The 144,179-nt window shown below is 46.2% G+C and overlaps 1 protein-coding gene across 1 annotated transcript; it reads right to left on the bottom strand.

Moving 5' to 3' along the window:
* Positions 1-57,053: 57,053 nt before the first annotated feature.
* LOC142591252 (uncharacterized) lies at positions 57,054-120,019 on the bottom strand. Its single transcript, XM_075703591.1, has 6 exons — positions 119,869-120,019; positions 115,722-115,748; positions 95,273-95,317; positions 85,394-85,443; positions 71,305-71,379; positions 57,054-57,260 (listed from the first exon to the last, which is right to left on the bottom strand). The coding sequence occupies exons 1-6, from the start codon at positions 119,909-119,911 to the stop codon at positions 57,132-57,134; spliced, it is 369 nt and encodes a 122-aa protein (XP_075559706.1). The 5' UTR covers positions 119,912-120,019; the 3' UTR covers positions 57,054-57,131.
* Between the last annotated feature and the right edge of the window lie 24,160 nt (positions 120,020-144,179).

Below are 144,179 nucleotides of genomic sequence, written 5' to 3'. Positions count from 1 at the left end.
ATACCCAGGTAGCACAAAAGAGATACGTAACGTTTTCGTAGCGTTTATCCAAGACGATAAAAACGGGTTAAAGAAGACACGAATGAGAGAACTTCGGCGGGAAAACGTCGTATATCTCTGCTAATGTCCGGCTTAATTACTTTCTTGAGACGATCTAGAACAGGTCTGCAAGACGTATTCGAAAAGCTGGCCTAGAAATAGGATTGGGAAACACACAAGCAATCCCTTTGCCAAAACGATTTGTAACCAATTTCTAAACGTTTTTAGGACGTTATAAAAAAGCTGGTCTAGAAGTGGTCTTGAAAGGTTTACGATCATCTGAAGCTAATTTTCGTGGGTGAAGGGCGCGATCAGACATCGTTGTTCAAAACACGCGTTTAGTTTCGCCTCACGCGACTGGCCTATGCCGTGCAGACGTCGTCAGCCGCACCCGTCGGCACGGCCTAGGCCAATCGCGTGAGGTGAAACTGATCGGGCGTTTCGAACAACGATCTCCAATCGCGCCCCAGATGAGTAGAAGCGTCGGTGTTGACTGTATGAGCCATGGCGCAGTGCCAAGCACTGTTCCCCACATGGCCGGCGCATCCTCTACCAAGTCACACGAAAATGAGCCTGTTAGAAATAATGAATCCTTAATACCGCCTTTAGTAAGCTACGATGCTTACAACCAAAATGGGAATGACATCCTGCAAAGAACAAATGGTCACGTCTTGGCTGGCGGCCAGACCAAGCCCTTCACGCCAAGAGTTCATGAAATGAGAACATTGTGACCAAGCAAAAACACTTTATTAAAATGTAGTGCTTATGCCAGGTTCGAACAAACTGTTTGAGAAATGCAAATAGAAGTAAAAGTATATCAACAATGACAAGAGTCGCAGAAAGAATCCGTAATGAACTCGAAAGTTAACATTCAATAGCACATAAATAAAATTCCAAGTACACATACAAAAATGAACAGAAAAGCCTGGAGTGTACTAAAGTTTCTCATTTATCATAGTAAAGAGCACGTGCTATTAGATGGACTAGAGTTATGCAGAAGTGACATCGGAGCGAATGGAAGAAGTAGACTGAAAAATGCAAGAGTATGAATCGGATGGTAACTGCCTCCAAGCAATGTTACCAATCAGCTAGAAGCTTGAAAAGAGCACAAAAAGAAATACCACCGCATACCATCATAAAACAATCCTGTGACAGAAATAAAAAAATGGGAACAATGCAAAATTGGAAATATTGCATTTAGGATATAACGACACAACAAAAAAGCAATCAAGTGAAATTAGTACAGAATACTTAAACGGAGGATTCAGTGTAACAAGTGACCACTACTGTAGTACAGCGAACAATGAGACAGTAATGCTGCATCTTGCCACTCCAGAACGTGAGAAATGAATATGAGAGCAGCATTCCGGGCAAGTTGGTAATCCATTGCTGAAATGATATTGCGCGACATAAAAAAACGACACGGACGTGAAAGAAGACACACCAAGCGCAAACTTTCAACTAAGTTTATTGTGCCACTGCGTCATTTTATACATGGCAGGCAACGTAGATCGCGCATGCGCTTACACGGAAATGAAGTGCGAAGTCATGTAACATGGTTACGTGTCATGTGACGCCGCGTCCAAGTAACGTAATTCTTTTTCTGTGAGAGCTTCCCGTCTCTGGCTTAAAATTAAATTTACAAATTTGTAAATTTGTAAATTTGTAAAATTTGTTGACGACGGTATCGCCACCTTGCGCAAGGTTGGATCGCGTTGATGGGTTGTTGAATATTGTAGAAGCCGCTAAAGAGGCTGACGTGCCGTGGCGTGGCGCCTTGGTGTGCGCGTCTTGCGTGTCGTGCGCATTGCGCTTTTGTACTTCTCGACCCGTGAATCATGTTGCGCAGAGCCAGACGCCGCGCGCTCTTCCATTGTTCTTTAGCCACTCCACCTGCAGCAAGAGTGGCGAGCTGGAAGTTGCCACTGGGCGTTCCGCAAGGCCTTTCGGTTTCCTCTCTCATTTCGGACGCTTTCCGCTTTCAGTGCCGCGTCATTGTGGTTACAGGATGTTAAAAAACAATTGCCGCTTCTATATAAGTGCGATCACACCACGTTCTGCGCCCAAGCGTGGCGTGCCTATAACGACGAGTTTCAGAAATATTAAAGCGAATAGCTTTCTGTCTTCTCCGTCGGATGTTTTCGTAGTTCAGTCGTCGGTAGTCGGTCGCCGGACTGTTGATTTTCAAGGAAAACGCTCGCGCGTTCTTTCGTTCGCTCTCAAGCTAACTATATTTCGCTCTCTCTCTCGCTCGCTTTCTCTCGCGTTCTTTTGTTCGCTCGCTCGCTCAGTCTAATCGCTTGCATTAACAATCATCGACGATGGTTTCTGCAAATTTTTTTATGTACATTGTGCTCACAGTATAGAATTCGTTGCCACACTTCCTACGAAGCACCGTCACTAGAAACGACTGTACCGATATGTCCCTCCGTTGGCACCAAAAGTGAAGTTCGCTTATTAACTCGATACTTTTATTTATGGTGCATGTGACTTTCATGATTTAGCGCTCTGGAGCCAAGCTCCAAGTTGTTTATGGGTCCCAGGGGAAAGCGCGTTATTTGATGAATAATGTACGCTTACTGTATTGCATATGCATAAGATATCACCTAAAATTTCATATGGAGGTAACCATGTACATACACACATTATATATATATATATATATATATATATATATATATATATATATATATATATATATATATATATATATATATATATATATATATATATATATATATATATAATGGTTAAATGCATACGTACTTATGCAACTTATGCAAAGCATTGTGAACTTGTACATGCTAGAATAGTGAAAACGTTCACTGCGTTCTCTTCTTTATATTACGCAAGGAGTAAATAAAATGAAGCAACTGTTTATAACCAAACCGCAGTTTTCACTATTCAAACGATTGGGCACAAAATGTTAGCTTTGTACGCAAGAAAACTGTGCAGCCCTCGTGCCTCAGCAGTAAAAAACAATTTAGTACAGCGGTAAGGTATTCACATCCCTACCTTGTGAATAAGAGGAAACACGGCAAAGCTGCCTTGTCCATCGAGAATTTTGAAGCATTTGCTTGCGACGCTGCTCATTTTCCAGGAGCTCATGGTCACGTTTAGTGATGACACCTTTGATATGCCAAACACACTGGAAGGAACCAGATAGTCATACAGATCTTTCTCCCTGCTGAGGGCTCGGCCGACTACCATTGCCGTAAGGGCGGCTTCGATGTTTCTGTACTCACGCTCTACTTCCTCCTGGCCCAAAACACTTCCTGTTGGGATGCCAACTTCATTTGCAATCCTTCGTCTCTTCTGACGTTAGGTTAACACCACTAAAGAATTTCTTTTTCTTGCCGCACTCATTCTAATGTAGGTCGAATAGAGGAGCAATTGACACGACGTGTGCTGTTTGACAAGCGAGGAATTCTCACGCCAAAAACGGCGCTGTCGAAAATGTACCCGGTACGCTTGATAACTAAAGAGATAGAGCGAGTCATGTGAAGTCGTTTTCAAAACTTATTCACCCCTCGTTTTTAACCTGCCTGGCTTCCAACGTTATCAAAACGTATTCACCCCTCGTTTTTAAGCTATCATGTTTGGAACGTCTTTGATGCGTCGATTTTGGTCAAAAATCCGTTTGAGACGTTGAATCCCTTAATACGACATTTTCAAGACGTTGTGTGCTACCTGGGTATTGCTACTTGAAATTAGTTGGCTTTGTGTACGCTTTGTAATTTACTGCAAAATGTAACGAAACGGTTATCTGTGCAAATTTAGCGTGCACAGAGGGGTCCGTAATATCATGCACGAATGTTGCTCTCCTAAGACGCCAGAAAGTAAAACAAATATTTAAGGAAGACCTTGTTAATAGACGGTTTTTACCATCGTCGATATTAGCCTTTTTTGTATGTCCACTGCAGGGCGAAGACCTCTCCCTGCGATCTCCAATTACCCCTGTCCTGCGCAAAGCGATTTGAACTTGCGCCTGTGAATTTCTTAATTTAATCACCCCACCTATTCTTCTGCCATCCTCGACTGCGTTTCCTTTCTCACAGCACCCATTCCGTAACCCTAACAGTCCACCGGTTATCTGCCCCACGCATTACATCACCTGTCCAGTTCCATATTTGTCCCTTAATATTAACTAGAATGTCGGCTGTCACCGTTAGCTCGCTGATCCACACTGTTATCTTCCTGTCTCGTAACGATAAGCCTAACATTCTTCGTTCCATCGCTCTTGGAACGGTTCCTAACTTGTTCGCGAGCTTTTTTTGTTAAACTTTAAGTTGCTGCCTCATACGCCAGTACAGGTAGAGTGCAATGATTATACACTTTTCCTTTCAACTATAGTTTTAAGCATCCAGTCAGGATTTTGTAATGCCGGCCGTATGCACTCCAACGCATTTTTATTCGTCTGTACATTTCATGTTGATGATGAGGGTGCCTGTAAGTAATCGATATAGATAAACATGCCCATGAACAGAATGTGCAGGCTGACTGGCGATAATTAATTCTTGTTCCCTTGCCAGACGATTGAACGTTATCCTTGTATTGTGCATATTATTCTTCAACCCTATTCTTGAGCTTTCTTGGTTAAGGTGTTGAATAATTTGTTGCAAAAGGTTTTAATCAGCCGCTGTTTATTGCCTTTCTTATTGCGACAATCATTCCTGCACATAAAATTTGTAAAATTATTCGTCCATTATATTCTTGGAGTGTGTTATTGATGCACTGTCATTTGCCACTTATATACTGCAGCGCTGTCGGACGACTCAAAGCCTCAGCTAGAGGAGCTGCAGATCTTGTCTGCCGACGTACAGGAGATCCACTACCAGAGTGTGTTGGGCTTCGAGCAGCCATTCGTGGAACGAGCTTCCAAGTACCTCCTCCAGAGAGCGCTGCGCGAGGAAGTGCTCGGACCTCTCCGAGAGGCAATCAACGCGGAGATCGAGAACCCAAGCCCTGACCCGCCAGCCACAACAGAAGATACCACTTTCCCTTGACAGATGCATCTCATCATAGCTGCGCCATAAATAAATAAATTATTTATTTGCTATTGTACAGACCATTGAACAGAAAACATAATATATATTGCGGGGCTACGCGTGCCGAACCTGGTTTACTTGCCAAACCTGATTATGAGACACTGTAGTGCGGGGCTCCAGAATATTTAGACCTTCCAAGGTTGATGAAGGTGTGCTCAATGCATGGTACACGATGGTTTTTGCATTTCGCCTCCATCGGAATGCAGCCGATGCTGCCGGGATCGGACCCACGACCGCGTGGCCAACCACGCAACAGCGTCGCCACGAGGTTTCTGAGGGAAGGGTTAAAAAATCAAAGGCTGACTGACGCAAGAGGTGTGCCAATTCCTTATTACTCTTTTTTCCTTCCTCACTTTTTAGACACGAGCTTCCTCCTCACATCCGCCCATTCTTCATTTTTGAGAAACATCCCACTTCTGCCGTCCTCAGGGAGTCATTTGCATGCACCTTTCCTCACCTAGAGCGCTCAACATTCCATCCTTCTACCCTCACTCAGTCTCACCATCAGCTAGCAAGGATCTTGTCATCCACTATGACATTTAATTTGTTTCGTTCGAATAATAGTTCACTTGTCAGACGCATTTACACTGACCATACAACTTGGCACTGTTATAATAAGGATACCCGCCGTGGTTGCTCAGTGGCTATGGTGTTGGGCTGCTGAGCACGAGGTCGCGGGATCGAATCCCGGCCACGGCGGCCGCATTTCGATGGGGGCGAAATGCGAAAACACCCGTGTGCTTAGATTTAGGTGCTCGTTAAAGAACCCCAGGTGGTCAAAATTTCCGGAGTCCTCCACTACGGCGTGCCTCATAATCAGAGTGGTTTTGGCACGTAAAACCCCAAATATTATTATTGTTATAATAAGGCATCACTAATTCTCTGAACCGGCTATAACTAGGCTGCGTTAATTTTATAGCCGAGGGAAAGAACTTGGTAATATTGTGGTTTTGATATCCCTTATGTGTTTCAAACAAAATATCTACTGCGCTTTAGCGACATTTCTACAGAGCCTCCCTTATAACGTTAGTCAAGCTGTTAAAGGATCTTGTACAATGTAGGATTATAAGACACACGGCTTTCGCTAACCATTCCTCTTGCGCAACTAGGATTGAATTATCTGGCTATAGGGAATAATTTTTAACCAAGATCTTTTCTTTCTGAACTTAAGAGGTCACTTCCGATGGAAGCCTAAATAAGTTTCAATTAGTCGTTAAGAGTAAATAGATGGTTTTGTTTGCGCTACTTCCTGCGTAATGATATTTTTTCACACTTTATTTGTAGCAAAATAGCTACAATATAGCAAAATGTTTCATATGAGTATGCTTCCGCACGCCGTGACACTAGCGGCCGGAAAAGTTCTCTGAAAGGATTACCTGTGCTCAATACCCGGCTCGGCTACTGTCTTAATGTAGCAATTAAGCACTCGGTGTCAATTTTGGCGAGCGCCCACGGTGATCTGCACGTTCCGCCTTACGGCCGTGCCCTACGCAATGACAACAGGGTTGTCAAGGCAGGAAATGAGGCAACGTTTCCTTCCAAAGCGCTTGGGTTAAAAGCTGACGAGTAGTTTAAATCAAAAAGAGACGACACGAGTATTAGTAGAAAAAGGCGAGAGATAGGAACGGTATCGTCCGTAACTAAGGTAACATTATGGGATGAAGCAGAGATAGGCAGAAAACTAGGGTGCGACATGGTTAGTAATCAGCTCACATCGATTATGTAATTATTTCTTTTCACCTTTTAAAGAGATGTCATCAGCCATTATCATCATCATAGCAAACAAATTTGGTTAAAGCCCCAAGACAAAACTATCGAAAACATGGAAGCCGATCTCAGCTGATTTGCTTGACACTTCTGCTTTCATCGTCTATTTGTTCTCCATGTACGTCTTCAGCGTTCAAATTTCTGACGTGAGGAATTTCTCGCTGCGCTTTTGTATCCGTCACACATTCGAAAATGGTAGACAGGTGCAACAGGTACTGTATCTTTGCATCGCTTAATGCGTTTCTTGGTATTGTAAAGACGGACTCCAGTTGTCCTCGGGTGTCGCACGGTGGCCGCACGAAAGGAAGACGCGAAGAAGAAGCAGAAGTAAACTAGGCGTTCGGACCCATTCCTCTCGTCTGCTTCTCTCAGTTGCTATGGCATAGCCAAAATTAATAGCCTACGGCAGCCCGTTCCTAAGGTCAGTCCTCGCCACACTTTGCCGTGTTTGGTGACTCCTGCGGCCAAGGAGCGCCGTCCACCGTTCCATCGCCATGAGTATCTGCCCCCAGGACACCATCAGACTCTGAGCCACCAAGGGACGCCGTATATACTGCCTTGGCCATGTATATCGTTACTGCGAGTACCGGGGTTGCTGTATCCACTGTGAACGCCCCCTGTGGCTCCTCGAGAGGCTCACCTTACTGCCTCGCGGACGTCGGGCCAGACATGTTGCTGCGTTTACAGCAAATTAACTACGTCATCTCGGTAACCTCCGGATTTTCACCTGCAGCCTTACCATCGCCAGTTATTTTGGAACTACTGGAGTTCTACGGGTTCTGTAGGCTGGAAACAGTCAACGCACTCGGCGCTCGTCATGTTTGGCCAGACCACAAAGCATGGCCGGTTCCAATAAACCAGGTTCGCGGCACCGAAAAGCACGGCATGAGTACAAAAGCAGCAGGTACCAATCCAGGCCTGAATGGACTAGAGTTTTGGTAGCTGCTTTCGTTCAGCTGTCATATGCGTGCGGAAATGAGGTACATCACCTCGACGCGGCAATCGTGCCAAGTAGTGCCTCGAGAGAGAGAGGTCTGCAAGCTGCGCTCACGTAAGCCCTTATTCATCATACGATGGGAGGGGCATGGTGATTACCGCTGCAACTTTGTCATGACAACCCAGCCTATCTTGGACCAGTACCATCTCGCTGCTGCAGCTGCGCCCGACAAGGTCTTGGCGGACGGGATCGTGGCCTGCCTCACTGTAGGCCGCGTTTGCGAACTAATTTTTCTGCCGCCGGTCTCGTACACTGTTCGGTACCCTACATCACACCACGAGTTCCAGAGCCCGAGACGACTTCCCATCCGCCGCCGTTGGTGACGCAACCTCCAAGCTCGCCTTCGTGTGGGCTCATGCATGAGCCAGGTAACCGGATGACGATGTCAGCTCCAACCCAGCCGAGATAACGCACTCGGCGGACCACCGCTGCCGAGAGGCACCGCTGGCGAGAGGCAGCGGTGATTCGCTGCCGAGAGGCCTCCAGTCCCGTAACCGCAGCTCAACTTAGAACGGCCGGTGCCGCGAACAAAATCTTTTTCCTGCTTCTTATCGCGGGCCCATTATCATCTTGCGATGCCGCGGTTAAGGATCAACCATCATTTCGTACTTCATCGAGCTGAAATGATGCCGCTCTACCATTCAACGACAACATCAATCTGTCCACGCATCCTAGAAATGAAATACTGCTGACTCCATCGCAACTGCGCCTCCGGACTTCTTTGCGGTCGTTGACCGAATGTGGTAACATTCCTTTACCGCTGCGAGACTGCAAGGGGCGCAAGAGCCGCCCATCGACGTGCAAGATGCCCAATAGACTATCGCAAGACGCGGCAAGAGATCAGGCGCGAACGAGACGCCGGCTTCAAAATGGGCGACTCTTGTTCCACCTTCGGACATGAACTACTCAGTAGCGCGCAAAATGTCGAGCTCGGCCCATTCCAGTGCATTGGCGATCCTTTATCAGTCAGCGGCAACGCTGCGAAGACGCATATGACGGCTGAGCAGAATGGGTTTTCAAAGTGTAGGATCTCATGCTGTACGTACCCGAGACTTCTCTCGCTGGCACCCAATGGAGCGACACCAGTGTAAGTGCTCTTCACTTTTTTTGCCCATAAGTTTAGTTTTATTTTGGCTTTTATTCCCAAACTTTGTATTGAATTATTCGTAGACGTTTCGCGATCAAGGAAAGGACAGGTTTCATTACTTTAGTTCATTCTCGACTTTGTTTTTAGCAACAAGAAGAAAGAGAAATGTAAACAAACCGGCAGTCCTCGAGGCCAGAACGAGTATTTCTTCATTTGTTTTTGTAAATGTCTTGAAGCAGTGATGCTGACTTTTTCCATTCCTTGTTTGAAATAACGAGAATATTCAGGGAAAAGTTCATGAACCTACTATAATTAGAGCACAAGTTATTTGCTAATGAATACAACTGTATTTCCTGTGTTTGTCTCAATTATGAATCACATGTGCACCGGTTACTAATCCACTCAATCCTAAATAACGAGGCGTCATCTGTAAACAAAAAGCTAAAATTGAGAATGTACGACCTAGATTTAACATAAAACAACCATTATTTCAGTTTAGTGATATAGTCCTACTGTAAGCGAGAGAGAATACGCTAAAAATATAAACGAAGAGGGCCGTTTTGAAGCCCACAGATCGCATATTTCATCGAGACCAATCAGCTCTAAAACAACGTAGAAAGTTATTTCGCTCATAATTGTTAGTAAGTAAAAGAAACATTAAACAAATATTTAACAATATTTTTAATCAATTACCTTTCTTGGATTAAGAAAGATTAAGTAATATTCTAGCTTTTGCACACACTGCACAGTACTATCAGCTTATCCTGTTGCAGTATAAGCGTATGCTGCATACAACCGGTTGGAACGAAGTTTTTTGATGGATAACTATTTTGACTGGTGGGAAGGAGACGCGGAGATGCTAAAGAAAGGTCATAAGAAGACTCAAAGCAAGAGTCAGGCTTGTGAATCAGATACAAAGACCCATGAAGAACCTGTTTCTACAGGTGAACTTTTGAGTGAAACTTATCACAGAGAAGTAGAAAGACAAATGAAATGTGTCATGGACATTGATGAACGCTTCATAAAAGCAATACTAGATGTCCGACAACATTCACCACCTACAAGAGAGGCAATAAATGCCCTTTTGCACGAGTTTCAGAACATGAAGGCAGTGGCTCTACGGACAATAGAGTACAATGCATATTTGACTGGAAAAGCTAAAACCAGCAAGCATGACAATACCTCCTCACAGGCAGTTTCAGGGGTGGTGAGGAATCAAATAACAGCATGCACGAAAGAAGCAAACCTAGCACTTTGGATAGAATATACAACAGGGAATGAGAACCCACAACATGAAATAAGAGACAAATTGGAGAAGAACTTCGAACCAGCTGAATTCGGGCTCATAGATGTGGGAGTTAAAAACATCAAAGATGGAGTCGCAGTAGTTGCAGCTATGTCACAGATCTCAAGAAATTAGAATTAGTTAAGGCTAAGCAAGAAACTTGCTACTTTTCTACAAGAAGTTCCGAGGGTTTCTCAATAGGGGTTAAATTTGTTGGTGTAGACCACGCAGTAAATGAAAAGCAGATTCCAGGGAGAATCAAGGAACTGTAGCTCCAACCCCACCAACGCCGCCTCTGTAGCTGTCTTCGGCTCGACCCCCTTGCAGCAATCTATCAGTACTTTTCACAAACACACGTAGTATCTTCAACAAGCGTGCTCAGCTTTCTTTTATCGTTGATTCTTGCGGGGCAGATATTATTATTCTTACTGAAACGTGGTTGTCAGCAAAAATAAATAGCAATGAAATATTCGATTGTGAAAAAGGATACGACATTTATCGGTATGATCGCGATGCTCGCTCGGGCGGAGGCGTTTTAATTGGCATCGCCGATGCGCTCAACTCTTCAGTTATTAGTGTTGCCTCGTATTTGGAACTGATTTGTGTACGCGTAAATTTTTCCTCTCGTGACTTCATTTTTTACGATATCCTTAACATATTATTTGTAAGATATCGAAATTCACCTTTTCTGCTTCTGGCCGATTTTAACTTCCCGAAAATAAAATGGCAATCCCAACTTGTTTCGTTCGAGCACAATTCGTCTGAGTGTACTCAATTCATAAACCTATGTTCTGATTTCAACCTCACTCAGCTCGTTCACCCACCAACACGAATTACCCCTAATTGCTATAACACCCTAGATTTGATCCTCACTACCTCACCTGACCTTGTTTCTGCAATAAGTTATCAGCCAGGAATAAGTGATCACTTAGTGTTTCATTTTGATATCCAAGCTTGTGTTTGTATAAAAAAAAGTGTAAAGCGTATTCGTGATTTTTCTTGAGCCGATGTTCAGGCTATTACAGTAGAAATGGAACGCTTTGTTGATGAAATTATTGCTGAGTTTGATCAGCGCTCGGACAATGAAAACTGGTTGATGTACAAAAGCAAATTACTGTACCCTATTGATCGTTATGCACCCAAAAGAATTGTTAAATCTGACCAGCGTTCTCCGTGGTTCAATACAACATTACGCTGCCTACGGAACAAAAGGAGCGCTTATTTCGATGCGCGAAACATTCGAACCTCGTTATACGTTGGTCAGATTATCAAGCTGCTAACGCTGCTTATGTTCGGGCGGTCGCTGAAGCAAAACACGTTTTCTTTACTTTTATGCTTCCCTCGTACTTGCACACTAACCCTCGTAAATTTTGGAGCATTGTTGGCGGGGAAACTAACAGGCAAATACATTTAGAACATTCCAACATCGCTGTTCCTGTCGATGAATGCTGCATTGTGCTGAATAATGCTTTCACATCAGTTTTTCATAAAGTGTCGCCTGTTCGTAACCCTTTGATTGTGGTTCGGAATTTCCCACCTATGGATCCCATTGTAATAGATTGGGATGGTGTAACCAATCTAATTAACGGCTTAAAAATATCTTCATCTGCAGGACCCGATGAAATCATGTCGAAAATTCTAAAATGTACTACCGTGTATTCATCTATTATTCTCTCTAAAAATTTTGAACAGTCCTTACAGTGCTCAATTCTACCCGACGATTGGAAAGACGGGAAGGTGGTTCCTTTTCACAAGACAGGTACTACGCATTCACCCAAGAACTATCGCCCAATATCATTAACCAGTATTCCTCGCAAAATTCTAGAACATATCATATACTCACCCCTAGTTAATTTCCTAGAAACCAATTCATTTTTAACCCTTGTCAGCACGGTTTTAGGAAGCACTTTTCACATGAAACTCAGCTATTATCATTTACCAATGACCTGTTCTTTAATGCTGACCTAGGTTTTGATACTGACTGCATTTTCCTGGATTTTGCCAAGGCATTTGATACGGTCCCACATAATTTTCTAATCCTTAAGTTCAGCAAGCTTAATATTGATCCTAACGTCTTATCTTGGATTAGGGACTTCCTGACTAACAGAACACACTATGTAACAGCTAATGATTACTCTTCTCCTTCCTCTGCTCTAACATCGGGAGTGCCGCAAGGATCGGTGCAGGGTCCATTGCTTTTCTTCCTGTGTATTAACGACCTCCCTGACTGCATTACTTCTTCCTCTATTAAGCTATTCGCTGACGACTGTGTGTACTCTACCATAAAATTACTAATCCGGCTGATGCAAGCAAACTTCAAAACGATCTGAATAATGTGTCGCTCTGGTGCAGTAAATGGCTAATGCAACTTAACGTAACCAAATGTAAAGCTATGCAAATTCCCGCAGTTCAAAATGCAGCGACACGCGCCTATACTTTCTTAATAGTAATCAGCTAACACATGTTGACTTATACAAGTATCTCGGTCTTCATATCACCAATAACCTCTCATGGCACATCCACATTGAGTACTTCTGCAATAATGCTAACCGCAGGCTTGCATACCTGCGTTTTAATTTTTCATCTGCGCCTTCATCCCTTAAAGTAATTCTTTACCGAACATTGGTACAATCAAAGCTCGAATACGCATGCGCCATATGTGATCCCGCTCAAACCACTTTAACACTTGCCCTCGAATCAATCCAAAACCTTGCAGCTAGATTCATTTTATCAAATTACTCGCGTAATTCCAGCGTTACAGCAATGAAAAATACCCTAAACTTACCCGATCTTTCATGCCGCAGAAAATGCGCTCGACTTTCGCAATTTCATAAAATTTTCCACTTTAACCTTGTATTAAAAGAGCAGCATCTCACATAGCCGTTTAATGTTTCGTCTCGATCAGACCGTTGCTTTCAAGTAGGTGTGCCGTTATGTAAGACTAATCTTTACAGTGATTATTTCATTCCTCGAACAAGCCAGGACTGGAACCATCTTCCCACTGCCATCGCCGCCATCCCAGACACTACTAACTTCAAGAACGCCATTCAACCTGCCTTTATCTAAATCCAATGTTATTTGCACAAATTGTTTGTTATGTTTACCCCACTCCTTTCTGTAGTGCCTCCGGGACCTGAAAGTAAATACGTAAGTAAATAAATAAATAAATAAATAAATAAATAAATAAATAAATAAATAAATAGTCAGAACAGCCTCGTCGGAAACAAGGAGGATGTCAAAGTAGTATGGGTGACAAAAAAAGAGTAATCGAAATCCGGCACTTTAACAATTAAGAACAGATAACTCGCAAACGAAATTGTGAAAAGAGGTCACATTAACGTGGGGTGGACTCGCTGTAAGGTGTATGAGAATCTCCTTGTTGCAATACGTTTGAAATGTGCACGACTTGGGCATACTGAGAAGCAGTGCAGATCTGGAGAGGTCAGATGCACAGAATGTGGTAAAGCCCACTGTTATAACGAATGCCAGGCAACGAATAAGTCTTGCCCTGTGTGCAAAGAAAAGGGTTTCAATTATAAGAAGCATTCAATGTGGGAGGTAACATGTCAGGGACTTGATGAATTGAGCCGCAGGAGAGGAGAATGGGTTTTGTCTCACAGTAAATATATAAAGTTCTCGTTTTGTCATATTAGATTTCGTATACTTTCAAAAATGTTTTTACTAATTATAATAGAAATGTGTAATAAGTGATTAATGATATTTCAGGTAAATAATGCCAGATCAATTAATGCTACAACGCAATTAAATAGCTTACAGACTAATTTTCAACAGGATATATCAGTTGCTCAGGAGCTCTCTTCTTTAGATACTAAAGTAATAGGATACCCCATAAAGTCTAAAATAGTAAGTCACTCAGTTCTCCCGGAAACAGCTATAATAGTTCATAACAAAAAAACCCCCGATATTTCCTTTATTGACTACACAAAACATAACAGCTATAAGAATTAAATGGCAAGACGAGCTCATCAACATAACTAACTGTTACTTGCCACCAAAACATAACATTGAGCCCTTTTTCCAAGAAATAAAGGAAATCCTAAAATTAAAAGATAAAGAGAACATAATAATTATAGAAGATATCAATTCCCAAAATTCAGTATGGGGAGGCTTTATTTCTGAACCACGAGGACAGGAGCTTTTCGAATCCATTATCAGAAACGAACTAATTACCTTCAACAACGAAAATTCACTCCCTACTTTTGAATCTAAGAATAGAAAAAGTTGGATTGACCTATCTATGGTCGATAAAACAGTGGCAAATAAAATACAAAAGTGGGAGGTTCTGGAAGAAAATTCCCTTAGCAACCATAGGTATCTATCGATAACAGCATTTAATAAACATTCAGAACCAACAAAAAGCCGAACTCTGAAGGGAGAATATCACGTACTAGAACAACTAAAGTAAGACACATGGTTGCAAAAAATATTAGAAGAGGATATAGTACATCCTACACAGATAGAAACAATAATCAATACCGTCTATACATAAATCGAAAATTTAGTAAAAAGCACACCACAATTATAAAACCAAGAGATCTAATAGAAAAACCATGGTGGAACATAGAATTAGAAATAGAAAGGAAGAAAGTAAGAGCATTAAGAAGAAGGTATCACGAGGCAAAGGAGAACAACAAAAAATGTTTTGAAGAACTGTACCGAGCAGCATTACAAGAGTACAACAAAAACATAACCGAAGCAAAGGACAGGTCTTGGAAAGAATTGTGTTCTACTGTAAAAGATAAAAAAACCATTTCCATTACCACAAAAATTAGCATCAAATAAAGTTAAGAACCCTGTAATAATTCCTATTATTTTAAAACAGGATGGTGTTCAAACATAAACAGAAGAAGAATCTGTCGAGTATTTATCAGCAAAGTTATGCAACTTCGAAGAAAGCGTTAGAAAAACACATGGAGATCCAAGTGTACAGAAGAAATAGGAAACCTTTAGGAATTCTTACCCTTTACGGCTATAGATGTGGATAACATCATTCAAAATCTAAAAAAGACCAATACCACCAGGACCTGATACTTTAAGAACATCATTTATCCAAGCGCTCTATTATTCACATACGGGGTTTTTTATGAAATTTTTCAACACTTGCTTTAAATTAGGTCATTTTCCAAAACGGTGGAAATTTTCAAAGATTATTTTATTGCCTAAAAATAAGAAAACAGATAAACCAGAAGAATCTTATCGCCCTATAGCGATTAATTCATTATATGGAAAAGTCTTAGAAGTGATAAACAATGGAATCGATCATTTCTTAGTGATAAATGACTTATAACCAGGAAATCAATATGGATTTAAACATGTAACCTCCGCAACTGATGCACTAGATATTATAAAAGAAGTAATAAACAAAGCAAAGCTTGATAAATTACAATTCTTAATAATGTCCTTGGACATTAAAATGCACTTGGGATACCACTTTAAAGATACCATTTGGATACCACTTTAAAGGGGGCATGACACGGTCATCGAACATTTTGCGGTATTCCGCGAGAAATTGTAGTCGAGGGTCTAATATGGCTATGGACGGGTGAAAACTGGGCAGTAAAAATACATTTGTGTCCAAAATGTGAGCTAGATCTCGCTGTACCTACGCCTCGACCTCCGGCGCCCACGGCCATATTGCCAAGCCATGTGTGACGTCATTCGCTGCATGGAACCGAGCCATCGCCTGCTACAAAATCAGCCACCGCACCATGTGAGGTCGCGGCATAGCTGCCGGTTCTTGCCGTATTTGCTCCAGATTTCGCGTGCCACGTCTTCGACACCGCCAACTTCGAGTGACGAAGCAACCGACGAATAATTGAGCAGCAGGTGCAGCTATGGCGTAGTACACGCTGAGCCCCCATTTCGACTTCGACCTCATCGCCACCATCTCAGGTGACAAAAGAGGGCCTCTGAGATTAGCATGCGCCTGCTGGCGCGCGCAAATCTTGGAGGCCATGGACGAAGTAAGCGTAGTAAACGTGGTCAACATAGATGGCGACATTCGTGTTGCGCGAAATTCTGCTGGTGCCTTTCCTCAGTGTTGAAATTTAATGCGTGCAACACTGGGGAGGTATTCTGTAAGAATTCACCTAGTGGACATGTCCATTTCTTCTGCTGCTGTAGGGCTGATTGGCTGTGGTGCCTCGCCGCTGTGGATGCGCAACCCAGCCCAGTCAATCAGAACTTCAACAGCAGACGAAATGGACATGCCCACTAGGTGGACTGCTACAAAATACCTCTCCTGCTTAGCCAGCCGTTTACGGGAGACAAAGTCTGGTGCTACTTCGCGCTATGAAAATTGTTACGCGCGTAGGTTGTTTGCTGGCATGCATTTTTCTCGAATCCATAGTCAACAAAACTACGGTTTTGTTAAGCTGCCGCGCGTTCCCACCAGTTCTTTTTCCCTCTGTAGTTACGCGCAGCATATGTAAACAAATGCTCACGCAGATGTGTCCGCGGTGCAAGGATTTTGCGCGATGTACACTTTGTCTGAACCTATATTTGAACTTGCTTTATTACACCGAATGTCGTTAAAAAAAAGGAAGGCTAACGTTTGGCAGGGGCGCTGCCTGCTGGACGGGTCAGTACGCGAACACGGTCGCCATCTCGTCTTGCCGCAGCCTCAGCTTTTTTACGGGTATACCAAACTCGGCGAGCGAGAGCAAATCGTCGTTGTAGATGTCTGGCGTGAAGTGTTCTGAAAACAAAACAAAAGCGTCAAATAAACGCCAGTCCTTCCTGCCCACACTCATCTCCCAAAGGCTTGACGGGCTCCTTGGGGAACGTGAAGTACGATACGGAGCACTGCTTGCTCCGTTCACCATAGAGCCCAATAGTGCTACACAGATGCCGCGGTGGCATGGTTTGAGCTGCTGTAATTTGACCAATTCCAACGGTAAGCTGACACACCGATTCTTCGCCGGAATATACATGCTCGCTCGGCGAACATGCAACCTGTGACGTCAGGGCTCGCGAGGGTGCCAGTGTTGCTCCACTGTTATGCCTTTCGAGCGTAATAGAAAAGATTCAATTGCAAATTACGTGCTGGATCAAATGCGCTAAAATTTTGCCAACGTATTCTTGCACGCACTAGTGTTGTCACACACGACATAGATAATGACCGAAAATTGCGTGTCATGCCCCCCTTAATAAAGAAATATTCATAGGGATCACGAAGAAGCTACAATTGCCGACATATCTCATTACAATTATAGCCAACATTTTGACAGAAAGAATTATAATCTCTAAGTCTTCCACAGTTAACTTAGCAAAAAACTTGAACGTGATTCACCTCAAGGATCACCCCTCAGTTAGACCTTATGGAATCTTACTATTTCGGAACTTTTAAATTTAAAAATGCCATATAATGTCTCCATACAAGCATTTGCAGACGACATCACCTTAACAGTCAAAGGCATCAGTCGAGCACATTTAGATAGAATTGGCAATGAAGTATTACAAAAATCTATCAATGGGCTAACAATAATTAATTAAGTTTTAACCCTCAAAAACGCCAGTCCATAGTATTACGAAATAAATACATAGGCAAACTACCAAAACTACGGTGCGCCAATGAGATTAGAAAGAATAAAGAGGAATTAAAGATTCTACGTGTCATCTTTTACAAAAGACTGTCATTTATACCACATCTTGAGGAGATTAAAAACAAGATCACTCAAGTCACAGCCAAAATTTGTCAATTTAGTAAAATAAATTGGGGAATGAAACCTAATCAATTAAGACAAATATATATGTATGAGGCATAAAAAATTTTTGTCTACGGCTGTCAAGTATGGTACAAACAACATACTCACATAATAAGGAAACTAACATCTATACAAGGAAGATTTTTATTAAAAATATGCAAAGGCTTTAGCACAATTTCAAATATGGCTCTTCAAGTCACATGTAACGTCACACCTAAACATTGAACAATAGAAAAGGAAAACGCTATATATGACATCTTCAACAAAGAAAGCAATATCATATGGAAAAAAAGAACGTTCAACAAATCAAATATAGCTAATAAAATATATTTATAACATATACGCCCAGCTGAAAGAGTTTCATTAGACTAGAGAACTGAACCAATCAATGCAGACTATAATATAGTTACGTAGGAAGACGCAGACGAAAAACTATGTACAAGTATATTTACAAGAAAATACGCTGCGCTTGGCCAAGAGGCAACAGCCCGCGCTAGCTTCTAATCGTCGTCGTCGTCTTCTTACTGCTCGGCTCTTCGTCATTGGAAATACTATCCTGTAGCACTACCCCTGGCGGCAAAAGCGCCGTCCCGAAGCGACTAAAGGCCGGACTCTGAAGCAGTGTAGTAGGCTTTGAGCCTACTGACATGCACGACATCACGAGATGCCAGAGTAGATGACGAGGTTGAGCTCACAGGAGCAATTTCGCACGTCACAGGCGTCACCTGGCGCAGCACGCGGTAGGGCCCTGTGTATCGCGAAAGGAGCTTTTCGGAAAGTCCGACGTGATGAGAGGGCGACCACAGGAGCACGAGTGCACCAGGCGAAAACTGTACGTCACGGTGGCGGGAGTTGTACTGACGCTGGTGCGTGGTTTGCGAGTCCGTCAGTCGAGCACGGGCAAGCTGGCGTACATGGTCGGCGAGGGCGATGGCGTCGCGCGCATACTCGGTTGTTGAGGTCGCAGCAGGAGGAAGTACCGTATCAAGGGGCAAGGTCGGTTCGCGACCGTAGAGTAGATAAAATGGAGAAAATCCGGCGCTGTCGTGCCGGGAAGAATTATAAGCAAATGTGACGTAAGGAAGGGCAACGTCCCAGTCGTGGTGGTCCTTCGAAATGTACTTGGACAGCATGTCGGTAAGAGTACGGTTTAACCGCACTGTCAGGCCATTGGTTTGAGGATGGTATGAGGTCGTCAGCTTGTGTTGAATAGAGCAGGAACGCACAATATCGGCGATAACTTTCGAGAGGAAGTTACGACCACGCTCATTAAGCAGCTGTCGCGGGGGGCCATGCACTAAGATAATTTCACGCAAGAGAAAGTCCGCGATGTGAGTGGTGCAACTGGTAGGGAGAGCCCCCGTGATAGCGTATCGGGTGGCGTAATCAGTTGCGACGGCTACCCATTTGTTCCCAGAGGATGACGTGGGAAAGGGACCAAGGAGGTCTAATCCAACACGAAAGAACGGTTCCACAGGGACGGTGATCGGCTGGAGATGACGGGAAGGTAGCACATGAGGTGTTTTCCGACGCTGGCAGGGATCACAGGCAGCAACATAGCGTCGGACGGAGCGAGCGAGACCAGGCCAATAGAAGCGGTGGCGGATGTGGTCGTACGTGCGGGTTACCCCAAGATGTCCTGCAGTGGGTGCGTCATGCATCCCAAAGAGCAGTCTGTCGTAGATGTTTTGGCACGACAAGAAGATCAGCGCCATCAGGGAGGAAGTTCCTTCGGTACAGAATGCAGCCCTGGAGGACATATCGGCGAACGGATGCGTCGGTAGGTGTAGAGCGCAGACGATCGATGAGTACTCGCAGCGATAGGTCTCGGTACTGCTCATCGGCGATGTGAGCGAAGGTAGATACAGAAAAAATGCCGTCGGCGGTACTACTGTCGGCGTCGTCAGGCTCGTCTAGCGGGTAGCGAGGCAGGCAGTCAGCGTCCTTGTGTAGTCGGCTAGATTTGTAGGTGACAGAGAACGAATATTCTTGGAGGCGTAAGGCCCAGCGACCAAGTCTTCCTGTAGGGTCTTTCAATGAGTATAACCAGCAAAGCGCGTGATGGTCTGTGACAACGGAAAAGGGTCGGGCATATAAATATGGGCGGAACTTCGCAACCGCCCAAACTAGGGCCAGACACGCACGCTCAGTGATAGAATAGTTGCGCTCCGCAGGTGAGAGGAGCCTGCTGGCGTAAGCGATAACACGGTCGTGGCCACGCTGGCGTTGTGCCAGTACTGCGCCAATTCCGTGACCGCTGGCATCAGTACGAACTGAGGTAGGCGCAGAAGGATCGAAATGGGTCAGAACGGGAGGCGTTGTGAGAAGGTCGATTAGAAGAGAGAATGCAGAGGCCTCGTTATCGCCCCACTGGAAATGGGCGTCTTTTTTCAAAAGCTCGGTTAGTGGTCGTGCTATGGCCGCGAAATTTTTCACGAAACGGCGGAAGTGCGAGCAAAGGCCGATGAAGCTGAGCACATCCTTGACACACTTTGGAAGAGGGAAGTTCGTAACAGCATGAATCTTGCCTGGGTCCGGTTGCACTCCGTTCACGTCAACGAGATGTCCAAGGACGGTAATCTGGCTACGGCTGAATTGGCACTTCGATGCGTTGAGTTGCAGACCGGCTCGCCGAAAAACGTCCAGGACTGCTGAGAGGCGCTCGAGGTGCGTAGCGAATGTTGGGAAGAATACTATAACGTCGTCCAAGTAGCACAGGCACGTGGATCATTTGAAACCGTGAAGAAAGGATTCCATCATGCGTTCAAAAGTAGCAGGAGTGCTACATAGACCGAACGGCACCACTTTGAATTGATAAAGACCGTCGGGTGTTACAAAGGCAGTCTTCTCGCGGTCGAGATCGTCCACGGCAATCTGCCAATAGCCGGAGCGAAGGTCAATAGAGGAGAAATAGCGAGCACCATGGAGGCAGTCAAGGGCGTCATCAATCCGAGGTAGGGGACACACGTCCTTTTCGGTAACCCTGTTAAGGTGCCGATAATCCACGCAAAAGCACCATGAGCCATCCTTCTTTTTTACCAGCACAACAGGTGACGCCCATGGACTACATGACGGTTCAATAATGTTCTTGGCAAGCATTTTGCGAACTTCGGTGTGAATAACTTGACGCTCAGCCGGTGATACTCGATACGGGCGGCGATGAATAGGAGGGGCATTGCCGAAATAAAGCGATGTTTGACAGCTGTTGTTTGGGCCAAAGGACAATCGTTAAAGTAAAAAATATCCTGGTAGGAAATCAGAACGCGGTAGAGCACACGAGCGTGCTCGGAAGGCATGTCGGGTGCAATCATTTTTTGTAAGTTGGCGATGGTACAAGTTGCCGACTGCGACGGTAGAGGAGGATCGACTGAATTGTCTACTGAAATCGATGCTACAGAGCGATCCTCGAATGAGCAAAGTTGGGCCAGAGACATCCCGCGTGGCAGCACTTGTGTCGCCAAGCCAAAATTGACCACTGGCAGGCAGACGCAATTCGCCGTAATAGATAAAACTGTATGAGGTACTGGGATCCCGTGTGTAAGGAGGACGTCTTGCATAGGAGCCGCGATGTAGTGACCGTCGGGGACTGGTGGGGATGACACGAAGTCAACGTAAGTCAGTGCCGAAGCTGGCAAGCGAACGATGTCGACGGAACTGAGGCGTGTAGGGTGTTGTTCAGCGGGATCCAGAACAGGCAGGTCAAGGCGGAGAGTACTGGCGGAGCAATCGATGAGAGCAGAATGTGCGGAGAGGAAGTCTAAGCCGAGGATGATGTCGTGGGGACAGTGAGCGATGACTGTGAATAGCAAGATTGTTGAGCGATCGGCGAAGGAGACGCGGGTGGTACACATACCAATTACGGGGGCTGTTCCGCCATCGGCGACACGGACAACAGGCGTTGTGGCGGGAGTGATAATTTTCTTGAGCCGGTTACGAAGGTCAGCGCTCATTATGGACAAAGGCGCCGCAGTATCTATGAGTGCAGACACAGAAACACCGTCGACTTGCACGTCAAGAAGGTTCAGATGAGTGGGCAACGTCAGTAGAGGATTTGGCGGCGTAGGGAGGAATGCAGCGTCACCTCGAGGCGCTGCATCGCCTAGTTTTCCGGCTGGGAGCGGCGTCCGAAGGGAGTCGGCAAATAGGAGCGACGGGGCTGGGGAGAGCGAGATTGTCGTTGTTGGTGCGAAGGTGAACGAGAATAGGGGCGGTTCGGCGCAGGAGAATCAGTGGCGGCATTGTCGGAGCGTGCTACGTAGGGACGAGAAGGGCCACCTGAGGGGCGAGAGTAGGCAGTATAAGCAGACCGGGTCGGGGAACTCCAGCGTCTGTGACAGTGCCGAGAAATGTGCCCGATTCGATGGCAGTGGTAACAAAAGGGCTTGTCGTGAGCAGTGCGCAATTCAGATGGGTTGCGGAAACGTGGTGGGTAAGAAGATGCGGGACGGGGCGGAATCGAAGAAGCCGGGCGGGTGTCAGGACGATAGGCCGAGCAGATGGTGTGAAGTCCCATGTTTTCGAACTCTTGGCGGACAACTGCCTGGATCAGTGAGACCGTGACTGCAGATGTGTTGGTGGGACTGGAGTCGAAGGCAGCCGGATAGGCGACCTCGATCTCACGCCGGACGATCGTGGTAACATCGGCAGTGTTGTTGGGACGAGGAGCGTCGGCACAGGAAGATGTCGCTGGGGTGTTGAGCAGACGGGCAAAATGCTGGTCAATACATCGGCTTTTAGCGAGTTCCAGGCGGCGGCACTTTTTTATAACAGCATCCACCGTCGCTACGTTGTTGCAAACGAGCAAGTTGAAGGCGTCATCGGCAATGCCTTTGAGGATGTGGGCAACCTTTTCGGACTCAGTCGTGTGGGTGTCAACTTTGCGGCACAGAGCCAAGACGTCCTGAATGTACGTGACATAGGGCTCTGTTGACGTCTGCACACGGCCGGAAAGCGCATTCTGCGCGGCAAGTTGGTGACCGTAGGGGTTGCCGAACAAGTCCCGAAGCTGTGTCTTAAGTGAATCCCAACTGGTGAGCTCATCTTCGTGCGTGCGATACCAAACTCTAGGTGTGCCACCGAGGTAAAAGACTACGTTGGCGAGTATAATAGTAGGGTCCCACCGGTTATTGCGGCTGACGTGTTCATACAGGCTGATCCAGTCATCGACGTCTTCTCCATCTTTTCCCGAGAATACGCCAGGATCACAGGGAGCGGGGAGAGTGATATAGGTTGTCGAGGTGGCAGTAGGTGTCGGAGCAGGCGCAGTCGGGTTGTCGTCACCGGTAGCTATGAAGGAAGGCTCGACGTACCGTCCACTGCGATGCTCCATGACGAGGTACAGAAAACGTCCACCTCCACCAGATATGTTACGTAGGAAGACGCAGACGAAAAGCTATGCACAAGTATATTTACAAGAAAATACGCTGCGCTTGGCCAAGAGGCAACAGCCCGTGCTGGCTTCTAATCGTCGTCGTCGTCTTCTTACTGCTCGGCTCTTCGTCATTGGAAATACTATCCCGTAGCAATATATATACGGACAGTTCAAAAGATGTTGAAAAAACTGGTGCAGAATTCACAGTCATCATTAAAGAAGACAGTATTTATGAGCAAAAACAATTCTCCCTTCCAGAATACTCTAGTAACATTGAAGCAGAGACTACGGCTGTATTAGAAGCAGTAAAATATATATCAAAACAAAAAGAGCGAATTCATTTTCAAATTTCAATTTGTCTACATTACGAGGTCTACAGAATCCATATAATCAAAACGCATTCATAACTAAAATAAAAACGAGATAAAAACTATCTCTAAATGACGAAATTATGTTAACTTACACAAAGGGACATTCACGAATAACAGGTAATTAAATGGCAGATGAACTGGCTAAAACTGCATGGAAATATGTCGTACAAACAGCAATACCAATTACAAAATTATTTCTGGAAAATTTATTATCTAAACAACGTACAGAACAATGGAACAATTACTGGAATAACGCTAACAAAACATATGAAGCAGTGTGAATTGAAGATGGGGCAAACATACCTCTACATTTTCTTTCACATTGTTACCCTACGCAAGCTGTCTCGGGCCATGGAATATTTGCATATTACTTTTCCAGATTTAATGTATTAGAAACAAATCAGTGTGAATGTGGTTTTTCTCCAAAAATTGTTGTCACTACCTGCCTATATGTGCTGAAACTAACGACGAAAGAAAAGGGGTCAGCAAAATTCTGAAAACTAATAAATTCCCTAGCAAACGTAAAATTGTTATGAATCCTGCAGCACTAAAAGTTATTGAAAAAATTACAAAAAAATTTACGAGCACGTGTACTCAAGCATTAAACAAATATAGTACAGTTAGAAAACTGAATCACTATTACAATTAAAGAAAAACCCCCCTCTAAATGAGTAATAAATCATTTGAACGCATTTACTAATAAAAAAAGAAGCACATCATTCTAAGATGCTCCATCATAGGAGAACCCTAATAACACCAACGACCTTCCCAGCTTTGATTAAAAAAAGAAAATTAGAAGGATAAGAGTACAATAAATGAAGTACATGCACTCAAAAATTTTTATTGTGAAATAAACCATTAACATATATGCTTTTATAAGTCACATTCAGTAAAAGTAGTCAAAATAGGCGCAACGAAATATAATAACAAAGCTATATAATACACATGCACCTTAAGCGGTTTCGCCGATACAACAGAATTGATAATAATTAATAAATAGGTCATTAACCTTAAACGATTGCAAGACAAACGAAATGAAAACGAACTACACAAAATTCAAATTCAACATTTTCACAGGAAGTGATCTCGCTAGATACGAAAAATCGAATGCAAAACCAAATAATCCTCTCGGTAAAAAAGGGCATAGAAAGCATTATCCCATTAATTAAGCTCATGCAGTATCTACTCGACAGCCCCATCATGTTCAAAAACATGTAGAAGTGTACACACACACACACACACACACCCACACACACACACAAACACACACACACACACACACACACACACACACACACACACACACACACACACACACACACACACACACACACACACACACACACGTGTGCGTGTTTGTGTGTAAACGGTCTTAAGGCACATAAGGAGAACTAATTGAATTAAGGCATGTTCACAATAAGTGATCTGCCATAAACCAGCAAAAAGAAAAAAGGGAATGAAAAAAGGCCACGTTCACATCACGTGATTTCGCCAGCAAAAATAATAATTATATAACAATACTTATCTCCCGGCACGTTCACAAAAGATGATTTCTTCGGGAGTCCGAACTACAAAGCAAACCCCAGAGAACTCTCTTCTAATGACGCAGTCTTATTCAAATAATCGTTCTAGGCAATACGCTAAGGCCATTACAAGCTGAAAGCCAGCAAGTTCAAGAAACGTGATATCGCCAAAAAAAAAAAAAATAAAAGACGACAGCATTTTGATTACCCATTAATATAAAAAATAGGCATGTTCACCTCAAGTGATTGCGCCAAAAATAGATAACTAATGACCAACTGGGCATGTTCACTTTAGGTGATTCCGCCTTTAAAATAAAAACGAAAACAGTACTACTCAACAAAACCACCCGGCACGTTCACCGAAGGTGACTTCGTTGGAAAATCAATATGAATAATCAACGTCCACACTTGTTCTTGTCGATGAAGGCGACACGTTGAAATGTTTCACCATGGGCAATCACGCCTCGTCTATATAGAGGGAAGCCGGCCGGTTCACAGAAGTGATTTCGCCGGATGCTTTGAACATCACAGTTCAAATACACAATGTGACCACAAAATAAATTAATGCATGTTTAGATTAAGTGATTATGCCACTACAATGAAATCAACAAATCTGAAAAACTAGCAGCTTCACAAATATCCACAATACAATAGTAAAGCCCAGACCGTTCCATTTCAATAAAACAATTTAGTCAATATACTCAACCTAGGCAATGAGACCTAGTATTACTAGATGCTGGCGGTTTCACTGACTGATATTAAAAATGAAAAATAAATAAATGTTGTCACCTTCCTGAATTATACACATCAATAGAAACTATTCTTCACTTTTAAAATATCATAACCCATAATAAAAGAAAAAGAACTCAAATAAAAATGCTACCACAATAGTACTGACCTTTATAGGCAAGTACGTCCATTATATATTAAAAATATTTGTCTAAAGATAGACAATCGTTTAATACACAAAATTAAAACAGGGAAACAAAAAAATTTAGGATTTGTGCCTATTTATAATAGAATATTTAGAGGTATCTAAAAGGGAAAAGAAATTAAAACTAGTTATTATATATTACATTATTTTATTGGCGTCTTTCATATACCGAGCACAGTATAAAAAAAACCTTATATAAATCTATAAAATGTTTAATCATCGACAGAAAAGGATTTACAAAGAGCGTACGAAAAATAAATTAAAAATAAAATAGTCACTTGCCTCTCGAAATTTGCTCAAAGATATTTTCAAAGCCTTTTCCAGATAAACAAGAACAACCCAGAAGCACTGAAGACTGACTCCATCTCTGCTGAAGAATGCGCCCCTAACATAAGCAAGAAGCAGGAAGCCACAAGACGAGACAAACAAGAACCCTGAAGCAGGATACAAGTAAAACGGGTCCCAATAAATTAATAGTCAAATAAACGCCGCTGAATTCCTCGTCCCTTCCCTTGGTCGTGGCCAGCCAGATAGTAGCTCTAGCCTCTTCCCCGCCTTTTTTTCTTCTTTTTTCTCTCTCTTTTTCTACATTTCTTTTCTTTTTTTCTTTTTTTACATATCATCCCGTCATATTTAGTGGCACGGGAAGGGCCTCCCCCATTTTTTTCTTTCTTTTCTTTACATTGACACGTTAAGTCGTTTATCTTTTACGGATGAGCGCTTTTACCGTCTAAGAAATGCTATGGCTCAGCGCAGAACGCGCCGACATGTATATGAAGTTTCTAGATGTTATCGATGCTTCTATCCGCTGTCTCTTGTCGCCGAACGTTCTGTAACCTGATTGCATGAATGCGCAACGCGAATGGTGTAGAACTTTGCGGAAGGCACGCGGGTCCCAGCGATTACTCGGAAACATTCAACGACTGATGCATAGAGTAACATAGTATACGACAAGAGCGGACACACCCAATAGGCGCCTGTGGCCGACTTTGGCCCTCAGCGCACCAAGCGGAATCGGCGAAATGCACCAGCTTCCAAGATAGTCGCGCACACTGCCGAATCTCGGAGGCTCCAATTTCAGTTTCGTTTCTAGTTTTTTTTTGGGGGGGAAGGCCTATACCTTTGCTTACATCGCGTGATTTCATGCAGGCGCTTGTGCCGCTGTTTATATGTTGTGACGACGAGCGCGCAAAGGTGTTTCACTCATATTAGTTTCATTTAAATTCATATTTGCTGCTTCAAGCTGTAACTTAGCGCAACATTCATGCGAACTGTTGAGGAAGTAGAACCTTTTCGTTTATGATATTGTACGTCTAGTAACTCACGCCAAAAGGTGTATACTAAATAAATGTGCCGTGTTCCTTAAATATATATGAACTTGCTGCACAGTCAAGAACACGAAAATAGCAGACAACAATTTATTGCAGCAAGATTGTAAGAGGCAGATACATGAAAACGGGAAGAAACAGCGAAATGGAAGTAATACGGGTGTCACACGGCGCACTTTTAAACGCGATCAAGCCCAATCCGATTTGAATTCTCAGTCATGATTGGTTCTTTTGCACAAGCTGCGCGATGGCGCCAATATTAGTCGCGAATTTCAATCCGGATCGGACTTGTTCGCGATCGAAAGTGGTCGTGTGACAGCGGTATGATGGAGAATAGTCGGAAACGAATGGCGTGATGGCAATAACTTTGCACGAGCAAAACACATAGAAGACGTGTTGCAACTATCCAGATAATGAAAAAGAAAACTGCAAATAGACGACAGCAATTAATTTGGTTAAAATGGGATTGTTTTAGAAGGGGAAAAAATGACGTTTTTTTCTTGTACTTCTGCGAAGGAGGGTGAATTAGGACAGCAGAATTATGTAAATGGTAGCGTGCCGAAATAAAATGGCTGCAAAAATAATTGAGCACGCACCAACATCTTCATCTCGAATGTGTAAGCCAGTGTGCCGTCATTAAAGAGCTGCAATTAAGCATTTTGTGTTTGGGGTCTTCACCTGCTGTCTTCGAAGCCTTGCAATCGTCTTCTGATACTTGGAATTTTGCACTTGAGTATGCGTGATGTCCTTTGGCTGTGCAGTGTATTTTCAGCAAATGGTGGAGATTCCTGCAATACGCAGAATGACAGACAGAAAGTAAGCAATACTGGAGGCTTCAAAGCTATTCAATGTAGACGCTGCGTTCCTTCGTATAAGCAATATTGGTGCCTGCAAAGCTTTATAATGGAGATGCGGCGTTCGCTTATGCAATGCGTATCTTATATTATTTTATTTTTTTGGTTAAGGAAGCACTGGTTATAAAGGCTAGCAAACAAAGAACTTTCTACGGTAACTACTCCATACACAATTAAGAAATGAAAACACGTATTCTCAGCCCCTATGCAGAACAGCTAACAACTCTCGAGCGCACATAGCCTTCTATAGAGGTTGGGAGAGAGCGCATTATTGCCATACTGCAAATATTGCACGTGTACCGCTTCAGAAATAACTACATTTCTTTTGCAGAAGGAGAGCATATTTTTCCAGCAGTCGCCGGGCGTATCATAAAGCTCTCTGCCCCGAACGGCATGTGTTCATAGGCCACATTTCTTAACGAACCATTTTATTTTATTTTCTAACTTCGTCATTGTATCGAACGTGCATCGCAGCTCGGACGCTGCCGCATCGCTGTTATCGCCAGCATCACCGCTCATTGCTGCGCATAAAAACAAGAACACGAAATGAAAGTCAGCGTAGCAAATGGGTGGCAGCTGTTCATGGCTGCAAGGCCGCCGTCACTCGTTCGTGCGGCTAACAGTGACATAACGAAATGCGAAGAGAATAAGTCGTTAACAACGCGCAAAAGAACTTGCTGTGGCCTTACCATGAAACGGCGACGAAGCAGACGCTGTCAGAAGAACTCAACAACGATGCTCAGGTGCATTTTACAGAAAGAGCCCGGCGGAGCGGTCTGACAAGGCTTCGCACATGTTGGGCCGTGCCCAGTGGTCATGCCGCCTGTCAAGCTGCTAGCCGCAGCCGCAGCCACAGCCGCATTTTTCTTGATGGGCTCTGCCACCTAGCGGAATCGACGAAGCTCCATAGCTCGGCCGCAAAACGGCTCGAGTGTCCGCTCTTGTCGTATACTAAGTTACTCTATGACTGATGTATAAAAGCCGACGCGCTTGATCCGCTGATCAGATTTTGACGATCGCCGACTTTGTTCGCCGCTGTCGCCGTTCTTTAAGTGTAGCCTGCTTTTGTGGGCACAGGTTCGTCCAATAAAACTTAATTTCGTCTTCCACAGTATTGCTGCTATGTTCTTTATACGTCACTACTACGTGACATCTAGTAGAGGTGCTTTTCTTTCATGTACCGGACGCTCCCGACAAGCCGTGAGCCAAGCCCGGACCGCAAAAAGAACACCAACGTAGTCCCGGACCATCGAGCAAGCCGCCGTCTACAACAGCTGCCCCCGGAGCACGGACTTCTACCTGAGAAGACCAAGAAGATTATGACTCAGACAACCACAATGGCAGCCCTAGTATCACCCACCGTACTTCAACAACCCAGAGAGGCCCCTACCTTACGTGAAGCTACGTCGGAGGATCCGGAAACCTGGCTCGAAACCTTCAAAAGCATATCGACATTCAACAACTGGACCTCTGAGGATAAGCTACCACATGTGCACTCCTTGGAAGATGCCGCAAGGACTTGGTTCGAAAACCGGGAGTCCACCCTTGCAACATGGGACCTGTTCCGCAGTAACTTCCTGAGGACGTTCACGAGCGTTGTCCGAAAAGACAGGGCCGAAGTTCTGCTGGAAACCCGAGGGAAACTATCCAATGAGACCATTGCCATCTTCACGGAAGAGATGACCCGTCTTTTCCGGCACGCTGACCCGGAAATGTCCGAAGAGAAAAAAGTGCGTTTCTTGATGCGAGGCGAAAAGCAAGAACTTTTCGCCGGACTGATCCGAAACCCACCGAAGATCGTAGCTGAGTTGCTGACAGAGGCAACAACCATTGAGAAAACTCTAGAAGTGCGCACTAGGCAACATAACCGCCAAGTGCTCACGCCGTAGTGCGCTATCCAAGCACTGGGCGCCGGTGATCTCAAAAAGACCATCAGGGCCATTGTGCGCGAAGAACTGCGCAATATGTTTCCTTCGGCGTCACCTCAGTTGTCCTCAGTCACTGACATCGTCAAGGACGAACTTCGACGGTCACTGGGCGTTACCGAGAGAAAGCCTGAAACATCACTTCCCGTGCCGGAAGCGAAGACCTACGCCGCCATCGCCCGTCGTCAAGATCCGCATCCGCGACCGCGCCAGACCGAGCCCTTTAACGCCGGCATTCCGTCATCCACCGCCGCCGCCACCAGTATGCCCACCCGTCGCACAGCGCAGCTACGCGAGTAAGACGGACATTTGGAGTGCCCCAGGCCATCGCCCGCTCTGCTATCACTGAGGGGAAGCAGGGCATATATACCGCCGATACCCATACCGCGAAATGGGACTACGAGGGTTCGCCGTCAAGGCTACTCGCCCGCAGCAAGGTGAAGGCCCTCGCGATATCGCCGACTACCTCGCCGCTACTCAGTGGAGCTCTCGGCGATCGGGCCGTTCACCATCACCAGGCCGCTACCTGTCGCAGCAGCACCATCCATCCACTGGCCCTGCCCGGGGCCGCTCTGCGAGCCCATATCCGTAAAACTAAAAGCAGCAACCGATGGAGGTGCGGTTGCTGTTCGCGGAACTGACGAAGATCCTCCGCCGCCGGCGAGGACGCCGAAGAGACTATCTGGACAACATAGCAACGACACGCCGCCGTCCTCACGAAGTCTAGAAGCAAAGAATACGCCACACAAGAAGACGTGACGGTGCCACGTACCAGCCACAGGTCAACGCGATGAAGCCGTGATCTGACGCCAAGACCTAACTGTAACGGAAGACCTCGAGGTGCTTCTCGGTGGCCACGCAGTCACCGCCTTAGTCGACACAGGGGCCGATTACTCCGTCATGAGTGGACACATCGCCGCCCAGTTGAAGAAAATTAAGACTGCATACAAAGGCCCTCAAATTCGCACTGCTGGAGGACACCTCATTACGCCGACTGGAATCTGCACTGCAGGAATCACCGTTCATGACCGGACTTACCCTAACACCTTCGCTATCCTCCAGCAGTGTTCACAAGCCATCATTCTAGGAATGGACTTCCTGAACCAACATGGCGCAGTCATAGACCTGAAGTCGATATCGATAATGCTGTCGGAAGATAAAGCGTTACCGCCGGAGAGCTCTCGTAGTAACAATGCCTCGAGTGTACTTGAAGATCAAGTGAGCATCCCACCGCGCTCCAGCATTATTATTTCCGTCGCCACTGAAACAGCCCCTGACGTAGAAGGCGCCATCGAGTGTGACCAACGTCTACTACTCTACCGTGAAGTTTGTGTCGCAAGAGAGATTGCTGGACTGTACGGAGGAAAAACGAAGACGTTGCTGACAAACTTCAGCCAGGAGTTCAAGCACGTCAACAAAAGCACTACAATCGTGTACATCGAGAAAATTGTAGAAACCAGCAATGTCGTTGTCCTCTCGGATTCTGCCGCATCTACCCTGGCGACCCTAGTTCCTGAACCAACCTTCGCCATAAATCCAAGCCTCCCCATCAGTAAGCAGCAACAGCTCAGAAGTCTTCTCCGACGATACAAAGAGTATTTTTTGACGTCATCGAGGATTCGACAAACACCAGTCGCAAAACATCGCATAATAACTGAAGAGTGCGCTAGACCATTCCGCTAGAGCCCTTACCGAATTTCGACGCGAGAACGTGACGCTATTAGGCAACAAGTCGACGAAATGCTGCGCGACGACATCATCCAGCCGTCTAAAAGCCCCTGGGGACATGAGCGCTTTTACCGTCTTAGAAATGTTACCGCTCAGCGCAGGACGCGCCTACAACTATCGGAAGTTTCTAGAAGGTTATCGATGCATGTATACACTGTCTCTTGTCGCCGAACCTTGTGTAATCTGATTGCATGTATGGGTGACGCGAATGGTGTAGAACTTTGTGGAGGGCATGCGGGTCCTAGCGATTATTCTGGAACATTGGACCACTGATGTATAAAAGCCGAGGCGCCTGACCCGGTGATCAGATTTTGACGATCGCCGACTGTGTTCGCCACTGTCGCCATTCTTTAGGAGTAGCCTATTTTTCTGGGCACAGGTTCACACAATAAAGGTTTCGTCTTTCCCAGTATTACTATTGTGTTCTTTATACGTTACTACCATGTGGCAATATATTTTCTTAATTTTTTCACACATTTTATTGTTATAATTATTTATTTTTTGCTCCACTTTAACGTATGCACGTACCCAACTGCGACCGCATGATCATTGGCGATACTGAGGACCAGCGCGCAACAGTCAGTGCCAGCCGCCGGAGACGCTGGTTGGTAGCTGGACGGCTTACCATCTATGACCGCACTGCTGCGTAAGTGACTCGAAGCAGTCCTCCAGAGCTTGCGAAGTTTACGACGTGGCAATTATGAACAGCTGGTGTCACAAATCTACAAAACCTGCAATTGCGCTTCTGAACGAGGATATGATATCATATTTCAGTGGCTGCCGGGACGTTGTGGCATCGTTGGTAATCACCTCGCCGATGACGCTGCCCGACGTGCCCAGGCTGGCTCACCGACACTCCTTATACCTTGATCGAGAGTCGACGCTGCAAGAGAGCTTCGCAGTCTCGCTCATACCATCACGTTAAGTTACTGGCATACACCACAGAACTCTAAGTGTCGTTTATACAGCCTCGACCCATCACTGAAACGTAAATTACCAGCGCACCTTCCACGATGTGACGCAACACTGCTGTGTCGGCTGTGGGTAGGAGTAGCATTCAACAACTCCTACAGCTATCGTATAACAGCTGTGTCTTACCAATACTCACGTACGGGGCAGAATCCTGGAGGCTTACGAAAAGGGTTCTGCTTAAATTGAGGACGACACAACGAGCTATGGAAATAAGAATGATGGGTGTAACGTTAAGGGATAAGAAAAGAGCAGATTGAGTGAGGGAACGAACGCGAGTTAATGACATCGTAGCTGAAATCAAGGAAAAGAAATGGGCATGGGCAGGATATGTAATGAGGAGGGAAGATAACCGATGGTCATTAAGGGTTACGGACTGGTTTGCAAGAGAAGGGAAGCGTAGCAGGGGGTGGCAGAAAGTTAGGCGGGCGGATGAGATTAAGAAGTTTGCGGGGACAACATGGCCACAATTAGTACATGACCGGGGAAGTTGGAGAAGTATCGGAGAGGCCTTTGCCCTGCAGTGGGCGTAACCAGGCTGATGCTCCTGCTGATGATGATGACAGTTATCGTATTGGAATGGCGGATTCACCAATGTGCGCTAAGTCCAAGGGTGAAGAGACCATCAGTCACTTTCTGTGCCACTGTTCTCGCTTCGATAATCAACGTGAGACTCTCCAGTGTGCCTTAAGTAGACTGGATGACAGGGCATTTACGGAAGCGAAGATCTTGGGAGCCTGGCCTCACAGTTCATTAGCCCAGAAAGCAGTTGGAGCGCTTTTTCACTACCTGAAGGCCACAGGCTTGAGTGCCCGACTATAGACATCCTACACCTAAGTTCTCTCTTTCTCTCTCTCTTTCACTCCCCATTCCGCTCCCCACGTGTAGGGTAGCAAACTGGACTCAGTCTGGTTAACCTCCCTGCCTTTCCTTCCCGTCTCTCTCTCTCTCTTTCTACATGCAAAGTTGCGTGGCCGCAATCCATGCTGTAAACTTGAAGCATGGCCGACACTACAGACGAATTTCACTTAGCCTCGTGCGCGCACATGATAGACGCAAGAAAGGAAGACGTGGAACACACGAAAAATAGACGTTCGGAGCGACTGCTCTTGTCTGCTTCTATGCGCTGTAGTGTTCGCTGATGAAGCCATGCAGACAATATCATATCCATGTGATAAAGCTATCCAGTCTTGGAACATGAATTGGAGATGAAGGTCGGAAGTAAAATGAGGTCAATATAAACAAATGTAGAATGTAGAGCTTGTAGCAACCTTCCGCCACTTCGTTATACCTTCCATGGGGTTATACCTTCCATTGCCCCTTAGCTTTGGAAACCCAGTTTGCCTCGCCGTGGGGGACATTGGCCCCTGCTCGCACCGAAGTGGCTGCCCGACTGGGGCGCCACCATTGCCACGCGGTAAACCTGCTTTTGCTTTTTGAAGAAGAGCAGTCGACTGTCCTTTCCCAAGCTGTCAAAACATGTATTTCTTGCCTCGACTAAACAGAGCTCGCAAGAAGTGGTGACCCAGCCCAGGACCTGTACGTTTTTTAACACTGGCCATGGACGACGCTGCTCCTACTCCTGCAGACAGAGACGACACCACGATTAGGTCTCCTGTCATCGCCGCAGAGCTTCAGCTTCCCAGCTTTTGACCCAAGAATCCCAGAGTTTGGTTTATGCAAGGAGAGGCCCATTTTCAGCTCCGGCGCATCATTTCACAGACAGCAAAGTGCCTGCACGTTGTCACCGCGCTACCTTGCGACATCAACAATGCGATAGACAACTTGCTAGCGACTACTCCTTCAGCCACCCCCTACGAGAACCTATAACGCATGGTCCTGCAGCGCCTTGAGCCCTAGCACCTCTAGTCTCTAGGCGCCTCGAGCGTCTAGAGACTCGCCGCCGCAGTTGTGCTCGTACCAACGTCGCTTTCGCGAATAAGCAAGTCGCTGCATCTAGCCCTGTTCGTGGACGGGAAACGCACCGGCCAGTTGCTAACGGTTAAAGTAAAATTAAATTACGGGGTTTTACGTGCCAAAACCACTTTCTGATTATGGGGCACGCCGTAGTGTAGGACTCCGGAAATTTTGACCACATGGGGTTCTTTAACGTGCACCTAAAGTACACTGGTGTTTTCGCATTTCGCCCCCATCGAAATGCGGAGTCGCTAACGGTGGCATGCGACAGCGGCCCTCGCGCAGGCCGCCTATTCTTCGTACTCGACCGCATCACCGAACCCGCTTCCTCGTCGACACCGGAGCTGAGCTTTCTATCGTTACCGCCCCTGCCGCAGATCGCCAATGCGGCCAGTCCACACCCCTGCTCCACGCAGTGAGCAACCCTGTAATTTCGTCATATGCGCTCCGGTCAATAACGCTAGAAATCAGGCTCCGGCGCTTTCACAGATGAGTGTTTGTGATCACCGACGTCAACTTTGGCATACTGAGAACGGACTTCCTCAGCCATCCCAACCTACCTGCAGTCCAACCTCACCTCATCTGAAATCTGTAGGTTTTGGCCAGTCTCAAGGTAGAACAACATATTTGCTGAGTACCAGCAACTCACGAAGACCCGGAACGATGTGCTGCCTGTGAAACACAAGGTGACGCATCATATCACAACCAACGGCCCACCTGTTGCCGCCCGGCCACGGAGGCTCGCTGTAGAGAGCTTGGAAGTCACCCGCCGCGAGTTAGAGCACGTGCTTTTGCTCGTCGTAGTTCGTCCTTCCTCCAGCAGCTGGTCTGCACCCTTACATCTTGCTCCAAAGCAGGAGATTGGTGACTGGCGGCCTTGTGGTGATTACCGAGCTTTGAATGCCATTAGTACTCGGGATCAATATCACCTTCACTACATACAGGACTTCAGCGCCCGTCTCGCAGGAACCAAAATATATAGCAAGGTTGATTTGATGAGCGCGCACCGCCCAATTCCTGTCGAACCAAGCGACACTCCGAAGACACCAAGCACGACTGTATTTGGCCTACTTGAGTTTGTCCGTATGCCTTACGGTTTGAAGAATGCGGCACAAACATTCCAAAGGTTCATGGAGGGGGTTAAGCGTGGCCTCCCGTTCATTTTCGTTTGCCTTGGCGGCATTCTCATTGTAAGAGGTACAGACAAAGAGCACAAAGAACACCTTCGCCTTCTATTTGAGCGACTGGATGAAGACGGCCTGGTCATAAAGTCACAGAAAGACATTTTCGGAGTTGAAACCCTGGATTTTCTCAGCCATCACCACAAGGCGTCAAGCCACTGGAATCACAGATGCGGGCAACTCAGGATTTCCGCTCTCCAACCTCCTTTCGAAACTTGCGCGAGTTTTTCAGGCTCATCAATTTTCACAGGCGCTCTATACCATCCTGTGCAAGTTCTTCAGCGGCTTACGGACCTGCTACCTGGCTACTCTAAGAAAACGCCTACCCCACTGGTTTTTGGAGCACGAACACTCCTTCCAGGAAGCGAAAACGCGGTTGGCGCCCGCATTGTTGCAGGTTTATCCGTTGCCCGACGCGTCAAGTCACCTTATGATAGACATGTTGACCACGGCAGTCAGTGCGATACTGCAGCAGCACGATGACACAGACTGGAGACCGCTGGGCTTCTTCTCAAAGCACTTCAAACTACAGAAGCTCGCTACAGCATCTTCGGGAGGAAATTGTGCTGTCAAGCATTTCGTTCTTTATCTTCGAGGCTGTAGCTTTTACATTCTGACCGACCACAACCATTAACCTTCGTTTTCAAGAACGACGATTCTCGTACTGAGTACGTGAGCTTCGGCAACTATCGTTTATCTCCCAATTTTCTATGGACATTTGCCATGTCTCTGTAACCAAAAATCAGGCACCTGACGCACTGTCGTGGCTCGGCGCTGTGCCAGATGGCCCTGTGGATTTCCGAGCTCCAGCCTACGCACAACAAAATGACCCCGCGCTCCAGCAATCGAGGGAAAAGGCTCAAGGCTCATCGCTCCTGCTTGCGGTGGCGCCGCTTCCATTCACAACAACATTGGTCATGTGCGACATATCGTAGTCAGCTCCTCGCTCGTTCGTGTCCCATCATTTCCGGCGGCCAATATTAGATTCACTGTACGGGCTAAGCCATCCCGGCATCAGAACGACACAGATGCTTATCACAGACCACTTCATCTGGCTAGGGATCAACAAAGGTGTTCGAAGCTGGGCATGAAGATTCCAAGCCCGTCAAGCCGTGATAATACATGGCGTGACCTGGTTCTTCGGTGCAGCCGTTTACACCATCAGATAGCTGTTTCGATCACGTGCATTTATACTTGGTGGATCTTCTTGCGCCTTACTACGATTTTAGGTACCTCCTCATGTGCGTCGATCGGCACTCAAGAAGGCTTGAGGCGATGCCTCTTCAAAGCATCACGGCCGAAACAGTGGTGGAAGCATTTCTTGCTATGTTTGTGTCGCTGTACTGTTGCCCTTTGCGCACAACCACTGACTGAGGCCAGCAATGACCAATTTCTGCCCTGGAGAGACTGCTCGGCACGCGCCGTCATAACACTGCGGATTACCACACAGAGAGCAACAGCGCCGCTCCGCTGTTATTGACCGAGCGCAGTCACGCGCAACTCCAAGATACTGAAGAGTTGCCGACCCTACGTGTCGTGTGCGACGCCGTCCCTCTTTTCGATCATGCCGACACTAGCGCTATCGCTATCACCGCAGCGCAGTTTGAGCTGTTGGTTTAGGCTGAGTCGTTTTGACACCTGCGCAGCTTTTGTGCGATTGCATTTGATGCTGTGATGAATCGTCTAAGAGTCTCCTGTGCTGTGCCTGTACTTGGGTTTGCAGCCTGGATTTCAGTCTTGGGTTTGCAGTCCAGCATACAGGCTGCAGTAATCGTAGTGAAAGTACCATGGTATTTCACTATATACTGTGCGCACGGTCAGCCATCGGACCCCGACTGCAATATCTTTTGCAGGTAGGCCGCGACAGCCAGCTCCAACACAATCAAGAATATGCGACGTAATCTAACTCCTAATAATGAGGAGTTTATGGTTGCTAGCTTCAGGAAAAACCTTCATTCAAAACAGCATAACACAAGAGTCCTCCAGTCACCTTCTTGCCTTTATTTCGCGTTTGTCACTGTGTCCTGCTGCATTAAAATTTATTTTGTGCCACCTGTGCGCTGTGGGAAATAAAAAGCGATCACTAATTAGTGACATCTTGGCAAGCGCCGAACCATGCGTAACAAGTCCAGGTGCTCACATGTGTTATCGAATGCAGTCTCTTTGCCCGGTATATTTAAAAAACAACGAAACTTGGCTATCAAGGTGACTGTTGAATGTGCACTGAGGCGTCATTCTGTTGTGGTGCAGTAAAAAGAAGTTGCTCTGTATTACCTGTGAACCATGTGGAATAAAAATGCACATAACAGTGCGAAACTATAGCACACCGCAATACCTGCCTTCTGATGCAGGCCGAATGCAATAATTTTCCGGTTGCTCGATTATTGGGTAGAGTCTTTCAGCCTGTTCAAGGACCCCAGATATTCAAAATGATCCTCAATCTTCCACTACGTTAGGCACCGCAATTTCGCTTTACTGCAAAACAGACGCCACAAGCCGACTTTGCCGCTAGCCAAATTCGACTTCGCCCTGACATCTGCTCGCCACCTGGCTAGCTCAGATGGTACAGCAGCTGCCCCGGAAAGGTGGTGGTTCCGGATTCGTGTCCCAGGTTCGTGTCCCAAGTTCGTGTCCTGGACCAGGACGAATTTTGCTTCAACTGCGAGGCTTTTCTTTCGAAAAACCCGTATGGGTTTCCTTTGTAGCAACTGCTATGATTGGGTGGATGTCGCACTTTCACTTAAATAATTACTTCTGTCCACCTTACGGTCTTCCGCAGAACTATTACGTCATCTCTTGCCTTTGCTTCGAGTTGTTGACAAATTCTACTTCGCCCTGCCATCTGCTAGCCGCCTGGTTAGCTCAGATGGTAGAGCAGCTACATCGGAAAAGCGGTGGTCCCGGGCTCTACTCCCGGACCAGGACGTTTCTTCAACAGCGAGGCTTTTCTTTCGAGGAACCCATACGGGTTCCCTTTGTAGCAACTGACGCGATTTGGTGGATGTCTCATCTTCCCTTAAAATATTACTTCTCTTCACCTTGCTGGTTCGCGCAGAGCTATTACGTCATAATAATACTATATTTACGTTTTATTGTTTATTTTAATCGCCACCGTGAGCGTGCATATCATTCAACAATTAAGGATGGCTGTTGCTTGTTGTATCCATTTTTCGTGTCAATACTATATTTTTCCTACTCACGAAGCTTGGCAAAACTATCCCTTTTTTCAGCACTTCGAATGTGTAACTCTCTAACAACCAAGTAAAAAATCACTTAAGTTATATAGTCGGAGTTTAATGACTTATTACCTTTGCAGTATTAACAACAAACATAACATAGTAATCTGCATTACATTTTACACATTAAGCATTTTGTTTATGCCATCAGTTGTCCAAAATTGCTTTTGACTGTTCGTGCATTTACTGTTTTTTATGACACCAGAAATGTTTGCAGTAAAATTCATATAACGATTCATTCTGAATCAGATTTACTCGATTCTTACGTGCATCTCTGTGTTTATATATTTTGCCCGCATATATATGGTATTTCTTATACACTATCAAATTTATTCTGACATTGTTTACACAACATTTTACGCTTGCTTTTTGTAGTCATAATTTCGTAGTCGTAACTGTTCGTATGTAGTAGATACCTCCTATAGTTCCTATTTTCGGACATGTTTGCCGTATTACTGTTATCATAGGGTTGTTTTATCAACGTGATTAGCATTCTTTGCCTACTGCATGCACATTCAATCTATCTATCTATCTATCTATCTATCTATCTATCTATCTATCTATCTATCTATCTATCTATCTATCTATCTATCTATCTATCTATCTATCTATCTATCTATCTATCTATCTATCTATCTATCTATCTATCTATCTATCTATCTATGCTCTTACGTCTGTCTAGTTATTCAAGTTGTCGAGTAGCTTGGTTATGTGCTCGAGCACAAGGAGTTATGTGCTCGTTGCCGCGAAAGCGTCGTGTTCATGTCATTGTGGTCATTGCAGTTTTGTCATCCGACTGTTGTATTTTTATTTATCTTCAGATACTGCCGCCCATAATGGTGCTTTGGCAGGAGTGGAGAAAATGAGTGCAGATTCGCCCCGGCAGCATCGTAAATCAGCGTGATGCCGCCGCAGCGAACTTGCCCGTCTTTTTTGACTTCATCATTCAATTATCGTAATGTCGTTGTCGTCACGCCATCGTCCTCACAGAGCCGCCGTCATGCAGTCGTCATCACGCCATCGTCGTCGTGCAGTCGATATCTTGCCGCCTTCGCATTATCGTCGTCAAGCCACCATCGTCCTTCCATCGACTTTGAGCTGTCGTTGTCATTTCCCTCATCGTGGCCACACATTCATCACTCGGTCTTTATGATGCCGCCGTCGTCATACCGTCGTCGTGATGTCGTCGCGGTGGCTTGATTTTTATCATCACATTCTCATCCATCTTTGCTATACATTTGTCGTTAGTTCATTGTCATTATGCCGTTATACCATCGTTAGAATTTCAATATCCCCATCCCATTGTCATCAGGCCCTCGTCGTCATACCGTCTTTGTCGCTACATCAAGGTCAATTTTATTTCGTCATTCATCGTCTTCATCGCGTCGTCCTCGCAATGCCGTTGTCATGCCGTTATGGTCACGCTTGTTTATGGCGCGCGAAAGACGCAGCACATCGGGCCGACTCAGATGTTGGCCTCGAGCTCCACCACTGGAAAAGCTGGCGCCACCGTCGGCGTGACGTGCTATTAGGGATCACGTGGACATAGCGGCCGCGTTGGGTGCTTCGGGAGCGCCGAAGCGAGCTGTAAACGCGAGTTTAAATTCCCTCGTACGCTGCAGTCCTCATTTAGTGGCGAGAATTTCCCGCTTCGAGTGTCTCCTTTACAACGCTTGAAAGTATTACAATAGGTAGTGCCTGTTTTTGAAGGCGCGCAACATGGTAGGCTACTGCTCGGTGCCGCAGTGCCGGACGTATGCAACGGAGCGCGGTGTCAACCTTATTCACACGTAGCCGCAGGACAAGAAGCTGCGTGAAGCTTGGCTCGCGAAACATAAAACCGGCAAACAGTCATCGGCTACAAGTCGGGTATGCAGAAAGCACAGACGCGAGGAAGATTTCTGCTACGGCGCGAGTCTGCGATGTTCGGAGAACGTGCACTGAGACGCTCGCCCAAGACCGCTGCCCGACTAATGTCATGACGGTTTGGTCTATGAACTTTTCGATGCTATAGATACTGGCAAGTTCACTGGAGTGGAAAGGGAGCGGTAAGAAGCACATAAAAAAAAGCATGGCATATGGTAATGTTTGCGTTATGAATTAATGCTATGGATTACAAAAAAGAAGCAGCGGGAAATCGCACGCTGAGAACACCGATAAACACACAGTGCGACGCAACTCGAGAAATAATATTAAAACATCCAAGAATTTGGAAGAAAAAAAAAGAAGATTGAATCGTCGCGAAGGCACATCACAGTTCCCGTAGGCGTCGAAGTCTCTACGATGAAATTATTTTTGAACAGCTCTGATAGCGCCCACGCAACAATGATTGCTTGTATACTGTCAAATGCTCATATTCTGAGGCATAAAGTGCCTAAAGCTCATGGCACGGTGCGAAAACGCACTCAGCAGCGAAAGCAAAACATTACAAGCATGCAGACGCGCAGTCGGTCGCTGGGAATCTGTGCGATCGCTGCATTGAGGCTTCATTCTATTACGCTCCATTTAGTTATACAAACACTACAAGAACATATTTCACATAGTTTGCTCTCAGCGTTTACTTACCTTTCACGCAAGAAGCCGGTTCGGGAGACTCCTTCGCGGCGACCGCGCGCAGCGGCGTTTACTGTACGTATTTGGTAAAGAGATAGCGTCTGTAAACTATTCTGTGCTTCCACTTTGCCCAAGATTTATTATTTAGACAGTAAAAAACTTCTCTCGTTTCGAAAGTACTTACAAAAATGTCCGGGAGAGCTCGCGCGTGGTGTTTTCAGTGATCGCTGACAGCAAAACCTATGACGAGCGCGCCGCGCGATCCCTCATACTACGCCAGCGAGGCGCTTCCGATAGATGGCGACTCCGTAACTCCTCGCCGCCAATAGTGTATATCACATGGCTAAACAACTGAAAGCTCGGAATGGCCACCACAGATTGTAAATAGAGGTGTCTTCAGCAAGACGGTGTGCTGCTGTGTTAGTCGATTGCTAATCGCAACAATGTCGATAGTGATCGCGAGGTGGATTCTGCCCAAATCCTGGACCAAAAAGAACAAATGCCGCAGGATTTCAGTAAAAGCATACTTCGCTGTATATTTGTAGGCTTCACATAACAAGCATATTATAACTCATGTGATCGCTCATCTAATCATAAATTAGGGAACTATGGGATAAGGAGGCACAAATTAAGTCTACTGAAATGTTCACATGGAGCACTCGACGAATACTAGGGACATAGGCTTCATTAGCGTCCACCTGAGCCCAGAACTTAAAAGATGACTACCAGTGTCTCTTCAACGCGCTCAGGCGCTCCTGACCCGCAGCTTGTTGTCTCCTTCATTGTAAAAAAAAAACAAACAAACATGGGAAACGCAACAAAGGCAAGGTAGGGAGGTCAACGAGATGAGCTTCAGGGTTGTTAATCTACAGTGGACGTAACTGAATGGGGGAATACAAAGAGAAGCTTTAATTAGTTTGTATGAGCAAATGAATACGCTTTCGATGAATAATTTCTTGAGCGCCACAAGGAACTATTATTAGTAAATTATTCTTTAATATAAACATAAATGCTATAATGCACTCTTTTTCTGATGATAAACTTATAATACGGCAGCGCCTAGGTTGTGGGTTTCTCCTCCGTGCTCTTGGAACAAAGGAACGACAACACAGTAGTGCAAACAATCACAGGGGCATTTATTGAACCTTTCATAGATCAATGCCTGCTAGCCGAGTTGCTATCCACAAAACATGCCGATGGGCGCGCGACAAATCTAGAAGTCCGACTCACCGCGACCGGATAGCGAGCGAATATGTTCGCCCCATGCTGGATCCCAATGCCTGGTCGTTAGCGTGTACGGTGACGCGAACGGTGGCGCGTTCCAAGGCGGCCAGGCGAGACGGTCTCCCAGAAGCATGGGTCGGCGCACGCGCGGCGCGGCACGTCCGCACTGCTTGCTGACCCGAGCCAAACAGGAAGCGCCTTGTCTTGCCCGTTCCCAAGTAACCCCGCAGCAGCGCAACACTCGCGCCATCTCTCGCACTGCGCTTGTACCACTCCGACCACCGCGAGCGCCAGGCCAAGCGGCGAGGCCGCACTGCAGGAGCTATGCGGGAAAACAAGATATCAGGTGACGCGTGAGAGTCGCGCATCCCCACAAGGTTCACGAGGTTCAGTTAGTGTGCGACTCTGACTGAAATGAAGTAGACTTTGCCATAAGAAACAATGCTTACGTGAGTCCAAAATCAAGAAAGGGGCTGACAGATGGAATAGCGCACTGTGGTATAAAGTTTGTAAACAGGAATAAGGTGCCTCAGAAAGACTGGCTAACGTTTCGATAGGAGTACCTATCTTCATCAAAGGCGGCCTCGTCATCCTCAGCATGTTAGTTTTAAATGGTTAGTGCAGTGACGTCACGTGCGTTTGTCGTCTGTGGCGGTTGGTATTAAAGGGAGAGACTTCAGAGGTAATGAGCGCTATCGCCTGCACGTCTGTGAGCGTCGTTCCTAAGACGAGGGGACAAGAGCGGGAGAGTGGGAAGGCAGGGAGAAAAGAAAAGAAAGAAAACGAGAGAGAAAAGCGGGGAGGCGGACACCAAGAGGGAAAAAAAGGGGGAGAAAGAACAAGTAAAAAAAAGGAAGCGGAGCATGGGAGGGCGTTGGGGAAGCGAGAGGTTAGGGAGCATTCAGACATCTGAATGCTCCCTAACCTCTCGCTTCCCCAACGCCCTCCCATCTATACCGGCTCCTATACCCCTCTCATGCCTTCTCCCCCAGCGCGCGCCCGGAGTGGTTGGTTGGCGGGGACATGGATGGATGGATCCGTTAATGCACGGATGGGTGCTATGAGCGTCCCATTTGGAGCGGTAAGCCGGGTTGCGCCTCCAAGCTCTTGTTACTCTATTGTCTAGTGTCCTACCTCTGTAAAAAAAAGAAAATGAAAAGAAATGACGAATTGTCATAGCCAAACTTTCTCAATCTCTGCTGCGACGTTTTTGCGCGCCAGTGTTTTGTCGTTTCCCTGCTTTCCTTCCACCAATCTTCTAATCCCCGCTTACAAGTCTCTACTTCGGACATGTTTACTTTCCCCCTGCTTTCGCTGAACCTAGGGGATCGAAGGATGCAAGAGATGCCTAAATCGACCGCTGGCCGGGTATCTTCACATACTAATAAAACATTCTCCATAGTTTCCCTAGTTTCCCTCGCTTTACCGCAGCAAGCACATTATTATTCTTCCTTCTTGTATCTCGCTTTATAAGTGCGTGTTCTCGGGCATGCTGAGCTCACTTCGAAAAGTAATGATCTTTCCTTTGAGTTATCAATTGTTTCTTTCTTGATTTTGTTTTTTCCTCTCAAGTAGTAACTCATAGCAGGTTTCTGTTTCCATAGCAGATTTCTTTTTTCGCCACCCATGAGATTATCTCAGCCTCTCTGGCTTTGCGCTTGACGTTCTTTGTTGCTGTGTTGCTCGCCATACAGGCCGCACATTTCCTGATGTGTTCCTTAGGGTTCCTCGATGTACTCCTCGCCCGCCGCTCCGTTCAGGGTGGAGACATTCTTTGACGGCGCCGGTGCCGCCAGAACCGGTTCGTTCGAGCAACCGCCGCCATGTTCATGCCCGCCGCGCGCGATGCACGGTGCAGGTGGTAGGACGTTGCTGCGACGAGTTCGCTGGGTGTCGTCGGCACAAAATGCCCGGCTGCTGCGTGCCGTTGTGCAGTAATCCCTCAAGGTGTTTGTGCCAGCCAATTCTTCCACACACCGTCAACGACTAGCTACGATGTCGATAACGCACAGTACCTGATCGACCTGCTGTCGGCAGGTATGCAAGAAGCGGAAGCCGAGATTGAAGCTATCGACGACGCGGAGATTCCGTTTGTCGAAGAGCGAACATCAGCTGAGTGCGAGATTTTGTTTCATATCGATGGGTTTCTTGTAAAAGGGATCCTCAAATCTACGGGCCACTGGGAGCAGTGCAAGCCTGCATTGTTAGGCTCAAGCAGCAATGAGCATGAGTACTTGACGTCCCACAAGGGATACGTCTCTGAAGGCAGCAACCTTCATTACCCAAGCGATGCAGTAATGCTAGTACTCAAATCTTGCGAGAAACATTTTAATGGTATCGCCACCTGGACGGAAAGCGTTTTCACGGTGAAACCTCCTTTGAAGGCTGTAGCCGCATACTTGACAAAGTTGCTGCGGTGGGGCGTAACGGGCGCCTGTCAGGAATACAAACACTGGAAAAGCTCCTTATGTCAAACTACGCGAGACTGAGGCTGCGTGTGCACCTGCGTCAAGCCGCGGCAACGGTACTTGACGGGCATCTCAGCAAGACGTGTGCAGGAGTGAGCCTACAGTCAACACTGAAATTAAATTTAAATGCATATCGCCAGAATTCAAAAACTTTCGTTCCATTGTGTTACTCTTTTAATATAGTTTTCGTTCATGTGTTTATCTTTACTTTGCTGTGCATGCTGATTTTTCACCTTGTGTCTGTACAAGTTTTCCGCTTTTTTTTCCAACTTATCGAGCTGAGTTGCAACCTGACATTCTAATTTATTTTGTTCAAGTTAATTCAAGGCTTCTTTGTAGTTTCTGGTCGTTTGTCTGAGATCTACGAAAGACCTGTGGCAATTGACGCCTCCTTACAGCTCACATAATAAAAACCTGCATGGCGACCCAAACGTCGTGACCGAAATCACGTATCTACTCGTCACTTATTGACCTCTTTTCTCTACCACCGGCATCTTCTTATGCAATGGGAATTTCGAGGGCTGCATACCAACATGCTCACAAGCAACAAAGTTTCACGGCGTAACTCTTCTTGAGCAGAAATGCTGGCAGCGTAGCAATTTTTGAATTCCTCTATGAACGCTTGTGTTAAACGCATCATTTCCCACTGTGAAACAAAGTGATTGCCTCGCAACTTATCTTCTGTATATACAGTTCGTAAACAAAACACGCCAGGCCGCTGACCAGTGGTTGGAACGCGTTTTACGAGGGTACTTCCAGACGACAGCATTAAAACGACACGAAAATTGAAACAGGAAATTGAGCTGGCATAAAAGAGGGGCCTTAGGGAATGCGCACATATTTTTTCGGTGCAAAAATATTTCTTAATAGTAGAGAAATTCGTAATCGAAGTAATCGAAGTAATCAAAAAAGCGCATTGCTTTCGTCCAACCACTCATCCACACGCGCGCCAACAACGCGCCGCTCGAAGCGGGCAAGAACATGGCGGACGCCGTAGCAGACGACGCACTTGTCTCCACCCTGAACGGAGCAGCGGGCGAGGAGGACATCAAGGCACCCTAGTCTTCCTTAAAGCCCCTCAATTTTTCAAAAGTAGCGCCATTCTTAGATCTTTCCGCCACCCCGCTCACCCTGGCGCGTCCTCCTCCACATCCCCTGTCGCCCCAGCCTCCTCCGCTCCCCCATTGGCCAATCTGTGTCATGTGGAAGCTGGCGCCGCGCTTTTGTATATATTTTTCATTCCAGCGTGAAGCAGGCGCCGCGCTTTTGTATATTTTTTCTTTCCAGCGCGCGCCGACCTCCATTGTTGGGCCTGGGCGACGAAAGTACGACAGGCGGACTGACGGAGTGCGTTAGCGTAATAGAATGTGCAGGGCCGAGAACTTAATTGCGATGCCATGCTGCTGCGCCTTCGGTTGCCGCAACAGACACAGCGAGGGCAAAAAGCTGTTTGCTTTGCCGTCCAGCGGGCGCAACGCAAAAAGAAGTGTGGATTCGCAGGATCGGGCGGTCTGACTTCGAGGAAGTGGCAAAGAACGCACGGCTTAGTGAAGTAAGGGCCACGGCTACTCACAACCTCTTATTTTGAGCCTAGTCCACGCCTTCCGCCTCGAAAAAGTGTGTGTTCATGCTCTGCGTGGTTTTTAGCGCGTTGTTTGACTTTTTTTTTTTCGAATGTGCTCTCTCTTTCATGTAGTTTCGTCTTGCAGTGAAATGCACGCATCTGCAGCTGGCCTGTGACATAAAAGCGACTTTATTCAGGGTGTGTTTTGAGCTCCACCAGAAGTTAGCACATTCTCGACGCTTTTGCAAGGCTCACTATGACTTACGATGCAGTCTTTTAGCTTCGAATGTACGCCCGCATGTATTGATTTGGTTTGCGGTGATTAACGTTTTTAACGTTCCGAAGCGACTAAAGCTAGGATGGAGGTCGTAGTGGATGGCTCCGGATAACCTTATCTAGCTCGCCTGATGATGTTTAACGTGCACTTTGATCGTAGAGTCGTACGTGGGCCGGTAAATTCCTCGTTGGCGTTTCATAACACTCGCGCGCTAGCGCTGCTTCAGAAGTTGGCGCCTCGGCGCGATTGTATTTCTTCAATAAATTTTATTTACTAGTTGTAACAACTTGTCATTATTTCGTATTATTGACGGCGCCTCCAGGGCACCAAAGCGGCAACGGGAACACCAAAGCTAGAACCAGGGCTGGATGGGGCTCGCCGAAGCCTGTGCATGCAAAGGGGGTATAAGATCGCGGACAGCGAATTTTGTATGCGAACACTCCCTGCGACGCCTGCATTAGTGTAATGTTACGTGCTCTTCAGAGGCCTCCGTTAGCCATTACATGTGCCCTCCTGGAGCAGTACTTGCAAAAAAAAAAAACAATATATCGTCAAGATTACCAAAGCACCCCGCAATGAAAAAAACGGCCCTGTTGCCAGGCATTGCTGACCGCACACAGCCGGAATCTCTCAAGCGCCGACAGAACAAAAGTGTCCTGCAGGTACGTGAATGAACCTACGAAACCACGTACACATACTTTCACGCTGTCAACACCTGAAACTTTGGTAATTGCGCGCGTGTTTGAGTACACCGTGTGCTTGCGTCGTGTTTCAGCAACACGAACTCTCAACGTCGCGCGCTTTACGCCTTAAATACGCCTTCAATAATGGTCATTTTCTCTATTTCTTCCGCAATTCCAACTCGAAATTCTAAAGGCCAGTTACCGACTGACGAAGAAAGATCTCGATTGAAAAAACTGCTCCGCAGGGCTCGAACGAACTTTTCTGCGGATTTCCTCCCGTAGCGTATTAGCCGTCGTCTGCTACGGCAGGCCCACCACCGGCGGCGCCACCGTCGAGGCCGCGCCGAGCGGAGGAGGAGGGAAGCGAATGGCGCTACTTTGGGAGATTGAGGGGCTTTAGTCTTCCTGCCCTCGTCGCGCCCTCTGGCGGTGAGCGCGAGAGCATGGTCCCCTGCGTGACACCGGACCAGGAGGGGGGGGAGGGGGGACACTCCCCGGTTTCGGTGGCACAGGAAACTGGCGCCATCTCTGTAATGGGCGAACGCAAAAATCCGTTTCCCTTGCATTGCCTCGTAGATCGCCGCGCGCACGCGCGCCGATCCAGGTGGCCAAGCCCTTCCCCCGCTTAACTCCTCTCCCCACGCCCTCTCTCGTAACGCCCTCGCAACGCCCTCACCTTCGACTGTCTACGCGCCCGCGCCGCCATGCCGTCCCCGCCGGCCCGGCGACTGCTTAGTCCGCTACGTAACGCTTTATTTTTGTTATATACTGTCATCGAGATGCGTGCGCTGCTGTGCGTTGACCGACGTGGCTAGTTTCGTCAGTTCTGTGGTCCTCGGTAGCTGTGTGCTTGTGCTCCGCAATGTTTCACCCGTTTCACGACTCGTACCGTTCGTGCATCGTGCAGTGGTGCACAAATACCTCAAAAACAAGTCCTGCAAGGTTGTTCCGGGTGCCTAAAGACAACAGGTGAGCGCTCAGACCCAAGGACATCAGAAGGCGCATGTACACGAACACAGCCCTGTCCATTTGAGTGCTCCATGAGGCTCCGGAGGTCGTTGCGCCTTGATTGTGCTACACTTGCCTCTTCCCGGTAGAGAAAGCTGACAAATAGATGTTCCTCCTCATTGTCACCTGGTCTGTGACGTGTTTTTCTGTGCCAAGTCTCATTCTGCAACTTCAGTAACTTGACCAGCTTTCCATACCGCCCTCAATGCTTTTTCTGTGTATCACGTTCTACAAACCTACTAACAGATGAAAAATTACTGTTAGTGTTTGTGTACTATCTCAGTAACCCCCGATGGGAAAACCGCGCGAACAACCTTCACGTGTAGGCATGATACGCTTTTTTTTCTTCTGGAAAGCATGAGCATTGCAAGTGTCCTACATGCAGATTTTTGCAGTTCGTGTTTATTATGCAAAGGAGAGCCCAGTAGGTACGACTCAGTGCCTTAAGTGACGTAATTTTATTGCTAAGCATTGCATTCGGGTAGAAGGAAAAGTCGTGTTGGCTTGTTTTACCTGGTCTTTGATTGAGGAATAAGCCTTTCTGCGAATGTTATCTATGTGCTGCTGCAAAAGCCGACTACCTTCTGTTCCCCTTGCCACCGTTACTCAAGTTGTTGCCAAGTGCAAAATAATGTGATAATGTGTGTTTCAGTTTTTAGTACAATGTTATTTTTTTCTGCCATGTTTTTTTAAATTTCTTCAGCAGTAATGAACATGTCACGCATTTCATACACTTTCGTGCAGATTTAGAAGTAAGCTTTCTTTTGGTATGGCTCTCAGTCAAACAATGTTAGCATTTTATTCTATCTTTCAGGTATTTTGCGTGTCATTGTTTTTTCCACTACAAGTGAGTTTTCCCTAGTTATAGTTGTCATGACTATGTCATACACGTCGTGCAATTTTGTGCAATATCTTAGTGCACATATCAGGAGCTCATCTACATTTAGGTCTTGAGGACGTTATATAAAAATCTAGTTTTTTTATGCGTGTACATGAAACTACCTTCGCGTTTTCTAGCGCTTTCTTTTTTTATTTCACCATCTGTGAACTTTTGTCTTTAGTACTCTTGTATATGTCATGCACCTTTCACTTTTGTTCATTGTTTGAGCGTGTATCACCACCACGTTGTAAGAAAAATCTGTTTTCGGAAATGAAGTCAATAAAGCGAGACTAAACATCTGTTGTGTTGGAAGTGGAATTTTTTTTATGTCGCAGCACATGCTGGTATAATATAAGTATGGACAAGGCTGCGTGCGTGCCAACGCATAGCCCACGGCGCACCACGCGCCAGCTCGCAAGCAATGCCAATGCGCGGCGTAGCGTGCGCATTGCGCGCATTGCTTGCGAGCTGGCGCGTGGTGCGCCGTAACAAGCGCGCTATAAAAAAAGAACGCGCCGCTTACGGGTAAAAACAAAGAAAAAGTGAGCGGCGCGCGCGGCATGGGGGAAAGGGGGAAGCGGAGTGGAGCGGGTCGGCATAATAAAAACAAAAAGGAAAGAAAAACGTTTCGGGGAGGAGGCGCCGCGCGGCTGCTGTTGCTGTTGCCATGACAACGTAAACAATCACGTTCGCCGCCATTTTGCTTCTGCGTCGCCCATTGGTTAGGGCCGTAACTGAAGGGGACCTTGGCGCTAGCATCGAAAGAGCGTCTGCTCGAAAACGGCCAATGGGAGCCATACGGAGTGTCCCCCCTTGACCGGACGGCGAAGGCTCGACTTAGAACAGCTTCTCTGTTAAAGACAAGAGCATCGTTGCCAGGCGCTTCAGAGGATGACAAGGACGGGGGTGGACAAGCTGAAGGGAGTACTTCGGCGACCTTCTTCAGGATAGCATGGCGGATCACTGGAGCCTGGCAATTGGGTGTCAAGTGTTGGTCATTCAGGAACTAATACACAGCTGGCGAACCGCCCTGCTAACACCGACTTTTTTAAGAGCGTTGCCAACGAAGAGTGGTCGTTTCTAATCGCCAAGCGCGTGAGTGATTCGTCTCTTTGGGAATGACGCCGGAAAAAACACAGTGCTTGCGAAGCTCATCGAAGCCTTGGCATAATTTGTAGGCATCAGATACGGTTGTTCGAATCTTCGCGTATAGTATGCGAAAGGCGGCGGTGACTGTCCTTTTAAATTTGCACTTGATCTTTGCCTGTTTGGGCAACTGACGGGTGAGCCCACTTTCATAATTTAACAACGTCTTTAGTATCCTATTGCAAAAACCAGTGTCTTCGAGGGCCTCCGAGTGTGAAACCAGCACCTTTTTTGACACTCGATAACACAGAGGACGTTTACAGAAAAAAGCCGAGTCACACTGGACGAGATTATTGTTTCAATGCTATGACGTTGGGGCCTACTGGTATGTGCTGTAAAGGCGTTTGTTGTCGTTGGAGTTCGCTGGGGCGTAGTGGGAAGTGCGCTGGTTGCGTTTGTGCCGCGCTGGATTCAGTACATAAAGAGCAAGTGCTGGTGGCATGTAAATGATTGACGCAATTTTATCGCGACATATTAGTTTCATGTCATAAATAACGCTAGATTTTGGGTTACATGTGTCTGTACTTTCTCAGAAAAAACAACTGCATAGAAATGCACATATGTCAACGAAGATTAAGTCTGTTCTTACCCGCCGCGGTGACAAGTGCGTATGGTGTTGCGCTGCGATGGACGAGGTCCCGGAATGAAATCCTGGCCTCCGCGGCCGCATATCGCGGCCAGCGAGGTGCTGAAACACCGGTGCCCCGTGCATTGGAGGCGCGTTAAAGATCCCCTGTTGGTGAAAATTTATCCGGCGTTCTCCACTACAGCGTCCCCCATAATCAAATGGTGGTTTTCGCACGCCAAACTCCATAATTGGTTTAAGATTGTTTCTCGCATTCTATTTTGGACTGAGCGAGTGCGTATATTCCTGAATGAAAATACGGAACCGCAGATAACGCCTTCTTTTTAAGTAGTTTGTTTCTTTTTGTTTTTTTATTAATTCTGGCGTTAAGGAGGGAAACTGCGTAGCAGCAGCTCGGACGTTTATATTCCGTGCGCGTTCAACGCACTTCTTATGCCAGTTTCGCTTCGTGGGTATGTTGCTGTTCAAATGTTATCTTAGTGTTTGGGATCGATGACGGGACAGGTGACTGCAAGTTGTCGCAATATCGTGCAGTCGACACGAAATAAACAAACGCAGCATTCGTTGAAACACGTTCAAACGAAGCCGGGTAAACTTGCCGCTGATTGATGCATAGGGACGGAGGTTTGGTCTATACTGGAACAATGAGTGAGTCAGCTAGGCAGAGACCTCAGTACCATTAGGGCCCATGGGAGGATCAGAAGCAGTCATTTTTTATACTTTTTTTTGTAAACTCGGAGCTCCCGGTACGAGGCACGAGACCCACGCGATGGAGCGCACCCAATATAAAAGGGGGCCGATGAAGATGACGATTCCTGCAAGAAATATTGTCGCACCTATAACAAAGCTGAGCAAATTTCTGCGCTTCAACTTGCCTTGGTGTAAGAAAAAAATATCAGGAAGGACATTTTGAAACTCAGATGAAACTTCGGCCTTCTCCAGGTGCCCTCGCGCAGATCGTTTCCTTAGCGATCTGGCTTAGCGTACCGGCTGAGTATATCTACACGCTTGGGAATAAACAAGCCTGACGATGAACAATCCCTGTATTTTTCAGCTCTGGCGTTAGCTTTTTAAATCCGCTATATTTTTTTTTGCTTACACGGTCTGCAGAAGAAGCTGCGACGGCAGATACAACGAGTTGCAGGAATACATATGGCGCTGCCACCGAAGGCTGCCAGCCGCACTCACCGACGCTTCTCTGACAGAAATATCACTAAGTAGGCGTGCTGATTGTAACGCATTGTTGGACTACATGATGTTGTATTTCCCTTCGGCGAATCTCTAGAAACCGCTCTTAATATCGGCAGTAACAGCCCGTACAACTTCTCGGGGTTGGCGGTTATATTAAGACTCGTATTTTATAATTTAAATTGTCGATCATAACAATCTTAAATGAAAATCAGAGTTTTTCACTTGATGACATACTATTCGATGAGGGCAATTTTTTTTTCGTTCTGACTGATAGAGCCATAAGTTTTAATTGCAGGGAGGAATCGCATCTACCATGTCTGAGAGCGACATCGAAGCACCAATTGAGCCTGCATATGGATGTTGACATGTAAAATTATTCGAACATCAGCATTTTCCGGCGTGGCCTAGTTTAAGCCGTCTGTTATACAAGCACAATGCAATGCACCACCCGAGTGAATGTCTGTGCTAGACGCTTGAACAAGATTGCCCGATTTTTTTAATGTATCTTCATCTACCTTAAATCTCTGTAGCGCTTTCTTTTTCTTGAAGTTGTGCTGCCATGTAATAAAGAAAAAAAATAGTTCAGAGCCATTCCACTCTGTTAAGGTGCATGACCAGCGGAGCTGTATATAACTATAAAGAAAACCAAATAAAACAACAAAACAATATAACGCATATATCCACGTTATGTTTATTTGTATTTACGTTTTTCTCATGACCACAATAATTATGGCTTTGTGGGCGCTATTATAGACGACCATGGGCTCTACGACTTCACTGGTGATGTTCTTAGTGAACGTTAGGTCTATGAGCGACTGCTGGAGTGTCGTAGAGACATTGGCCTTGGTGCAACATCGAATGCCGGACGTTTTCAAGTGAAACGCCAAGGACCACTTTCTGTCGCGATGAGACACATCGACATTAAAGTCACCCACAGGGATGATTGGATTGTGGTCCACCGGAAGGATCCACCAAAATGTGTCGGTCATAAGGTCGTCAAGATCCCCGTTTGACGTTTCGAGATGAACGTATACGGTGGCGACAACGATCTATAGTCCCCAGTCTCTGCGGCGCATGCGTCGGCACAGTCCGCGACGAGCCTCCCGCGCGTCGGTGGTAGGACATATATAGGAGCGACGGTGGTGCTGTCTTCAAAAATAAGAACTGAATTACCAGGATTTAGGTCCCAAAAGCACGATCCGATTATGAGGCACACCGTAGTGGGGGACTCCGGAAATTTGGACCACCTGGGTTCTTTAACGTGCACCGAAATCTAAGTACACGGGTGTTTTTGCATCGCACCCCCAAAGAAATGCGGTCGCCGTGGCCGCGATTCAATCGCACGGCCTCAGGCTCAGCACCCCAGCACTAGACGGCCGCGCTGTCTTTGTTTACGTAGATCGCAACGCACCAAGCCATCATCCATCACCGGTTTTCACACATCTGGCCTGAAACGCAGCTGGGACAAGTACGCTGGTACGATTTCACGTTATGAATAAGTCGTTTGAGTTCTGTAATAATAATAATAATAATAATAATAATAATAATAATAATAATAATAATAATAATAATAATAATAATAATAATAATAATAATAATAATAATAATAATAAAATTTCATTAAATCCATTCACTTCACAGCTGCACATCCTGCCTGCATAAGCAACAGTGCTTATTTGCGAGGCCGGACAGTCGGCAGGTACAAATAAATACGTGTAATCATCATCATCATCATCATCATCAGCCTGGTTACGCCCACTGCAGCGCAAAGGCCTCTCCCATACTTCTCCAACTACCCCGGTCATGTACTAATTGTGGCCATGTCGTCCTTGCAAACTGATTAATCTCATCCGCCCACCTAAGCTTCTGCCGCCCCATGCTACGCTTTCCGTCCATTGGAATCTAGTCCGTAGCCATCAATGACCATTGCTTATCGTCCTTCCTCATTACATGTCCTGCCCATGCCCCATTTATTTTTCTTTATTTCAACTAAGATGTCATTAACTCGAGTTTCATCCCTCACGCAATCTGCTCTTTCCTTATCCCTTAACGTTACGCCTATCATTCTTCTTTCCATAGCTCGTTGTGTCGTGCTCAACTTAAGCAGAACCCTTTTCGTAAACCTCCAGGTTTCTGCCCCGTACGTGAGTACTGGTAAGACACAGCTCTTATACACTTTTCTCTTGAGGGATTATGGCAACCTGCTGTTCATGATCTGAGAATGCCTGCAAAACGCACCCCAGTCCATTCTTATTCTTCTGATTATTTCAGTCTCATGATCCGGATCCGCGGTCACTACCTGCCCTAAGTAGATGTATTTCCTTACCACTTCCAGTGCCTTGCTACGTATCGTAAACTGCTGTTCTCTTCCGAAACTGTTAAACTTTACTTTAGTTTTCTGTAGATTAATATTTAGACCCACTCTTCTGCTTTGCCTCTCCAAGTCAGTGAGAATGCATTGCAATTGGTCCCCTGAGTTACTAGGAAAGGCAATATCGTCAGCGAATTGCAAGTTCCTAAGGTATTCTCCATTAACTCTTATCCCCAGCTCTTCCCAATCCAGGTATCTGAATACCTCCAATAAACACGCTGTGAATAGCATTGGAGAGATCGTATCTCCCTGCCTGACGCCTTTCTTTATTGGGATTTTGTTGCTTTCCTTACGGACGACTACGGTGGCTGTGGAGCCGCTGTAGATATATTTCAATATTTTTACATACGGCTCGTCTACACCCTGATTTCGTAAAATCGTGCGCAATGTAATAAAGAAAGCTAAAGAATACACTGCCATTGTTTTACCTACGCACATCAGGACACGCTTGAAGCTAGCCGAAGACAGCTCCACCGTAAATAGGAATTACGACTTGTCATAGTGGCAAAACAGTTGACTTGTGATCTGGTTGTCCAGCGAATGGATTTTTGGCAGCCTTCAAACTTTGTAAACGTTTCTAGTTTTTTTTATTTTACTTAAACGCTGTCTCTGGCTTTGTTATGTCTAGAAAATATATATGGTTGGGTGGGGGGGGGGGGGCAGGCACCGCGTTTATCTAGCTCCTGAGCTGCTTTCTGCAGCAGTGCCCAGTGCCTGCCCGTAGGCCGCGCCAGTCCAGGACCCAAGCAACCAGCGTGACAACGGGCCCATAATCCCCCCTGGCAATGGGCTCTAAAAGCTGGATTTTGCTATAGGGATAGTCTGAAAATCTCATCAGCTTTCTGTGCTCGCCTGGGAAGGCGCTATTCTGAACGAGGTTCTGGACAGGGGAAGGAACAAAAACCTCATTAAAAGTGCTCGTGAAAACTGATGAGGTTTTTATGTCGCGATCAAAGTAAGCGCTCAAATGATCGACATCCGTTTAGTAGGACATGAATTTATCCACTCTGGTGTACTTGTCGAAGTTGCTATGCCGATTAACTCTTTAGTACAAATACAACAAGCCTTCGAAGTCCTGATCCATGCTTCCGCTAAAGAATGCTGGGTGCCTGTGTCGTGTCACACCAGAGCTGGTGACAGCAACAGCAGGTGGCCAGACAGGTATTTGGTCCTTGGTATTGTACGTCATGGCGTCAGATATCGGACTTCTTCGGAACTTCAGAATTGCAGTCCCAAATGCGACTGCGCACATCTGAAATTAAAATGAGCGCTCCAGCCTAAAACAACCGATACGACTCGGACGTCATTCTCCTTTTCCTGGGGCTTCATCTGCTTAGCCGAATTCTGTAAAATTGTGGTCAACTTGCAACATGGTGCTTTAGTCTTTTTGACACTAGAATGAATGTATGCGCGCCAAGAACAGCGATGACGTAAGACTCAGCGAGAATATTAAAAAAAATTTGATGCCACTATGTTAATTTTGGTGGACAGCTTGCTTTCTGCTGACCATTCGGCGAGGCGTACGGGGACGACAGTAGAATAAGTGTGTAAGCATCATTTTCGTTTAGCACACCGTTCGTTTCCTAATGTCGAACACTTGGAAAGGTGAACACTGTCGATAAGTGAAAACTTCGCGGTTACGTTCGCTCAAGTTGCGATCGCGGAGTGGTAACAAGGAGGGCTATGAACCCTTGAATACGTGATCGTGAGACAAGAGGATATGTCCAGTAAAGCTGAATGACTAGAACACTGGCATGCAAAATTGAATATTTCCTTGTAACAACGAAAGAACCCAGATAACTTTTTTTGCAAAGTTTTATTTAGCGACATCAATTGTATGATTGATGTTTACCGATGCAGTAGAAGCTTTCAGATGGGCGTCGAAGCGTTCTCTTATATCCAGCATTCCACAGTGTGGTTCTGTAGTGATGTACAGTTTGGGCCTCCACCATTGCACGAACCCAGCCTGCAGTGGTATACTGTATCGTTGTGCAGGCTCAGGTATGTAGTAATATTCATATCCTAGAACCATAGCAGAACGCAATCAACTTCTCTGCCATGTTAACCTGTGCAAAATTGCGCTGATATGCTATACAACGAGGCGTTAATTGCGCTACCGAAAAGGGCAAATATTTGCCTTAGTACACTGGTTGCGGCATGAGCCCGCACGCATAAATTGTTACGAATAGAAGGAACTCGTTGAAATATAACTTCATGTGCTAATCTGGGTTAATAACTAAACAATCACAAATATTAACGGAAATGTTATTAATTTATTCATGGGAACCAATAGTCCTAAGGCCATTAGATAACGAGGACAACCATACAGAATGCTTGCGTTCACGACGTAATTAAAGCAATGGGGAAGCATAAAGTCTTCAAACAATACGCGACACAATGCAATAGTCAGCACTCTATACTACACAGCGTAGATTCATTATAATGCAATTGTCAGCACAAGCGTTAAAAAGGTAAAAAAATTACCACTATACATCGAAGGGGTGCCTAAACTTATGAAGAAATGAATCGTGATTGTGCAGTTACATCGTCGCTCGGAAATTTCTTCCAATGATAAGTTCCAAGAAATAGTGGCAAATTAGAAAAAAAGATAGGGAGAGCGCACGTGGTCTGTAGTGGAAATGCGTGATGTAATTGGTGGAAAAATGAGATGGACTGGTTTATTATGGCATTCCATAATAAACCACCATTATTCCGACAATTACGAGTTGGCAGCAGTGCGCAGGCCGCGCGAGCATCTACTAAATGTATTCTGCTTTTGCAGAGACGACGAAAGGATCCATATCTCGGGCTGCAGCTGATCCAGGCAACCAAGTCTATCTCGCACTGCAACTGTGCCGTCACGAAGCTAGCGCCGTAGATCGCCGCAAGGTGCACCCTCTGTGCAGCGCGTGCCGAGTGATCGGTGTTACAAGCATCGATCAACCAATGAGCGTGCGCCAGCTGTTGCCCTGGGTCTTTCATAGCGGACGCACCCTCAACGGTCCTCTAAATTGGCAGCAGTGCGCCGGCCGCGCGAGCACCTACTAAATGTATTCTGCTTTTGCAGAGACGACGAAAGGATCCATATCTCGGGCTGCAGCCGATCCAGGGAACCAAGTGTATCTCGGACTGCAACTGTGCTGTCACGAAGTAGCGCCGTAGATCGCCGCAAGGTGCACCCTCTGTTCAGCGCGTGCCGAGTGATCGGTGTTACAAGCATCGATCAACCAATGAGCGTGGGCCAGCTGTTGCCCTGGGTCTTTCAAAGCGGACGCACCCTCAACGGTCCTGTAAGTTGGCAGCAGTGCGCCGGCCGCGCGACCATCTACTTAATGTATTCTGCTTTTGCAGAGACGACGAAAGGATCCATATCTCGGGCTGCAGCTGACCCAGGCAACCAAGTGTATCTCGGACTGTAACTGTGCTGTCACGAAGCTAGCGCCGTAGATCGTCGCAAGGAGCACCCTTTGTTCAGCACGTGCCGACTGATCACTGCTACAAGCATCGATCAACCAATGAGCGTTGGCCAGCTGTTGCCCTGGGTCTTTCAAAGCGGACGCACCCTCGTCTGTCGTCGTAGTTGGCAGCAGTGCGCCGGCCGCGGGAGCATCTACTAAAAGTATTCTGCTTTTGCAGAGACGACGAAAGGATCCATATCTCGGGCTGCAGCCGATCCTGGGAACCAAGTGTATCGCGGACTGCAACTGTGCTGTCACGAAGCTAGCGCCGTAGATCGCCGCAAGGAGCACCCTCTGTTCAGCACGTGCCGACTGATCGCTGCTACAAGCATCGACCAACCAATGAGCGTTGGCCAGCTGTTGCCCTGGGTCTTTCTAAGCGGACGCACCCTCGTCTGTCCTCTTAGTTGGCAGCAGTGCGCCGGCCGCGCGAGCATCTACTAAGTGTATTCTGCTTTTGCAGAGCCCGCGAAAGGATCCATATCTCGGGCTGCAGCTGATCCAGGGAACCAAGTGTATCTCGGACTGCAACGGTGCTGTCACGAAGCTAGCGCCGTAGATCGCCGCAAGGAGCACCCTCTGTTCAGCACGTGCCGACTGATCGCTGCTGCAAGCATCGATCAACCAATGAGCGTTGGCCAGCTGTTGCCCTGGGTCTTTCAAAGCGGACGCACCCTCAACGGTCCTGTAAGTTGGCAGCAGTGCGCCGGCCGCGCGAGCATCTACTTAATGTATTCTGCTTTTGCAGAGACGACGAAAGGATCCATATCTCGGGCTGCAGCTGATCCTGGCAACCAAGTGTATCTCGGACTGCAACTGTGCTGTCACGAAGCTAGCGCCGTAGATCGTCGCAAGGAGCACCCTTCGTTCAGCACGTGCCGACTGATCACTGCTACAAGCATCGATCAACCAATGAGCGTTGGCCAGCTGTTGCCCTGGGTCTTTCAAAGCGGACGCACCCTCGTCTGTCGTCGTAGTTGGCAGCAGTGCGCCGGCCGCACAAGCATCTACTAAAAGTATTCTGCTTTTGCAGAGACTGCGAAAGGATCCATATCTCGGGCTGCAGCCGATCCTGGGAACCAAGTGTATCGCGGACTGCAACTGTGCTGTCACGAAGCTAGCGCCGTAGATCGCCGCAAGGAGCACCCTCTGTTCAGCACGAGCCGACTGATCGCTGTTACAAGCATCGACCAACCAATGAGCGTTGGCCAGCTGTTGCCCTGGGTCTTTCTAAGCGGACGCACCCTCGTCTGTCCTCTTAGTTGGCAGCAGTGCGCCGGCCGCGCGAGCATCTACTAAGTGTATTCTGCTTTTGCAGAGCCCGCGAAAGGATCCATATCTCGGGCTGCAGCTGATCCAGGGAACCAAGTGTATCTCGGACTGCAACGGTGCTGTCACGAAGCTAGCGCCGTAGATCGCCGCAAGGAGCACCCTCTGTTCAGCACGTGCCGACTGATCGCTGCTGCACGCATCGATCAACCAATGAGCGTTGGCCAGCTGTTGCCCTGGGTCTTTCAAAGCGGACGCACCCTCGTCTGTCGTCGTAGTTGGCAGCAGTGCGTTGGCCGCGCGAGCATCTACTAAAAGTATTCTGCTTTTGCAGAGACGACGAAAGGATCCATATCTCGGGCTGCAGCTGATCCAGGCAACCAAGTGCATCTCGGACTGCAACTGTGCTGTCACGAAGCTAGCGCCGTAGATCGCCGCAAGGAGCACACTCTGTTCAGCACGTGCCGACTGATCGCTGCTACAAGCATCGATCAACCAATGAGCGTGGGCCAGCTGTTGCCCTGGGTCTTTCAAAGCGGACGCACCCTCGTCTGTCCTCTTAGTTGGCAGCAGTGCGCCGGCCGCGCGAGCATCTACTAAATGTATTCTGCTTTTGCAGAGACGACGAAAGGATCCATATCTCGGGCTGCAGCTGATCCTGGGAACCAAGTGTATCTCGGACTGTAACTGTGCTGTCACGAAGCTAGCGCCGTAGATCGCCGCAAGGTGCACCCTCTGTTCAGCATGTGCCGACTGATCGCTGCTACAAGCATCGATCAACCAATGAGCGTTGGCCAGCTGTTGCCCTGGGTCTTTCAAAGCGGACGCACCCTCGTCTGTCCTCTTAGTTGGCAGCAGTGCGCCGGCCGCGCGAGCATCTACTAAATGTATTCTGCTTTTGCAGAGACGACGAAAGGATCCATATCTCGGGCTGCAGCTGATCCAGGCAACCAAGTCTATCTCGGACTGCAACTGTGCTGTCACGAAGCTAGCGCCGTAGATCGCCGCAAGGTGCACCCTCTGTGCAGCGCGTGCCGAGTGATCGGTGTTACAAGCATCGATCAACCAATGAGCGTGCGCCAGCTGTTGCCCTGGGTCTTTCATAGCGGACGCACCCTCAATGGTCCTCTAAATTGGAAGCAGTGCGCCCGCCGCGCGAGCATCTACTAAATGTATTCTGCTTTTGCAGAGACGACGAAAGGATCCATATCTCGGGCTGCGGCTGATCCAGACAACCAAGTGTATCTCGGACTGCAGCTGTGCTGTCATGAAGCTAGCGCCGTCGATCGCCGCAAGGTGCACCCTCTGTTCAGCGCGTGCCGAGTGATCGGTGTTACAAGCATCGATCAACCAATGAGCGTGGGCCAGCTGTTGCCCTGGGTCTATCAAAGCGGACGCACCCTCAACGGTCCTCTAAGTTGGCAGCAGTGCGCCGGCCGCGCGAGCATCTACTAGATGTATTCTGCTTTTGCAGAGACGACGAAAGGATCTATATCTCGGGCTGCAGCTGATCCAGGGAACCAAGTGTATCTCGGACTGCAGCTGTGCTGTCACGAAGCTAGCGCCGTAGATCGCCGCAAGGTGCACCCTCTGTTCAGCACGTGCCGACTGATCGCTGCTACAAGCATCGATCAACCAATGAGCGTTGGCCAGCTGTTGCCCTGGGTCTTTCATAGCGGACGCACCCTCAACGGTCCTCTAAGTTGGCAGCAGTGCGCCGGCCGCGCGAGCATCTACTAAATGTATTCTGCTTTTGCAGAGACGACGAAAGGATCCATATCTCGGGCTGCAGCTGATCCAGGCAACCAAGTCTATCTCGGACTGCAACTGTGCTGTCACGAAGCTAGCGCCGTATATCGCCGCAAGGTGCACCCTCTGTTCAGCACGTGCCGACTGATCGCTGCTACAAGCATCGACCAACCAATGAGCGTTGGCCAGCTGTTGCCCTGGGTCTTTCAAAGCGGACGCACCCTCAACGGTCCTCTAAGTTGGCAGCAGTGCGCCGGCCGCGCGAGCATCTACTAAATGTATTCTGCTTTTGCAGAGACGACGAAAGGATGCATATCTCGGGCTGCAGCTGATCCAGGGAACCAAGTGTATCTCGGACTGCAACTGTGCTGTCACGAAGCTAGCGCTGTAGATCGCCGCAAGGTGCACCCTCTGTTCAGCGCGTGCCGAGTGATCGGAGTTACAAGCATCGATCAACCAATGAGCGTGGGCCAGCTGTTGCCCTGGGTCTTTCAAAGCGGACGCACCCTCAACGGTCCTGTAAGTCGGCAGCAGTGCGCCGGCCGCGCGAGCATCTACTTAATGTATTCTGCTTTTGCAGAGACGATGAAAGGATCCATATCTCGGGCTGCAGCTGATCCAGGCAACCAAGTGTATCTCGGACTGCAACTGTGCTGTCACGAAGCTAGCGCCGTAGATCGTCGCAAGGAGCACCCTTTGTTCAGCACGTGCCGACTGATCACTGCTACAAGCATCGATCAACCAATGAGCATTGGCCAGCTGTTGCCCTGGGTCTTTCAAAGCGGACGCACCCTCGTCTGTCGTCGTAGTTGGCAGCAGTGCGCCGGCCGCGCGAGCATCTACTAAAAGTATTCTGCTTTTGCAGAGACGACGAAAGGATCCATATCTCGGGCTGCAGCCGATCCTGGGAACCAAGTGTATCGCGGACTGCAACTGTGCTGTCACGAAGCTAGCGCCGTAGATCGCCGCAAGGAGCACCCTCTGTTCAGCACGTGCCGACTGATCGCTGCTACAAGCATCGACCAACCAATGTGCGTTGGCCAGCTGTTGCCCTGCGTCTTTCAAAGCGGACGCACCCTCGTCTGTCCTCTTAGTTGGCAGCAGTGCGCCGGCCGCGCGAGCATCTACTAAATGTATTCTGCTTTTGCAGAGACGACGAAAGGATCCATATCTCGGGCTGCAGCTGATCCAGGCAACCAAGTGTATCTCGGACTGCAACTGTGCTGTCACGAAGCTAGCGCTGTAGATCGCCGCAAGGTGCACCCTCTGTTCAGCGCGTGCCGAGTGATCGGTGTTACAAGCATCGATCAACCAATGAGCGTGGGCCAGCTGTTGCCCTGGATCTTTCAAAGCGGACGCAACCTCGTCTGTCCTCTTAGTTGGCAGCAGTGCGCCGGCCGCGCGAGCATCTACTAAATGTATTCTGCTTTTGCAGAGACGACGAAAGGATCCATATTTCGGGCTGCAGCCGATCCAGGGAACCAAGTGTATCTCGGACTGCAACTGTGCTGTCACGAAGCTAGCGCCGTAGATCGCCGCAAGTTGCACCCTCTGTTCAGCGCGTGCCGAGTGATCGGTGTTACAAGCATCGATCAACCAATGAGCGTTGGCCAGCTGTTGCCCTGGGTCTTTGAAAGCGGACGCACCCTCAACGGTCCTCTAAGTTGGCAGTAGTGCGCCGGCCGCGCGAGCATCTACTAAATGTATTCTGCTTTTGCGGAGACGACGAAAGGATCCATATCTCGGGCTGCAGCTGATCCTGGGAACCAAGTGTATCTCGGACTGCAACTGTGCTGTCACGAAGCTAGCGCCGTAGATCGCCGCAAGGTGCACCCTCTGTTCAGCGCGTGCCGAGTGATCGGTGTTACAAGCATCGATCAACCAATGAGCGTGGGCCAGCTGTTGCCCTGGATCTTTCAAAGCGGACGCAACCTCGTCTGTCCTCTTAGTTGGCAGCAGTGCGCCGGCCGCGCGAGCATCTACTAAATGTATTCTGCTTTTGCGGAGACGACGAAAGGATCCATATCTCGGGCTGCAGCTGATCCTGGGAACCAAGTGTATCTCGGACTGCAACTGTGCTGTCACGAAGCTAGCGCCGTAGATCGCCGCAAGGTGCACCCTCTGTTCAGCGCGTGCCGAGTGATCGGTGTTACAAGCATCGATCAACCAATGAGCGTTGGCCAGCTGTTGCCCTGGGTCTTTGAAAGCGGACGCACCCTCAACGGTCCTCTAAGTTGGCAGTAGTGCGCCGGCCGCGCGAGCATCTACTAAATGTATTCTGCTTTTGCGGAGACGACGAAAGGATCCATATCTCGGGCTGCAGCTGATCCTGGGAACCAAGTGTATCTCGGACTGCAACTGTGCTGTCACGAAGCTAGCGCCGTAGATCGCCGCAAGTTGCACCCTCTGTTCAGCGCGTGCCGAGTGATCGGTGTTACAAGCATCGATCAACCACTGAGCGTTGGCCAGCTGTTGCCCTGGGTCTTTCAAAGCGGACGCACCCTCGTCTGTCCTCTTAGTTGGCAACAGTGCGCCGGCAGCGCGAGCATCTACTAAATGTATTCTGCTTTTGCCGAGACAACGAAAGGATCCATATCTCGGGCTGCAGCTGATCCAGGGAACCAAGTGTATCTCGGACTGCAACTGTGCTGTCACGAAGCTAGCGCCGTAGATCGCCGCAAGGTGCACCCTCTGTTCAGCGCGTGCCGAGTGATCGGTGTTACAAGCATCGATCAACCAATGAGCGTGGGCCAGCTGTTGCCCTGGGTCTTTCAAAGCGGACGCACCCTCATCTGTCCTCTTAGTCGGCAGCAGTGCGCAGGCCGGGCGAGCATCTACTGAAAGTATTCTGCTTTTGCAGGTAAGCACCCGCTAGTAGCAACTTCTTGTTCTTTGTACGCACTGCGCACTGCTGCCACACTTACAGTTCCCACTTTTTATTGTTCAATTTGTCATTCTACTTTTTGTAACATCTCTAAGTTTTTAGAAAAAGCCTTCGACGATTTTAAGCGTGAAATGAGATTAGAACTTCGTTCTGTGAAAGAGAGCATGAAATTCTGCAGTGGACACTTGCGATGAGACGAAGAAGATCAGCTCTGAGGTTAAGGCACTGAGAAAAGAAGTCAGCGAACTTGTTAAGTGTAATGAAGGTTTGAGGAGCGAGAACAAGCGGTTGACACGACAAGATGAAGAGCCACAACAGTACACGAGGCTCAACAATTTGGATGTAAAGGATGCCAAGGGGAATTGAGAGCCTGTTGATGTCATAAAACAAATTGGTGAAGTTGTTGGCGAACCAGTCAGTGAATTAGACATCGCTACAAGTCACCGCATTCCCACTCGGAACTCGGACGAGACGAACATTATAGTTCGTTTTGTTCGACGAGAAAAAAGGAACACGTTCCTTTCTAAGGCAAGGACACAGAGACTTAATAACAGTATGCTTGGTTCCTCGGATGGAGGGGCTGTGTATGTTAATGAGCATCTATCTCAGTTTAATAAGCAGTTGTTTGGTGCTGCCATTGCACGTAAGAAATTAGTGTCATGGAGATATGTCTGGACTATAGTGGGTAAGGTGTTCGCACGTCAATGTGAACTGACTGATGCTCTGAGGATCACCGATCATGGTGATCGGGAAAAAATGACTAGGTAAGGTCGGTTTCCTAAGATCGACTGTCGCACTGCCATGAACTGCGAGCCAACTTGTGCTGGCTATAATGTTGAAGATTTCAAAACGCAGCTCGGCTCTCTAGAGAACGGGCTCAGTGCTATTCATTTTAATGCTCGTAGTATCAAACACAAGGGTGACCATCTGAACTTGTTTTTTGCATCCATAAAGCATAAATTTGATTTTTTGGTGTTTACAGAAACATGGCTAACATCCCATGAGGATCATCCCCGCTTTGAAAATTACACTTATAATGGATTATTAATGCTTCACTGCAAGGGTGGTGGTCTTGCTGTGTATGTAAATAAATCGGACAAACATTCCCTAATAGATGAATTTTACGTAATTGATTCTAATGTGGAATGCATTACTGTATCTACTAGAAATAGTGGTCGTTGCAATATATAGCGAGCTCCCACCGGTAACCAACGGCACTTCTTCGACTTCCTTGAAAATTTACTGGTGTATCTCACTTCGACCGGATGCTTATTTATTATTGTGGGTGACATAAATATTAACTTATTGTCGAACGATTCATGTGCAGCGCACTTAAATGATACCGTTGCATCATTTGCCTGCTGGAATTGCATATCTTTACCCACAAGGGTAACTGTTCAAACAAGTAGTCTACTAGACGTATGTAATACAAATCTGGTGTCTAACTACATTCTCTCTGGCGTCCTGTCCCGTGACATCAGCGATCATTTGCCAATCTTTTGCTTCCTGCCTGTCATTCACGACAAAGATGTGAAGGTCCCACGCTTATACAGAGTAATTAATGCTAACACGATGAGTATGTTCAAAACATTAGTTGAAAGTTCACATTGGGAAGGATGTGTACGATACAAGTGACGTAAACAAAGCATATTATGCATTTATTAAACAGTTTCTTTGGTGCTACGACACTGCCTTTCCACTAACAGAAACTAAAACTTGCAACAAGTTTAAGAAGCCTTGGATGACTCAGGAACTATACAAAAGAATTAAAAAAAACAACCATTTGTAGCACAAATTTATCAAGAGCCGTGATGCCAATACCCTCATTGAATTTTAAAAAATAAAATAAACTTAACCAGGATGTTAAAATAGCTAAATCTACTTACTATATTGATCGGTTTACCAAAGTACATTCTGACAGGAGAAAAGCTTGGCGTGAAATTGCGTTTTAACTGATAATTGTAATCCGGACCCACCCCTTACTATTATGACAGTCAATGGCAAACTTACAGGCTCTGATCTCGCAACCACTTTCAATGATTTTTTCATTAATGTAGCGGATTCTGTATGTACGTCAGCAGTGCCAGACGCACTTTCTAATCTAATCACTCCCTTAAAAAATTCTATTGCGTTTATGCCAACTACTACTCATGAAATAGCTCCTATAATACATAAGGTAAAATATAATGTTTCACCAGGGCATGATGGTATACTAGCGCATGTATCTGATTGTATACTAGCGCATTGAAGCATGTATATTCTTCAATATGTGACGTCTTGTGTTACATCGCAAACCGTATGTTAGAAAGCGGAGTGTACCCAGATCAGCTGAAGATAGCACGTGCATGTCCAGTTTACAAAAGTGGGGGAAAGAATGACATATCGAATTATACACTCATTTCTGTTCTACCCGTCTTAACAAAAGTTTTTGAAGGTGTCATTAATACTCGTCTCAAGAATTTTTTCCATAAGTTCAGTGTTATTACTTCCTCGCAGTATGGATTTCTGAAAAACAAATCAACAGAGCAGACGCTTTTAACAGTAAAAGAAGAAAAATATTAAGAATGTCGAAATGAAACAGTACACTCTTGGGCTTTTCTTAGATTTCCGAAAGGCATTCGATTGCGTTCATCACAACACCTTGCTACGCAAGCTCAACAGTTATGGCATACGTGGTATTGCATCTGACTTGCTAAAGAACTATTTAAATAACAGATTACAGTATGTTCAAGTTAATGGCATGCCCTCAGAGAAATTGGCAATTCAGCATGGTGTTCCTCAAGGATCTATATTAGGACCGTTATTGTTTTTAGTATACATCAGTGATATCGCTAGCATATCCGAATCGCCTAATCTGGTCTTCTACGCTGACGATACGAATACATTTTTTCATCCCACTCCTTGCCTCAAATGGAGGCTACGGCAAATACATATTTAAGAAAGCTACATAACTGCTTATTCATGAATAGGCTAAGCGTCAATTTATCAAAGACTAACTACAAAATTTTTCATCCTGTTGATACAGTAGAAAGTATCACTCTGAAAATTTTCTACGAACATACTGACTTAAAGCGTGTTTCAAACCAGAAATTTCTTGGTGTTTGGTTCGATGAGAACCTTTCTTGGAATTTTCGTACCACCAAATGAATGTCTGATTTAAGTAAAACTGTCGGCTGTTTGTATAAAATATCTCATATGTTGCCCTCCCCCCCCCCCCCCCCCCCGGTTAAAGATATCCATGTATTACGCACTTCTGTACTAAGGTTATCTTACTGTATCCCTGTATGGAGAACTACGACGTCCAGCAATTGCCCCAAACTAATTTCAATTCAGAAACGCGCTATGCGTGCTATTGAGGGGTTTCATGGCAGACCTTCAGATTTGCCTACGTTACCGCTATTTCAGAAATATAGCATCCTTAAAGTAAAAGAAGTATACAACTTCTGTCTACTTTAGTACATCCATCATCATAGACTGTTCTTTTCTTGTCCAGATAATTCCAGCAGCTGTTATGCATTTCGGATGAAACGTAAGCTTGTTCCTATCACACGCACCAATTATGTCAAGCAAACGCTAAGCTACCAGATTCCCACGGTAATAAATAACTTTCCCTTTGAAACTGAATATTCCCTTCCACAAAAACGTTTTAAATCTACAATTAAAAAATACCTATTGGAACAAACGGAATGATATATTTATTTAGTGGGCATACTTTGTATTTATTTGTATTTATTTTACTACCTTTCATATGTTTTTTCTATAATGCAGATGTTGTAAGCTGTGTGATGTTGTTTCTGTGTTTTCGGACTGATATTTTTATGTTTGTAAAAAAAATAATGTATCTTTATACCGCTCATACGATAACTTGTCAATTCAATTTATTGTTTTCTTGTACAAATTTTCTGCATGTTAACTTACTGCTTCATGCTTTTAAATGCGTGAAAAATTCATCGTGTATTTTGTGAAGTGCTTGTGCACAATGCCAACTGTTTTACGTGCGACCGGGACCTTGTCAGGCTCTTGCCTTTTGCTTTGGCGCCCTCTTTTCGTTGAAAAGAAAATAAACTTTCTCTTTCACTTTCATATTAAAAAAAGACGAATCTCCGTCATGACGCCGGCGGAAGTGCAAGAGAAGCAAGATAAGCCTTCGCTTCTCTTGTGCGAGCAGTTTAAATAAGTCTTTGGTATAGTTTACAATACAGAATCGTGACTATTTCCCTAGGGATAGAGGGCTGCTTCATTTTGTATGGCCTGAAGTTTGTTCATTCGGTACACCTCCCTAGGGTTCCAAATGAGGGTGGTATAGTCTATTTTTGTGCGAACTGAAGTTATGTTTGCAATTGTTTAGTAGTCTTGTTGGCAGAGTGCTATCTTAAGCAATATGAGTGCCACTAACCTGAAGTGGACCTGACTAGACATATTTTACTAGGTAAAGGCTGCATAATCTATTTTGGCATGCGTTGTATAACATGTGCAGAAGTTGTTTTTTTGACCGGTTACAGCAGAGCGCTGATTAGGCTCAAGTAATCGGCGCACTCCAAGATAACTGATTGTGAAGGAACGACAAAATATTTTACTGCAGATGCGTTTTCGAGTGCCAGGCTGTTCATTATGTAAGATTACAGCTAAGGGTTATTATGTCGTCTAAATGTCGTATAATTGCTTTGTGGGCCATTATTTCAGTGTGCCTGTTTAACGCCAGCGATAAATTTGGATTAAGCCAGATTGCCTCGCAATGATACCCTCGCTATTATGAATCTGGCCTGGTGAAAGACTATCATCCGTAAATCATCTCATCGGCGATCACAGGTGGTTACTGACTTCGTTAACGTGAATTACTAAGGCTCGCGCCAAAACAGTGAGTTGCGGAAGGCCGGCATTACATTTATTAGAGGCGGTGATCCATTGCACAAAAAAACTATCAATTCATTTCGAAGCCCTACCGTTGATGTCTGTAGAGGCAAGTTTCATGGTTGAACTATTATGGGGAGCCTTGTCGCAGACTTTTGTGCTCTTTAATATCATCCAACTTTGACGTGGTAGTTCTGCGGAAACCCGCAAGGTGGAGAGAAGTAGTTATTAAAGGGAAAATCAGACATTTTTTTCTTTATTATCATCCAACTTTGTTGGACGTCAGAGCTTAGTTCGCACGATGCTGGTCTTCAATGAACCTCTTTGATGCACGCGTGCATCACTAGCTGTGCACCAGCACGTGTGTGCCGCTCTACGATGGCAAAAAAAAAATGTCTTGAATAGCACCAATGCTCAGCACGATGATCAAAACGAGAGCAAGGTGAAAGCAGGAGCCAACGTTTGGACAAGTCGACTTGTCTGTTAGCGGCGAGGGTCGCTAACACTCTCGCCACTAACACACCCTCGGCCATTTCCTCGACCACCCGCCTCATACTCTCCCCCCTTTAGAAGAACCGTACCTATATGTACTAACATATATTAACCTAACCGTACTTCCAATGCGCAGAAACAGCGTCCACTTAGTATTCTTTCGAACATTCTACCATTCATTGTGCCATAGCACATCATCCTTTGGTGGACCCGTATTCAAGAGGCAGATTATAAATTCCAGCGCATTTATTACAATCAGAAATGAAAGTTTAATATCTCTCGAGAAAATACGTCCCAAAACTCCCCTCGTGTGCTCTAAATTTCACGGAATTCATTACCAGCAAAGGTAGCCACTAAAACAGGGTCATCGTATTTCCGAAAAAAGAAAAAAGAAACACTGCTAACCTGTTTAGTAAATGGCAAGAATTTGTGAAATAATTAATGTCTCACCGATCAATCTTTTTCATCAGGGTAATTTCCTTCTGCTAAATTTCATTACAAAAATTCCTTTTTCGTTCAACTGGTATTTTAGTATATATAATGTACTAGCATAAATTGGTGAGGGCACTAATGTGGTTTATTCTATCACTTATTACCGATGAAATCATTGCTGTCTGCTCTCACTTCGCCCCTATGCAATTTCATGCAGGGCCCTTACGGTTAAAAAAATAACAAAATCTCAATAAAATAAAATAAATGAAGAACACTTGGAGGTGCAACTTGTGACGTTTCGTCTAGCTACAACAACTTATAGACGTGTTTTACGCCACGTGAGTGTTCTTGTGAAAATAAATACTTGAAAAGGCAAAGTCTTCACGATTGTGCAGCTGTCGAAACTGTGCAACAGGCAGGGAAATATAATTACTTTCTATAAAGGGATTTATAAAGGGATCAATATATAATTAACGCATAACTCCCTTGGTGACTGCCATAACATTTCCCTATTTGCCTGGCTTACCACTGCGCCACCAGGTGCTCCCCGCAGATAAACAAACAAAACAAAACCTGTGGGTAAGATTTACGCCTCTGCTAAATCAGTAATACCCTTGCTTGTGGCGTAATATAGGGTACATTAAATTGTATTATGTTCTTACTGGTTGCTGATCAGTGGTCGGTTGCGCAATTACAAGTTTAGATTAGGAAGTCGGTGATTTAAATGGACTTAGAATTCACAAGCGACAACTTATTTTTCCACGCTTATGCAACCTCCACGTGAACTAAGGTCAACTTTACTGGAAAACTGTGTTCATGGTATTATTTACCCACTATTTGTAGTTACGGCATCTAGCTATGATGATTCCATCGGCCACGTCCGTCATGTTAACAAGTTCAATAAGGGTCAACAAAAAAGCGTAATACTCACAGCGCACAGCCCTCCGGGTCTGTTTACGTTTGGTGTTGTGCCATCGTCGCAGAGGAAGGTACAACCTACACTAGCCTGTGGAAAGGAAAAAGGCTGTGAGTGTTTGGGCGTTATAATTTATGGACAGCAACGTGACTTCTGAGTCCATATATGCATAGACTGTCAAGGAATTGCATCGATACTAAGAAAACCAGGTGAGCGCAACAAGAATACGACGTATGCAGAAGTTTATACTGTCCTTTTAGTAGCTTAGACTCTTTTTCAATGAAACGAATAAACTAAATATTGATGAAACTGATCTGATAACACCTAATATATCAAATAAACGCCACAGTTGCTTGTGCGTTACAACATAAGTGCTCTGAATTATACTTCGCACAAATAATGGCTCACCCTCGTAACCTAATTAAAGGATAGTCTGTAAGCTGCGATGAAGGGTTGATGACAATGGTTATACCAATTACTGTTTTAGCCACTATATTGTAATTCTGAAATAATGCCTCCATTTGAGGGAGGGTAAACTATGTGAGGCCGCTCTTAAAATTGCAAGTGTTTTCGTCTTTCACATATCGGTGGAGGGCAGAGTTTATGCAGGAGAGTTATGCCATTGACTGAGAAAACGTTCATACCAATCGCTGTGGAAGCAAGGTCTCCAAATAGGACCTATTGACACAATTACTTCTACTGGGAACAAAATAATCGATTTAAAATATATGTTCTGGCTTGAAACGACCCTGTCACTTGTACGTTTTTCCCGGATCTGATGCACGCCCTTCCGAGCTCGATAGAAAGAGTCGAAAATAGCTAGATTTACTGAAACGAATCGGATGTTTCTGAATATTGTTTGCAACCTATGCGTGCCAGTGTACCATGGGGCAGTATTACCTTCTCGCTGTTTTTTGATGTCTGTTAAAAATACCCTACAAATCGGAACTCATAGTAAAAAGGTATCCTATGTAGATGAAATTATTGTCTTTATTTTTTTTAGCATGTCAAAAGAGGTTAATGAGGGAAAAGTGACTACGGCGTTACACTTGATGGGCGAGTTTGCGGATGACAACTGGCAAAGAATGAATTTCAGACAAGCAAACAGTTTGGTGTACTTGCTGAAAGTGATTGTCTCGAGACTTAAGCGGGCACAGCACCGAAATCAAGCAAACAAGAGTGCGTTTTATTTTGAGATGAAAGCTAAAATATTCAAGCATGCTTGGCAGAAATGCCTGTCGAGGAACAAGCTTGTATGCGTGGTTAAAAACGCTTAAAATGGCGCTAAGCACATCTCACTGTCGATGCACCTGCTAGCTGCGTAAGTGCTTGGTGATTTTCTCCGTGTTAATTTCATTTTAGGACAGGTTAAAAAGTGCTCCTTCTGAAGAGATGTAGAATCATTTTATTATGTTTTCAATAGTTCAGCATATGCCGTAAGGTGATATCATACTTCTTCTCACGTCAGTTGTTGCTTTAAGTGCATTTGGGCCGCTTATGACTTGTGACTGCCGACGGGATTGTTTAACAAGAAAACGCAATAGCCATAAATAAAAATTTGATTTCTGCGAAGAAGAGTGCTGTGACAGTCCAGTGTAAATACATTTATACCTGGAAGAGTTCCCACGCCAACACCCTCTTTAAAAGATCGGGAGCAGGAAAAAAAAAGGTTTGACTGCTTTCTTCACCGTCAAACACATAACCCAGATATGCCTTTCAGAGCTATTGTAAGACAGCGTGGGCTGTGGCGGCGAAATGTGAGCGTGTTTTAATGAAAAAAGTTAAAGCATTTCATGAGCGACGATCCGTTTCGCAACACAACTCCGTCTGAGGATGCGCAAGAGGTTAAATGTAATGACGCATTTATTTATGGTTTCTCCATTGATTTGGAATGTCTTTTCCACTAAATCCTTTTGGTTAAACTTTTGGTTCCTTCCAGGAGGTGGGTAAAAAGAAACCATGCGATTATTTTCAGCGCTCTAAAGGCCTGTCCATGTGCAACTTTCTAACTTTACGGTGCTTTTATTTATTTTACACTTTTATTGTTTTCATTCGACGAGGGTTTTCTGCAGCGTGCGGGAGTGCGAAAGTATGTCAGGCATCCTTCATATTTTATATAATATTATTCTATCGTTTATTGATGCATTTGGGGTGTCTTTCAATGGCAGGAAGTTTTAAAGGTCTTTAGTTATGTGGATAATTGCTTGTCATTTTAAAGCGACACTGAAGGCAAGTACTAAATCGACGTGGACTGTCTAACTACCATTCCCAAAACCTCACAACGCCTGTTTCATGCCAATGAAAGATTTAGTTAAGGATGAGATTGTATCTGAAGTGTCCAAATTACTTTTTCGAAGTTCAAATCTTCCGCCACCCAACCGGGGTAGCGGTGACTTTGAATACGTCATCGTCATCCTTTGATGCCGTCGGTGAGTAAAATGGCGCTCGACGGACGGCGGTACCGAGCCAAGCTAGAGTGGTGGATTCGCCGCTGCAGCTGCTTTTTGCTGAGGTGGCGTAGACCGTTCGGGCATCCCGCGACATCACATCGAAGTTGAATTCTCTGTTACTTGCAGTCTGTGCGAGTTTTGCGAGCCAGCGAAACCACCGCAGCAGTACGCGATCAGGAAAGTACTGAATGGCGAAAACGTGCGCGGTGCAGATTCGAGTGAAAACGAAACTTTTCGACCGCCCACGTCCTTGTCAACGTTAATTTCAATTAGTTATGTTGATAAAAATGAAATAGAACTGGGCAAGTAGCATTTTATTTCATCTTAGAAGGATGATTTATGCAAAGAGTAGTTGAGTACTATTGAGATAATTTAACTGAGGAGTGCTTTCGGCATCGGACAAGTACCTGAATGTCCCGGGGAAGTCTCTAATCATGTCCCGCATTTTACACAATATCTCGATTACTAAGGCTCTGTTCACGATAATGTTGACGCCTTAGAGATTCTCGAGCACTAATCTATCAATTTAGCTTGAATTAGTATTTGCTTTAGTGTCTCTTTGAACAAACTGAACTTACGTCCCCTGCTACGATTTTAGCAGCCTTTAAAGGGGCACTGTTCCACTCCTCGAGCTCGGGGAAAAAACATTCTGTGGAGAGCATACGCTGTTGTGAGTACTTTCGCCAAATTTTGCCCTCGTGTGCAGTGTTTGGGGCGAAGTAGCCTTTTCATCAAGCGCTACCTTTTCTACACAAGCCTTCTCCTCCGTAGGTCTTTTCCTCCACAGCCGCCCCTAGGGCTATCGGCGGCTGCCCCTTGACGTGAGCGGGTAGATTCCGTTTGGCCGATAGCTGATATAAATCAAAAAGACTGTTTGGATAAATGTGCTTCTTTGAACTGTTATTGTGTATATTTAGTGAGTAAACTGAGTAAACAGGCTGAAGTAAAGAAAAAATATGCGGAAGCAGGGTTTGCGTACAGGCTAATTGGTATTTCATTGTTTCAAACATCTCTTACAGTGCGTGCACAGAGAGGGACCAAAAGAACAACGATCCGGTCGTTCTTTTGGTCCCTGTCTATGTACGCGCTGTAAGTGATGTTTGAAACAAAAATATGCGCTTTGATTTCTGTTATGAAGTGCGCACTTTCGGAAGAGGCAGACCATCGTGTGCTGTAATGTTTGGTGTGGGCCATGAAATAGATGGTAGCTGGCCCATGCCGTCGTCCAAGTTATCTACGCTGAGGACGTTGTTGAAGGGAGGGACTTGTTCACTTCGAGAGCGAGTAATATGGGATTTATTTACAGTATCTACATGAGAACATCACACTTCATCAATGTAGCATGACTGAAAGAGGAATGCACACTGAGGAGCCACCAACGGCTCCTTAAATACACTCTGTCCTCCCTAGGGAAAACGGCCGTTCGACCAAAGCGAGCGTCCAAAGTCATCGTTGCCGACCCGCATTTGAGGGGGAGGGTTTACGCACTCCCTTCGGCACAGGTTTCACTGACCAGACCGAGGTGAGAGGGTTCTTGCAGACACGGTCCTGCCCCGAGCACGCGCCTCTTCATCCCAGTGTTGACCCTGCAGTCAATGGCCGCCGTGTCTATCCGTGACTTCTAAGCCCCGTGAGACTGCCGCAAGACATCTTCTCCCAGGATTTCCACCGCTTCTAGCAAGGCGTGACGGCGACGGTGAATTCACTAACAATACTTGGTCCGCCGAACGCGTTTAGTCATAACGGCGCCGAGGGGGTGTTGATGCGGCACTGCGTTGACCCTACAATAGGAGTCGCCGCAGCAGATGGGGAAGGGCTCCACGGTCGCTTCTCGGAAACTGGCCACCTCCGCAGCTGCAGCTGGCTGGTAAAATTTTGTAGGTCGTTGTCCTTGCAAGCCTTTCGTGACAGACTTCACGCTCGGCCGCAGCCATCTGGGTAGGAACTAGACATGGGCATCACTTCTTAAGGGTGTCGCAGCCGCTGGTTCTCGCTAATCTTCGATTCGCTCGCAAGACTGAAATAGCCTCAGACCAAGCGAAACCTAGGGACAAAGCATAAGTACGCTTGCTAGATTGCGCTCACTCCTGGTAGCTCCTAGCAAGACGCATTGATAGACATTGCTTCGTACTGAGCTATTGACAGCGCTTCTAAATGCACACTTTGCGCGTGGCTACCATCCGTTATTGAAGCTGGCGCAGTAGAAAGCCGGTCTGCACTATGTAGCGCGGAGAGACTGGAGGGCCTGAACACGAGCATGCACTTAAGCTCTGTTGTGTACATAGCAAACACACTACAGTTGCACGTATCTGCTTCTGCCACGTAACGTAGACACCGCGGCTGCCACGGGGTATCGTGACAAGCAGGTGATTTGGGCTCACAGCGGCTTGCTGAGGGCTGCCACATTGATTTAGTGGTCTCTGAGGGCGACGTCGTCCCATGCGTGGGCGGGCTTGACCGAGCACCCCATCCGACTGGTAAAGGCCGTCTGCTTACTGAGTTGCACGCGTTTGAGTTGGATTGCCGTCATGGCCGAAGCTCGTGACGAGTGAACATAAAGACTACCTTTGGAGTGACCCTCGAAAATGACGCGATTGTCGTAGAAATAAGTGCGAAAGGAAATATCACATTTGTGACTCAGTGCGAGAAAGCCGCGCGTACCTGTCTAGCATACTGCAGGATAGCAAAAGGATGACGCACCGTGAACTCCACCGTAAGTTAAAGGATGATCGAGCTCTGAGTTTAGCGCGTCGTAGGCGCCAAAACAGTGTAGTGGCATCTCTGTGAACATCCCAATAAAATTTGAAGTTCACGCCAAGGTGACATACTGTAGACGGTACACTGTAAGCCCGCCCCGGTACACCGCAGTATTCGCAGTGCAATGTGTTGAAGAAGGAGCGGGAGTACCGCGAAAGGGATCATAGGCGATGTTTGATTAGAAGTAACTGCGCATGTGCTCCCATTAATGTTTGTGGCAAACTATTTCTGGAATAGTCTATTTTAACTACGGGGCATTTATCGACTGCCGTAAAATGCAATTATGGGCCACTTTATCAATCAAGGTCAAGGCTTTTTTTTATGCATAAGCTAGCTTACAGCCACGGGAATCAATTCTTTAGATTTAAATATTTCTTTTGACAAATGTCCTGTCTGCTGGACTTATCAGCCGTGGGCTTAGGAGCAACCATCGCTCTTTGATTGCCTCATTTCCAAGGCAGTGGAACGAGCAGTAGCTACGTATTGCTTTGAATCAGCTCTCTGGAAACCGCTCATACCAAATTTAATCTAGAATCACTAGTCAAGTAAGACGCCTTCTGGCAACTGCTTAACCATGACTTCTGTAGCCAAGACACTTCTGCGATAAGTGAAGCATGGAACGTAAAGTGTATATGCGGAGGCACAAAGTCTGAAGTTAAAATCGGAGCTCATACCGTATGCGCACAGTATCACACAACCCTAAAAAAATTGCGGAGCGTCATGGTGTGCCTCTAGTTCTTTCTACCCCCATAGCTTCATCTGTCAAAGCAAACGACGTTGTCGCAAGATGCATGACATGCCGTTCATTAAGATATCCAGAGGTCTTGTTTATGCTATCCGCTTATCTTGCTGTAAACAGTCTATCGGCCAAACCGAACATTGCTGACCGACTCTCACTGAAGCAAATCTAAAAGAAAGAGAGCACATATGGTGGGCCACGTTATTGTGTGCGGTTGTGATGCTTGTTTCATGTAAATAACCAGTGTACGTAGAAGGAGTAACGATGTCCTAGAGCTTGCCTTCGAAGCTTTTTATCAAAAGACGTGAAAGGTCCTTGAATATGTGAACCATCAATCGCACTACTTGATTCAATTTCACTTCTTCCAAAAGCGTCGCCGATGTGCACGCGTTGACCCTGTGGTGTTTCTGCAGTTATATTGCGTGTATGCGTGTCATTGTGTTATATAGGTGAAATTCTATTCGCTAATAAATAGTTGTGAGCAGCGTTTGTCTTTGTTTTCTCTTCCTGCGCGCGTTATTTTCATTTTCGGCTAGTTACCATGACCAAAAGAACGAAGAGCTGCCATGTTGAAAGCAAGGAGTGCGCCCCTGCAATTAAAGAACTGTGCGAGAACATGCACCCATGGCACCACTTCGCGCAGAGAAGCCCCAACAGGCATGTTCGGAGCAGCATGTTTTCGTGACCACATGGGCACAAATTGCACTGCGTTATGTGATGCACGCTAGCCATTGGACATTGTTTGTCAGAGGACAATAATTTTCAATATTCCCAGCTCGAAAGACATCCAATTTTGTGCACTACATATTGTGAGGATTGGGAGGTCAATCCCACCGCTCGTAACCAGTTGTCAAGATGGGAGTCGGGCATAAATTAGATGGTAGCTGGCCCATGCCATCGTCCAACTTATCCACGCTGAAGACGTTGTTGAAGGGAAGGACGGCTTCTCATCGAGAACGAGGAATATGGGTTTATTTACAGTATCTGCATAAGGACGTTGCAGCTCATCAGTCTAACATGACTGCGAGAAAAAGTACACTGAGCAGTCGCACAACAGCGGTTTATAAACACTCGGTCCTCCCTCGATCCCAAGGTGAGGGAAACGGCCGACCAGGCACCGTAGACGAGCCGCCTCTTTGCGCGAGGGTTTACACACACACACTTCCGCACAGATTCACGGTCCCCAATCGAGGTCAGAGGGTCTTCACAGAACTCGGGGCTCGTCCTGTCGTTCTCTGTCTGTGGCCCTGTTATTTGCGCTAGTCTTTGGATTAATGATGACACACCGACTAGCCCAGCTTTCTGCCTTGAACGGGCCTGACGTCAGGAACGGTGCGTTGGAAGAGGCCTCGAATTACGTTCCCTCGGGGACTCCCTTGTTCACTGCAGACCGGGTCGGCGGTGGCGTGTTCCGTCACAAAGCCTGGTTCGTCGAACTCATCTCGGCAATCCCGCGACGCAAAGTGGCGGACGCGACGTATTGTCCTTGGTACACAGTAGACTTAGTGACGCCGTTTGGCTTTCCAGGACAAGTCAACGCCGCTGTCGCACCTGGCTGGCAAAACTTGCACCTCAGCGGGTCGTTCTTCACAATATACGTCACTACGTGTACACCACGTAAAGTTTTGTTATTATGTGTAAGAACCACTGCGGCTGTTTTGTTGCTATTAATTTTTTGCAGATGGGGACTTATGTATATACACAAGACGAACAAATGCTGGGGGGCATGTCAGCTGGTGATACTGCGCACCAGAGTACCCCCTTGAACACATTGTTTCCCCTGCAGAGTTGTCATCAAATAAGCAGCGCAAGAAACCATTTTCCACCATCTTGTATTTTTTCTACAGTGACATTTATTATCCTTAAGATTTCATCTTTAATATATAGGAACGTCCCCACCGGTGCTACTGCTGGTTCAGCCGCAGCAGCTTCTAAAGAAACGGAAACGGAAAGATCATGCTCATGTCGTTGGATACTATTTATTGCCAGTGGTTGTTGCGTGCGTGTTCTCGTCGCCTGCACTGGTAGACATGTTTTAAAGTGACTTTCTTTTTTTTTCAATTTATTTCAGCCAGCTCACTCTGAAGCAAAAAAATTTTTTTTTGCAATAGCAATGATATAATGGTGCTTTCATAGTCTCTCCAGGAATGAAAGGTGTGCCGGCCAAGGAACCGGACTGATCCATGCTTCGAACTTCTCATTCTCCGCGTAATGATTCAGTCTTTGTACGTATTAGAGCTCATATTTGGTAAATTTGTTTTTTTTCATTGGCTTAAGTCGACTAACATAGTCATAGCGGTGCCGTAGCAGGTGTTATGCTGCTGGGTGTTCAACTTCTATTATACCCACTACTCATGTCTTTTCAAGTTTGTTGGGAGTTGGCTTTAGCGGAGTCAAGTAACACCTGTTTTGACAGGTTGAAAACGAAGAATCGGATCCTTTTATTCAAGAGTATAAGCTGGTGGCGCCCCTCTCGTGTAGCCGCTTCGGTTCGAGCAGGGGCAATGACGGCTATGGCGAGGCAAACTGAATATCTGGATCAAGGGAAAATGACCTTCACGACGGGGACAATGAGGTGATTGTTGGTCGATACAAGGACTACACTCCTAGAATGTGGGAGCCTTAGGTGTGAATGGCGGGCGGAATCAACAGTTATTGTTCAAGATAGGCTAGTGTCGCCTGGTCGCACGACACTGTCTCTTCCTTGCCGCAAACGTCAGTCTTCCTGGTTTTCACAGAACGCGAAACCACATGAAAGGGGTTCTTCACTCTTAATAGGAAGGAATCAATGGTGGCTTGACAGAGTCGCGCCAGAGACACGTGCGTGGTTGTGTACATTGTCGGAACACTAAACACAGGCTGCCCGCGGGCAATACGTTGGGTTGCAGGTCGAAGCTGGAAGAGCTAAGAATGTAGCCTCTCTAAGTTCTGCGTGGTCGCTGGCGCAGTATCTTGATGGCTGCCGAAAAACTGGACTGTAAAGTGAATTGCTGACCAATATAGCACTTCAGCTGCGCCGCCTCCGAGGTTATCCTTGATTGTTGTTGGCAGCCCCAGTAGTGCTAGCGTTAGCATTTCCACCAAGTGCTGTATGTCGAGCATGGAGGTCAGTGACGGCTTCGGTTGTCAGTGGAGATGCTCGACCATGTCGCTGCTCTGTAGGTGGTAAGCCGTGGTGCTATGAAGGCGCGTGCCAAGCAGTTTCTCCAGGGCCGAAAAAAGCGAGCATTGGTATTGTCGGCCTCGGTCGGTAGCTATGTGCCAAGGGCAACCATGCCACGACGCTCGGGTAAAAACAAATGCTTCCTCCACTGTTTCGGCCATGACGTCTCGTAGAGGCATCGCCTCAGGCTACCTTCACTACCGGTCGACACACGTGAGGAGATACCTAAGCCTTGGCAGGACGGAAGACGTCCCACCAAGTGTAAATGCATGTGACCGTTACGTGGTCGAAATAGCTGCACCGCTGAACGCGTGTTCCGGGTTGCTTACACGGCTTGACAGGCTTGGCAGCTTCTTGCCCAGTTTCGAGCTTCTTTGTAGATCCCTGGCTAGACGAAGCGGTCTGTGGCAAGCATCTATGATGCTCTCATGCCGCAATGGCTTAGCCCATGCAGAGAATATTATATTGGACGCCGAAACTGACAGGGCACGAACGGGCGAGGAGCTGCCTAACGATGTGTCGCTGGTGACCAATGTTGTTGTTTAGGGAAGCGGTACCTCCGCAAGCTGGAGCGACGAGCCTTTTCCCCGCAATAGGCGCCGCTCGGGGTCGTTTGGCTGAACAGAGGCTAGAGCTTGGAAATCAACAGGGCCAGCTGGCACAGCGCCAATCCCGGACAGTGCGTCAGGTGCCTGATTTTCGGTCCCAGATAGAACACGGATATCCATGGAAAATTCGAAGATAAAGGAAATTTCCTACGCTCACGTTGTGGCTACGATGTACTGGTGTTCTTGAAAACGAAGGTTAAGGGCTTGTGGTCGGTCAGAATGTAAAAGCTACAGTCATCAAGGAAAAATGGAAATACTTGACAGCGCAATTGATGACCAACATTTCCCTCCCGAAAGTGTTGTAGCGAGCTTCTGTACGTCTGAGACGCTTTGAAAAGAAGCACAGCGGCTTCCAGTCTGTGCCATCAAGCAGCTGCAGTACTGCTAACACAGCCGTGGTCAACGCGTCTACCATATGGCGAGTTGGCGCGTCGGGAAACGGATGAATCAGCAACAGTGCAATTCCCAACCGCGTTATGGCTTCCTGGTGAGAGTGTTCGTGCTCCGAGAAGCAGCGGAAGGTGGCTGTCTTTTTGGGGACACGACGCCGCAGGTCCGTAAGAGGGTGAAGATCTTGCACACAGGATGGCATGAAGCGCCTGTGAAAATTGGTGAGACCCAGAAACTCTCGCAACTTTTCGAATGAGCTAGGGCAGGAGAAGTGCTCGATTGGCCGCACCCGTCATTCCGGTGGCTTGATTTGTCGGGGCGATGTGCGATGGCCGATAAATTCCAGGGATTCAACTCCGAAAATGTATTTCTGGGGCTTTCGGACCAGGCCATTTTCATCAGTCACTTAAATAGAAGGCGAAGGTGCTCATTGTGCTTTTCATCTGTGCGGCTTGCAACGAGTATGTCGTCAAGGTAGACTAAAAGGAACCGCAGCTGACCCACAACCTCATTCACGAACCTTTGAAAAGTTCGCGCCGCATTCTTCGAACCTCAAGGCATACCGAAGCACCCAAATAGGTCAAATGGAGTAGTGATTGTTTCGTCCCGAATGTTGGTGGGTTCGACAGGAATTTGGTGGTACGCGCTCATGAAATCCACCTAGCTGTATGTTTAGGTTTTTGCGAGATGAGCGCCGAAGTCTTGCATGTGGGGAAGGGGATAGACATCCGGAGAAGTGACAGCATTCAAAGCTCGGTAGTCAGGCCGCCGGTCGGCACTGTCCTGCTTTGGCAGCGATGTCACGCAATGGCAGTGTTGTTCACTGCGTGGAACGTCAGTGCGGACGTGCTGCGTTGGCAATCTGCAGCTGTATCGGGAGCGATGGACAGATTGGCTTCGGTGTCGACTAGGAGGCGGGTGCTGGTGATGCGGTCGACTACGAAGAATAGGCGGCTTGCTCGAAGGCCGATGTCACATGCCGCCGTTCGCGATTGGGTGGTGCGATTTTCGTCTACGAAGAGGGCTGAGTGCAGCGATGTGCTTTTTTGGGAAAGCGACAGTGGTAATAGCACAACTGCCACGGCGTGTTTCTAGGTGCACTACAAAACTATGAAGCCGAATGGTTGCGCCGAAATTGGTCTTTTGTGTTGGCTCCAGTCGTCGGTTTCTCCAGTGCAGTGGTAAGGTGGCCGACTGTTTTCTCCAGGTGCGGAGTCGGTCTCCTAGCTCGGACTCGAAGCGGCGGTAGGTAGCTGCAGTCGCATATGCGGTCAGCGAGTTCAGCCAGCCGATCAAGACACATATCGTAGGGAACCCGCCAGTACCCGCCACTGGGAGGCGTCGCAAGAACAGCTCGCACAAAATTGGGACCTGGCTTCCATTTGCGGAGTGGTCCCCAAGTAAGTGACACAACGGGGGCCGCCGTTGAGATGGTCGTTCATCGCCGAGCTACTGGGTGAGGAGCAGCTGGAGCCTACTTTTCTGCGCTGGCTCGACATGCTCCAGGACCGTGCGTTTCCAGTCGTCGTATGCTGTGGCCGAAGGCGTACCCGCTATCAAGTCGTCTATGGCATCGGAGATGTCGGAGGGCAGCGCGGCGACGACGTGCAGGTACCTTGGTGTCTGTGAAGTGATGCGCCGTAGTGGTTAAAGGGCCTCTACACGCATAAACCAAACTCGAGGATTCTTGGGCCGAAAACTCGGAATCTGAAGCTCTGCGGCGATGACATGGAACCTAATCGTGGTGTCGTGTGTGTCAGCAGGAGTAGGAGCAGCGTCATCCACCGCTAGTGTAAAAAAAACAACGTAAATATCTAGGTCTGATTTTTGTGTCCATATAGGAGGTTGTGGCCAAGTACTGCACCCGGCTGGCCAATCCTCACTCACGTGCTACTCACGTACGGGGCAGAAACCTGGAGGCTTACGTAAAGGGTTCTACTTAAATTGAGGACGACGCAACGAGCTATGGAAAGAAGAATGATAGGTGTAACGTTAAGGGATAAGAAAAGAGCAGATTGTGTGAGGGAACAAACGCGAGTAATGAAATCTTAGTTGAAATCAAGAAAAAGAAATGGGCATGGGCAGGACATGTAATGAGGAGGCAAGATAACCGATGGTCATTAAGGGTTACGGACTGGATTCCAAGGGAAGGGAAGCGTAGCAGGCGGCGGCAGAAAGTTAGGTGGGGGGATGAGATTAAGAAGTTTGAAGGGATAACATGACCACAATTCGTACATGACCGGAGTAGTTGGAGAAGTATGGGAGAGGCCTTTGCCTTGCGGTGGGCGTCACCTGGCTGATAATGATGATGACGATGAATCTAGGTCACCACTTGTTGGGAGCTTGGTTTATCGGAGGCTAGTAATACACGTTTTGACAGGTTTAGAACGGGGAATCGACTGCCTTTATCTAAGAGTAAAAGCAGGTTTTCTCCAATCGGACAACCACGTCTGTTCGGAACCCCACGACTAGGTAAACTGGATTTCCGGAAGAACGGGCAGTGCCACCCACTGCGGGGACAACGAAGTTACAGATGGTCGCTACAGGCTAACTGAAATCAGACTGCCTGAGCGAAGCTGTGCGTTTCAATATGCAACTTTAACTGAATACGGTCTTTTTCATGTAATGGTGGCACATTCTTTTTTCTTTTTTTGTCACATTGCGCAGCCTCTTCATTATGTTCAACACTTTCTGTCATTTTTGTGGTAGTGGGAATTACACTATACTGGCCTATTAATTATTTCCGAAGTCTCTAACTGCACTCGGACTCCTGTGCAAAATAACGCATCCAGGGGTTGGACTACGAACAACTGTTTTCCGATAGCCTTTGGGCATGGACCATGCTACGAAAATGAATGCGACGTATTTGTTTTAAAGCAACAGCCCAAAAGAAATATTGTTAAAAGATGTGTGGTCATGTTGTTCAATAAAAGAAGGTTCTCTGAAAATTTTGTGTAAGCTGATGTCAATATTATGGGGTTTGACGTGCCAAAACCACTTTCTGATTATGACGCGCGCCGTAGGAGGCGACTCCGGAAATTTAGGCCTCCTGGGATCCTGTAACGTGCACCTAAATCTATGTACACGGGTGTTTTCGCATTTCGGATCGAATCCCGGCCACGGGATTCGATCCCGCGAACTCGTGTTCAGCAGCCCAACACCATAGCCCCTAAGCAACCATGGCGGGTAAAGCTGAGTTCGTATGTGTGTTTCGCGTTCACCCATCGCGCTGCCCAATGTACGTTCCGGATTGTCGGAAAGTGCAGATATCGTTCTGTGATCTTGTTTCTCGCCATTGCTACTTTAAGTTGGGCAGGGCCGAAACGTTTTTAAAGTTTAATGCATTTATGGCCATAGGCGACCTTAAGCTATTCCGTCTAGTAAGCGCACACCAAAAGTAATCGGCATTCATTGTATTTGCCGGCTTATAGCCCGTGGACTCTCCACTACTCAAGCCACTTACGTTACGTTACGTTAGCCAGTTAGTTGCCTTACGCCAGTTCATGTGGTCTACTCATACAAAAAATTTAAAGGCGAATTCCCGCAGCAGCATTCCGTCCCCCGCCCCATCTGGCTAGGCCTAACCAGCACCACTGCGCTACTTTTTTTGGAGCCGGTGGACGCAAGAGGTTGAGTTTGGCCTAGTTCGTCCTTATTATCGGTGGACAAAGTTGCGGTTTGATCTCGAATGCGGGATACGGTGATTATATGGCCGTCGTTGGCAGCACAGCTAGTGTCATCTAGAGTCGGCTTATAGAAATTCACCGGCAAGCATGCGAGTGAAGATAGTGAAACTCTTTTTGAGAGTTTTCGCGCTCGAATGTGGTGAGGCAGGTCATGGACGAAGAAATACGCAAATTTTTTCTACAATCAATGTGAAAGCTTTAGCACATCGCTTTAGTCTTACGTTTGATCATGCGCACCTCATGTGCAAGAACAATGGAATGACCCCTTGTGTATTGTTTTACAATTATGCAGTAAAAGAGTGAGAACTTACTTGACCCTCCTCTGTGTAAAGGTACAGGGGGGGGCAAACAGCAGTACCAACTGCAAAAAAGGATATGTAATGATAAGCCACACAATCAACTAACATCGCATATGTGGGAGAGATATAACGGCTAATACATGCATCATTTTGTTGTGCAACTGTGCAAACTCTACAACAGCAGAGTGTGCGGTTGCAATTGGATATAAAATGTTGAATCATATTTTTACCAGAACATCAGAAATTAGAAGAAAATGTCCTCTAGAAAAGCTGCGCCTAATAGTATATGACTAGAAATGTCAGTTATAATGATTTATAGAGTATTTTTTCATGATATGTAGCTTCGCAGCTTTTCTCTCTCCTTCGTGGCAACAACAACGACGATACTAAATAAAATGTGCTCTCTGATGTCATCAAATTTATTTAACACTTTTTTTGAACAGACGTTACACTTTTGGGAGCAAACCGGTATTACTTATCTATTCTTCAGGATTAGTTTTAGAAATCGCTCGCGACTTGTTCTTATTCTGTAACTGAAATATTTCGTACCATTCGGTGTTTTCTCACTGACTTTCCAGCAATGAAGCTATTGCGCGTTGAGAGTTAATTCAGATATCTCTAAACTCCGAAAAAATTACAAAAATGTTTTGACAAACAGGTACTTAAAGCCAGAAAAGAAAAAAAATTACTTATTTTAAGGCAAGTGCAGCACTGTTTCCCAAGCAATTCTAGATGTAGGACATTGGGTATATGAGCGGCTTGGTGCGGCTGTGGTGAAGCTTAAAGCACGGTCAGTGCATTTTTTCTCCTGGAAGTATGCGTACCCTGTCTGTTTGCATTGGGAGAAAAGAATGTGGCGAGTGCCATGAAAACGACTTTGTGTTGAACGGTAGAACTGCTTGCATTTTACTGAACGGTTTGCACCCGTAATTCATGAAGTTGGCTGGTGCACTCGACCTGCGATGGGCAAGGTACTCAATATTCCAGATCTGCAGCTTGTACAACTGCAGAACGTTGCTCCAGATGCATATAGACAGTGAGCCAACAGAAAAGTGTCGCTTTCCTCCCGTCAAGGCCACCCGATACTTCGAGAGGTTCTGGTGTATTCCGCTTACAGCTGTCAGGTTCGCATTGCTCTTTGCATTCAATAACGACTGGTTTGCCGCAAAATTTGTTTATTTAAACCATCATCATCATAATGAGCCTATTTTATGCGCACTGCAATTAGCCCTGTCCTGCGCCAACCGCTTGTGACTAGCGTCTGCGAATTTTTTAATTTCATCATCTCACCTAGTCTTTCGCCGTCCTCGACTGCGCTTCCCTTTAGAATGTCGGCGATACCAGTTTGCTCTCTGATCCACACCGCTCTCTTCCTGTCTGTTAACGTTAAGGCTAACATTCTTCGTTCCGTCGCCCTTTGCATGGTGCTTAACTTGTTTTCGAGCTTCTTTTTCAACCTCCAAGTTTCAGCCCGATATGTTGGCACCGGTAGAATGCACTGATTGTAAGTCTTCTTTTTAATAATGTTAAGCTTCCAGTCAGGATCTGCTAAGGTCTGCCGTGTGTGCTCCAACCCATTTTTAATCTTCTGTAGATTTCCTCCTCATGATCAGGATCCCCTGTGAGTAATCCCAGGTAGCACAAAAGAGATACGTAACGTTTTCGTAGCGTTTATCCAAGACGATAAAAACGGGTTAAAGAAGACACGAATGAGAGAACTTCGGCGGGAAAACGTCGGATATCTCTGCTAATGTCCGGCTTAATTGCTTTCTTGAGACGATCTAGAACAGGTCTGCAAGACGTATTCGAAAAGCTGGTCTAGAAATAGGATTGGGAAAGACACAAGTAATCCCTTTGCCAAAACTATTCGTAACCAATTTCTAAACGTTTTTAGGACGTTATCAAAAAGCTGGTCTAGAAGCGGTCTTGAAAGGTTTACGATCATCTGAAGCTAATTTTCGCGGGTGACGGGCGCGATGAGACATCGTTGTTCAAAACACGCGTTTAGTTTCGCCTCACGCGACTGGCCTATGCCGCGCAGACGTCGTCAGCCGCACCCGTTGACACGGCCTAGGCAAATCGCGTGAGGTGAAACTGATCGGGTGTTTCGAACAACGATCTCCAATCGCGCCCCAGATGAGTAGAAGCGTCCGTGTTTACTGTAAGAGCCATGGCGCAGTGCCAAGCACTGTTCCCCGCATGGCCGGCGCATCGTCTACCAAGTCGCACGAAAATGAGCCTGTTAGGAATAAGAAATCCTAAATACCGCCTTTAGTAAGCTACGATGCTTACAACCACAATGGGAATGACATCCTGCAAAGAACAAATGGCCACGTCTTGGCAGGTGGCCAGACCAAGCCCTTCATGCCAAGAGTGCATGAAATGAGAACACTGTGACAAAGCAAGAACACTTTATTAAAATGTAATGCTTATGCAAGGTTCGAACAAACTGTGTGAGAAATGCAAATAGAAATAAAAGTACATCAACAATGACAAAAGTCGCAGAAAGGATTCGTAATGAACTCGAAAGTGAACATTCACTAGCACATAAACAAAATTCCAAGTACACATACAAAAATGAACAGAAAAACCTGGAGTGTACTAAAGTGTCTAATTTATCATAGTAAAGTGCGCGTGCTATTAGATGGACTAGAGTTATGCAGAAGTGACATCGGAGCGAATGGAAGAAGTAGACTGAAAAATGCAAGAGTATGAATTGGATGGTAACTGCCTCCAAGCAATATTCCCAATCATCTAGAAGCTTGAAAACTGCACAAAAAGAAAGACCACCGCATACCATCATAAAACAATCCTGTGACAGAAATAAAAAAAAATGGGAACAATGCAAAATTGGAAATATTGCCTTTAGGATGTATCAAAGAAGGTAATGGCGAGAAAAAAATAACCATACAACAAAAAAGCAATCAAGTGAAATTAGTACAGAATACTTAAACGGGGGATTCAGTGTAACAATTAAGTGAACACTACTGTAGTACAGCGAACGATGAGACAGTAATGCTGCATCTTGCCACTCCAGAACGTGAGAAATGAATATGCAAGCCTCATATTAGAAACTTACATAAACATGGAAATAAACTGGAATGCACTGGAAGCTGCATTTGTGTAACAAAGGAAGCAATGGTCATAATAAATAGTAAGTGTTTTATCTAAAAAGCCCTTTGCAAGAGGCAAAGTTGTACCTCTCTGGCAAAAACAAAGTTGCAACGAATAATTTGCAAGCCAGCAAATACAATAATTAGCACACTGACATGTCCCACTTTGCGCACATCTCCAGTCTCCTAAAGTAAAAAAAAGCACTCTGAATGAGAAAAACGTTTAACACATGTAGCCCAGAGCAAATTCTTTGCCAGTTCACTCACACTTTCACATCCAAAAACATTTGCCACAAAGTCCAGGCACAGTTCCACTGATGTTTACCAATTCACCCCCACTTTCACGTCCAAAAATATTTGGCACAGTCCAGGCAGAGCTTCATAGATAAACAGCTTGAGAGCATCCTACTGATTATTGTGCAGTCCCGCTGCTGAAAATAGAACTGCCGCACATGCTGGTAGTGGTTTCAATGTAGACACACGTACTTGCTGCCCTGGACAGGTATGCTCAGATATCTGCACTTCCATTTTGTCGAAGTAGACACATTGATGCACTACGCTGGTAATTGAAATATTTTGAATGCACAAGTATTGGCTTCACCAGAAAGACTTGCCCACATACCACCACTGGCATATATATGCACTTGCTCTTCACTCAGTAGCATTGAACTTCAAGTGTTCCCTATGTGGGAGTCATGTGTAAAACCGGTGTCACACGACCACTCTCGATCGCGATCAAGCCCGATCCGGATCGAAATTATCGATGCGACTGGCTCACTCTCGTAGCTTGCGCAGAGGAGCCATCACGACCGAGAAATTCGATTTGTAACGGACTGGATAGCGGCTAAAAGAGCCCCGTGTGAAACCGGTACCAAATAATGCACAGACGTACGCTAGGAAAATGTGTTGCACAAGGACAAAGAACTGCGACATGCCCTATTGTGCGAAGCGCGCGAACAGAACACATGTATATATATATTTAAAAAAACTGCGAGAGCGCTTCGCGAACTCCATGCGCACACATGGCACCCGCACGAACTCGGCAGGCCGCCGTAAAGCGCGAAGGGCGCACAGCGTACATTCCGACACATTTCCCAAACTGCAAACAACCGTACTACCTAAAGCATACAAGTTATTTTATACCAAGAGCATACTCGACTCACGTATGCAGTATGCACAAGCGAGTTATGCAGCGTACATGCTGTATCCATTCGCCAAATAGTAAAATTGATAACAAGCACAAAGCTACAAGGGACTCAATACATTACTACCATTTGAGGCGTCAAATAAAATCGAATTTGGCCGTTTCATATATTGGACACAATATATGGACACATGTGGTACACGGTAATACCATGAAATACCCATCACGTGGGTAAAGGGGGCGAAAACACAATCGAGAACCTGAAGCGCAAACGATAAAAGCACGGTATGGTGCACGCAAAATTCTGTCAGTGCGCTGTAGCGCGAGGGAAGAAAATAGGGTGAGCACTTGACCTCACCTTTTGGGATACCGCACTAGTAGTGAATCATTAAAAAAAAGCCTGTTTGAACCAGTTCCCTTGTCTGCAACACTCTTGCTAAACGGGAGACTAAAATACCACGATGATGGCTCTATTGCGGAGATCGGCAAGGTGCGCACAGACAGAAATTTTGCCGCCTTTCTTCGCATTCTGCAAAATGCTTTCTTGTTAGGATCACGCATAGCGGCCGACCCCGACGCTAGGGACACACAGGCACGATTTCGTCCCTCTAACTTTCGTCCTTATACTGCCCTTAACGCCTTAATTACAGCGTCAGTGAAAAGGCGCCTCACATAACATGACAGTGAACTTGAAGAGCTGATTAGTGCCCTCCACTCCGCGCCCTCCAATTGAAAACACTACTGATTTCCAAATTAATCTACACAAACAGATCGCACAACCCAAACTAATCACAGAATGTCGTTTTCTTGACAGCAAAGCACTGCAACACTTACATGACAAAGGGCAGCGGCAGCACATTCAGAACAGTCGCAAACAGACCATAGTGCCATGCGAGTGCGATAACGTAACTATGCCCGGCTTCACGAATAACGTGGCCGCCTTGATCAAATAACAATTGAAAACACTACTGATTTCCAAATTAAAACCACACAAACATATCGCACAACCCAAACTGATCACAGAATATCGTTTTCTTGACAGCAAAACACTGCAACACTTACATAGCAAAGGGCAGCGGCAGCACGTTCAGAACAGCCGGAAACACACCACAGCGCAATGCGAGTGCGGTGACGTGACGACGCCATGGCGACGCGACTATGCCCCGGCTCGCCCGGCTGCCCGGCATCACGAATCACGTGGCCACCTTGGTCACATGATTTGACGACGGTATCGCCACCTTGCGCAAGGTTGGATCGCGTTGATGGGTTGTTGAATATTGTAGAAGCCGCTAAAGAGGCTGACGCGCCGTGGCGTGGCGGTGGCGTTTTGAGTCGTTTGCAAAACGTATTCACCCCTCGTTTTTAAGCTGTCTGGCTTCCAACGTTATCAAAACGTATTCACCCCTCGTTTTTAAGCTATCTTGTTTGGAACGTCTTTGATGCGTCGATTTTGGTCAAAAATCCTTTTCAGACGTTGAATCCCTTTATACGACGTTTTCAAGACTTTGTGTGCTACCTGGGATTGACCTAACTAAACGTACTCATTCACGGACTCTAATTGCTGACTGGTGATCCTGAAGCGCAGCTCATAAGCGTCGGCTTCTGCGTTGAGCGTCGACGTACCGCGTCGGCGTCAGCGTAACCGTGTGAATGAGTACAGCGAAGGAAGAAAGAGCGAACTAGGATTGCAGCGGGGAACGAAAACGGAGAGCTCTCTTCGCTCTCGCGGGAGCGAGAGCAAATAAAGCGCAAGGAGGAAGGCGCAGGATGGTGCTAGAGTGAAAACATAAAGCGGAAAGTGGAGAGGAGGGGATGGGAGACGGCCGGCGCATGGGCTGAAGTGACGGTGGCCACGGCATCCGCACCCACGAGGGTGATCGCATGTGCGCTTCCGAGGGGTGCGGGAGTCAGGGTGGTGTGAGGTGGGGAGGGCTATGCTCATCGAAGGCGTCAGCTGGTGATGTCAGTCCGCGGTGCAAGCTTGTGTGACGGGTATCGGTGCTCCTGCAAGGACCGAAGCCGAGAGGCTACGAGTCAGGCTCAACGCGATGCTCGCTTGGGTGTTGTCAGCGCTGAGACTGGTGGCACGATTTTCCGCGACGAAGGGCCGCTCTCGTCATTGGTGGAACGAAAGCGCGAGAAGAAAAGCGTAGTGCTGCACAAGACGGGATGTGTGGGGGCAATGCCTAAGATATGGCGCCAGAGTAGCGCGTGTCGTCTGCAAAGGAACAAAGCGTTGAATGAGCGGAGGTCAATCTTCGCTGGTCGGTGCGAATCGCGTCCACGCGTCATCCACGAACGGCCTCTCGCGATCTCGAGAGTGAGGCAGTCGCGCCACACTTCGATCCGTTGGAAATGTTCTAGCAACGCAACTCATAGGGTTCCCTTGCTAGTATAAACCATGTATACATATAAGCATAACATAAAATACTGACCACGCGAAATGAGAACACGTACTGAGCTCCGTTCAAATTTCGCATTAGGAAGTATCGTAACCTTCGGTGAATTTTTTTCTCGAGTATCCCTTCATCGGCTATGTTGGCTAAACACCGTGAGCATCTAAGCAAAGGCTAACAGTACCACTGTCCATCCAGCGGCAAACAATGACTTCGTTATCAATATTCACTCTCAAATGAAATGTGCCTCTATTTCTTGATTATGTTTTTGTCTTAAGGTGGACATTTTTCAATCCTGTTTTCGCAGACTGCTTCTATACATCTCGCGTCGATGGCGGTCAGTTTTTCACCAGGCTTCAATCTTGGGAACAAATTGTCGAAAAATACGTGCGAACAGAGGTAATCTTCTGTATTGAGGCCGCCAATCGTGTTCATCACAACAGAACCCCCGAGGCCAAGGGAAATTTTGCCGTCACTGGTCACGCCAAATTCTCAAATGTAAGGCTCAACCGCGAACGAAAAAAATAAACGTTCACCACAATTTGTATGCGCATCGGATTGGTTTTTCTTTCATGATTTGATTGTACCCGTGTTTTCCGAAATGCTCACAGTTCCTCTCGTTCGATGCTAGCATTTAAAAAGTGGTTCATACTGAAAAATTTCTCATTCAGAAGCTTGAATAGCGGGTGCATCTTTGTGAATCTGCCATTCTGGGGCCAGAGATGGTTTTCCGCAACATGAAGACGTGCAAAATTTGCTTCAAAGGGTTACAACTCATCGAGTTTGCTAGGAGCTCATTGTGGCTGTCATCGGATATTTCTCCAAGCCTTCTTCGGCATGGTACCGGCGTGTACCCACTAATATGGAGCGTTACTTTTGGAGCGGAGCTCTTAGGCGACGTTCCTGCAGCGAGCGTCGGCTGAACGAGCACAGCGAAAGATGAAAGCGAACGCAGAGCGCAGCGGGAGATGAAAGAAGCGATCGCGTGGAGGAAAGTGGAGGAGGAGGCGGCAGGGAGAGCACGAAGCGGAAAGCGGTGGAGCATCACGTGAGAAAAGGATGAGGTTGAAGGCTGAGTGCCGAACAAGATTACTAGTTGGCGCCATAGTATTTGTAAATTGATTGCACGTTCGACGCAAATTATGTAGTACTATTTGGAAGCCACGTGGCAACGCGCGAATACAATAGAACCTTCGTAAAGTAAAATCTAAAAGCCGACTCACTTGACCCGCAATTCAGATTTTCAAAGATCGCCGACTCTGCTTGCCGATATCAATGTGCTTGAATGTTACTTCTTTTGCAACGCTTCACTCCGTTTGCAACATGCCGCCCGAGGTAGATTGTCAGTGCCAGCCAGTATATAGCGGAATGAAAACACCTATAGACATGCGCTCAAGTTTGGCTTGGGAGTGTTGTAATCGTCGGGATTTGTCTTTCTTCTGTACATAATTGTAGGCTATCATTTTTTTTATCCGAATAAGGGTTTGTCTCTTTTACGAGAAATATGATGACGTCGCTGTCAAAGGATTTTTGAGTGCTTGCGCTTGAGTAAGAAAACTTTCTGCCCGTTGCTCATGTGGCCAGTGACTCTGAGGGAATTAGGTCTTCAGATCCCGCTTTTCCCTTTTGCCGCTGCATTTCACAGCCTTTAGGATTGGCTCACTATCGACTTCACTGGACGTAGTGCTGATTTCCACAATTTCCGCTCAAACGATATGCTTCCAGAAAAGCGAGCCATGTCAGTGCAAGGTTCATCACTGCTGTCTCTATCGGTCACCGTGGCTGCAAATGTTTCGTCGACCAATACTGCCAGTTTCGACGGCATGTCGGCGGTCTAAGACATAATGCAGAATTATAGGTGGTGGTCTTTTTGGATAGAAGCCCGGAGATGAGTTCCTTGCTGAAGAAGACAGAAAGCCTAAAACGACATCAATGTGCAAGCAAATTACCTACTTCGGGGAAAATGTTCGCCAATTTACATTTTTATTATGTATTTATGAACGCAAGTCATGCAATACAATACAATGGACCGGCGCTGCCACACATGCGTCTCTTCGAAGCTCGTTCTAAAATGGCAACCAAAAAAAAGGGACCTATTAAGAAAAAAATTGTATTTCGCTTCCTACACCCTTGACGGCGAGATGTCTCTATGAGTGGCGCGTGAATCAGCGGTATAGTGCGTATACGCGTGGTAAAATTACGTAAAAGTTGCTCCCGTACGCTGTCATCGTACTCTGGCACCTTATTTGCCCAATGTTCTAAATATAAGACGGCTGCGTCTGCGGCGTTGTAACGTATGACCTATTTATGACCAGTAGCTGGTAGAAGCAGCATTGCAATAATTCGAAAATAAATAAAGTTTCATTGCTTGCTTTTTCTTCGCTCCATGGCGCACTCTGTATAGAGTATGCGTTCCCCCAGTCGTCCCCCAAGCCGTCGGCACGTGGTGATAGATGGGGCAAATAATGTGTAGGTTTGTGCACTTTGAGGCAGAGGCCTGCTGGATTCATTGTAGGTGGCGCTAGTCTTTAGTTAAACAAATGTCGATCTTAAAGTGGGTGAAGGAAGCGTCCTACGTGTCTACATGTAGGACACTGGGCATATATTAGTTAATGTAGCGAGATTTATATTGCACTACAATACAGGAGCTTCGAGAAGCGGTAGTCACTCCCATTAGGCTGTAGTAAGTAGAGGCTACCCCCCTTTAAAACTGACTGCAATATTCAGTTCACGCGTGTCTCGGTTCAAGTCTCTAACTTGTTAATTCACAAGGCAGACGATCCTTTAACAGCTTACCAATAGATGCGCGATCAAAATCTCGCGTTCGCGTACTTGGCCGAGCTCACAAAGCAAGACGGCACGTTGGCTTTTACTTCGAAATGCTTATGTACTCCTTCTACTATCCTATATATTTCCACGATGTTCTGTCATTGTGTCACTTTTTTTCTCAGTGACAGCTGCTTAATTTGTCTACAAAAGATGTTGCACGTAGAGCAGTGTCTGTACTGGAGAACCTGCTAGCCGGCTTCAGGAAACCAAGTTGACAATGTACATAGAAATCCTCGTTAGTTCTTAGAATTTTGAGATAATTCTCAATGCATTCACTTACTAAAAACTGCACGAGTTGGTAACAAGAGCCATTTGTATGGTGCCTCTCAGGCGGGAAGCCGTGCGATATGGTACTAGAAGATTTACAAACGGTTTAAAGAGGGAAAAGAATTTGATGCAGAATATTTACCAACAGTAAGCACAAGTTTCTTGCTCTGGCCCTTGGACGAACATACTGGAATTAGAGGGAAGGAAAAAAAACATTTGTAAGAATAAAATGACAATTAAACTTGAAGGTCTGAAGCGATTGCACAAACCTTCAAGTTCAAGATGGTACACAGCGAACAAAGGCATCGCCGGTTATACCACTAACTTGAAACAAGGATCCACCCTGTTCCTTTTTTTTTCGAGCTCTTTGTTTAGTTTCAGCATCACAGACCGTAATCTGCTTTAAAGTATTTATTGGCGTCTTATTTGCTTGTAACATTGAGGTCTCAAGTACTTGCCACGTTGAGGAGTGTAAAACCTGTTTGAATTGTGTTATAACTTAAAGACTCTTTCTGCCAACTATATTGATCTTTATCAAATTTTGCTCCGCACCCGCCATTCCTGGGGTTTGTTCGGTGCCGCTAAGAATGCAAATAGCATTAACATAAAGTAAGTTATATTGTTTATTATTGTTTGTGTTCACGAGATTAGAGTAATTTTGCATTCCCTCGTGTAACTTTTACAACAATCTATATAACCTTGGGGAGCATATCCCTCACCTATGAAGTGCTCTCAAGACTATATTTGAAAAATTGGAGATTTATAACGGAGAGTTGAAATAGTAGTAATTGTAGCAAGAAATGAATGTTAACATTATTGCTGAGCATGCACTTGAGGAGAAACAAGAACGCGCGAACAGGGTATGGTGGTTCGAAAACATTTGTTACTATAAATGAGAGCAAATAGGAGGAATGAACGTGTAAAGAACTGGCAAATACCTTTTAAGTTCACAGTTGAAACGAGCACGTATATTCGGACAATTCTGCGGAGTGGCTAAAGAGCCTATATATTCCAGGCACACCGATTGCACGATACTTACGCGCAAAAAGCATGACGCTTGAGTAAGGTATAAACAAAGTATACGATAGATTGAGTGATTGATTGGTTGACTGAGATATATATTGATTGACTGACTAAGTAAAAGACGGGTGGTCATAGCTCTACGACGACCACAGAAGGGTGCTGTTTCACACTAAAACTGTTTTCATAAACGCCGTGAGTGCAGAAATAATTGCTGATACATTGTTAGTATACAACGTTTCAATGCTTTTATCTTTGCATAAGTGTTGGATTATAATGAAGTTGCCTACACATGTCAGGTGTTAAATGTGACGAGGAGCTAAATCCATACCAGGAATGGAAAAGTTAAAAACAAATGTAACATAAACAAGAAACAGTGGGATGTAGAATAGACGCTTTTTATAGGTTCTTCTGTAGAACATACACAACTAATAAAAAATGTTGCAGACTTGTTCGATATTAAAGAATTACAACTCAATTTTCAATGTTGTTCCTTTTTAGGGTCCCAAGAAGTGTTTCAGTTGCATGTAGTCAAATCGCTTACTTTAAAACGTTGCCCGTATGTGACTGGTCTATTGTAAATCCTGACAGCATATAACGCTTTTGAGCACTCCCAGAGGAGAAGCTAAACCGATTATTTCAGAAATGTGCGTCAGAAAAATGTATTTAGGTGAATTCAGCAGAAATGGACTTATTGGCAAAGGTCGCCTGTGATCTCCTTTGCGGTCACCTCTCTTTCTTCATTTTCTTGCACCAATCGCGAGGGCTACGGCGGAGCGTAGTGGACCCTGAAACGTTCCTCCTACTACATGTTATCGTCTCTCGCAGTTCAAATTTGATTGCGGGTGTTCACAAACAACTCCACTGCATACTTCCGTTTGGCACCAAGGACGCGCCAGCATCGGAGGCTATCCCACAGCTTACGGTTGAGTTCACGGCGTCTCATACCTTTGCTGTGCAACAGCGTACTGAGTAGCTCCGCACGTCTATCCTCGCGCCGAGTTGCAAAAGTAGCCCGCTCCCTTTCGCATTTATCTCTACGGCAATCACACAGTTTTGGAGGGTCGATGAAACTTCATGTTCGCTCGTGCGAGTACGTGGGTAGTGCGTACATCGGCTAAGCAATGGATGCCGCCCTCTGGCCTTGCATTGAAACGATTCATTCCTAACGCAACAAGCTTCGACCATGATGGTGACACACCTCAAGGCTGTGCAACTCGGGAACCAGAAGACGCTTTCTTCAGATTGTGGCGCTCGGGTCTTGATTGACGTCATCCATACACACCAAGCGGAGGACGCTGTTGAGTTCTGCGAGCATGCTCGTCGCCGTATCTAGGCTATGCTGCAGACGCAGCTACATGCAGTGAAGCGGCTAACAATGTGCATTACAGGGCTGGAGTGCGCGCTCGTGCTCATGTGCTCCGGCCCAGGCACATGTGGTGCGGACAAGCGTTGTGCTGCACCAGCAGAATGGATATTAGCCGCGTCGAAGTTGCGCAGCTTGCGCAATAACTCAATACAAAGCGAAATCTGCCAAGGCGTCTTGCAAGGAGCGCCCAGGAGGGAGCGCAGGCTGGCAAGCGTGCGTTCGGTCCGAACTTAAGCTTAGCGTGGTTCTACGCTAATGGAGTGTTCAGCACTAATAGAATTTAGCAAGACCCGACACCGACACTGATAAGCGTTGCAGTCAATATTTCATCCTGCGCGGGAGCGCGCGGCCGATTCACAGATGATAATCGGCGATAGTACAATTATGGTACTTCCAGAAATAGGCATATGCTACCCAAATTTCAAAAGCAGATTTTCACTGACTTCGGCCTGTTTATTAAACTGTGTCAATAATTATACACAATAAGAGTAGGAAGAAGCCCACTGATCCAAACACCCTTCTTGATTGAGGTCAGGTATTTCCCAATAGAAGCCGCGTACAGGAGTATCCTACATGATGAAATATTGCAGCTCCAAAAAAGAGTGAGGAGAAGGCTTTTGTTGAGAAGACGGTGTTTGAGAAAAATGTGAATTCGCGATCTGTGTGCGAGCTCCGCGCAACCCATACGACTGCAATATATGGCTCGAAGGTTCGCAGTAGCGCATGTTATGAACGTATGGCGTTATTTTACCAAGCCATGTTCTCGACCCCTTTGAGGAATCTTTCCAAAGGTAGTTATTGAGCTTTCACCAGAGCATTTGGCCACAAAGGTCCACGCCTCCCCGTATCTTTTGTGGTGAATTTGATCTTAGTTGCCGCCACAGTTCAACTAGGGCAGCGGGATAAATTCCGCTTTCTATGTAATGCAGAGCAGCCACGCCCAGAATCGCTTGCATGCGCTTTTTTTACTGCTAATGTTGGAATTGTTCCAGGCATTTTGAAGTTTGCGTAAACATTACCACTATTCTGCCTCTAATTCGGGAAAAAATATATACTAATAAAGTGCCCTGTTTGTTTCGCCGAGGTCAGTTGGGATACGTACTACGAGTCTCGTACAAAGCATTCACAAAAACAAACAAATGGGAATTCAGTACTCACAACCTTCTAACTAGGCCAATATCGATATGGCTTTGGACCACGAAGCACATTACAAAAATTTTCATAAAATATAAATTTGGTGCAATGTAGAACTATCTAAGCACATTGGCAAGATTAGCAAGCATAGCTGCAAACGAGTGTGTGCCAGTTTCGAACACCTGACACAGAAATTTATTGAAAATGCTGCATTTCATCCACACACATTTAACTTCACGGATTGATTTGCAGTAGCATTCTATCCATGCACACTAAATTTGAATTTGGTGACATTTGTCGGTTTGCATGGGCAACGACCTATGGCGCTGGCGCGCTGGAGTATCGAATAGTTTTTAATGATCGCTGACCCGGTCTGGTGGCGGTCACCAGGGTGGACTGGGTAATGCGGAGAGGACGCCGCGCTGTTTTCTTTTGAGTTCTGTGCGTTAATTCTCGTCTTCTAAAAATGTTCGACCCGTACGTACGTTGTGCACTACCGCTTGTAAGACCGGTCACGAAAAGCCGACGCTTTTTGTTCTACATGCCCTGGCGAAATCCTGGCGGACCCAGCGGCTACGCCAGACTAGGCCAAGCAACGCGCGTTCCACAAGGGTCGTCACCGCCGTTATTATTGTGTACTGACGCGAGGACCACGGGCGAGACACGCTGGAGTTTTCAACATAACTTGCCGCGACTTGGTTGCGGGGGATGAAATTGGATGGTCACTCTGGAAGTCTGACCTCTCCGCATTAAGTTCCGCTGTCACGAGACTGTATACAGGCATTCTCGCTAGCTTCGTTTTTCTGTACAAGCTTTATTCCTCATTTTATATTTGTGTGCAGCAACAGGGAGAGGCCACTGCGTTCACCTTTGGATCAGTTTGTTGAGAGTGCGCCCCCTTATAGCTCAGCCATTCTAAAATGCAGTTGTATCTGAAATTGCGTGATTTGTTTATTTGCAATTTGTCACACACAATAATTTACAGAACGCGAATGAAGTTCTGATGGTCACGTGGTGCACGTGCCCAAGTGAAGTTCAGAGTGGTTGAAACTGTTTCTAGACACGTTGATGTGAGCACAAGCGAAAGAAAATGAATTGATTGACGCGGGGCATAGCGTCGGTTACAGCATTCAGTCAGGAGGATGTACATCAAAAGTGGTGTTTAAACAGCGGTTGTAACTTTCCACGCACACGTTGCAATGAGGGTAAATGACACAGTAGCAAAACCTGTGTATTACAAAACTAACTTTTTACGCGGCGAGCCTGTGCCCCTAAAAGCAAGCTACATTAAAGGCAAGACGACCGTGGCGAGTACAGCTGGGGATCGTCGAAAATGTGCTGTGCGGAATCAGCGCGTCGGCAATTTATACATGATTGGTTGAATCTTCCAGCGTAATTGCTGGTGCTCGCACAAGTTCTAGAATCTACACTACTATTCTCGTCGCGCACGAAATCTGATTACGCAAGCCTCAATGACAACACACGCAACTGGTAGAACCAGCTACAAGCATCGAGACTTTTCTGATATACGCTTTGCAGGAGAGTCCTACGCCGAGCAATAAGGTTTAACATTTGTTAGTTGGTGAAAAGCAGTCACCGGAACAAATGAACAAGTACCGTGTCTTTATATTACTGTAAGCAAATGAATGACAAGAAACAAAAATATTGCTGTGACATCGCTTTTTATTTGAAAGAACACATTACCACACCTAAGCTCCAAGGCTATAAAGACTCATTCGCGGTAATTATCGATGGTCGCGTCTGTAAATGGCCGTTTGTGGCATGCATGTGGCTGGCCGCCTCAGCGTCAACACATAACAGAACGAGTCAAGCTCAGTCACGGTGCCGACGCCCGCAGCTTAATAATTCTTATATTAGTTTCATTGTTTAAATACTTTCGTATTATAGCCAAGCCTCTGAGTTAGTGCGCGCGCCTAAGCCATTTGACATTGTAGCGTGTTTAATAAATTGAGGGCTGCTAAGCACGAGGTCGCGGGATAGAATTGCGGCTACGGCGACCGCATTTGGATGGAGGCGAAATGCGAAAACACCCGTGTACTTAGATTTAGGTGCACGTTAAAGAACCCCAGGTGGTCCAAATTTCCCGAGTCCGCTACTACGGCATGCCTCGAATAAGATCGTGGTTTTAGCACGTAAATCCCCATAACATAATTTTACTTAAGCAAATTGAAATTGTATCAGTATGTGCTTGCAGCTTAACGCCGTGTAACTTGGGCGGTACATACCTGAAAGCGGCAGCGTAGTCATATGGCTCCTGGTATTTCTCGTGCACAGTGCATGCATTCTGCAAACGCTTGGCTTCCTTGACGAAGGCGTTATGCTACAAAGCCTCCATGACGCCAAATTCTGCAAACCGGCCACCGCAGCGCAGCTCATGCGAGCAGATGTACCACGGTGCCATGCATTAGTCAGAAGGGCCTCGCGTGTTGCACTTGTGTGAAGGCGTTAAGCGATCTGTTGCCCAAATCTTTAGTTCAATCGTCTCTCGAACGTAAGCGACCCCTGTCCCTATACGCCGATGTCCAGATGCCCCGGATGTTCTGGTCGCATGCCACCTGACTCGAGCGCGGCGAGCATGCCGAGGCGCAGCTTCGTCGTCGTCGGCCTGGCGACGACGGCTCGCCATAGCACGCCTCCCCCGGACCCCCTTTACGAGAAAGCCGGAATTAGGGAATGAAACATTTCTGGCAAAAATTATGTGTTTCGCTGTAGTTATTGCTGGAGAAGGTAGCCGGGTGCCCATGATGGGACATTGTTTGCCAGGGCAGCCACCCGGGACTGCACCACGAGGGTCCACTGGTCCTCCAGAGCCAGGCTTACCAAAGCCTGCTCCCAGTCCTTCGCCGGCTGTGTTATTTGCGCAATACTGCTATTAGCTTGGCAGCACCAAAGTATGTCATACAGTTCAGGCCTGCTGCCAAAGCGTTAAGTCGTAGCGTAAAATTTTTCAGGATCTATTTTTGCCAGCATGGTTGGGCTGCCATACGACATGGTTTGCGGCAAGCGCAGGCGACTGTCTTCTGCTTTAGTAAGTCCCTTAGCCCGGCGAGGGAGAGTTCGTCTGCGCAGGCGATATTTTTACAGTGTCTCTGCGTATCTTATAATCGATATTTGTAACTGAATGCCGCTATTTGAGAGGTCGATAGAGAGAGCGGGGGAAAGGATGTTTGGGCTGAGTGTATGCTTAGGCGTCTCCGACCACTACCTGATGGCCCGTCACCCAAATGCGCTATATTCTCATGGCTCGTGTGCGTGCATGCCAAAGCGGGAGCTTGAGGTGAAAGTCATCCTCTCATGCAGTAGCTAAATGCTACTGAAGAGACGATAAGTATATAGTATGCAACACTGTGCGCTGCTGCGAAGGTGACCGCGGTTTCTTCTAGAGTTGATGCATCCGCGAATGTTACTGATGGACTCGCAATGTGTCTGGTTTTGGTGAATCACTTCTGCTGTGGAACTTCCTCCCGCTGGGCCTGCAGCATCCACGAAGTAGGCTTTCTCTGCGTTTGAATGGCGTTCGTCCAGGGCTTCAGCTTGGGCTGCTCTTTCCTGGTGGTAATCTGGGGGTATATTGCGGAGTAAAGGCAAAGTTAGGAAACAGTCCTGCCACGAACGGGGCATGTCTCTCCTGCCAGACGCTGTAGGAGGAACAGAAATGTGGACATCATCCAGTACAATTCTGCATGCTTTGATAGTGGTCAGGCGTAATGTTTGGTCCGTGAGATGAGCCTTCATAAGCTCCTCGGCTGTTTTATGCATACCAAACTTCAGAAGCCAAAAAGTGGGTATTTTAGGCGGTAATATTATTGTCTTCTTGTATACGTTGCGGAAAAGGACATCTGATTTGTGTGGATTGCATTTCCGTAAGTTAAGGTCCCGGGAGCCGCAAGGTATCCTGCATATGACTAAAGCCTGTATCCTCCATAGGATATTGTGTTCCTGCAAGCTCCAGTTGCTACTGGCCATCTTGAAGAAGATGCGCGTGATAACATGGCTTGCAGCTTGGTCAGTGCTGCCGCGCTGGCCCCTTTTTTGCTGAATGTGACTCTGATCATCCGGATGTTGTCTCGTCAGGGAATGGGAGTGTCCTGCACCTGAATGTGAAACGTAGCCGTGCCTCCCTTGCTCCGGAACAACAGCAGCTCAGATTTCTCGCGCGGATTGGAGACCACAGGCTTCTGCCTGGTCTTGTGCCTTGTCGATCACCACTTAGAAAGCTTCTTCGAATTGTCCCAAATTTCCACATGTAGCCCATATTTTAGTGTCGTCTGCATACTGTGTGTATGGAACATGCGGCATGGCATTGAGCTTTCTGGGGAGCCGCGTTAGTGTTTTGTTAAAGAGCAGCAGAGAGGGCGGCTCCTAAAGGCGTCCCTCTAGTGCACATTCTTATCGGCGCGGCCTTGACGCCTCTAATTTTGACGATTGCGTTGCGGCCGGTTAAGAAGTCGCTGATCTAGTAGAAAGTTCTGCTACAGTCGGCAACCTGACGATGATCTAATATCTTTAACGCTTGACACTCTCAAAAGTCTCATTGAAGTCGAATGCTAGAATGGCTCTGTGATTTTAATTGCTCTTAGGATCTATAACTTCGCTCTTGAATTGTAGCAGAGCGTCTTTTGTAAGTAGATGTGCCCTGAACCCGAGCATGTTGTCAGGGATGGCTCCCCGGTCCTTAAGGCAGGTAGGTAGCCTTAGCTTTATTGCTTCCTCCGAGAGTTGATCCGCGCATGGGGTGGAGTAGACCGAGCGGAGTTTATTGGCGTTAACTTCATTACCTGGTTTAGGGATGAAGCTAAACGCCGCCGTTTTCCAGGGGGTGGACAGGGTTACAGCTCGCGTGCACTCACAGATTTACTTTCTGAGGCTCTCAAGCATGATATCACTGAGATTCTTAGATTAGCCAGGATCCCGACTGTAGTTTTGGCGCAGCAGGGTGCCGTGCCTTGCCTCATGGCGATGACTGCAACCTGGATGTCGCCGCTGCTGTATTCGCGATCTAGTTCCTCGTTTTCGATGCTGTTATATTCTTGCTCAAGCTCGTTGTCTTGGGACGCGTATAAATATTTATCCTGTAATCCTTCGATGAGCTCCTCGTTTGTCCCCACTAAGCCTTGTGGTTCCCGTTTCAACTTCCGCTGTTGCTTTCCCATTGTTTTGGTAGGTTCGAGCAGGCATTTTAGGAGGTTCGATGCTGTCTTAGTATGCAGGATTTCGTGAAGGGAGTCCAACTTGGTAATCCAGTTGTCCGGACCCGGTTTCAATGCAAATTGCTCTACTCCTGTAGTAAGGGCGGCTAGCCGAAGTTTGAGCTACGTGTTCAATTTCTGGTGTTTCCATCGATGCGTTAAGTTTCTCCTTGCGTCCCACAAAAAGCCGCAGGAACCATGAGCGCACTAAGGAATCTTTGGTGCGCTAGGTGCGTGGCCTCTTATTGGTGGTGAAACTGACCGGTCGCTTGGCCGTGGGCCTTTTCTCATAGGTTCGGTAGATCTCTATAATATAGTTAGACAGCCCGTGCCGACTCCGTTGGAAGCCAATTGGTTGATGAAGATGTTCGAAAGGTCGAGGGTGGGAGTAGTGCAGTGGACGGGTTGCACACGGTGTCATTGCGTGAAGATTGGGGAGAAGGCTAGTGCCTCAGTACCAGCACAGGCATAGGTTGCGTGCAGAGAGCGATGTAGGAGAGTCGTCAGCAGCGGATACTCTATGACGCAGGTTTGATAGTCGCTTTTCCACGGACACGCAAGCCTTCGTTTTCGAGGCATGTTTTGCCTCTTTACAAGTCTTTTAGTCTGTTATGCGAGTGCTGCGCGAGTCGCTGACATCTGCGGGCGAGATCGCGCCTGTTGCGGCAAGAGGGTCTGAAGCGCATTCGCAGGAAGTTCGGTCGAAGAGCGGGTAATGAGTTTGGACGCAAGTGGCGCTGGAAACAGCGAATGAGGAAGGTACGATGTAGGCGTTGTCATACAACACTTGATTGGGGCACTGGCACGGAACAACGAAAGCCGGTGGAACTTGGAACAGTCTTGGCTGATGCTTGTGGCTTCACGGGCTCCGGTGCGGATACGACACCAAGCACAGCAAGGTGTTAGGCGCGAGAGGCGATTGGGACTCGCATCTCGAGATGGCGGTCTTAATTGAATGGCTTTGTCTGTGTTGCGTGAAGAGTTTTGGTAGACGCGAATCTACAATTTATCAGCGCATTCACCTGAGCCACTTGATGGCAAATTGGCCGAAGGAGAGTACGGACGGCATAGGGAACGGACGGAGATAGCTGGTGGAACGGCGTCGCTCCTGTTCACTTCAAGTCGCCGCGGCACGGACGGCTCTGTAGAGCGGCGTTTGTGCAGCGCCCACATTTTTCGCCGTTCCTAAGACACTCGTAACGCTCCTGAAGCACTTGCACGTGCAACTTATTGCAAAAGACGCAATTAACCAAGATTTTAAATCTTACCTACGTATCGCACATTACCTGGCACCTACAAATGCCTCGTTTATTTCATATAGGACACCGGGGAGGCTCATATAACGCACACATAAACACAAAAGCACGGGTAAATAAACATTTTTAGTGCTGCTAATGACTCTAGGATCTTTAAATTTTCTTGCTTTATTATTAATTTATTTACGTATCTGCCACCTTGGTGCGCGACATAGCAGGGGTGAGTACAAAATTTGCTTACATAGGTAAAATAAAACATGACACAGCATACATTAGCAAATATACAAAACACGAAACTGCGTCAGTGTCCAAGCAACAAAAGAGCATGTTACACATACGCCTACTTCAATGTTGCCTCTAACAAGCACATATTGAATTGTGCAAAAATAAAAGGAGTACGAAGCCGCTCCTGGAACAAATCAGACGTATGATGATGGATTTCTTTCGCAAATTGTGCGGGAGGTAACTGCCGAAGTGAGCCTTGAAGACCATTGCAGAGTTATAGTGTTGCTGCGAAAAATGAAAATTTAAAGCTGTTCCTGCGCGGCTGGAATGGTACAACAGTAAGGGGGTGAGTGCTTCGAGTTGCACGGGCAGGGCACTTCGAAAATGAAACCGGTGCCGCAATATCCGACGACCCACGTATGATCTCATGCAAACCATGTAGGATCTGTGATGACGCGTTCCACTTAAATTGACCCGCCTGTCCACTCGGTGTAAAATTTCTGTAAGGCAGAGTTCTCTCGCAACCTTTAGAAACGTAGCTCATAAAAGCGGCACGACAGATCCTTACAGTTCCTTTAGCAAAAGCCAGCATATTCCAGTGCTTTTCAGTGTGAAAACAGCGCGTTTTTGATATTGGATCGCACTGGGCACGCTGGCGCTGGCTTGTAGTCACTGGGACACCGGATCACTGGAAAAATGCTGCGTCATCCTACACAAGACGCTGGTATCACTACTATGAAGCTGGGGCGCACAGGTATGTGAGCGCTGGAAACGCACTGGTTCTCGCTGGTTTTCCCTGGCTTGTACTGAAAACTGAAGTAGCCGAATGTGTGCTCCCCTGGCTCCAGCATGCAAGGAGTGTAACATCTGTTGAATGTTAAACGCCTGATACAATTATATCGGGATATGCTAGTCTCATGTCCTAAATAACCTTTTACTTTGAGGTCATAAATGTCTGCTTGCTGTCGCAGCTTGCAATAAAGGTGCATGATATGCTCCGTTTAGGCGTCTACGTGACACTGAAAATTGCTTTTGTCTTCTTGCATTTTTCTTTTGACTGTGCGGATAGGAATGCGCTTGAACGAAAATACGCAAGTGCAAACAACGCTTTGTTCTTTACTAGTTTGTATTTCTTTACGCTTGAATTCATCTCGAGAGGTCACAGAGGGCTCATTTTATAGCAGCATTGCATCTTTGCATTTCGTGCACGTTCACTGCGATTCTTATGTCAGTGCCCCTGACGCGTTCCTGTAAAGATTTTATATTTGTTCACAAGCGATTACGCAACCTATGACTGCGACTTGTCGCCTTGTCGAGCAGTCGACACGAAACAAACACGATATTATCGCACTGATACCAAATCTGAGGCAATACCTGTGCTCCAATTTTCTATAGTATGCTAAAGATTAAAAGGTGACCGTCACATTAGCATACGCTAAAGACGATGAAGGCGAAAGCCTGCGCGCTCAGAAGACATTCATTACTATATTTGACATTTTCATCCTTGTGCATTTTATCTTCTTATTACTTCTTTTCTCCAACCAAGGATCGGGTGTTCGAGTGCCTTAAATACCTCTACCTGAAATAACTGCGCCTTAATATAGTACTGGCACAAATATTCGAAGTTAACGCGCGAGATCGATTTATGTTGGCGCACACACATTGTCTGCCAAATGCAAACGGCGAATATAGATGGAAACGTTTTTGGAATCAATTTTAAAGTGCACGTCTGCGCAGCGAACTGCGAAATAAACGTTTTTAGATTCGGTCAGTCGGAAAAGCCCGCTTCGGAGGCGGCTGCAACTCGCATCTGGTCAGAGAGGTGGCGCTTGCGTCGCCTTGGGATCGAGCCGCCGGCTTTCGGCGGGCGCGTTCAGCGCTTTTCTTAGGGTTTGCCTGTCGCCGGCGTGCGCTACGAAAAGCTCGTTACCTATTATCATGCACAGAAGACTTGCATTTTCAGAAGACTTCAAGATCTGGGCCTTGAAAACTGTGATGGAACAGCTTAGTTCACATTATTGGTGAACAACCTCCTTGATGCTCTAAACGTGAAGCTGCCACGTTTTGGGTTACGAAGCTCATCAAAAGAAATTGAGGTGTGGAAAAACGAGTCGGTTTCGCCAGAAAGCAATAGCAACCTGCCTTTTACAGAAAATAATACTTGAACGAACAACGTCAGTATAAATTGTAGTAGACGCTAGCTAAGTAAACAGGCTTGGTGGGACCTGCGTAGACATAAACGAACAGAGAGAACGGGCTTACCGCTATAAGCCTCAGTTAGAGAGTATAGTGATGATGCAAGCATGAAATTTGCTTGTTGAAACACATGTGCTGTTCATGTTGCTGCTTTCTTCACTATGGCAAGTGTGCAACTTGTTGATCTTTTTCTTTCTTGCACACTACTCATGAATAGTACATATTGGTTTACTTTTAAGTTGTTTCGACAATTCCTTGGACTTGTAGAAGGGACCGAGCAGAACCACATCAGAGATCACGGCTTTATGACGGGATAAGAAGTCCCATCCGAGGATGACGTCATGCGAGCAGGTGGGAAGAACAATGCACTCGACTATGTAAACAATGCCGTGAATAAGCACACGTACAGTACAGGCTGCGTGCGGAGTGACGTGCTGAGCGCTTGCCGTACGAAGCGACAGTCCAGAAAGCGGCGTGGTCACCTTGCGCAGCGAACGGCACAGTTTGGCGGCTATCACAGAAACGGCTGCGCCGGTATCCACAAGAGCGAATGCAGGAACACCTTCTACACTAATTTCGACCACGTTAGCAGGACAGGCGCGAGGACTTAGACAGTTCGAATGGGGCGCAGTTCTTGCCTCGTGAACTGCGACGTTCAGTTTTCCTGGTCAGGTGGTGCGGGTCGCCGACGCATTGGGGAGAGCGAGCGTCGGCGAGGGGACGGTGAGCGACGCGAAGGAAATTCTGGAAGGTCAGCACGAGCATACGGTTGGTGGGAAGGAGTGGCGTATTGGCGAAAGGGCTGGCTGCCGTACTGGAAGGGCCGAGAGGCGTCGCCGAACGCTTGAGGCCGACGTCGGCAATATCGGGCGACGTGTCCAGGAGTGCAGCAAGAATAGCAGATGGGACGATTATCAGGCGTCCTCCAAGGATTAGCTCTCGGTGCGGTCCAAGACGCAGCATGGGCTTCCGGTGGCACCGGTTGGGAATGGGTCGCGAAAGACGCGGGCGGAGGCCTGCGTACTGCCTGCGCGTACGTAAGAGGCGCAGCCACAGGCAGGACTGGCTGCGCATAGGTGGGAGGAGTCGCGACAGGCTGCACTGCCAGAGCAGAGTTGAGATTCGTGGCTGCAGGCGGCTGATGGTGTGCGGAAGGGACAACTTGAGCGACCTCGTCGGAGATGAGAGTGCGGAGCGTGTTTGGAAGACGGGAGGTGGGCTCCTGAGTGAAGGGGACTAAAGAAAGTTGGCGGGCAACTTCCTCACGCACGAAGTCCTTGACCCGTTGAAGTAATGAGCATGGGTCGTACATGCTGTCAAGGCTTGCCACCAAGTCGTCGCTGCCCAGAGCACGCCGAGTCGAAGCGCGTTGCTTCCGTAACTCATCATAACTTTGGCATAGGCTGACGACTTCGGACACAGTGCACGGATTCCTGGCTAGAAGCATCTGGAAAGCGCCGTCATCGATGCCCTTCAGTATATGGTGAATTCGCTCAGCTTCGGGCATTGCCGCGTTGACTCGTTTACACAGGTCCACGACGTCTTCAATGTAGCTCGTGAATGTTTCTGCCGTCTGCTGTGCTCGGGCGCGCAAGCGTTGTTCAGCGCGCAGTTTGCGAACAGCGGGTGGGCCGAACACTTCTGGAAAGGTTGTCTTGAAGATTGACCATGTGGGTAAGTCACTTTCGTGGTTGTGAAATCAGAGTTGGGCAACACCAGCCAGATAAAAGATGACGTGGGTTAACTTCGCTGGATCATCCCACTTGTTGTGCGCGCTCACCCGTTCATATGACGCCAACCAGTCTTCTACGTCTTCGTCGTCTGCACCGCTGAAGATCTTGGGGTCGCGTTGTCGTGCAACGCCGGTGCAAGTGACGGACTGTGGCGTCGGCGCCGTTTGGGATGAGCTGTCGGTCATGGCGGGCGATAGCGTTCTGGATCGCAGCTCCAGGGTTACAAGCGACGGGGTTTGAGTCCCCGCACCTCCACCAATTGAGAAGAGGTTTATTGGCGGCTCCTAAGGCAAAAGCGCGGCGACCGGGAACGGCGAGACAGCCCGAAGCACTGTCCAAAAAAGGCGACAGTAATCAACAGCGCGAGCGGGCTCGGCGCGTTGGCGATGTGTCTGTGCCGCGAGGCGCGTCTTCTTCTTCACAGAACCGTCATGTTTGCCTCACAAGTGCCTATGGTATCCCTGCGAGTGACACTCGCCTCTCAGAGACCTTGATTCTAAAGGAGCACACTATGTCCTGATAGGAAACCTGAAGTGGGATACCTTGGAGGCTCGAAATGAGGAAACCTTTTGAAAGGTTACATATATCACATATCTGTTGGTACAGAGACGCAAGTGTTTCGAAATTTTTCAAGGAAACAGACGACAGTCCAGTTTTCTTTTTTTAGAGATTTTTCGGAGTCACTAGATGATTTGGAGGGGATGAAGACCGCACGACTATCACGAGCTTCTCACACATATACAGACACCTATACACCTATAAAGAGTTGCATCACTGGCGATGTCACGGTAGAGCCAATTTTCGTGCTTGCTGCTGTTCAAGACACCATGAAGCCAGGAAAGAAAGAACGGCTGGCAACACATGGACAGCTTCAAGCTGTGGTGAAGTTAAAGCTGTGGAAGCTGTGCACTTCTGCAAAGAATGATCCGGCAAAGGGAAACACTGCACCAGATTATGGATACAGCATGCCAGCTGCACAATATTACGTTGTGTACTATTTGTATGCCTATGTCGTGCAAACTTTTTCAAACAGGAGAAGTGCACTGCATGCGTCAGCCAAATCGAGTCATCAGGTGTGAGTGCCCAGAAGCTAATATGGTTAGAAACGTTGAAACTAAAATCTACAATCTACTGCAAGAAAACAGCCTCTGGGTGCACACCTTCTGGGACACGCTGGATTTACTCCGAAGCTGCGGTATACAAGGAGTTGGATGCAGAACGCCCCAGAACACTGTGACTACGGAACTATTTCAGTCCTATATATTGTGCTGCAAATTTATTTTTCTGCAAAGGATGAATGCAAACAGCTGACTGCTTTGTGGAGCGGTTGCTTCTGTGAGAAAGAAAGTGAAGTTGATGTAAAGTGTGAATTGACTTGATTGGTGAATAAACGCTTCATTGGCACTTGAAACTTTTTTTTAAATAGAGCTTATTGAAATTATAATACTGTCGGTATGTCATGCATTGGACTGTGCTCTATATTTTTCTTGATTACTTCCTCCTTCACTCCACATACCTCATTCGTAGCGGGTGGGAAAATTTTAATGAAAAGCCAAGAGGAGTGCGTATATATACGTCAGGCATCTTCAGATAAAATGTGCCGTTAATGTGAGGTATCTCAGCAGTGAGGTGTGCCTACTGACGTGAAGCACCGCACCATCATAGCACCATCGTGTGGGAACTGCGGCTGCGAGCATGCTTTCTCAAGATGAGTCTCACAAAAGCCCTGCGACCACTGGGTTTTCTTCCAAGGATTGTTCATCGTGACTCTGCATTATCTTCATCCCTGTCGGGCTTTCTCTTTCCACCGCAAGGAAGAGCATATCTCCGTCACCGCACCTAGCGGTCTCATAGCGACCGCCGTGGGGTGAATACTTCGGCTGCTACTGGCGCTTTGGAAGAGGCGGGCGCTTAACATATAATTTTTAGAATTCTACAGTTTTGGAAATGTTAACACTGGGTGCTTGCACCCAGTGTTAACATTTCCAAAACTTAACATTTCCGAAAGTTAACATTTACAGAAGTTATCATTTCCCGGTAGGGATACAGCAAACTACCGACCAATATCTGTGCTACCCATCTTGTCCAAAGCTTCTGAGAATGTCATTCATACACGGCTCAAAAACTAATTCTAATCTTAAGGTAGCCGCATTGCTCCTTTTTCTTAAGGTGTGCAAGAATCTTGACAATTGTAATAAGCAAATTATGAAATAATATGAATAAACATCTCGACCACTGGATTAAAATGCCCTCTATCATGCATACGTTTACTTATTTTTTGCAAATAGTTGTGCAAGTATATAATGTGCTTTTCTCGACCCCAGCAATGGCCGCCAAACTCGCCCCGTTGCCAGAAAGGTTGGAGAAATCTGATGCATGTGAAGAACAGACAAGGTGCTTGAAAAATCAGGGTAAAACAGGCTCCATTTTTCAGACAAATGGAGTTCATATTGTGAATTCTTTGAAAGACAGGACTTATCTTTGTCCTTGTAGCGTTTAGTACACTATTACCCATCCAATCAAGCATTCAGTTCCTTTGAGCTTTTAGAGATCGCGCCTTTCAAGGTAACTTTTTCTTCTTTGCTGCTAAGGGCTCACTAGCAATAACGGCACCTCCATGAGAACCTGACGAACAAAATATTAAGCTGTAAGCTACGTGCCATGGAGAGAAAAGGAGTGCGCTTATCCCAATTACAGAAACGAACAGTTAGGTTCATTCTGCTATAAGCTTGCGCAGTAGCTCTATTAACTGCACAAAATGTAAGTTACAGGCACACGTTATTCAGCAAATTCTTTCTTGCAAATTTTTCTCGCAAATTTTTCACATCTTTTACGTCTGCTAACGAGCACAGCGCTCATGTGTACGTTATTGAAGTACAAGTACTGGTCACGTTGAGACACTTCACAATAAGCCTGATCATTGTGCTTGATGAATTCATTGGTCATCACTACCAGAAGATAAATTTAGACATTCACAGACTAAAGGCATATTCGTAAAATCTGTCGAAATTTTAATGTCATCGAGTTCTGGCAGAGGCTAGTCTTTTGAGTTTAGCGGGAGTTCAGATGTTTGCCGCAGATTACAAGAATTCTAGCCCTTTTGAAACGTCATGGACTTCACTGCCAACTGAGACTCTAAAATAAAGTCTGTGACGATAGCTGCGACCATAGGAGGTGTTTTAAAATGAGTAAACCGAAAGCAACGGCTGACTATAGTTACCAGGAACTACGACGTATACTTCAGGTGCCCGTCCATAAGTGTTGCAGCCTGAGATGGCTAGCTGGTAAAAATGGTTTCTCACTTCTCCAAATCTACACGAGGCTTCAATCATATTCGTGCTACTCCTTCGTTATACCCGAAGCTTTTCATATAATCGCAATAAATGAGCTTTCTTTACATATATTAACTTTTTCTTTAAAATTGTCTCAGAAGCATTACCGCGCAAGAACGTATTCATGAGAATAGATACTGAAATTGGTCCTGGCGAAAATGTCTAGACGCAATACCCACAATATGTTAGTCGATATCGGCTGACCTCCAAAGTAGAGCCAATGAAACATGACTTGAGAAACAATTTCATAAGTTAAAGTTAATGCTTCATATAAACCAGGCAAATAATTTGTTTAAAATGCAACGAATTACGGTGCGCAGTCGGCGGTGAAGTAAGAGAACGTCACGCCCAAAGACGCGTGAATTTTCGCTCCTAATAATATACGCCGGTCCCGGAGATAGTGAAGCTTGAAAAGCTGCCTGTCATAGTGCAAACAAATACTTGATATACAGTTGAACTCACCTACAACGAAAGCCTATTCAGCGAAATGACGTGCATGACGCTGGATTTTGATGTCTAAGCAGATTTCATATTTTCTATATGTGTTATGAGTGCATCTACAGCGAAGACGAGTAGAGCAAATTTTATATCAACAAAGGAACCAGGGCGCCCTCGACGATTCATTAGTCGCTTTACAATGACAGCCGAGTAGTGGTTCGGACACAGCCCTACACAGACATCAGCAAGCGGTGCTCTGAAGCCGTATTCTGTAACGTCGGTGTCCGCGGAATTCACTTTGGTAGTAACGTCACCTATTGGCGGTCCGCTGACGTAATGAGAAAGAAAGAAGAAAGAGGCCAATCGGCGTATTGCTTTTTTTATCTGCAAGTGAGCGTCACATACCAATGAAAAATATAGCATTTAGGAAAATATGAAATTAGGAACGCTTGTTGATAAATAAAAAGCCGCAGCTTCGCCCGATAGGCAAAGGATTCATTGCGATCGCAAATTGCCAGACAGCCGTGCGAAGTCAGGATAGTACTTTTATCAGCCGTATCAACCTGTAACTATTCGCTGGCTAAATAAATTAACAAGCGTGGTGTCAGCGCGCACAGCAAATATAAACAAATCACACTCGATGACCGCGGACACGCTGTCAAAACGCTGGCACGGGGGAACGCGGCAGCAGCAGCGAGCGAAGTGATCTTGGTGCTGTCTATCGCTTCAATGCAACGTGAGAGAAAGAGGGATTTAAGTAAGGCAAAGATGTTAATTAGTGAAGAGCATGGTTGACTACCATACACTGGGGAAATGGCGAAGGCGAAGAGAGACAAGTGAGATAGAAAGGGCATAGAGACGCACAACGTGAGTGTCAAGTACACACAGCACGCCCAAAGCTACGAACCACCGACGTACCTTGTCTCTGCCTCCAACATAGATTGCTCTCAAGATACGGCCGCACGACGACGCACAGCCACCACATGCGCGGTTACAGCGAGACTCTAACGCCTCACCCCGCTGCATCCCTCCCCACTCTCCGGTGCGTCATAACGTTGGGTGTCTCGCGCGCGACCGAAGATGGCGCGCTTCCTCTTCGCTTTTGTGCCTTTCGCGCTGGCGAGAGTAAACCGCGATCGTCGGCTACTCTCGCACGCCTTCAATCGTGCTTACAGAGTAGAGCGCGCGGTTACGCTGTTACCACCCTTGGATTTTATATATGTAGAAGCTCACAGCAACGCCGACGCCCGAAATGCGTTTGTAGAGTCCTTACAATTGCTATCGCAAAAAAAAAAGACAGACGGCAGATCTCAAGCACTCTGGGAACCGATGTTATGCGAAGCAGTGTGCGGTGAACCTACCAAGTTAACGAAACGACCATGACAGCACGAAGACGTAGGCGGTTGTTTAATGACCTACATGACACCCATGTCACGACACTCATGTCAAGACCTATAAGTTATGATCGTCATACAAGCTCCGCTCATGACATACTTTGTTTCCATAGATACGAAGCGCGCTACTCTGGTACCATCGCGCAGCCATCGTCGCCGTATAGCCGGTCTTGCGCGCCACTACGCTTTTCTTCCCATGCTTTCTCCATACGCTACCCCTCCGCTCTCTGTCTCATGGTTTCGCTGCACTCTTGCTTCGGTTTCCTCCTCCCGCTTTATTCGTTATTGCACTCTTTCACCTTCCGCCGCGCTCCGCATTCGCTTTCATGCTGCGATGTACTCGTTCGGTCGGTTACGGCGGACAACGCCGACGCTCGCCACAGGAATGGTCGCCTAATCGCTGCGCTCTAAAAAGAAAAAAGAATGGAATATCACCAAGGGATAAACCGCGTGGCTGCGCCCCGTCCCCCTGGCACATGCCATTACATGGGCGTAGCCTGCACTTGAAGGCCCCACCAATATAAACTCCACCCTGCCCCTACCTTTTAGAAATGCTTCGCATGACATAGATGATGACAAGCATGATAGCTGCTTAATTTTGTAGTGACAGACACCAAAAGAAATACTTTTTAGAAGTCTTGATTATTACACATCAAAGTAAATTTATGGCTCCAACGCCGGCTACGTGGTGGCTCTTCTTTCAAGTTTGGCACCGACCACTCTACCACAAGGAATGCGTTGCGCACTCCCCCTAACTGCATCGCTGTAATATTCGGAACTGCGGAGTAGAGTTACTGCGTACTGTTCATTGGAGATAGGAGTAAGTAAACAATTGCATTTCTAAAAAGCGGACAAGAATTTGCAGTGTTTGGCTTAACTACAATCTGAATCTACTTTTTTTTCGAATAGACGTCGTCTGACCCGCGTAAGCAGCGTGCTGCGCATCGTGCCACAGTGGAAACTATAATAAGAAAACATGATTAAGATATTGACCTGCATAAAGGCAAATGACAAACTCCTTTCAATAGTTTAGTTGAACATATATTTTATTACCATTGAAATAGGGGTATTATGTGTCATATAATTATATGCTTAATATAACGAGCACTTATTTTCCAATTCCACCGCCCTCTTGAGAACTGTAATGAGCCTCGAGCAAATATCATTTCAGTCTTTGTATTGTGAGGCTTTCTTATTTCCTGTCCACCTATAACAAACAACGGCACATTGGCCCCAGCAATACTAGCTGTTGCGTGCACGCATGCGAGAAAAAGATAGACTTACGTGATTGCAAGACCATCACAGCAGAAGCTGAAAAGAGACAGGGCTAGCTTAATTTTTTTTCAGGTTGAATGTCGAAATGGCGTCGAGCTACAAGTTAAAAAAAAAAAAACTAAAGTTATAGCAGTGAAATTCATTTACAGCATGATCGAAAACGCACATTGTATAAAAAGCTCATAAAAGACGCTCTTCTTTGCGAAGCTTTCTTTTACCCTTGCCTTGTGTTTGCTTCCTATTTAGGCATATTTCTTTAGGTATACAAACAACATGGGCACCTGGATATGTGCTGGCTAGTGTCTTGTCGAGTAGGCAATGTGCGCTACTGGGTGCGTACGTGAATATGCAACGCTCTTTGTCACCTACAAGGGTGACTGGGAGTGGACGACTTGGTATGTGATATGGGGACATGCCCCCTACACAATGAACCTCTTTCACGCTGACTTTGAGCACTGTCCTCGTTCTATACTTTTTCTCAGTGATGCTTTTCGGCACCGATTTGTGGCCATTGGTGTGTCTGTCAGTAGCTGTGTGCTGCTCTTCAATGAACGTCCTTGTCGCTAACTTCGGTAGCTGCATAAATGCTACGGGGAATCTGCCGCTGCCTATTGACAAAAAGGACCGTTTTATTTTGTTCAATTCTCGGTGCGCTTGAACTCATACCAAGCGTGGATACTACAGCGACGGTGATAGACGGCGCTGCGTTGGCAGTGTAAAGTCAGCAGTGCAGCACGGCGGCATTTCGACCGGCCCAACGTACCACTAGAATATGTATGAAATTACTGCTCTGCTGGGCAGAATAGAAATAAACTCACACTGTATCATCAAGGAAAGCAGCTTGACGCTCCAGCACGCTTCGCCAAAAATTTATTGGGCACGTGCCGCTCTTCAATAACCGTATTTCGCGCCAACGCTTAGCGAGCTCGATCTAAACTGCAGTTGGTATGTGCTGCTCTTCAATGAAACTCTCGCCTGCTTGTGCCACTGGTATGGGCAATTGAGTGTGGCAGTGCATAAGTACCACTGGCTGGGGCACTGTCTGTCGCCGCCACTGGGAGCGCGGCTAGAGAGGGAACAACCGCAGCATTCGCACGCAATGGCGGTCCACGCGCCTCGTCTGTGACGCCATGCGCGGACTTCAAATTGGCACTACTAGATGGCGCAGTGTGTCGAGAAAAAAGCGCGGCAGAGAGGCCCGGCTAGCGTATGATGTGTTTCGGAACGCATGCACCGGCGCACCTTGCGTTTTTGAGGCCACGTGCTCGCTCTGCGGCAACGGCGCTAAACGGTGACACATTTTCATAAAGAAGCCCGAAAGAGGAGTGTTGCTGCAGTACAAGCCTGTTAAAAGAGTACTGACACAATATTTCAAAGTCGAGCTAATGTGTGAGATCGATTTATGTAGGCCCAAACACATCGTCTGAAAAAAAATATCAACGGCGAATATAGCGTGGAACATATTTAAAATCAATATGAAAGTACGTGCGCGAAGTCAACTACAAAAAGGAGAACCTGGGCACATCGACATCAAGGAAGGATTCAAACAACCGAGAGGAGGCTACGTCACGAGTTGGCGCTGGCATCGGGGCGGGTTCGGCGGGCAAGGTTTTCGTCGCTCCGATCGCCACTGTGTTTTTCTTCGCCGGTGACGCCGGCAGAACAATCGGCTAAAATTTGTTTATAACACAAAACAACTTATTAAGTTACTTAAAAAATGCGCATGGTATAAAAGGTTTCGCGAAATAGTAAATCGTTTGCGTGATTTTACTCACTAGCGCTCAGAGCTGCCGCCTCAACAATCTTCTCTGCGAAGCGGCTCCTCTGGCTAACATGTTTTTTCATCGCTACCAACGGCGTCAGGAAAACTAATCTTATTGTCACTTTTGAGCGTCATAGGCATACTGACGTTGATTGTGTTGAGGAATGTTAGTGATTTGCGACGTCAGCTTCTGAAATAGCGGCCAGCGAATTATGGGCGTATTTCGTTTCCCAGCGATCACCAGCACGCCTGACTTGCTCGTTCGCTACCATCAGTGTTGTCGATAAGTGGCAAAAGTGAACCGAGTTCGTGCGTGCCACTGTACTCTTAGAGGGGACCCCATTCAAAAGCAGCCAGCTTTTCTCGTTTCATTTCGAGCGTGCCTGGTACAAACAAAACCTGCCGAGCTTATAATGGAGTCCGATGATCTTCCACCAAGATTATATACGTACCCTCAAGCCTTATGCTGTGCTGACTTTCACACTGCCTTGTGTCCTGCTCCGGAATGTGCTTCATTCCTAAAACGCCCTCAACGAATAGTTCGTGCTAGATGTAGCGGTGCGTACGCTCATTGATAGCTGTCGCTGGCCGTACTTTCCGATTCGGTGCTTTGCAGTGTATTCAATCAAACGTGGTTGGCCACGTCTAATATATCGGCGACTCCCGCCTGCAGTGTGTAGTCGCCGCTGTACGGCAAAGATGAGGAGGACAATGATGGCGAGGACATCGCTGAGGACGTGCAGGCGTAGCAGGCGAACTAGCAACGCGAAGCCCTCGCGTCGGCGAGCTCACTTGCATGCACACGTCACAGTTTTGTGCGATGACGTGTCCAGGTGTGTTTACAATCCTTTTTTGGCCATCTCGTTGCTCTCTGAAATCGATACTTGTACAGATCGCCATAAACAAGACTCCAAATATTTACCTGTCATGCTCTGAATAGAGATGACGTTTCGTGCCACGATTACTGGGTCATTAGCTACTTATTGTAGCAGAAAATAGCAAGATCGTGTGGGACTGTACCAGGTTCCCGACGGCAGCTACCTGCAGGACTTACCCGCCAGAACTTCAAAGTGCACTGCAGTCTGCAGACAAGGACTCACAACTATGGGCCGTCTTGCAGGTCCGGGGTGCGCTCTAAAAGCACAAGCCTCATGACCCACTACAAACGGGCCCAACTGGGCTAGTGCAGAGTAGGGTATAACCACGGGTCGACGCTTGGCCAGTGTCACGACTCGTTAAATCGTCGTTTGCCGGCACTTTACTAAAGTTATTCCTATCCTATCCTAGCAAGGTCGAACATTTTTATGTCAGTATTCCTTTAAGGCCTTCTGACGGCAGCATGCGTAGGCCGTGGCACTCTGTTGCTTCAATGCTAAGTGCACTCCAGTCAATTATCATCGTGGAATAGGTTCAGCAGTTTTCTTGTAATGCGAAAATGTGGTGTTTACCCAATCTGAGATATATGTTGCATTGTCTAGCTGCACGTGTTTTGTAGCGGTATTGCTAGCTCATTATTCTATTGCCCAGTAAAACTTAAAATTTCACAGTCGCCTCTCCCCAGTTGCAATGGATCGCTAGTATAAGTTAGCTTGAAAATCACCTGCTCGTAGAAGTTCCAGATTTCAACAATTACTCTGCAGGGCGAAGTGGCGTTCAAGCGGTAACCAATACCATGCACTGCTTCTTATGACATTCCGTCAACCGTATGACGGTTGTTGGTTGGTCAAGTGATGAACTGATTGCCAATGAACTTTCTAAATACTGTTATTGACTGGGTGCTGGATAATCTGTGTGATTTGTATCCTCTTTCAGTAAGCTTAACAGGGTGCCTTCTCTTCGTGAATGATCAAGGGCCCTCATCGTGAAACATGTAGACATTTAATGAAATTATCACAATGTCATTTGTAATAAATGAGTATATTTCAATTGAAGACTTTCAGTCATTAGAGAGGAACAATAATCCGAATCCTTGCTAAATTTGGAGAACCTTATGTAAACACTTATGCTCAAAGAGACAGTAACACAAGGGTGGTAGTGGTACATCAGGCTGATGCGATGGCGTGAAAATAGTCTGCGTAGCACGCTGAAGCATCAATATCCAAGCGTGTTCCTCGGTTGCGCAACTTACCGCAGCTTTGGTGTCGGTGTGAGTTTGCAACAGTCCCGAAACATCCAAAGCAGCTGATAAAGAAGGACCGAAAACCTGACGCACGGTTGCTTAGTTGTACGTCGCCATTAAGCGGAACGACGGCAGTGTGATTAACAATAAACTTTGCCGTTGTTATACTGATTGCACTTATACTGATTGCAGAAACTATTTGGTCCCTGTTCATTTGCGGAAGAAATCAAGAGTACCAAAAAGACGAAGTGAAACATTTGATTTTTCAGACTCACCAATCGCAAGAAAGAAGACTGCTCTATAGATTGAAATGGACATCTTTCTTTCAACCGCTAGCCACAAAAATGTAGACGTGCACCGATGCGAAGTTAAAATAGGAGCTTGCCAGAGACGTTTATCTAAGAAACTTACGTACACTGTACGACGTTCAAGATACAAATGGCACGCGTATTCTTCATTAATTTTTCACTGAAAGCTTCTGCGTCATAGAATCTGACACGTGGAAATGTGCTTACAAAGCACTGCTTGGAGTCAAAGCAGAATTCAGCTAATAAACAACTCGGAGTTCTTGTGTTGATGAAATAGACCACGCGAATAACGCCAGAACAGACGACATTTCATGCGTCAAATTGTAAACAGCGCAAAGTTCATCGCCTCCTCTATAGCAGCGATAAGCAGGACTTAAGCAATAACCTTTCCGTGAGATTTGTGAGTTTCAGTCCTACTTTTCTCAGCTATGGGTAATTCATCACAGGGGAGGAACTTGTGTGCTAGTAAATGGTTGACAGAAAAGCGTCAAGCAAAACAACTTTTTGAAGCAGCAGAGAATAACCCTAGACGTACACCTCCAGTCTTCTGAAATCCCCGCGTGGATCGCTTCTGGAGCCCATTCTAATTGAGTTTTGTCTTTTACTTCGGCTGTGCCGAGTATTGGACACATCAATCATAAATAAAATTTATTATTGTAGAAAGATATTATTGCGAACGTACCTAAAAACGATGCGATCAGAAAATTCACGAATGATTTCTCTTTCTGCGCTTGTCCTTGCAACGAAAACAGAAGTGACTTCGTAGAAACGACGAGAGCTTTTGAGTGGCCTCTCCAAAAAAATGCAGCGTGTTTCCACGCAGTGGTTGCGTCAGTGGTTGTTTAAGTTTGACAACAGGAGATTGGAAAAAAAGAGATTGGAATAGTTTTACGCTAAATGTCCCCACATATCGCATGTAAAAGAGCACTACCAACACGCGGTAATTAATAACTATGCCGAAGAAAAAAAGAAGGAAAAGCGCTCCTGGTACCATCCGGTGCATTTCTCCACACTGGGAGCAGTGAGCAATGCGCTCTGCTATCTTTAAATGCACTGTCTTCCTTTTTTTTCGTAGGAAAAACTGGCACTTAGTGGCCTAAACTAAGGCGCGCTGAGGGGAGCCTGGCTGTAATCTCATGGAGAGCTCGTCGCACTGGAATCCGCAGTGATGTTGTGGCTTAGGCACCCGTTAACCTAGCGGGACACTGGATTGTGGTGGTGCGTTAGGCAGCATTGGTGGCAATGTGGACGCTGGATGTTACCTTGGTATCTTTAGAAGTAGCTCTTCAGTTATCATTACTGGTCGTGACTTAGCGAAATACGGAGATTTTGCTGTAGTATGATATTTCAACATAGCAAAAAAGCATGTCCCGTTTCGAGAACGCCTCACTGCGAAATAATGGTACCTGTGGTATCAAATTTATTAGGATGTTCTCACCCATACTAATGTTAGCAGACTCATTATTAACGCATACAGCAGTAGGTAATTATTAGGAATGAGAAGCGTACCCGAAAACACTAATTTCAAGAGCGAGCACTTTTCAGTCATGAGCGAATGCTGACACCATTATGAGAAATCAATAAATTTTATGCACATAGTTGCGTCGACAGTCACCAGACTCTATTAAGATTAGGGAAACGCGATTATCGTTACTTGAATTATAAACAAGATCTCACTGGACTCGGCGGTCCCTTATGAAATGCCACCCGCCGTGGTTGCTCAGTGGCTATGGCGTTGGGCTACTGTGCACGAGGTCGCGGGATCGAATTTCGGCCACGGCGGCCACATTTCGATGGGCGCGAAATGCGTAAACACCCGTGTACTTAGATTTAGGTGTACGTTAAAGAACCCCAAGTGGTCTAAATTACCAGAGTCCTCCACTACGCCGCACCCCGTAATGAGAAAATGGTTTTGGGACATAAAAGCCCATAATTTATGATATGCCACACCCCTGAAAATCGCATTGCTGCTTCTTACTGGGCGTCTTGAGCCGTGGTGTAGAAAACCATCTTTGTGGCGCTTAGTTTCCGCTCTTCCCGCTCCTTACGTGTGCAGAAAAAAAAGCTAATTTTATTTCACCTGTTGGCTCGCCAGCATCGAGCCTGAAAACCCATCAATGACTGCCGTATCGTTCCGTCAAATGTGAGATACCATGTTTTGCAACTTCTCATGGTGCGATTTTTGTTTTGTCGTGTGGGATTTGCTACATGTGCTATTTTCCAGTTCCTATTCCTAGCCTTTTTCTTCAATTAACTTGTACCTGGCTTCTTAACTTGTTTATTTCTGTCTTCAGCCTTTTATAACCTGTGTTGTATATGTTTAAGTTTTCTTTGATGAATCCATGCCTATGCAATGCCCGCATTAGGCCTTAGGTTATTGAAATAAATAAATAGATAGCTGGTAAGAAAATAGCATCTACTTCATTTTTTTATTACACAATACCAGCCTCAATTAAAAAAAGATAATTCTGGTGTTTTGGGCGCTAAAACTGCATTACGTTTATTGGTGGAGCCGCCGTGAAGAAGTACGGCACAATTTAGACCACCTAAGTAATAAAACCCTCAAGAACTTCTCATTAAAGTCGAGAAAAGAACTTGGTGCACACGAGACTATTTCATAAATATTTTTCTACAAAAAGTACTTCAATGTGTTCAGCAGAAGTGTAGTAATCGAAGATCACGTGTGATTCCCTTCGTGGTGCTGCTGCTCCGTATTCAATTCTTTGTACTAGGAAGGCTACGGCGGAGTCAGCGCGGGCCAAAAACACTCTGACTACTGAATGTGACCGTGGTGCACCATTCAAATTTCAGTTTAGAGCACAGCTCTTAGGCGTCCGTTCGTAGGGCGACTGTCCGCGTAACCAAGCGAACGGACTCAACGAAAGACGTCCATTCAGCATAAGGGGGCTGGAATCAGCACTGTGATATCACGACAAACACCGGCGCAGATGTAGGCCCTGAACCGGCAGCGCTGCTCGCGTCAGCAGTGGCCCAGTGCTGGCATGCCATCAAAGGGCCCACTTCGGCCAGCGAGTGGCAGTGCCAATACAGGCAGGTAGCCGGCTCTGCTGTTGTTCATGGCTATTGTGGTACGAGCCATTAGAACATTCTCTAAAAGAGGGGCGCCTGTTTCTTCTTGCAATACTTCCAACCGGAGGGAAAGAGGCGGCCTAGTAGCTGGGCGATTATGGAACAGCCTGGCCGTGGACAAGTCAAGAATAGTTGATTCACATGGACAATCTAAAGCTGATTGCATGCATGGATGTCTTCTGGAAGCACACAGACCATTCCTTAGATTTGACGTACAGGCTTTGCACAAGACTAGTCCTGAAGGCGCCTGTAACAAGGCAGTTCTTAACGCCTGCTTCACCTCCGCAGCGGCTCGGTCCGGCATTGCGCTATCTCCGCGATCGGCCCATGTATGGGGAGTGCTTAGCACCTGCTTCATGTCCGCCGCGGCTCGGCCCGGCATTGCACTGTCTTCGGGATCGGCCCACGTATGGGGCCGATCACGTAGCGCCTGCGTCACGATCACGTAGCGCCTGCTTCATCTTCGCCGCGGGTCGGCCCGGCATTGCACTATCTCTGGGATAGGCCCACGTATGGGCACTGCTTATGTTTCACTTCACTTCCGCAGCGAGTTGGCCCGGCATTGCACTATCTCCAGGCTCGGCTCACGTATGGGCAGTGCTTAACGCTTGCTTCACCTCCACCGCGGGTCGGGCCGGTGTTGCACTATCTTCGGGATCGGCCCACGCATGGGAGTGCTTAACGCCTCCTTCACCTCCGCAGCGGGTCAGCCCGGCATTGCACTATATTCGGGATCGGCCCATGTATCGGGAATGTTTAGCGCCTGCTTCACCTCCGCCACGGATCGTCCCGGTATTTCATTATTTCCGGGATCGGCGCATGTATGAGGAGTTTTTTGCGCACAACGAGGACACAAAATTTGCTTGGACGGTAGAGGTATACAGCTGCGCAGTAATTACAATTGCTTCTATCATGGCGGACGGAATATAGCCGGCAGTGGACATGGAGTTAGAGTGACGATAGTGTCCTATGGGTATCAGGGTTGAGGTGCTTGATCATTTCATACACTATTTTGTCACTTCCTAGAGCGGACAAGTCTGGAACTCCGCTATGCTGAATGCACGATTGTATACTTCATTGTATGTCATTTTAAGCAGAGGTAGTTGCACTGATTATCGCTGATCTTTTGGAAATGTATCTGTGCGATGGGATGCACTCTAAATGTGCTCCTAGATAATCAACCACGTCCTCGAGAGCGTCTCTTTGTGGATTCACTAATGCTAGAAGATAAGTTTTACGTCCTTTCATTTTGTTCACCCTGTGACATGCTTTTCCTTCTGTATAAAGATTGGTAGTGCTTATGCATTTTTCCGAATTTTCCCGTAGAGCACGGTGGCGTGTTCCAAATTGTCATATAATCGCCTCGAACTTAATTAGGTTCTCTGTGGTTGGAGAGTTACGCAGGAGATTCCAAGCCTTGTTTTGCCTTTTCCGGGCTTGCCTGCGCTATTCATTTCGCCATGGCATACGTCATTTCGAAGGCGGTGCATTTGTTTGGGGAATACATAATGATATAGCATCGATAATAGACACTGCTGTGTATGCTGCTGTATCTTCTAGACTAAATTTACAGATATCAGTCCAGGGCAGGTATGTTCGGGAAACATTGTCCAATGGGCTGAACCAACTTTCCATGGAAGAAAGGATGCACAGCACTCAGGTTGTTTTGTAAGCTTTAGAACAATCGTAAGGCGATCACTTCTATAAAGGTTAATAATCAAACATATGGCACATATAGGTCACATACATGCAACAGATATAGCACGATTGTGCTGCACGCTTTGCTAAGGTCTATGGAAAATGCTTTGTGCGTAGAGCTGTAGAATGTTGTTCTTTCTTGTTAAGCATGAAAATGAATTGAAGAGAATAGGAAATTTTCTATTATTCGTCCTGTCGCATCGCAGTGAGAGTCGCCCCACAGTGTACTATGCGCGTTTAGGTCACAGACGACTGTGTAGGTGTGGTGATAGAGCTCATCAATAAAGATTTGAAACGCTGTTCTAGAGAGTTGATAACTTGGAGGGATCTATATTGATGCGATGGCGCCGGTCCCGAGGCGCTGGGTGCATCTGCTGGCTTGGGATTGCGTCCATCGACTCCTGAGAGCCGCTGGACTTCCACTCACACAAGCGAGGTATTTTCATGGTAGGCTTCGCCTGCAGAGACGAAGCCACGGAGGTCACCAACCCGGAGGTCGATGGGCCCTCTTTCTGTGACGGCAAAGCAGCGCTGGCTGCTGGCGCAAGGATGCTTGTGCACTTCGCGTACAGACCCAGTGTGGGCCGGGCTGATGCCGGAGACTGCTGTGGTCTTCGCCCCCTTGCGCTCTGCAGCAGCAGAACGGTATGAATGAACAAGACCTGTTTCGACGCTTCCTGCAATGAGATATTTTCGTTAACTTTCAGTCTGATTACATCTTTTTTTTTTCCACATAGGGCATGACCGGGAATATGCGGCATGATCACCTTCGCAGTTCCCTCAGAGGCACCTCGGAGTGCAGCTGTCGGAAGCGTGTTCTTATTCACCGCATTTTGCGTAACTGAGCAGGTCCCGAAAGCTTTGTGAGCCATGGCCAAATCTTTGACACTTTAAACGTGTACGTGCATGTGGAATTTATGGTCTTACACCTGTTTTAGTATACCTAGTATCGGTAGATTCTGGCAGGACACTTTTAGCAAAGGGGAGAATGAGATGTTCTCTAGGGATTTTTTTGTTGTCACGTTTGATCGTTCTTTGTTGTATTTTGACAGCATCCCGATCCTTCCATTCGAATAGCTCTTCACTCATAATTAAGAGATCAGCCAATGATACCACACCTCCGGATGTGTTCATGGAGCGATGTAGGGTTACTGTCATTTCGATATCACCAACAGCGAGAATATGTGGAATCTCTTCATGCTGGAGCTGGTCGCCTATTTCTAGCAGTAGGTTGCCGTTAGCCATTTTAGCGATTTTGTGTCCCTGACCAGCACATCAGGGACAACTTTCGCAACAGTGAATGGTGAAAGGATTCTCAGAGTCTTGTGAGGCCGTTGACTATGGATCACGTGGTAGCATGGGAAAGATTCGGTGCGTTCAGCAAAAAAATTGAAAGCCTCTTCGGTGCGCCATCTTATCAAAACTGAGCTATCAGGGAGTCGGCGAAAGGTAATTAAAGCCATCCATAAGTTATTTTGTTTTGGTAGCTGCGCCAGCTAACCACCGCCGAGCCCAACAAGGGGACGCTATGAGATCTGAAGTAAACGTTGATGCCAGCAATACACAGTTGCTATAATCTAATTTAAATTATCAGAAGTTGGATAGACTACGCCAGGTTAGGCATTGCTGCGTGGAAATCGGAAGAGGAAGAGAGGAGGAGAAAATAAAATTGGGGGTGAGGCAGAAAGACGAAGACCAGAGAGGTAGACAGGTGGACCGGAAAAGCGAACTACCGTTTGCCCCAGTTTAATCAGTCCCGGTGTGGCCTGTACGTTAAACAATGGCCAAAGAGGTGTGTTTCCGCTGCCCAGGGGCCGCAAAGGTTCCAGCTCCCCGCACTAGCTCAACTCCCAAAATCCCCTTTACCCCAACGTGGCTAAGCCGCGCATTGTTAGATGCAGCAGGGTCCAACCTTCGTGTCCTCGGGTACGTGTGGTGTCTCAACACACCAAACGCCTGGTCACGCAGGCGCCCCTGCGGGGGCACCCTAATGTTATACAGCATTCTGAAGTTAACTACCAGCAACACTATTTCAAGGATGATTATGTAAGCTCAATCGTTTTTTTTGTTATTCTACAAATCCAAGAATTTGTTATTGCGCTTCTCGAGAACGCACAAATCAAGCGCGAATTGATGCAGTTACAACACAGTGCGCTTGCGATACTTGTAAGCAATCTCCGAACGAACAACTGAATATAATAAAGACAAATACACCAAACATTACAGCCTTCCAAACAAAATAAAGAACATATGCAAAACATACATGATAATTTAGCGAAAAAGAGAAAGAAAATGGCCAGAGTGATCTTGCAATTGGCGTGATCGGTAAAAATTCAAGAAAGCATTGCTTGTGACGATATCACCCTCTGGGTGAGCGATCGAAACGATGAACAAGTTGAAAACACATTATAACGTGCAATAGAGGCAGTTGAACAACACCTAGCAGGAACCGGACTGCCGTGTCCGGCAGAGAAATCTGAGCTCCTCATTTATGTACCATCGCGACGTCGCCGAAAACCGCGCACCTGCAAGGAACGAAACAAGCCGCAAATTCACCTAACTACGGCAGATGGTACGCCCATAGCCGAAGTTGACAAGATCAGAGTATTGGATCTCATCATTGAGTGTAATGGCTACAATGGAGAGACCATACGCAAATCAGACAATCATCATCATCATCAGCCTGGTTACGCCCACTGCAGGGCAAAGGCCTCTCCCATACTTCTCCAACAACCCCGGTCATGTACTAATTGTGGTTATGCCGTGCCTGCAAACTTCTAAATCTCATCCGCGCACCTAACTTTCTGCCGCCCCCTGCTACGCTTCCCTTCCCTTGGGATCCAGTCCGTAACCCTTAATGACCATCGTTTATCTTCCGTCCTCATTACATGTCCTGCCCATGCCCATTTCTTTTTCTTGATTTCAACTAAGATGTCATTAACTCGCGTTTGTTGCCTCACCCAATCTGCTCTTTTCTTATCCCTTAACGTTACACCTATCATTCTTCTTTCCATAGCTCGTTGCGTCGTCCTCAATTTGAATAGAACCCTTTTCGTAAGCCTCCAGGTTTCTGCCCCGTAGGTGAGTACTGGTAAGACACAGCTATTATATACTTTTCTCTTGAGGGATAATGGCAACCTGCTGTTCATGATCTGAGAATGCCTGCCAAACGCACCCCAGCCCATTCTTATTCTTCTGATTATTACCGTCTCATGATCCGGATCCGCCGTCACAACCTGCCCTAAGTAGCAGCGGTGGCGTAGAGGTAGAACACCCGCCTCGCGTGCACGAGGTCCGTGGTTGGAATCCCGGTGCCGGCAATTTTCCACCGGATTAAAAAAAAAGTAAAAATCCGCGTGTTGATAAAATTGCACAAAGAGGCCTGCAGTGTGGCCTGATCCGGGTGACCAGAACCGGTAACGCACTCCCTCACCAGAGCAGGATTGGCCGCCCTGGTGCAGTACTTGGCCACAACCTCCCATATGAACACAACAATCACACAATGTAACATTTCAAATCATGCGGCGACATAAACGAATAGCCAGCAAACAGAATGGAATGAAAGAAGTCAACCTGGTTAGACTAGTCCAAGCGTTCGTAATAAGCAGAATAGTATACGTGGCATCGTACCTGCTACGATACTCGTCAGAAAACTACAAATTAGACTGCTTAATCAGAAAAATCTACAAGCAAGCAATCGGGCAACAATCACCACCAGCAACAATAGACTACTGCAGCTAGGTCTTCACGATACACTGGACGAGCTAATAGAACCCCGACGAATAACACAACATAAACGCCTGTCCAAAACTATAACAGGTAGGCAAATATTGGGTCGCCTAGGTATAAAGTATCATACCCAATACGGCGTGAAAGCAGACATGCCCAGACACATCATAGACATGGTAACCATCCTTCCAATACCCAAGAATGTGCATACGACCCACTATCAAGGTAGACGGGAAAGCAAAGCAGGCAATATAAAGAAAAATATACCGAAGAAGAAATTCGGTAACAGCAAGGACACCACATTTGTAGACGCAGCTAGATACAGACACAAGCGCACCTCGACAGCAGTGGTGATAAATTACGAAGGAAAGTGCCGGCCCAACCTGTGCAGGCTCAAAACCAACATTGGCCCTAGTTGGCTCCCTTTTCAGTGCTGCCTGGGTGAAAGCGAACGCGGCTCGAGTAGGGAATGAAAGAAGCGGCTGCAGAGAAGAGGTGCGAGGAGGAAAGCGGAGAGGAGTGTGCAGCAGAATCAAGAGGCGAAAAGCAGAGGTGTCATGGCGAAAGTGTGAGAAAAAAAGCGTACTGTGGCGGCGGTGGCTGCAAGGAGGCGCCAGAGTAGCGCACCTCATCTCGGAGGTGTGTCGGCGGCGGCTGCTGTTAATCACGCACACCCATCACACACGCGCTGGGCCCATTCGCTGGCTCTAGCGAACTCTAGATTGGCGAGGCAGTACAGCCACACTTCGCTCCGTTTCAAACGTGCCACACGAGACCGATTCTCCACGACAGCCAATATATCGCGAAATGAGAACACGTATAGAGCTGCGCCAATTTTTCGCATTAGGGAGCATTGCAATTGGTCAGTTTTAGTACGCAGAACATCCGTACTTTATCAAAGCCTTCCAAAGTGGATAACTGACTTTATTCTATAACTAAACGAGCACCACTTCTTTCACCAGTTGATGAAATGAAAGATGGTAAATAATGTATAATGTCTAAATTATTTAACTTTCACGATGACGCCACTGCTTCCCCATCTGATGCCTACGACGCACCAAACTCTCAGGCTCAACCTTCAACTTACGGTAGAGTTCATGGTGTCTCATCGCTTTACCGTGCTACAGTTTACTAGACTGCTAAATGCGGTTGTTTTCTCTCACCGAAACAAAAGTAAGCACATCTTTTAGGACTTTTTTTCTGCGGCCATTCCACAATTTCTCCCGGCCTAAGAAAACTGCCTCATTACGTTTGCTTATGCGAGTATGTCGGCAGTCCTTATATCAGGTAAGAAATTGCTTCCGAAATGAGGGCTCCCATAAAAATAGATTCCTAACCTAACGAGCTTCTTCCATTACTGAAGCATTCATGTACCAGCGGGTTGTTCGGGTGCGCAACTTTCGAAATGTGGCCTGTCGCTGTGCGTTTGCTGCCGCCCGTAATCAAGAAAAGCAACTGATGAAGGAGGATCTTAAACACAGGGCCTCGTAACAGAGTGCTGCGTCGTTGTTCAGCTAAACTACGGGAAACTCATTAAGAATCCACTTTCGCAGTTATTTTCAACAGAGTAATTATTGCGCCTGTGGTCAGTGATAGATGCAAAGAGGAATACTAAAATACCTAGTGAAATAGTTGATTTTTCACACTGCTCGAGTGCAAAAAACAAGACAGCACTGTAGCTTGAAATAAACACCTTTCTTGCAACAGATCCCTAATAAAAAATTGTAGATGTGCACTGATACGAAGTTAAATAATATCCTTGCCAGTGCCGCTTCAGAAACAAACAACTATACACAGTCTACAACTTTCGATATAAAAATGTATCGAGTAGTCTTCATAAAGTTAGTACCCGAAATATTCTGTGTCCTCGAACCCCGCACGTGCGAATACTGAAACGCTGTGTTTAGAAATTAGAATGAAAGCAACATTCGACTGGCGAAAAACAGAGCTATGGTAATAAGAATTCATACTTTGAAAAGAAAGTTAAAAATAAAGTCAGAACCGACGGCAGTTCATGTGTCAAAATATAAACAGTGCTAAGTTCGCTCCTTCCATAGCAGCAATAAGTAGAAGACAAGGATGAACCTTTCCATCGATCTTCAGAGAACGTCATTTCACTTCCTGTCAACTAGGAACAATGCATCACCGTGGAGGAATTTATCACGTGGTAAATGGTAGGCTGAGAAAATCATCAAGACAGGCATTTGCTAGAAGCAGCGAAGGAAACGCAGGATGTTAACCTTCAGCTTTGTGAAAACGCCACGAGGACGATTTCAGGAGTCGCTTCTAAATCAGATTTGTCTGTTTGGTTGACTGTGGCGGCTTTTGATGAACGTTATTGCTAACTAAAATAATTTTCTTGGAAGATATCCTAAAGAAAGTACCTAAGGCTTTGTTCGAGAATTCAAAAATGCTTTCTCTTCCTCCCCATCACCACCTCAAGCGAGAAGTTAGTGGCTCTCAGTATCCACAACACGTTCGCCGAGCTTTCTGCCATGGGTCTGACTTCCCGAAAGGCCATACTACAGAACACAGCGGTGGGCAGAGCCATCCTTCACCGGACCCGAACGGTCATGGATCTCCGCGCCTTCGATGGGCAAAGATAACTCCCGCCAAAGGTCAGAAGCAGGAGCAAGGCAAGACCTATCCCGAAGAACCTGAGTCATGAACTCCCCGGCGGCAGACGCATGGCTAGAGTCGACAGAGAGCGCCGACAATAGAAGGTTGACCCGTACGTAACGTACGTTGACGTGGCGGCATACCCTGAAGCGGCCATCTTTGCAGTAGCTACGGTAAACGGGAGAGACGACTCCTTGATCCTCGCGGCCTCCGTCTAGTAAGTTACCCCAGCTGCGGCTGAGGTCATAGCCGCAGCGCTACTAGTTCAGCGACAAGGCATGAGAAGACAATACCAGTAGGCAGGAAGTTCACGTCGCTACGGACTCGCAACAGGCCTGCCGTAACTTTACCAATGGATGAACACCGCTGCTGGCTGTTCATATCCTAGGCCCGAGGGTGGAACAATCCCAGCGAAACACGTGGACACCAGGCCGCGCGGGAGTGGAGGGAAATAAAGGGGCGAAAGCCGTAGCTCAAGCGGTAACCGACCGAGTAGGGTACAACCAATTGTCCCGTCAATCTCCACCGTATAGCTTCGTGGCCCTGCCATCCAACTACGGCGAACGCCCCGAAATGCAGCAGCCCGAGCCCAGGATTTCTTCTCTTCGGTGCTTCTCGATTCTCTGTATGACATAGTGTACCTTGAAAAGTTGTTATTACTTGCTGGAGACGTCGAGACAAATCCCGGGCCTGACCTTTCGGACCTTGCCGAACAGTTAACTCAAATCGCCGCAGATATAAAGACAATAAAGGAAGAACGACTGACATCGATAGATAAACTAGAACTTCTATCATGCATTGAAGATAACGTTTCAGCTTGCACTAAACAAGCCGCTAGACTACAAAAACTGTATCATGCTTGGAATGAAGGCTAGACGATCTATAGAATATATCCAGAAGGTCGAACCTTATTGTGTATGGTATGCAGGAAGATACAGAAGAAAATACCGAATCTCTTGAACGTGCAGTGAACGAAAAGGTGATTAGGCATACTTTGAAGTTAGAATCAGTGGCAATAGAACGCATCCATAGACTAGGCAAACCAATGGCAAACAAAACAAGACCAATAAGCTTTAAGCTCCTAGATTTCCCAGACAAAACACAAATTTTGCGTAACTGTCAAAAACTCAAGGATACTGACCGCATTTTCACCGCGAGTTCATGATATTAGGAAGAAGCTATGGCAATATGGAAAATCTAGGAAGGAATCCAGTGATAAAGTAGCCCTGGCCTACGACAAACTAAAGATTATTAGTTGCCTTTATTATCGGGACGAGGAAAATAATGAGGTGACCCCCATTATGCCCACTTCAAGCGATAAAAAACCAGGACATCGGTACGCGAACCTTGCGTCCCCGCCGAAACCAACATCCAAAATAACGTTCGGTAATATTAGCGCTCGAAGTGTTAATAGTAAGCTCGGACCCCTCGAATGAATATTAATAGCTTTCGAGCCGCAATTTATAGGCATAACAGAGACTTGGCTAACCAAAGATGTCAAAGACTTGAAAATTACTCCCCCGAACTACGTCATTATTCGCAAGGATCGGCCAACACGAGGCGGTGGCGTGGCGCTTTTAATAAAAAGGGATATTTCACAGGTCAAGTTGCATGACGTTCAGGGGGTCGAAGCTGTATTTTTCAAACTTTGCTTTGCCAATACCACCTTCATTGTTGGATAGATTTACCGTAGTCCTTCTACTGATCCGAATGAACTGCAATCATTGCACATGTATATGCAGCAGCATGTGAAGGGGACCAAGCTCATATTACTAGGCGACTTTAATCTCCCTGATACCAACTGGCACACACTGCATCACAGTTCACCTTGCGCAGATATTCTTTTTGACATTATGCTCTCTTTTAGCCTAACCCAGATAATAACTGAACCCACCTGTGTACAAGGATCCAGTTCTAACATGTTAGACGTCGTATTTTTAAGCAATCATTTCGCCACCTATAACGCTAAATTCGAAGTGTCAACCGACTTGTCTGATCACAAACTAGTATTGTGTGAGGTGCCGTATCAAGATTCGCTACTTTCTTCAGAACGAACAAAAACGTATAAAGACTACAGCAGAGCTGTTGATACAAGCATCATCGATACACTGTCATTTGAACTATCGTCATCCAAGCAACTCACACATCATGGAAACACAGAGATAGAAATTTTATGGCACAAATTTAAGTCCGTTGTGTCATATTGCATAAGTAACTACATCCCCTTGAAAGCTAAGAAAACTCATAGACATTACCCTTGGATAACTCGGACCGTTATTCATGCAAAAAGGAAAGTTCGCCGAATCAGAAGAAACAAAAAATCCCATCCCTCACAACGAACTGCTCAACAATTAACTTACGCCGTGGACGATTGGAAAACAAAAATTAAGAAGGCCAAATCACACTATCTTACAATATTACTTCCTAACTTTATGAAGAATGCTCCTGAAAAATTCTGGCGTTGTTTAAACCCTAAAAAACGAGATGAAAGATCGACATCTCCTGCAGATAACAAAAAGGCAGCGACTTTGAATAATTATTTCTGCACTACTTTTACATCTGATAAAGGAGAACTACCAGGAATAACCTCCGGCACTGGTGTGAAGATGGAGCCATTAATTATAACAGAAACAGGAGTACTAAATTTTTTACTAAATCTCGACACAAAAAAGGACCAGGGCCACATAACATCCCTAACATACTCCTTCATCGATATGCCGAGTGGATGGCAAAATTCCTAATCCTCCTTTTTAACTAATCATTTTCCACCTGTACCCTTCCTACGGAATGGAAAACTGCCAAAATAACACCGATACACAGATCAGGAAATAAATCTGATCTTTCAAACTACGGACCCATATCATTAACCAGCCCAGTATGCAAGTGATTAAAACATATTATTTTAAAACACGTAAATGCTTATTTAGAAGTAAATGATATCTTAACCCCTTGCCTGCACGGCTTTCGTAAAGGCCTTTCTACTATTACGCAATTAATTGAATTAACCCATGACATATCCAAGAGCATTGATAACCAGAAAGAAATAGACATCACATTTTTAATTGTTTCAAAGGCATTTGACTGCGTGTCATACACTAAACTTATTGGAAAACTAGAACTAACTTTGGGAAGGGGCCCTATCCTTGACTGGATTAAAAACTATCTTAGTATTCGAACACAATTCGTTGAAATTAACGACGAGAGGCCCACGACAACTAACGTTACATCAGGAGTACCCCAAGGAAGTGTCTTAGCACCAGTGTTATTCTTAATCTTTATTATTGACTTACCAGCATATGCTTCACAGAATATCAAACTTTTTGCAGATGACTGCGTTCTTTTCGAGGAAATTAACTGCCTTGATGACCATAGAACTTTATATAACGCCATAGCGCAGTTCCCCAGTGGTGCAAAGACTGGCGGATGGTTATCAATCTAAAAAAGTCCCTTCTATTATCTATAACCAGAAAAAGACATACACCAGCCTTCCCGTACACCCTGAACAACATTCCTCTTGCATCTGTTCATGACCATAAGTACCTTGGTGTGACACTAACATCAGACTTCAGTGGGATTCTCCTGTTAACAGTATCGCATCAACCGCAATGAGACAGCTATTCTTCATTAACAGTCGCCTTAAACTAGTGCCACCTGAAACAAAGTTACTCGCGTGTAAAACACTTATAAGACCGGTTCTAGAGTATGCCAACACCGTTTGGTTCCCGTTTACTAACAAGCTGATTAAAAAACTTGAAGGGGTACAGCGAAAAGCGCTGAGATACATATATAATAAACAATCCATCACAGACTCACCAACAGCATTGCTGAAACGGGCAGAGCATCTAACCATGGATAACAGAGCCAAGCTTGCTAGACTAAAAATCATGTATCAGTTAATACACAATAAACTTAAACTGCCTATTAAGAAATACATATCAATATCCTCCAATAGATTGACGCGTCAGAAACTCACACACACATTAAGCGAATTTTCATTCCGCACTGATATTTTCAAATACTCTTTTGTTCCAAGGGCAACACGCGAATGGAATAATCTGAACACAGGTTATTTGTTAATTTAACGGTGTTTGTGCTTGAATATAACTACGGCAATCATGCAATATATTTCTTTTCTTGTTGGCATTATTGCAACCTTGATTGTTGCGTGACATTACCTCAATACTGACCCTGTAACTGGTTTCTACAAGTGTAATTATTGTTGTCATATCCTCTTCGTTCTAGTTATTTTCTTGTATAGTCACGTAATCAAGTTGTTATATGCCCAAATTCATTATTGTATAAGATTTATTATGTAACACCTTATACCATGTTCCTATGTATCACAAACAGCCCTTCCTGTTACAATCCCTGATGGGATTCTCAGTATCAATAAATGTAATGAAATGAAATCCAGCAGCCCGAGCCCAGGATTTCTTCTCTTCCTCAGGAAAACCCCAGACTAAAGGTGCAGTTGCTCTCAGACTTGCCCAAAGAAACAGATTCCCAACCTACATAGATAGATCGACATGTACCCACTAACTTATCGCGGCACGTGGCCATGGTGCGGCGACATACGCTGTGCACTATTCCACATCTCGTGGTAATGCTGGGGCAAACGTTAACACCTAAATACGCCTAGCATGTCATTTGAGCGGTGGGAGGTACAGCTGAACATCGATACCCTGGCGGGAGTAGATGGGCTCGTCCAGTGAGTTCAACGAGCAGCCACAGCCAGTGGAGCCCTGGAATTAGATCACTACCCACTCGACTTCAAGAGCAACGACCGCGATAGTTCAAAAAATGTTTTCTCTCTCTTTGTTTTTCTGCTTGCGCTTGCAACGTAAAATTCTTCGAGCACACATGGATGGAGAGTGTCCTAATGCACAGCAGAGAACCCGGGGACACCCTCCGGATCACATTTCCGGAAGTTGAGAAAGTTCCCAGACGTAGGAAAAAATGCACGGGACGTGCTAATGAAAGTCCGGAGGACTATAAGGCACAAAGGAATTGTACATCTTTGGCTGGCCCGATTTATATCGAAAACGGACGCTGTGGACGGGATATCCGGAGGGCGTCAAAGCAGCAGATTTTCCGCGTACATTTGTAAAGGAGTTCTATGCGAGGCGGACATACTTTGCCGCTAATAACCTGAATTTCAGAACAACTAACGGAAGTAATAATTTTATTACTAGTGCCTGCTGGTGCCGTTTTTTAAGAAGAAACTTGGAATGAGTCAAATTTTATGGCACTCCCATCTTTTATAATCTTGAGTATTGGGCCTTATTCGAGATATCCTTCATCGAATCTAAAATTCAAACCAAGCAATACTGAAACCGAGCGCGCCTCAAATTTACGTCACAGGGAAACGTTCTGTGAATAAGTTTGAGTAAATTCGCAGCAAAGGGTTGTGAAACAAAACGTGCCGTATCAGTGTTTGCCGCGATATTCTGTTCTAGACTTCGTCGCACTTTTGGTTACGGAGCATTCCTGTCGCATGTGATAGCGGGGCTACCCTTTTTGTGCTCCCAGTACGCTCGTGTTCGTCAGCGCCTGGATTCAGCACTGTGATTTGTTGGAAAATATATTCAAGAGGAGCAATTTTCAATTTTTTTTAAATGGGGATACATAAAAGTTTTCCTCACCCCAGGTTTGGCATTTAAACTACCCTCAAAGCACTAATAATATAGTAAACTAAAACAAACGCCTTAGCGGCTCTGAAAGTCGCGCTATAAAAGGAAAAAGTGTCTGCCTCGTGCATAAAGCTACGTAAATGCCAAGTTCGCAACGCTCGGTTTTCTTTTCTTAAAAAATTGTTTATGTTCAAAAAGCACCCTGTATAAAGAGCAACGAATAGATAGGAAAGCTTGCAAAGGCGAAATTATTTTCTCACAATCAAATATGCACACACCAAGTGAGCAATAACAATCTGAATAGTTATCAATATGTTTAGAATTTCCGTGGAAATTTGTCCTCTAGAATACCACTTCTTTCATCTCTTGCTACAACACTGTCTTACTTTAGAGGCTCTTACTATACAGAAGCCGAATTTCCAAGTGGCTGGAATTGGCATTCATGTGAATAGATCATGTAACCTTTACTTGACATCATTATTTTTTTACGCACAATCTTTGAAATTAGATGCCACCACACGGAGCGCAAATGAAGTATAACAACAGACACGTTCACACTACTACATATACACAAATGCAAAAATGTAGTACACAAGCGCACGAAGTTACATTGAAAGATCGAAACATGTACTGTTATGTATACTGCTACCCTTCAACTGTATACATTATGAGCATTTCCAAAACAAAAATAACTTTCCTACATGGCAGCAGTCATCTTCAATGTTTACTGAGCATTTACTGCATATAGTGCAGCTTAAACTATCATTAGCGTTCACCGTTGGCTTCTACAAACTGTAGTTCCACATGTGCCATTAGGAGTGTGTTTACATATGCCAGCAACCATTTATATTGTGAATTTGGGCAGTAGCCGGATCAACAATTCCATATATACTTTTTAGTAAAAACAGCAATAGCAAATGGCATACTGCCACATGATAAATCATAACTTCATAAAGCCATAAATATTTAATACTTGGGGAATCGCGATTAGATGGGCAGTGGTTCAGCTCTCGACCAAACAAAGTACAAATATGGGTTACTGAATACATGGTATTGATATACAAAAGTTTCAAATGGTGAGAAACTAATTACAAAGTACATCACAGAAAAAAACACATATGGTATACACGAGTTCGTAGCAAGCAGTGAATTAGGGAAGAAAATATGGCATTAACATGAATAGTATGACGTGGTAGAATATCTTACTCGAGGATGATCAATCAAAAATAAAGACGCCATAAATCACGTAAGACGCACGAGAGGCATAATATATTTTAGACACCATGAATAAATTACGCGATTATGTGAAACTGATAACATTCAGAGGCTTTTACGTGCCAAAACCATGATATGATTATGATGCACACCATAGCTGGGGCACTCCATAATAATTTTGGACCACATGGGGTTCTTTGATGTGCACCCAATGCAAAGGTCGCGTATTCGATTTCACCCTCGTCAAACTGCTCCCGCCATGAATGAGATTTGACACTACAACACCAAAGCTTTTTGTGATCAGCTGCCACCACAGCAGGTGATCACAAAAAATTGAACTCAAAAATTTACAAACTTGAATGTCATTAAAATGCCGCCATTGGACAGAGCCCACTGCTCTCAAAATGCAAGCGATGTGAGATGAGCATGCATTTAAAATAATGGGGCCGTCAATTTCCTTACGGCAAAAAACAATACTTGAAAAACGTTTGCTGCGAACGCGAAATGTTTCGGCAAAAAGTATAAAAAGGATCCTCCTACGCATTGACTGACCTCACAGCTCAGCACTGATATGCCTATCACGGACAGATATGTTGCACCCAACTAAGTAATTTAAACCGAAATAACAATTTATTCATGGCGAAGGTTTTTAAAGCGCGCACAGCAGTGCGCATACAAGTTGATAAACCACATAAATAAGTCACATTTGCGACATCAGAGTGCTAGGACAGGTGCAGAGATGAATGCTTTTGTCAACAAGGTTTCTGAAAAGTTGAATGTTGCAAAGCACGTTGAGAAATTTTGGCATCAACATCAAATTTACCACAGTGACTAATCCGTGCAATTGGTGAACTGTACAAGCCACACAGGTTTCACAACTCGTAGGGATCACAGTTCTCACATTTTGAGAGGCACATTACGAGCAGTACTAGCTCCACTTTGGTGTCGGTTATGTAATATATTTGGCATATGCGAATTAAGAAATATGATTATACTAAAATGGATGGTTTATGACGACATATGATCAATCATGAAAGAATCAATAGGCTGCGAACGAAGCCACAAGTCACAAAAGTTTTAGAGGGATAATGTATTCAGACACTTTGGCTAATGGCACTAATGTGTGTAGGCAGAATGAGAAATATCACTAATTTTCAACTGGCAACTGTCACTGTTGCAAAGAAAACGTAAATACCGCACCTTTCCATGGCATGCATCTCGCTGTATGTAAAAAGTAAGCAGTATATCCTCAACAACTCGCTGTGTAACTCAGATATGAGATGCAAAACGCCATGTAGCGTAAATCAATGTATTAGAACAATTGAAAAGTTAGTGAGCCAATATTTTCAAGCAATAGTGCATTTTTTAAATGAAGATGGGGCCGTTCTAAACCTCAGAAAAATACTGCCGAGCCTCAAAACACCATAAAGGTCTCAACAGCTTTTCTAGTAATCTAATAGTAGTCTCGGTTAGTAGTTTCTAATAGTACTCTCGGTTTTCTTTCTATTGTGTTATTACGCCATGACATAGTAAGTTGCCACGTCAAAGCAGGACGCTGTGATGTTCAGATACTCGAGATTCAGCTCACTCTGCCGTCCACTATTTTCTTACACCGCTTTTCGGAACGAGTAAAAGCACAGCAGGTGACCAAGCAAGCCAGAGCAAGTGTCACAATGCCACAATGCCCTGCTCCGACGTCGCCCCATGTCGCATTTTGTCAAACGAAATATCTTCCAGCGAAAACACAAAAACTGAGTAAGAAAAGGTTATAATTTTTTGAGGGCTTAGAGGCTCGTTAAAGTATGTTCTAGACTCTATAGCTCTAGGTTGTCGAAAATGTCATATTGATGCCAATTTAACGCCGATGCAGCAAAAAAAAAAAAACACTCGACGAACAGTCAAGTAACGACACCTGCTTGAATTCCTCATAACGTCTCTAGAGGAATTTTTTGCTGATACACCTTTAGAGGTTTATGTCAAAATGTTTTCGGCTTGTGTGAGATGGAAAAGTTTAATACAAAGCTTTAAAGTCATTTAAATTAAAGAAAAACTCTTTACGGACCTTATGAGGATTTTCAAGTCTTGATGTGATATGCTCGGGCTCACGCTGCAGCCATGCTTTGATATTCGCTTCACCAGACGTTGTCGTTCCAAATGGCCGCCAACTGACTGCAGCTGACATTGAATCAAGTGCAAAACGATGTAGTACTTCATGTTGCAGTACAAGGCAACTGAATGCATGTTGACATAGTCAATTAATATTATTAAATAACAGGTTCGAATGTAATACATTGTTATTTATAAGTTCTCATTGACATCAAAAGCCACCTCCGAAAACAATATTTCAGTACATTTTGGATGTGCTTATGAACACAAATTTCTTCACAAACGTCGCCTTCGGGAGACTTGCATTTGCCCTTAATGGGCAACATCACCATGAATAGCGCAGCAGGATGAACATAATTGTGTTTTACAGCTTTTACCCAGTGCGATCTCATCGACGTTTATTGTGAGCAGGACGACAAGAGGAAGGTTTTCTACATGCCTAAGCGCAGGTAGCAGACCTGATATGAATTCAAAGTGGATGTACTAGCCTGTAGTCATGAGAATACGTGAAAACTTGTCACTGCAGGGTTTGGCAGAAGCTGTAAGGCTGCCGCCCATGTCGTTCACATTGTACGGTAGATGAAAGAAGCCCTCTTCCTGGTTTAACAATTTTACCGGTTCGACGAGCCGCCTCCTATGAAAGCAACTGTCTACCGCCCAGCTCTATAACGAGTCTCGGGAACATTCGCAAGTCACTGCATAATAACATTCTGAGTTCGAAGTGTGGCATCGCTTTGCGCTCGGCTCGAAGATTGACGTGGCGCAATCTGGTATCGCTTCGGCACCGTTGTCGCTACTATCACTAACACTGTACTGTCCGCATTCGGCACAATGCCCGCAGGCACCCTTGTCTCTATAATCTTCCGTCTGGAAAGTTGGCGTTGCCTTTGAAGAACTCGCTGTATCTTGCATGGCATGTCGTTGCGACGATATAACTGACGATTGGGTCGACGCTAGGAAACTAGTTCGGAAAACGCGCACAAGAGGGCAGGCTGGCTGTACCACAAATATGCTTCAACAAAACTGCTTGTTGGTCTGGTTTGTGCTTGCTAAAAGACATGTTTTCTGCCGCAAGTTAAAACACACACAAAAGGAAGACGCATAAAGACAACACGGGCGGCACCAGCACTCCGTCATATGATGGATGACGCGTCTAGATGTCTTCAGTTTCCTCTCCGCTAGCCAAGCAGTATCTTTGTTAAAATGGACTATATGAAGCCAATCATTAAGGAAAAGTATTTGTTTCCAAACTTCCATGCAAGATAAATCGGATTCTTTGTGAAGAAAGGACTGACGCCCTATGAAGTGAGTGCTCTCCGAAGAACTGTTTCTCAGCTGAAACTGCGTTTTCAACTACCACCGTTTACTTTCGGACGCCACTGGAAGCATTATAGAGATGCCTGAATGTATTCTCGCTCTTTTTCGCCGTCTTCTCATTAGCCGATCTACAATGAAACCTATGCACTGTCTCGTTGTCGACACTTGTAAACACAGCGAACACGCCACTACCGCAGGAATTGCCATTTGCGAATGCTACCTTTTGAGACAACAAATCTAATAGAAAGAAGACTCACCTTCTTTCCAGTAGAAAGCACCGGTACTGAAGTAACTCGGCAGATTTAGTTTCTCGAGAGTGGCGAGGAAAAACAAAAACAAACGAATGACGAAGACCGGAACCTACACCAACCCCAGACACACACGCACTCACAAAATGCTATACATGTAAAACATGCGGGAATCCCAGGTAAACCGAAGCGGTTGATTGGCCGAAGCAGCAGCCGGCATTTCATCTCGCTTGTAGGTTGCGACCGATCGCGACCCATATCCAAAGATCACGATGGTGCTACCAAGTTTTTAATTATATAAGAAAGTTTTATCAAATTAATAAGCGCGTACTTTATTTGTTCTCTAAATTAGGGCCTTCGTTGAGTCTATTGTGATTGTCGTTCTCGTTTTACTGTAAACCAAGACAAAGGTGAGCACTGAAGAACCACACACAAAAAACGACAGCTTTTGTTAATCACAATTTCTTTATTGTACAAAAGGGAAGGCTGCCCAATGGTATTTTGTGTTTGCAACCAGCTTTTCGTTATCGAAAATAAACACATTATTCCGGTGTCCATGTTTTCTCTGCGGTGATCTTTGAGAGTTCTGTGCGCCTTAGTTCTGTGTTTATGAGTAAATATTTATAAAATAATCAGACAATGAGTCCTTTTGTCATGATTTCATTATGCCACAGAAAGGGAAATGTCGCGGATGGAAGGACACCAGTGAAGTTGGTGATCGGCGTCGAGCCACGCAGTTTATCGTGACAATGTGTACTCGAATATGGTATTTTCTTAGGTGTCTAATAAACAAGTTTTGGTTATATTAAGCACTCAATATGCATGCATCGTGGGCTGTTTATATCATGACGTATTAGTGACGAGGAACATTTACAGGGGCCCTGAACAATGAGTGTCAAGAAATTTGCATAGCTACTTTCACGGTTCCTGAGTAGAGTTAATCAGCGCACAAGCTCAAATTGGCGAGAAATGATTAAACTACTTTCTAGAAAGGACGGCACCCAGACGCGTCAGCCCGCATGCATTCCTGCTGTATAAAACACGCATCCTGCATGCTTATCAGAAATCCGTAGGTGGTGTCCTGCGGACGCCTTTTTGCAATCCGAAACCAAACAAACATTCTAATAGGTCCACGGTCAATTTTTTTCGGACGTTTATAAGAGTTTCATTTTTGGAGAAGAAATATTGTCCAGACTGCTACATCTTCCGATCGTCCGTCGCACATCCGTTATGAGCTCTGGACATTCGGTGTTGGCGGACGTTCACGCAGGTCCTGTGGATGTTCGTTGTCCAATGGCGACTTCCTTAGAACTAACTTTTAGTTAATACGTCAGCGTAGGGGACGCTCGCCTCCATGTGTAGGCATTGTAGTTTTGTTTGCAATATACTTCATATGTGATGATTATTACCTAACTGATGTTATAGCCTGAACTAAGTGGGAAATTTTTTCTTTTCATAAATCATGCATATGAGAATAATGTTGAAGTATGAAAACAGTTGGTATGTTTGGTTTTTAGAACGGCCCCTGTAGCACCGATTTTTTTTGTAGCATGTACAAAAATTTGTTATTTAAGAAACAACATCACCCCGAACTAAATAAACCACCTCGAAGCGATAACACTGGGATAAGCCTAAGTTTAGGCGCACACGCACGTCAGCGCGCAGTGCGCGTCTCCTGCGCATTGACCGACAGGGAGTACCTGGCGGCCGCTACGGCGAGACCGCTGGACGGATTGCTGGTCTTGTAGGAGGGGGCTGCTTAGGGCCTTCTCCCACATGTCGGAGGTAGAGTCGGGTGGAGCGTTTCTGCAATTTGAAGCATTAAAAAAATGTGCTTCATATCTTTTATGGTGTATTTCAAGTTGTTTACAATGCTTCTTGTATTAGACCAGGGTTACCAGAGACACTGCACTAGTAGAGATTACGGCAAAGGAAAGCAGAATATATGTAATCGTACAGAATTTAGGCAATTTAAACACTGAGGTGGAGTGCATCCGCCAGGCTTTTTACAACGAATCTTGGGCTTTGGATTCCTTATTGATTTAATGCTTGATGGGAAATGGCGGTTCGTTGCTCTGCTGCAGTAGCAATAAATGTGGATTGCTGCTACTCTACCTTGCGGCACCATAATTTAGAAGAGCGTTAGCTCATGAAAGCGCCACCAAGAGACCTCTTGTGGAGCTGCATCAAAGCGAGGGTCCTGAGGAGGCGGTCTACGAGCCTCTTTAACTTTTTACACTGCGCATCAAAGCCGAATAGCTTCTAATTTACTTTCATTATCCAATTCATTCTTCGCAGCAAATCTATCATAAAAATGTGATTTGTATGATTACGCAACAAAAATTTTTCGTATTCGAAAATGCGGCATTTATTTAAATGTCCTTCTGACATCATTTAGCTTAAGCAGAAAAGTATACGATGGCTATCATAAAAAAGGTGCCGCAGGTGTGGTGCAAAATTTCTGCGGGCAGATTTCTACCACTCCTTACATGCTTAAACAAAATAATGATGAGGGGATGCTGAAGGTTTGCGCCGAAGGTTTCGCAGCATATAGAGACGAAATATTTTCGCTAACTTTTGGACACAGCATAGTGGGCACCTTCGGTATATTCCATTAGACACAATG

Source organism: Dermacentor variabilis, chromosome 8 (assembly GCF_050947875.1).
Source record: "Dermacentor variabilis isolate Ectoservices chromosome 8, ASM5094787v1, whole genome shotgun sequence".
Taxonomy (NCBI): Eukaryota; Metazoa; Arthropoda; class Arachnida; order Ixodida; family Ixodidae; genus Dermacentor; species Dermacentor variabilis.
The sequence above is the reverse complement of the archived record's forward strand: the minus strand, read 5'-3'. Positions and strand labels throughout refer to the sequence as shown.

Bases quoted from the DNA above. Each gene is read 5' to 3' on its own strand.
- LOC142591252 (XM_075703591.1), bottom strand. From the start codon at position 119,911: ATGTCCATTTCAATCTATAGAGCAGTCTTCTTTCTTGCGATTG. The intron at 95,318-115,721 runs GTAAGTCTATCT...CTCTAATTCCAG, and splicing joins TGTGATGGTCTTGCAATCAC to TATGTTCGTCCAAGGGCCAG. The intron at 57,261-71,304 runs GTGAGTATTACG...CTATGGTTCTAG, and splicing joins GACCCGGAGGGCTGTGCGCT to GATATGAATATTACTACATA.